Source organism: Callithrix jacchus, chromosome 10, assembly GCF_049354715.1.
Source record: "Callithrix jacchus isolate 240 chromosome 10, calJac240_pri, whole genome shotgun sequence".
In the NCBI taxonomy this organism is placed as follows: domain Eukaryota; kingdom Metazoa; phylum Chordata; class Mammalia; order Primates; family Cebidae; genus Callithrix; species Callithrix jacchus.
The window spans coordinates 113972870-114117048 of record NC_133511.1 but is presented as its reverse complement, the minus strand read 5'-3'; the positions used below and the strand labels follow the sequence as shown (position 1 = coordinate 114117048).

Genomic DNA, 144179 nt, shown 5'->3' with positions numbered 1-144179 from the left:
AGAGAATAAAATACCTAGAAATACAACTAACAGAGGATGTGAAACATCTGTCCACTCTTTTTTTTTTTTTTTTGAGATGGAGTTTCGCTCCCGCTACCCAGGCTGGAGCGCAATGGCGCAATCCCGGCTCACCGCAACCTCCGCCCCCTGGGTTCAGGCAATTCTCCTGCCTCAGCCTCCCGAGCAGCCGGGACTACAGACACACGCCACCGTGCCCAGCTAATTTTTTGTAATTTTTAGTAGAGACGGGGTTTCACCATGTTGACCAGGATGGTCTCGATCTCTTGACCTCGTGATCCACCCTCCTCGGCCTCCCAAAGTGCTGGGATTACAGGCTTGAGCCGCGCCCGGCCATCTGTCCACTCTTAAAACAGTCACCTTTGGTGGCAGTTATTAAAGTTAATACTACAACTTGGTACCTTAAAATTGAGCCGAGCTGAAATTTGTACCTTGATCTCAACCCTATGTTGTTAGATTAAGGATGAACCATTTGGCTGCTTAGGATAAGACAGTAAAGGAGATAATTATTCTCCATTGAACTATCTCTTTCACTATTTTTATGCCAGAATGGCTTCATGTTTGATGCAGAAAATATGAAGTCTGAGAAAATTTCTTTAAGAGGAGAATGTCTTGCTATCTGAATAAGGAAGCCATGGAGTGAGAATTGAAGAAATTCATTACAGAGCTTATGTAGGAAATCAGCCTCAAGGGCTTTTAGAAATAATTGGTAGTTTAGTCTATGCAATCTAGTCATTAGGACCTCTCAACTTTTGTCACGTAAACATTAGTAATACAGATGTAATAAAATATATTTGGTAAAAGCTTTTAGTGTACCAAGTCATTAATTAGACATGGAGTGAAAATAAATCATATAAAGCTGAAAGTTTTCACTATGGAAAGAAGTTTGAGAATATATAAATACTAAAGGAATTTTATATAGGCTGGCAGCATTATTTTTCAACTACTCATGATTATAGTTGTAATCAGAATGTGTGTTTTGTGGCTATCAGGGACAAGCAGTGTCCAACTGCCATGGAATATGATACACTTTTTGTAGAAAAGAATGTAATGTTTGAAAACCATCTACATTTTATTTATGATATCAAATAGCTGATTTTAGAGACTTATTACTGTCATTTTGCATTTTTGTCATCACACAATGAAAATAATATTTTAGTAAATATTTTATAAAAAATGGACAAAGGAAGGAACATTATTTGGAAAAACTCACATTTCACAGCATTTATTCTCATTAAAACTGTTTAGAATTATAATTTATATATGCAAAATATTTACCCCCAACAACACATTATTAGAATATAGAATAACCATATACATTTATCCTAGAAATAAAAATTACCGGTATATTATTTTATAATCAAGATATTTATTACAACATATGTTTTCGGTGGCATTTTAAATAACCTAAGCTGTCAACAACCAAAGGTCATCAATCAAGGAATGGCTAAGTACAAAGTGATTTGTCTATTTTCCAGAGTTGCACGCTGATATTAAAAACAAGAAAAAGAATGTTCATTGGTCAAGAGAATTCTACTGATGAATTCTAAAGTAAAACACAAATTTGCAGGAAACATAATGTAGAATGATTTTTTAATGCTATTAATATTATTTAATTTTAGTTGTGGGTTTTAGAAAGGAATAGAATTGTATTATTTGGGAAGGGAAAATATGCAAAACCAAAAAGTTATATTTACGCATTATAATATAAATTGTTACACTGGGCCGGGTGCAGTGGCTCACATTTGTAATCTCAGCACTTTGGGCGGCAGAGGTGGGCGAATTGCCTGAGCTCAGGAGTTCTCAACCATCCGGAGCAACACAATGAAACCCCTTTTCTACTAAAATTAAAAAAAAAAAAAAAGCCGGGTGTGGTGGTGTGCGCCTGTAGTCCCAGCTACTCAGGAGGCTGAGGCACGAGAATTGCTTGAACCCAGGAGGTGGAGGTTGTAGTGAGCCGATATCGCACCACTGTATTTCAGCCTGGGTAACAGAGCAAGGCTCTGTCTCAAAAAAAAAAAAAAGTTACTCTGGAAAAGTAAAACTGATTCATAAAAATTAATATGTTTACGAGGGGGATCAGATGTTATCAAAGTCAGAAGTAAACAAATTTGATATGATTGGATAATGTAATTTTGTATTACTATTATTATGATCAATTTATGTTTAGATGAAGTAGAATACAGTGAATGAAAGAAGAGGAAAAAGAAAGAAAATAAATGGATCTGGCTAAAGACACCATGGTTCATTTTCTGATTCAATTTCTCACAATTTTACTTTGAACACTAGATTAAATTGAAACAGGCAAAATTAGAAAAGTGTATATATTTTTACAATCTAAAAAAAGAGGCCCATTGAAACAATGGGACAATATTAAAATGTAAGGAATCCATTTATTTGCTGAGCGAGAGTACACAATGTAAATGCAGCATTATGTTAATATACATTCCATGCCACTGTGTATACAGGCTCGTGAGGGAGACAAGACAGGAATGAAAATGCAACTCACCCTCAAGTGTATCAGTTTTCTTTAATCTGTGTTATTATCTCCATATATTTTTCTCAATTCTATATTAATACCATTACAATAGATGACCAGATAACTCATTTATCTTCAGGCTGTCAATTCTAAATCAGTGTATCAGGAAGTTATCAGAAACCAGTATTTGCAATAGTGATAGGATCTGTCAAGGAAGATCTAGAATATCCAGTATTTTTCTCATCACTCCTAATCAAAAGCCTACTTCATCTCTAACATATACAATATTAACTTCATCTGATTGAAAACCTCATTCTAAGGTAGCATACTTTATTGTGTTCTTAGCTTTAATTTTTAAACAGCTTCCCCTCCCCTCCTCTCCCCTCCCCTCCTTTCCCTTTCCCTTTTTCCCTTTTGCCCTTTTTCCCCTTTTCCCTTTTTCCCTTTCCCTTCCCTTTTGAGGCGGAGTCTTGCTCTGTCACCCAGGCTGGAGTGCAGCAGCATGATTTCAGCTCACTGCAACCTCCACCTCCCAGGTATAAGAAATTCTTCCGACTCAGCTGAGACTACAGGTGCACACCACCGTGCCTGGCTAATTTTTGTATTTTTAGTAGAGACAAGATTTCACCATTTTGGTCAGTCTAAATAGCCTTTTCATGTTGTGTTATAATCACATATTTACTTACTGTCTGGCAAAAAGTACAGGTTGCACTAAGAAGACAGGTTTTGTCCAGAAAAAGAGGAAAACCTAATTACTTTCTTGCTTCCTATCTAGCCTACACGTTCTTTCTGGTTCAATCTTGTTTATCTTTGATACCCAGTGCCTGCTATGAAATATCTATTACTAATTTTCTGGTTACTTTTACTCTCTTTGAACCATATAAGCTTTTCTTTTTAACTCTGCAACTGTAAGCTTGATGTAATTTGCCTTATTTATAAATAGTAGAGGTTCCAATATGATCTTGAAAATTGCTTAGGACATATATTACCTGAATATAGTATTTATTTATTCCATTGAGGTGACAAAGAGTATGGGTTGCTCTAAGAGGATATGTTTTGTCCAATAACAGAGGAAACCTAAGCAGATAGAATATTTCTACTTTTTGATGTTATAATTAGTTGGACAGAATTCTAAACAAAGATTATTGTACACAACTATGCAGCTGGATATAATGGTATTAGGTGGGAATTTTGAATCAATTGGTCAAAGTTCTCTTTAGGGCATCTTTTACTTCTCTGTTCCTTAGGCTATAGATCAATGGATTCAACATAGGAATCACCAGGGTGTAAAACACTGAGGCCATTTTATCAGTAGCCAAAGTATGACTGGACTTGGGTTGCAAGTAAATAAATAATAACGTCCCATAGAACACAATCACCACTATCAGATGAGAGCTACAGGTGGAGAAGGCTTTGTACCTTCCTTCCTTTGAATTCAGTCTGAGAATGGCCACTAGAATAAACGTGTAGGATATGAGAACAATTGAGAGGGAGAAGAGCAAATTACAGCTTGAGAAGATCAAAATTATTAGTTCTAATTCATGTGTGTCAGAACAGAGTATGGACATCAGAGGGATAGAGTCACAGTAAAAATAACTGATGATGTTTGAGCCACAGAAGGACAGTTTAAATAACTTAATTGTAAGAAATAGTGACACAAATGTGCTATAAAGATAGGGAACAAGTACCAGCACCCAACACACTTTCTCTGCCATGATGATCACATACAGAAGAGGTTTACAGATGGCTACGTAGCGATCATAGGCCATTGCTGATAGAATAAAGAGTTCAGTGATGATGAAAATCTCAAAGAATGCTAGCTGAGTGGCACACCAATTGTAGGAAATTATATTTTTGTTTACTATGAAGTTTACCAACATCTTCGGGGCAATAACAGTGGAGTAACCAAGATCAGTAACTGACAAATGCCTAAGGAAAAAGTACATGGGAGTTTGTAGCTTGGAGTCCAAGTAGGTCAAGATAACCATGCCCAGATTGCCCATCACTGTGGCCAAGTATATGATGAGGAATAGTCCAAACAGTGGAGCCTGCAGCCCAGGGTTGTCTGTAATCCCCATGAGAATAAATTCAGTCACCTTGGTCACTGCTGTGTGATTGTGCTTCTCCATATGGTTTATCTTGGTGACCTGTGCAAACTATAAAATCAGTATTTATTGTATTTGATACACTATCTTCTAAGAAAATTAACAATATAACAGATAAGCCGTAGAGGTATTTCCTTTATTTCAAATTCTAAATAGAGACTCCTCTTTCCATCAGGTAAAAACCACACAAAGCTACACTCACATTCATTAAAACTTCGATAAAGTGTGAATTTAAAGGGGCAAGATATTTTGAAGTTGTTGTTTTCATATAGCTACTCTGACCTAATTTTTTTGACCCAAAGTCATTTTTAGTATGTAAAAGTAGCTGCCACTTCTGTTTCTGCTTACCACAATTTTCAAGTAATTTGTAAAACAAATATCTATACCTAAACCATTAAATTTTACATTTTTGCTGATCATTGAGAGGAGCAAGACAAGATTTTCCAAACTGTTGATGGAGTAATGAATCAGGCAGTAAGTAGCACATCTCTGACCATTCTATACATGTCAATACTTCTCTCTATGAATTCAACTTGTTTACTCAAAACAAAATTTATGCCATAATTTGAGAATTTTGTTAATAATCTCTATCCTGTCTGCATTTGCCACATCTGAACTTTTTGCCTATTGAACTGCTCCTTCTGCTGATCCCCCAATTATACATCATTCGTCTTCAGAAAAAGGACCTTGTCATTCTTACAATTCACGAACATTTAAGAGAGAATCATAAAAAAGGGCTCAGCGGATAGAGAAATACAAATGAATATCAATAACCTAAGGAAATCCATTGTGTGCTAGGCAATTTTGCAAGTGTCTTACAGATATTAACTCATTTGATCTACACAATAACACTAGGAAGTAGTCAGTAATACCATCCCCATTTAAAAGAAAAAGAAACTGAGGCACAAAGAGTTGGATAACTTAAAGATCATCACATTATAAGTTGTAATGTCACGATTCAAATAAAGTCATTCTGCCTTCAGAATATGTTCTCATAAACACTGTAACACACCACTTCTCCATTAGAGACACCCTTCATTGATAGGAAATGAGAATGAGACAGGAAAGACACAAGGTAAATAATGATAGACAAAGATCTTTGCTAAAATAGATGACTGAAGCATGAAGTAATTTGAAAGCTAAGGTGGCATAAACAATGAATAGCACCAAGTATTGGGGACTGTATAAACAGGTCTGTCTGCACATCTGTCCAATTGATGACAGAACAGCATATTGCAACGGAGGAAATAGTTTTGCAGAGTATGAGACCCTTCAAGATTTTGGGTGACAACCTACTTTAAGGATGTACCCTTGGACGTTTTCTAAGATCAACATTTCTACTTACCTCAATGGAGAGTCTGCTTTGCTTTCTACTGCTTTAGGTCTCATAGGTGGCTACAGAATAGATTTAAATTTTTTTCTAACCCCTTGAGACTCATTGTGTTGGTGTTTTAATCTGACTCAACATTAAACAAATTGTTCATAATTACCCGAGGGAAAGTGCCTTGGATATCTGTTGGTTATTCTCTGAATGTCCCACTTAGAAAAAGTCGTAAGTACTTATGCCTCTGCCTAACTGAATAAATAAATTATACAATATCACTAAAGACTGGAAATCACAAAGGCCAGTTTCATCACTGCATGCAAATATTACATATATAATCCCCAGAAAGTCACAAGTAAATGGAATAATGACTTTCTAGAAGAATTTTTCTTTGTTATTGGTTTTCAGAAATTTGACTATAATGCATTTTAGCATAATTTCCTTTTGATTTACCCCACTTGGAATTATTTTAGCTTTTTATATGTCCAGGATTTAAAAAAAAATACATTTAGAAAAAAGTTTTGGCCATGTTTTTTTCCTATGTGTTTTCTGCACTATACAATCTCTTATTTCCACTTAGACTTAACATTAAACATGACTGAAAATAACCTGTTATTGTTGTAGACGTCACTAAGACTTCATGGTTTTTGCTCAATATTTTTTTACTCTGGCTTTATTTTCAGTAGGCTTCATTGTTGACTGTTTAAGTAATCTTTTGTTCAGTGTATAACATGCCATTGTTCTCATTCCATAGATATTTTTCATATCCAATACTCTATTTTTTTAGAAGTCCCATATCTGTTGTTTCTTAAATCTTCATTTTTTTTTCTCACAGTGTTAATGTTTTTGTTAAATCATTTAGTATACTGAACATATTCATAACAGTTGTCTTAAATCTCTTGCCTGCTATTTTTATCATTAGACCATTTCAATATCCACTTGAACTATCTCCAAGATAGGGTCACATAGTCCTGCTTTCTCAAATGCCTAGTATTTGTGATTGGATGGTGAATATTGTGAATTTTGTGTTAACGAGTGCTGTATATTTTTGTATTGTTTTCCGAAAGAATATTAAGTGTTTTAAACAAAGATTAGTCAGCAGTATTTGACACTTGTTTTCAAGCCCTCAGAAGCATTTGGAATAACATTTGCCTCTGAAATCTCTAGTGGGTGCCCCGTTATTGATCAAGGATGACACATTCCAGCTTTTTTGGAACTAGAATATCTTCTTTCCCAGTGTGATGCCTAAGAATTGTTCAGCTTAAACTTCTTAGGTCATTCTTTGAAAAGCCTTGTGGACATTTGATATAGCCATGCATAATTTAGACTTCAGACTCATTTCAAAGGGATCTTGAAATGGAGGAAAGGATGAAAAATAATAACAAAAATAATACATGTAAGAAACAAATAGCAATAAGTAGAAAGTATGTCTTCTAGTATCTATAATTATTTTTAAGTTTCAACTTTTATTTTAGACACAGAAATACATGAGCAGGATTGAAACATGGGTATATTGCATGATACTGGGGTTTAAGATACGGTTCGTTCACTCATGTAAGGAAGCACAGTACTCAATAATTAGTATTTCAACAGACACCCTTCTCCCACTTCACATAGTCCACAGTGTCTTTTGTTTACATGTTTATAACCATGTTTGCTCAGTGTTTAGCTCTCACTTAAAAGTGAGAACATGCAGTATTTTGTTTTCTGTTCCTGCTTTAATGACGGCTTCTAGCTGCATCATGTTGTCAAAGAACATGATTTTATTCTTTTTTTGTGGCTTCATAGTACTCCAGGATATGTATGTAACTTATTTTCTTTATCCAATCCAGCATTGATTGACACATAGGTTGATTTTATGCTTTTGCTATTGTGAATAGTGTGATGATAAACATACCTGTGCATGTGTCTTTTTGGTGGAATGATTTATTTTCCTTTTGGATACATAGCCAGTAATGGAATTGCTGGGTCAAATGATAGCTCTACTAGTATTTTGAGAAATCTCCAAACTGCTTTCCACAGTGGCTGAAATAATTTACATTTCCATCAGCAGTGTAAGCATTTTCTTTTCTAGGCAGACTTGCCAGTATCTGTTTTTTTTTTTTTTTAATTTTTTAATAATGGGCATTCTTACGAGATCAGATAGTATCTCATTGTGATTTTGATTTGCATTTCTGATTATTACTACTGATTAGCATTTTTACTTGTTTGGTGGTTACATGTAAGTCTTCTTTTGAAAAGTACCTGTTCATGTCCTTTTCTGATATTTTAATGGGTTTGTTTTTTGCTTGATGGTTTGTTTAAGTTTCTTAGAGATTCTGTATATTAAACCTTGGTCAGATGCATACTTTGTGAATATTTTCTCCAATTCTGAAGTGTCTGTTTACACAGTTTATTTTGCTATGCACAAGCAATTTAGTTTAATTAAGTCTAACTTGCCAAATTTTTGTTTTTGTTGCAACTGCTTTTGTAGACTTATCCCAAAATTTCTTGCCAAGGCCGAGGTCCAAAGAGTAATTCCTGGATTATCTTCTAGAATTTTTATAATATGAAATTTTACAATTAAGTCTTTCATCCATCTCGAGTTAATTTCTGTGAGAACAATTTCAATATTCTGCATACGGTTAGTTAGCCTTCTCAAAACTAGTGAGTACAAGTTCAATATTCTGCATATGGTTAGTTAGCTTTGTCAAAGACAAACGGTTGTAATTGTATGGCTTTATTTCTGAATTTCTCTTTTGTTTCAGTGATCTGTGTTGTAGCTGTATTATGTTTTTTAGATTACTGTAGCCTTACATTATAGTTTGAAGTTTGGTTGAGTGATGCCTCTGGCTTTTTTCCTTTTGCTTAGGATTGCTTTGGCTATTTTGGCTCTTTTTTTGACTCCATATGACTTTTAGGATATTTTTTTTTCTAATTCTATAATGAATGATGCTGGTAGTTTGATATGAATAACACTGAATCTGTCAATTACCTTGACACTATGGTCACTTTAACAATGTTGATTCTTCCAGTCTATGAGCATGCAATGTATTTCCACTTATGTCATCTCTGATCTATTTCAGGAGTGTTCTGTAGTTCTCTTTGCAGAGCTCTTTTGCCTCCCTCACTAGCTGATTCCTTGGTCCTTCATTTTCTTTGTGACTACTGTAAATGGGATTGTGTTCTTGATTTGACTCTTGGACATTTAGGAGCCTCTTGGTGGAGGCTTTAAGGTTTTCTAGGTACAGAATCATATAATCAGTGAAGAGAGATAGTTTGACTTTTTCTGTTTCTACTTTTATGCCTTTTTTGTTGTTGTTCTTGACTCATTACTCTGGCTAGAACTTGTAGTGCAATGTTAAATACCAGATCTTTGTACATCTGGTAGAATTAGGCTGTTAATTTTTCTAATCCAGGGCTTTTTTTATTCAGTTTTAAAACTCAAAATTGGTCTAGTCAGGGTTTTAATATATTCCTAATTTAATCTTGGGCTATTGTGTATTTCCAAGAATTTATCAATTTCATCTAGATTTTCCAATTTGTGTGCATGGAGGAGTTCATAGTGTTCTGAGGCTGTTTTGTATTTTTATGAGAACAATGTAACATCACATTTTCATCTCTGATATAGCTAGTGGTCTATCAGTCTTGTTCAATTTTTCCAAAGACTCAACACTTGGTTTTATTGACCTTTTGTGTCAATTTTGCTGTCTCAGTTTTGTTCAGTTCTTCTCTAACTTTTTTCCTGCTAGCTTTGGAGTTGATTTGTTCTGTTTTTTGTTTGTTTTTTTTCCTAGTACTTGTAGGTGCAAAGTGCCATTTTTATTTTGAGATCTTTCTAACTTCCTATTGAAAGTATCTAGCACTATAAACTTTCCTCTTAACATTGCTTTAGCTATATCCCAGAGATTATGGCAAGTTGTTTCCCTATTTTCATTAATTTAAAAGTTTTTTTAAAATTTATGTCTTAATTTTAATTTTGATGTTCACCTAAGAGTTATTCAGAATAAAGCTGTCTAATCTTCACTTATTTGTTTCATTTTGAGAAATCTTGTTGATGCTAATTTCTATTTCTATTGCACTGTAGTGTGAGAGTGTGCTTTTGATTTTTTGAATTTGTAGAGACTTGCTTTATTACTAAATATATGGTCAATGAGAAGAATATCTATTCTGTGGCTGTTGGGTGGAGTGTTCTATAGATTTCTATTAGATCTAATTGGTCAAGTGCCAAGTTTGAGTTCAGAGTTTCTTTGTTAGCTTTCTGTGTCAATGATCTGCCTAATGCTGTCAATGGGAGTTGAACTGTCCCACTATTATCCTGTGGCTAAGTATTTTCATAGGTCAAATACAAGCGGTTATATGAATCTCAGTTCTCCAAAGTTGACTGCATATTTGTTTAGGAAAGTTAAGTCTTCTTATTGGATTGTACACTTTATTATTATGTAATTACCTTCTCTATTCTTGTTATTGGTTTAAAGTCTGTTTTATCTAACATAACAATAGTGATTCCTTCTCTCTCTCTCTTTTTTTTTTTTTGAGACAGAGTTTCACTGTTGTTACCCAGGCTGGAGTACAATGGCGCAATCTCAACTCACTGCAACCTCCGCCTCCTGTATTCAAGCAATTCTCCTGCCTCAGTCTCCCGAGTAGCTGGGACTACAGGCGCGCACCACCATGCCCAGCTAATTTTTGTATTTTTAGTAGAGACGGGGTTTCACCTTGTTGACCAGGATGATCTCGATCTCTTGACCTCGTGATCCACACGCCTCAGCCTCCCAAAGTGCTGGGATTATAGGCATGAGCCACTGTGCCCGGCCCTCTTTTTTGTTTTTTATTTGCATGGTAGATCTTTCTTCATCCTTTTACTTTGAGCCTGTGGGTGTTAATACATGTGAGATAGGTCTCTTAAAAATAGCAAATTGTTGAGTCTGTCTTTTTTTTTTTTTTTTTTTTTTGAGACGGAGTTTCACTGTTATTACCCAGACTGGAGTGCAATGGCACGATCTCAGCTCACCGCAACCTCCACCTTCTGAGTTCAAGCAATTCTCCTGCCTCAGCCTCCCGAGTAGCTGGAACTACAGGAGCTCACCACCATGCCCAGGTAATGTTTGTATTTTTAGTAGAGACGGGGTTTCACCTCGTTGGCCAGGATGGTCTCGATCTCTTGACCTCGTGATCCACCTGCCTAGCCTCCCAAAGGGCTGGGATTATAGGTGTGAGCCACCGCGCCTGGCCTGAGTCTTTTTATTCACCTTGCCACTCTATGTCTTTTAAGTGGAGCATTTATCTCATTTACATTTAGGGTTAGTATTTATATGTGATATTTTAATCCTGTCATTTGTGCTCTTAGCTGGTAGTTATGCAGACTTCATTGTGTAGTTGCTTTGTAGTGTCTGTGGGCTGTGTGTTTAAGTGCCTTTTTGCTTAAATGCAGTAAATGTCTTTTTTTAGCCATAGAATGGATATTTTCTATTAAAATGTCACAATGATTATTTCCTTAGAACAGAATAATAACTATTTTAAAAATAAATTCAATTATTGTATCATCAGGAATAATTTCTTTTTCCAGTGAGAAACAATCTAAAAAAGAAAAAACAATTTTTTTTATTTTTTATTTTTTATTGCATTTTAGGTTTTAGGGTACATGTGCAGAGCATGCATTACAGTTGCATAGGTACACACATGGCAGTGTGTTTTGTTTGCTTTCTCCCCTTCACCCACATTTGGCATTTCTCCCCAGGCTATCCCTCCCCAGCTCCCCCTCCAACTGACCCTCCCCTTTTCCCCCCAATAGACCCCAGTGTTTAGTACTCCCCTCCCTGTGTCCATGTGTTCTCATTTTTCATCACCCGCCTATGAGTGAGAATATGTGGTGTTTCATTTTCTGTTCTTGTGTCAGTTTGCTGAGGATGATGTTCTCCAGATTCATCCATGTCCCTACAAACGACATGAACTCATCATTTCTGATTGCTGCACAATATTCCATGGTGTATATGTGCCACATTTTCCCAATCCAGTCTATCATCAGTGGGCATTTGGGTTGATTCCAGGTCTTTGCTATTGTAAACAGTGCTGCAATGAACATTCATGTGCATGTGTCCTTATAGTAGAATGATTTATAGTCCTTTGGATATATACCCAGTAATGGGATTGCTGGGTCAAATGGAATTTCTATTTCTAAGGCCTTGAGGAATCGCCACACTGTCTTCCACAATGGTTGGACTAATTTACACTCCCACCAACAGTGTAAAAGTGTTCCTTTTTCTCCACATCCTCTCCAGCATCTGTTGTCTCCAGATTTTTTAATGATCGCCATTCTAACTGGCGTGAGATGGTATCTCAATGTGGTTTTGATTTGAATCTCTCTGATGACCAGTGATGATGAGCATTTTTTCATATGATTGTTGGCCTCATATATGTCTTCTTTCGTAAAGTGTCTGTTTATATCCTTTGCCCAATTTTGAATGGGCTTGTTTGTCTTTTTCCTATAAATCTGTTTGAGTTCTTTGTAAATTCTGGATATCAGCCCTTTGTCAGATGGGTAAACTGCAAAAACTTTTTCCCATTCTGTTGGTTGCCGATTCACACTACAGACTGTTTCTTTTGCTGTGCAGAAGCTGTGGAGTTTCATTAGGTCCCATTTGTCTATTTTGGCTTTTGTTGCCAATGCTTTTGGTGTTTTGTTCATGAAGTCCTTGCCCACTCCTATATCCTGGATGGTTTTGCCTAGATTTCCTTCTAGGGTTTTTATGGTGCCAGGTCTTATGTTTAAGTCTTTAATCCATCTGGAGTTAATTTTGGTGTAAGGTGTCAGGAAGGGGTCCAGTTTCTGCTTTCTGCACATGGCTAGCCAGTTTTCCCAGCACCATTTGTTGAACAGGGAATCCTTTCTCCATTGCTTGTTTTTGTCAGGTTTATCAAAGACTGTATGGTTGTAGCTATGTTATGTTGCCTCTGATGCCTCTGTTCTGTTCCATTGGTCTATATCTCTGTTTTGGTACCAGTACCATGCTGTTTTGATTACTGTAGCCTTGTAGTATAGTTTGAAATCTGGTAGTGTGATGCCCCCCGCTGTGTTCTTTTTTTACAAAAAATAAATGTGTTCTAGAATTGATATCATGTATGTAGGAAGTAGCAGATAGATTGCAAAGCATTTAGAAAAGAAAATTATTTAAGTCACCTTATATACTGGGTACTTTTCTAGGAGCAGGTGAAATATTACTGAATAAGACATAGTCCTGGTCATTTGGTTCGTATCAGTAGAAAAGATGAGACACTATCCAAATATAAGTAAGATACTAGGCACAATATAATCAATGGGTAATAAACAAAAGGGCGTGGACTGCTTTGGGCACATCATACCCCTCGAATAAAATTTGTAGTTCTAAAGTCATTGGAAACAGCATTAGGGAAAAGGGATAATCAGAGAAGACACTGTGTATTACTATTGTCTCTAGCGTTCCCTCGCATTGATTTGTGGAACTCAAAAACCTAGAGGTGTTTCTTTTTCTTTTAATTTCATGTTTGGGAACTTCTTGGAGACTTTTCGTGAGCCTGGTCTAGTTGAAACAAATTCTCTTGTCTGAGAAGGATTTTATCACTTAATCAGTTCTGAAGTGTGTTTGAAATAAGAAATTCTTGATTGAGACTGCTGAAAATAGGCCCCGATTTCTTCTGGCTTGTTTGATTCCTGCTGAGATGTTTGTTGGTAGGCAGTTGGGATTCTCTTTTTATGTGATCTGACTCTTTTCTCTGGGTGACTTTTTTTTTTTAAATTTTTTATTGGATTTTAGGTTTTGGGGTACATGAGCAGAGCATGCAAGACAGTTGTATAGGTACACACATGTCAGTGTGCTTTGCTTTCCTTCTCCCCTTCACCCACATTTGGCAAATCTGGGTGCCTTTAATATTTATTTTCTATTAATATATATATTATAAATAAAGACTTATAAATAAAGTCCCCGGGAAGGTGGGACTTTATTTATAAGTCCCTTATGGGCTGCTGCCTTTTTATCGGAGATGCCCTGCCCAGCAATAAGGGAGTATAAGATTTATTTTCTTTTGTACTGACCTTGGTGAATCTTATTACTCTAAGCTTTTGAGATGGTTTTCTTGTATAGTATCTAGCTGGTGCTGTCTGTATTTCTTGAGTTTGCATATTAATCTCTCTGTCGAGGTTAGGGTAATTTCTGTGGACTATGTCCTCTTACGTATTTTCCAAGTTGCTTATTCCTTCTCCTTTCTCAGAAAGGCTAATAAGTTGCAGATTTGATTTCTTTATATAATCCTATATTTCTCAGAGGTCTTGTTTATTTTTTAAATTATTTTTATTTTATCCTCAGACTGAGTTGATTCAAAGAACTGGTATTTGAGCTCTGTGATTCTTTCCTCAGTTTGATCTATTCTGCAGTTAATACTTTCAATTGGTTGCTTCCTTCTTTCTCTTTCTTTCTTTCTTTCTTTCTTTCTTTCTTTCTCTCTTTTTCTGTCCCTCCCTCCTGTCTTTCTCTCTTTCCTTTTTTCTCTCTCCTTCCTTTGTTCCTTCTCTCTCTCTCTCTCTTTTTCTTTCTTATGGAGTTTCACTCCTGTTGCCCAGACTGGAGTAGAGTGGTGCAAATTTAGCTCACTGCAACCTCCTCCTCCCAGGTTCAAGCTGGGATTACAGGCCTGCAGCACCGCACTCAGCTAATTTTGCATTTTTAATAGAGACTGGGTGTCTCCATGCTGATCAGGCTGGTCTTGAACTCCTGACCTCAGTTTATCCACCCACCTCGGCCTCCCAAAGTGCTGAGATTACAGGTGTCAGCCACTGCGCCTGGCTCAAATTGGTTTTTTCTTAAAATGTCTGTATCATCTTTCAGCTCTTGAACCATTTTATGGAATTTCTTAGATTTGTTAAATTGGGTGTTAAATTTTTCCTGAACCCTGATAATCTTTATTGCTACCCAGATTCTGAATTCTATGCATATCATTTTGGTCATTTCTGACTGATTTAAGAACTGTTCCTGGGGAGCTAGTGGCCTCACTTTGAGGTAAGGGGACACTCTGACTTTTTGAATTGCTAGAGTTCTTGTGTTAATTCTTTCTCATCTGGGAGGACTGTTGTTCCTTTAACTGTGATAGAAGTTGAGTATTGTCAGTTGGTATTGTTTCTAGATGTTTTCAGAGGGCCAAGGCTCAGTACAGAGTCTTTATCTGTGGCTGAATTCTTGCCCTTTGTTTCATAGGTGGGTTTAATAGCAAAACATTTTGGGTGTTGTAGTTTGGTGCTGCTATCTGGTAGATGATGCTTAGGAGTAATGGGCAGTAGATAAGCTCTGACTTGGCTGCATGGCCTCTTTTGTATTGTCTTCTGTGTGTCTGCAGTTTGAAGGGGAGATAAGTAACCCTCTTACTAGCTTCACTCCTAGACCTTAGAGGAGCCCCTTCTGATCCTTGGAACCACACCTGCATTTATTTTGTTAGGTGTTCCAGGCCACTGGACTCCCTTGGGCAGAAGCTTCATCAGGGAGATAGGTCACCTCCTTTCAAGACCAACTCTGCAGAAGACAGCATAACCCATACCAATGTAAGATTATTGTGCATTCCACCCCCTCAGTCCTCTGAGAATGTAGGGTACTCTCCCAGACAAGCACAAGCCACAGATCTTGATTGGTTCTCCCAACCTGCATGCCACAGCCCTGGGACACCAGAACTGGCTCACAGCTTAATTCTCTTTACCCTTGGGGTTGGGTTCTGAGTGTGCTAGAGGATCCAAAATGTTCCTACCCCACCAGTTACATACTGAAGTGGAGCAAAGCATCCAGGCTGGGCAACAGAGTCTGCACTGTGCATACACTTCTGTGGGGTAGCCAGACAGAGGCCATGGTGGGGGCTGGAAGGTAGGAAACTCTGCAGAACAGATATGCCCCAGTTCTAAGGGGGAGCTGGCCCTGCTTTCTCCAAGCCCAGCAGTCAGCTGGGGATAGAGCTTATCAAAAGGAGATTTAGAGCCCCAGGGGATGGGCGCCTATGGCCATGTTTCAGTGGAGCTCTTCCATGCACAAAGGCCCCCAGATCCACTCCAATGACACCTTGTCTCTGTCTACTCTTTGGATAAGTTCTCCTGCATACATGGCATGGGGTTGCCTGTAGCTAGGATCTCAGAGATTCATTGAGAGTGAGCCATCCCACAGTCCTTTCTCTGACCCATTCCCCAGAAGCTGTTTGGGGACTTGGAACTAGCTCTAGCATTCAGGTATTCCACTCACGCTTCCCAGCTTTCTCTGTCTTCAACTTCAGAGTCTGCATTACTTCTCCATAACTCTTGTTGTTTTCTCTCTGGAAATCTGTTCATACTATTTGGTTTGGTCGTAATTTGGTCTCTCTCAATGGGAGCAGAACTTCTTGGCTGTGTCGAGTCAGTCATTTTGCCCCTCTCCTGACTAATCAATACCTGTAGTTACTTTAAGTATAAATGGATTACATTATCCATTCAAGAGGAAAAAATTGTCAGAATGAATTTAATAAAGAAACATCACCCAAAATATGTGCTGCCTGCAAAATATTCTCATAATTTACATTGTTGTTTTAGTTTTGGAGAATACAATAAAAATAATATTGAGAACATACCTTGCCTAAAACATTAAAGAAATGAACACATATTTTATTGATGTAGAGTTTAATAAGTGTTTGTATGGCAAGAAATATGAGCTTCTAAGGCATAACTAAAGGAAATATTAAATCAGAATCAAAGGCTGTTGGTAAGAACTTGACAACTGAGATATAAAACCTGAAGATGAGTTTGCCTAAAGAAAATGAGAAGCCTATTTGTCTGTGTTGTACTCAGTTTTTGCTGTGGAGCCCAAATAATGTATTTATATGGACTGGAAATATTTATTAGTGACATTTACCTTTATCATAGCTTCCTAGAACAATATTTCATATTGATCATTAAAATACAAAGTTTCCGCAGCTTCATAAAAAAGCTACAAGAAGGCATTTTTTTAACCTCTTTGCTCCCTACACTGTAGATCAAGTGGTTAAGCATGGTAATTACTAAAGAGGAAAACATAGAGGCAACTTTATTATTATCAAAAAAGGGATGCATCCGAGCTGCAAGCACATAAAGTGTAGAAACCCACAAAACACAACCACCACTATCAGACAAGAAACACATGTGAAGAAGGTTTTTTACTGATCTCTACAGAATGCATTTGACAAATAGTTAATAGAATCAGCATGTACCAGAAGAATATCAAATTAAGTACTGAAAATGGTGAGATCATTTCTATTTCTCATGCATGTGAGCAAACCACGGCTAACAAAGAAACATCATAACAGTAGAAATAACTTATGACATTAGAATCATAGAAGGTCAATGTAAAAATCTTCATCGTGACCATCAGCACCTAAAAGGTACTATAAAGGCATGGAATACCCACGAGCGCATGACAGAGTTGCTGAGCTATAACTTTTTTTTTTTTTTTTTTTTTTGAGACAGAGTCTCACTGTGTCACCCAGCTGGAGTGCAATGGCGCGATCTCGGCTCACTGCAACCTCCGCCTCCCAGATTCAAGCAATTCTCCTGCCTCAGCCTCATGAGTAGCTGGGACTACAGGCACATGCACAGCTAAGTTTTGTATTTTTAGTAGAGACGGGGTTTCACCATGTTGGCCAGGATAGGCTCGATCTCTTAACCTCATGATCAGGCCACCTCGGCCTCCCACCGTGCCCGACTGAGCTATATCATTTTATACAGAAGGCTGTGGAGGTCCACATAGTGGTTACAGACCATGGCTGATGAGATGAAAAGTTCAGGGATAATGAATGTAATGAAGAAAGCCATCTGCGTGGTACATGCATAACAGGGAATGGCATTTTGAGCCGCAAAAACGTTTACCAGTATCTTGGCATAAATGACCTTAGAATTATCAAGAACAGTAAAACTCAGGTACCTGGTTTTAAAAATACTAAGTGTTCTGTAGATCCAAGTTCATGTTGTTCAAAAGGATTATGCGCTCTTTGCTCACCACTGTGAATGTGTACATGATGAGGAAGACCCCAAAAACGGGGAGCTACAGCTCAAGCCACCTCATGATTTCTGTCAGGATGAATTTAGAAAGCACTGCTAGATTCCTTTGGCCCATTTAGTCCAGTTATCTCTTCCAGGAAGAAAGAGAGTGGTTGTTATACGCTTTCATGTAATGTCATTCAAACAAATTATAACATTTGTAGACAAAAGGTTTTATTTATAGGAAATAAACATTATTTCCAGATCTGATTCTAAAACTAAAAACAAAGAAAAGAAACTTCTACTACCAAAAGAAGGAACCCATGTGAAAGACACACAATTACGATGTAGATTAAACTCTAAATATCGACAGTGTTTGGAACACAGCAACTGATAACAAAATTATATAGGTGTTAATATAGAAATGTTAGACTTTATTTCATCTACACAGTCACATCACATATGTTTTTTAGTATGCTTCCATATTTTCCAAAGAATTCTTGTGGAGTTGTGATATTATTAAAGAGTGAGATGGAGATAGCATGAAACTACTGCAGTTTAAATTTTAGTTTCCCTCACTTGCACTTCCTGCTTAGGGATTCAGCAATAAATGCACAAGTCATGTGTTCCTAAAGCAAAGATACTTTAACCATAACCAGTTAAGCCCACTTTCTCTTCATATTCTGACTTCTACTTTATCACACTTTATCTGAGAAAATAGTGCCTTAACATGTCTGCAGGCATTTGTAGGACCCAGTTAACAAGGGATTGAGTTAATGATACTTTGATGTTTAATGGGTATATTATGTGATTCAAAATCAATGATATTTACTATTAAATAATGCTCTCTCTTGGTGTAGGAATGATCACTAAGAATACTCTTACCACCAAATATGCAGAAATTTGTCTGGAATTTTATTAATAAAATTATATTTATAGATTTTATGATCCTTTGACCATCAGTTTATGACTAAAATTTTTATTATTTTTTCTTTCTAAATATTTACATATATTTCAACTTAAATGTGTAATATTTTTAAGAAAAAAGAAAAACTCCCAAATATAAGCTTAATGATAACCAACATGTACATCTATTCCTACTAAAATATTTGTTTTGTGTCAATATATAAGGATTTTGAGTATTTAATTGTATATGTTTTCTTTCCTTTATGATAACAATGTGAAAATACATAGGGTTTACAGGACATTTATTACATCACATATGAATTGCTATTTATGTTTAATATTGCCCAATAGGGTACAGATTATTACACTGTAATTTTCAACCATTTGCACTGATAAGTACTGGTCATCTCTAATTAATGTGGGACATGAACAAAAGGAAGTGGAACAGGTCTGATTAAAGTTAGTAAAATCTAACTTTAGCCTAATCTCTTTGTTTCTTCTTTTCTACCATTCAGTTTCTCCTCAGTGAAAACATGGAACTCTGCAAGCACGAATTTCAATTGGTGCAGTAGTTGCTTTTTAAAATGTTTAGTCAAGTAAAAGACAGAATTTAGTTATAATTTAATGGAATGTCAGCTTTAACCCACACAACTGTCAGGTAGAAACTTCTGGGATCCCACCACAAGGTCCAACCCTGTTGCTTAGAGCACTCACACCTTGTGAAAGTTGACAGCAACTGATTACATTTATGCCTAGATTTTGCTGTTCTTATTCAGGAAATAAGAACAGGGGAGGAGAGCAAGAACAGAGATGGAGTGCTGCTGGCAACCTTTCTTTCCAGGTGAAGCTGTCTTTTCTTTCTTCATTAAATTCCACTCTGTCTTTTTGGCTCTTTCCTCTCTTACAAGTAAGAACCATACGTATAGCATTTTTGAAAACATTCATTTGAACTTAAAAGATGTCAGGATATACCTTCAAAGGGTTTTATTGTAGAATAGGAGAGACAGTGGACAGAACAAAGGAATTCAGTATTGCAGCCCCAGGGTCACTGATTTGAAGTGTTTAAATGTTGCCAATAATTGTTCCTATGTTTCTTAAGTCTGTCTTCATTTCCAGTGTCACTTATCATCTCCCTCTGAAGACTTGTGAACTCTTTCACTTTGTACATAATTCTTGTGTGGAAAAGGATATCTCTGGTCTCCTTTTAATATTGTAATGTTTATATTTTAGATGTCACAATCTAGGGCTAAATAAACATTTGGGCAGAAATAATACAAAATGTATGCAAATAAATGACTGATTTTTCTGTCTTCAGGCACAGTAACCTCAGTTAGAAATTTTTTGAGGTTCAGGGTTTTCTCAGTAACTTCATAAGTCTTAAAAACCACTCTATTTATTTCAGTCTACTAAATGTTTCTAATGCCCATTGTTAAAAAACAAAGCAAAGCAAAACCCCTCAAAAACAGAAGTAAGAAGCCCAGGGGGGAAAAGAAAGGACTAAAAAAATATTTAAGTTTTTACATTTGGTATCCTTAAATTAAAATTATTTTCAGTTTATAAACTATTGCCATTATTTTTAAAGTAGTGAATTATATATTTATATTAATATAATGTTTTTTATTTTTTAAACCTGGATATCATCACCTGTATTTTTTTTCGAAATTCTAACCTTAATACCTTCTAACAGATGAGGTTGCTTATACATTTTTCAGGTGATTTTATCTTCTTCTTTACTTGAAATATCTAAATACCATATTCAATTTTCACAAATGAAATAGGTATGGGACAGCTGTTTAGTTAATAAGATTTAATGCTCTGAGATACCATATTAGTTCAGAAAACTCCAATTAGCAGAGATGATATTGAAGTTTTGTAGTGTATTTGGAGGAATCAGCTCTCGGTGACCATATATGTGTCTATAGTCGGAAATTAGTAGTCATAAGAAATGATCAACCCTGGGTGATAATGAAAATATATGCCAATTCTTATCCTCTTACCTTTAATGAGTTGAACTTTCTTCTCCCAGTTTACTTGTTCTCTGGGTAGGAAGAATTAATGGTTTGACATCATGTTTTCTTCTAAAAGTACTTTTTGTTTTTGGGAATTTATTTATGTGTATGGTGTAAAATAAGGGTTCAATTTTGTTCCTGTTTTTGTTACTCTCTGAAGTTGTGTGTAATTTCTTCAAATGATTATGCTCAAATTATCTGAGAGATTTAAAAATGTTGTCTCTTAGTCCCTGATAATTATCTAGGACATCCTACATATTCTCCAGTGAGGATACATAAGAGATATCGCAAAGAAAAGCAACAACAACAACAAAAAACCATAAATGGTCTGCACAGTTCTGTGGAGAACCACATAACATAAAGAAATTCACTCACTCACACAGAACCAACTATAAGTATCATCTGAAAACATTTTGACATCAGTTTTATTTAACTAAGTAAATCTGAATAAGTTATAACAGCAATGATAAAGTTGTAAATGACACTATCATCATCACATCGAATATATATAGTTGTAGGATTACAGATCTCTTACCTTCTTGGCTAAATATATTTCTAAGTATTTTTTATGCTATTGTCAATGGCTTTACTTTCTTGACTTCTTCTTTCAGTTAGGTTTTGCTTTATGTATGAAAATACCTCTTCCTTATGTTATTCTTTTATCCTGTGACTATCCTGAATACAGGTATTCATTCTAATGGTGTTTTATTGTGAATTCTTTCAAATTACTTCCATAATGAATCATACCATCTGCAAATAGAGATAATTTTACTTATTTCTCTCTGATTTACATAAATTTTATTTCTTTTTCTTGTCTGATTGCTTTTACTAGTACTTCCATTCCTATGTTGAATAGAAGTCACCAGAGTGGGCATCCCTGACTTGTACTAGATCATAGAGACAAGGGTTTTAGTTTTCCCATGTTGATTGTAATGTTAAATGTGAGGTTTTCCTACGTTATCTTTATAACATTGAGGAACTTTTCTTTCAAACTTAAATTACTGGAAGTTTTGATTAAGATGGAATTTTGTCAAATACTTTTTTCACATCATGTGGTTTTATCTTTTATTCTGTTAATGTGATGTAGCAAGTGATTGATTTGTGTATGTTAAACCATCCTTACATGCCAGGGATACATTTCCTTGGTCAGGATTTATAATATTTTGGTATGTTGTTGAATTTACTTTGCCAGTATTTATCCTTTGGAAATTTTTATGTATATGTCCACCAGAGATATTGGCCTGTAGTTTTCTTTTCTTGTAGTACCTTTGATTTTGGTACCAGAGTGATTCTGGACATGTAAAATGTGTTTGAAGTACTTTCTGTAGAGGATAACAGTAGTCACCCCTTACTTAAGGCTTTGTTTTATGATATTTCAGTGTGGCTTAAAAATATCTAATGAAAAATTCCAAAATAAAACTCATATATTATAAATTGAGAGCCATTGTGATTAGCAAGAGGAAATATTGTGGGGTCCTAAGCCACCCTTCCCTGGACAGAATCATTCTTTTTTTAAACTTGTGTAAACTCTTTACATTACCTGCCCATTTAGACACTTAGTAGCATTCTCAGACATCAGGTCAGCTGTCACAGTGTTCCAATAACCCTTATTTTACTTAATAATGGCCCAAATTGCTAGAGTAGTTATGCTGCCAGTTCAGATATTCTGAAGAGAAGTCATAAAGTATTTCCTATAAATGAAAGACAAAAGTTCTTTTTTTTAATCATAAGTCTTAGATGTTATCTAAAACTTTAGATACATTTTGCATTCTACTATGGGATATATCCTTGTTTATTTTACTACAGTACAGTTTATTTTATTTTATTTTTTGAAAAAAAGAAAAGCAAAAGAAAGAGAAAGAAAGAAAGAAAGAAAGAAAGAAAGAAAGAAAGAAAGAAAGAAAGAAAGAAAGAAAAGAATGAAAGAGGAAGAGAAAGAGGGAGAGAGAACGGGAGTCGTGCTTTATTGCCCAGGCTAGAATGCAGTCTAAAAATTGGTATTGAAAACCTCTTTTATGCCAATAATTGTGCTTAACAATGGAGACACGAAGGAATAAGGGAGGAAAATAACAAACAAGCTGCCAACCAATATTTCATTTAAACCTGTGAAATGCTGTGCAATTACTGAGGAGTGATTTACTTCCAATTATGTAGTCACTTTTAGAGTACGTGTGATGTGGTACTGATAAGATTGTATGTTTTGTGGATTTGGGTGAAGAGTTCTATAAATGTTTATTAAGTTTACTTGTTTTGGGTCTGAGTTCAAGTTCTGGATACCCTTGTTAATTTTCTGTCTCATTGATCTATCTAATATTGACAATGTGATGTTAAAGTGTCCCACTATTATTGTGTGGGAGTCTAAATCTCTTTATAAGTCATTGAGAACTTGTCTTATGTATCTGGGTGCTTCTGTATTGGGTGTGTATATATTTAGGATCATTAGCTCTTCTTGTTGCATTGATCCTTTTACCATTATGTAATTTCCTTCTTTGCCTCTTTTGATCTTTGTTGCTTTAAAGTCTATTTTATCAGAGGCAAGAATTGCAACTCCTGCTTTCTATTTATTTATTTATATTTGCTCTCCATTTGGTTGGTAAATCTTCCTCCATCCCCTTTTTTTGAGTCTTTGTCTATCCTTGCATGTGAGATGGGTCTGGATGGAGCATACCAATGGGTTTTGGCTTTTTATCCAATTTGCCTGTCTGTGTCTTTTGATTGGGGGATTTAGTCAATTTAAATTTAGGATTAATAGTAATATATGTGAGTTTAATACTGCGATGCTAGTTGGCTGTTTTGCCCATTAGTTGATGTAGATTCTTCATTATGTTGTTGCTCTTTACCTTTTGGTATATTTTTGGAATGGCTGATACTAGTTGTTCCTTTCTATGTGTAGTGCTTCTTTCAGAAGCTCTTGTAAAGCAGGACTGGTGGTGATGAAATCTCTGAGTACTTGCTTGTTCACAAAAGATTTTATTTTTCCTTTGCTTGTAAAGCTTAGTTTGGCTGGATATGAAATTCTGGGTTGAATGTTCTTTTCTTTAAGGATGCTGAATATTGGCTCCCACTCTTTTCTAGCTTGTAGGGTTTCTGCTGAGAGATCTGCTGTGAGTCTGATAGGTTTCCTTTTTTGGGTAACCTGATCTTTTTCTCTGGCTGCCCTTAGCACTTTCTGCTTCATTTCAATCCTGGTGTATCTGACGATTATGTGCCTTGGGGTTGCTCTTCTTGAGGAATATCTTTGTGGTGTTCCCTGGACTTGAATATTGTCCTGCCTTGCTAGGATGGGAAAGTTTTCCTGAATTATATCCTGAAGAATATTTTCCAGCTTGGATTAATTCTTTTCATGACATTCGGGTACACCTTTCAAACATAAATTAGGTCTTTTCACATAGTCCCATATTTCGTGGAGACTTTGCTCATTCCTTTTTACTCTTTCCTCTCTAATCTGTATTCTCATTTTATTTCATTGAGTTGGTCTTCAACCTCTGATATCCTTTCTTCTGCTTGATCAATTTGACTGTTAAAGCTTGTGCATACTTCACAAAGTTCTTGTGTTGTGTTTTTCAGCTCCATTAATTCACTTATATTCCTCTCTAAATTGTCTGTTCTCATTAGAATTTTGTCAAACCTTTTTTCAAGGTTCTTAGTTTCTTTGTATTGGGTTAGAACATATTCTTTTAGCTCACAGAAGTTTCTTATTATCCATTTTCTGAAGCCTGATTCTGGCAATTCATCACACTTGTTCTCCATCAGGCCTTGTTCCCTTGCTGATGAGCAGCTGTGATCCCCTGAAGGAGGAGAGGCATTCTGATTTCAGATGTTTTCAGCCTTTTTGAACTGGTTTCTTCCCATCTTTGTGGATTTATCCACCTGTTGTCTTTGTAATTGGGGACTTTCTGATTGGGTCTCTGAGTGGATGCCAGCTTGTTGGTGGTGATGTTATTTCTGTTTCTTTGTTTTCCTATGGTGGACGCCTCTCCCCAACAGAGCTGAACCTTCCCGGGTTCAGCTGTGCTTTCTGTGAAACTCTCAACTGGTCAGCATTTCCAATTGCTGGGGTTTTGTGGGGGTGGGACCAGCCAAACCCGATCACCTGGCTCCCCGCCTCGGAGCCCCCTTTTTTCTTTTCCTAATTTATTGGTTGATTCTCTCCCAGGTGCCCCAGTCACCCACTGAAAAGGCACCGGGATCTATGCAATTTCCCATGTGGCAACTGCACCAGCTGAAACAGCGGCGCTGAGATTCATGGCACCTTCCTATCTGGGAATCTCCTGGTCTGGCTCCTGGCTTCAGTCCACCTCCCAATCAGCTAAATGGGTGACTCTGCCTGCCCAGAGCTCCAAACACCAACTAAAAGGGCACCCAGTCCCACGTACTCCACACTGAGAACCGCTGTGCCGGGATGCTGGCAAAACAGCCACGCCAGCCAAAAGAGTCATGCTGGCGACCCATGGGGCTCCTCCACTTGGAATCTCCTGGTTCGTAGGCAACAAAAATTTGTCTGGAAGTCTGGTCTCCACTCACTCCCTGCACCTTCACTGGGAGCTGCAACCCTGAGCTGCTGCTAGACGGCCATCTTGGATCTCTCTCAAAAGACAAAAGTTCTTAATTTAAAGAAAGAAAACAATATTTATGCTGAGGTTGCTAACGTTGACGGTAAGAACAAATCTTCTATCTATGAAATTGTGAAGAAGGAAAAAGAAATTCATGCTAGTTTTGCAGTTGTATGTCAAACTGCAAAATGTACCAACACAGTATTTGATAAGTGTATTAGTTTTTTTTTTTTTTTTAATTTTTTATTGGATTATAGGTTTTGGGGTACATGAGCAGAGCATGCAAGACAGTTGCGTAGGTACACACATGGCAGTGTGCTTTCTTTTCTTCTCCCCTTCACCCACATTTGGCTTTTCTCCCCAGGCTATCCCTCCCCACCTCCCCCTCCCACTGGCCCTCTCCTTTTCTCCCCAATAGACCCCAGTGTTTAGTACTCCCCTTTCTGTGTCCATGTGTTCTCATTTTTCATCACCCACCTATGAGTGAGAATATGCGGTGTTTCATTTTCTGTTCTTGTGTCAGTTTGCTGAGGATGATGTTCTCCAGATTCATCCATGTCCCTACAAACGACACAAACGCATCATTTCTGATTGCTGCATAATATTCCATGGTGTATATGTGCCACATTTTTCCAATCCAGTCTATTATCAATGGGCATTTGGGTTGATTCCAGGTCTTTGCTATTGTAAACAGTGCTGCAATGAACATTCGTGTACATGTGTCCTTATAGTAGAAGGATTTATAGTCTTTTGGATATATACCCAGTAATGGGATTGCTGGGTCAAATGGAATTTCTATTTCTAAGGCCTTGAGGAATCGCCACACTGTCTTCCACAATGGTTGAACTAATTTACACTCCCACCAACAGTGTAAAAGTGTTCCTTTTTCTCCACATCCTCTCCAGCATCTGTTGTCTCCAGATTTTTTAATGATCATCATTCTAACTGGCATGAGATGGTATCTCAATGTGGTTTTGATTTGCATCTCTCTGATGATCAGTGACGATGAGCATTTTTTCATATGATTGTTGGCCTCATATATGTCTTCTTTCGTAAAGTATCTGTTCATATCCTTTGTCCACTTTTGAATGGGCTTGTTTGTTTTTTTCCTGTAAATCTGTTTGAGTTCTTTGTAAATTCTGGATATCAGCCCTTTGTCAGATGGGTAAACTGCAAAAATTTTTTCCCATTCTGTTGGTTGCCGATCCACTCTAGTGACTGTTTCTTTTGCCGTGCAGAAGCTGTGGAGTTTCATTAGGTCCCATTTGTCTATTTTGGCTTTTGTTGCCAATGCTTTTGGTGTTTTGTTCATGAAGTCCTTGCCTACTCCTATGTCCTGGATAGTTTTGCCTAGATTTTCTTCTAGGGTTTTTATGGTGCCAGGTCTTATGTTTAAGTCTTTAATCAATCTGGAGTTAATTTTAGTGTAAGGTGTCAGGAAGGGGTCCAGTTTCTGCTTTCTGCACATGGCTAGCCAGTTTTCCCAACATTATTTGTTAAACATGGAATCCTTTCCCCATTGCTTGTTTTTGTCAGGTTTATCAAAGATTGTATAGTTGTATGTATGTTGTGTTGCCTCCGGTGCCTCTGTTTTGTTCCATTGGTCTATATCTCTGTTTTGGTACCAGTACCATGCTGTTTTGATTACTGTAGCCTTGTAGTATAGTTTGAAATCCGGTAGTGTGATGCCCCCCGCTGTGTTCTTTTTGCTTAGAATTGACTTAGCTATGCGGGCTCTCTTTTGGTTCCATATGAAGTTCCTGGTGGTTTTTTCCAGTTCTGTGAACTGATACAAACATACCTGAGACTGGGTATTTATTTAAAAAAGGGATTGGATGAACTCACAGTTCCACATGGCTGGAGAGGCCTTATAATCATGGCAGAAGGCAAAAGTCATCTCTTTTATGGCAGCAGACAAGAGAAGAAATAAGAATCAAACAAAAGGGGTTTCCCCTTTTAAAAACATCAGATCATTTGAGACTTTTTTACTACCACAGTACAATATGAGAAAAACCACCCCCATGATTCAATAATCTCCCACTGGGTCCCACCCATAACACATGGGAATTATGGGATCTATGATTCAAGATGAGATTGGGTGGGAACACAGAGCCAAATCATATCATTTCACCCTGGTCCCTCTCAAATCTCATGTCCTCATATTTAAAAACCAATCATGCCTTCCCTACAGTCTCCCAAAGTCTTAACTCATCTCAGGATTAACTCAAAAGACCACAATCCAAAGTCTCAACTGAGACAAGACAAGTCCCTTCTGCCTATGAGCTTGTAAAATCAAAAACATGTTAGTTACTTCCTTGATACAATAGAGATAGAGGCATTAGATAAATATACCCATTCCAAAGGGGAGAAATTGGCCAAAATGAAGGGGCTAATAAGCTCCATGCAAGTCCAAAACCCAACAGAGCAGTAAAATTTTAAAGCGCCAAAATGATCACCTTTGACTCCATGTCTCACACCCAGGTCACTCTGAGGTGGGGTCCCATTGTCTTGGGCAGCTCCACCCCTGTGGCTTTGCAAGGTACAGCCTCCCTCTTGGCTGCTTTCAAAGGCTGGCATTGAGTGTCTTTGGCTTTTCCAAGCAGACTGTGCAAGCTGTCAGTGGATCTGCTATTCCAGGGTCTGGTGGATGATGATGGCCCTCTTCTCACAGCTCCACTAGGCAGTGCCTTAGTGGAGACTCTGTGAGGGGGGCTTCAATCTTACATATTCCTTCCACATTGCCCAATCATATGTTCTCCCTGAGGGCCCTGCCCCTGCAGCAAAAATTATCTGAATATCCAGACATTTCCATACATTCTCTGAAATCTAGGCAGAGTTTCAAAACCTCACCTCTTGACTTCTGTGCACCCACATGCTCAATGTGCACGAAGCTGCCAAGGCTTGGAGTTTGCACCCTCTAAAGCCATGGCCTGAGCTGTAACTTGAACCCTTTTAGCCATGGCTACAATGGCTGGTACATAAGGCACTAAGTCCCTAGGCTTCACACAGCAGGGGGACCCTGGACCTGACCCAGGAATATTAGAATATAGTTCCTCCTGTTTCATGACGTCTGAAATTTCTATACCTTGTGGCATGCCTGTTCAGCTCTCTAGTGGTTTACTCTGGTTCCAGGGAGTCCAAGGATTTACCAAATTGTCATCTTCCTTCCTCATCTTTTCCCAGGAGGTACTTTTCCCTATCAAGAAACCAACCTCAATCTTTCTTTCTCAAAGCCAGTTGAACTTATTAGTATACAAATAAAGAAAATCTGCCTGATTATTTCTTTTTCTTCAGCATATTACTAATTAATGCTAATTTGTGCTATCCTCTTCCTCTGCAATTTATTATAACTCTACTCAAACTTTACTTCTTGATGGCTTTCTACTTGAGCATAGACACTCTTTCAAAATGTCAAAATGGACTGATAAGTTTACATTTCTGAGTCAATTATCTTTTTGATTATGTATTTTGTAAATTAATTTTATGTGTCACATAGTCCACTACTTTTATTTATTTTCTTATTTGAAAATATTTCATTGACAAAAATGTATATTTTCGAGGTGCATAGTGTGATAATTTTATATATGTATACATTCTTTAATGAGTACTAAAATAACATTAATTAGTACATCTGTTACCACCCATGGTTCGCCGTGTGTGTGTGTGGTGAAGACACTTGGAATCTGCTCTTCCATCAAATTTCAAGTAAAAAATTTGGTATTATAAACTGCAATCACCATGTGTTACACTGAATCCCCAACATGTACTCCTTCTATAATTGACCCCTTTGCTCTTCTTCTCTTCTAATACCAAACCTGTCAAAGTGAAGTTTTTCTCTCTTGCAACTCAGGGTGACATTAGCGAAGCATACAAATGACATTAAGACACAAAATATGGCTGGATGCAGTGGCCTACACCCTTAATCCCAGCAGTTTGGAGTCTGAGGCACTTGAATCACTTGAGGCTAGGGAGTTCAAGCCCAGGCTGGCCAACATGGTGGAACACTGCCTCTTCTAAAAATACATACTTAGCTGGGTATGGTGGCACACGCCTGTAGTCCCAGCTACTTGGGAGATTGAGGCACAAAAATTGCTTAAGCCTGGGAGGTGGAGGTTGCAGTGAGCCAAGAGCACACCACTGTACTCCAGCCTGGGTTTAGACAGAGCAGGAGACTGTCTTAAAAATAAAAAATAAAAAGAGAGAGAATATGGAGACAGGCATGGTGGCTCAGGCTGTAGTCCCAGCACTTTGGGAGGCTGAGGTGGGCGGATCAATTTGAGCTCAGGATTTTGATACCAGCCTGGACAACATAGTGAAACACCATCTCTATGACAAATGAAAAAATAGGCTGGGCATTGGTGGCTCTTGGCTGTTGTCCCAGCTGAGATGAGAGGATTGCTTGAGTGCAGGAATTTGAGGTTGCAGTGAGTTATGGCTATTCTACTGCACTCCAGCCTGACCAACAAAGGGAGATTCTATCTCTTAAAGCAAGCAAGCAAACAAACAAAAATAGAAGACCTGATTCTAATACCTATTACCTTGGTAATCTCTGACAACTTACTTGCTGTATCTAGGCTCTACTTTACCATCTGAAATATGGAACTTTTATATATATATTATTGCGTTTTAGGGTACATGTGAAGAACGTGCAAGATTGTTGCATAGGTACACACATGGCCATGTGGTTTGCTGCCTTCCTCCCCATCATTTATATCTGGCATTTCTCTCCATGTTATCCCTCCCCAACTCCCCACCCCCTGCTGTTCCTCTCCTAGTCCCCTGCTACAGACCTCAGTGTGTGATGCTCCCCTCCCTGTGTCCACGTGTTCTCATTGTTCAACGCCTGCCTATGAGTGAGAACATGCGGTGTAGAACTAACTCACAGAGCTGTCGTGATGGCTAAATTAGTTGAGACATGAAGAATCCCTAAAATATAGTACTCAGTAACTGTGAGATATTATTATTACCTGGTAATTTCTATGACCATCCAGAAACTTCATTTTCAGTAAAACAACAATATGGTAGTATTTATAATCACATGACAATGTACTATGCATTGATTCAAGTTTCTTTGGCTGCACATGGGATTTATTTTATGATGGTGAACTAAGGAAATATTTTAGACACTGATACTTTCAATAAAATCTGAGGAGTACTAAAAAGAGTAAAGGAAATCAAAATAAGAAAGTTAATGAAAGCAACCATGTTCAAAAGGCAAGATAATGGCATCATTACATACAGATCACACCTCACTTGCATGTTGAAGGTCTGTAGCTGTCCAAGGACATCTGTAACAGCCAGCAGATAAATACAGTATGGTGTAGTGTGTTTTATTACTTTTATTTGCTTTGTGCAGGTAGAACAATCAAGTAATGGAATCAAACAGTGAAGTCAATGAAAATATAGTGCATTCGATATAGTGCATATTGATAAAAATTATGAATTGTCAACTCAGTGAGAAACAGACTACAAAGTAAATTCATCATAGAATGGTTCTCTTATCCAAAGATGTAAAAACAACTGGAACATAAATTTTGACCACAGATTAGATAAAAAGGGGAAAATCCATGAAAAAAGGCAAGAACAATTAGAGGAAATGTATAAACCCGAGAGTTTCTTTGGTTGTCTTCTAAACTTTATTATAATTGATATATCTACCTATGTACACAGAATTGGCGGCCTGAAACAATTTCAGGTGCTAATCAGAATACAGATTATTGAGCTACAAAGTATGTTCAATTAACAGACTTCTATGTGGAAATAAAGACATTGATAAGGAAAAAGGGGATCCTAATGTTTGGAATAGTTATTATTCAAGCACATTTATAAGATATAAAATCATCACATATCATGTAAACGACCAGTATTAAATGCAATATCAGAATGCACAAGCAATAAGTATAAAGGCTAAAACAGATGGAAAATAATTATATACAAAAATACATTAAAAGAAACATACAGAAACAAACACACACACTGCAAATTTATTACAATACTTAATAAACACACTAGAATATTTGCCCCTCCCTTCTGTAATGACTCCTGTTTCCTACTCCCACCCAGCATACTAGCTTTCCTTGTGTTCCATTTTTCTTTGTCTGTATCCATCTTGCACATTCTAATGTTATATAAAATGGACTTAGTGTGAATATAATTGATCCGTCCATCAAGGAAGGCAAAGATTTCTACTGTTTTTTTTTTCACTAATCCATGTATAGCAATTAATTAGAAGAGTCTATCATGTTTTAGACATATGTAAATATATATTGAATCAGTTATGCTTGTTATGTCTTCTGCAGGTATAAAGAGTATAAATTGATGCCCATAACCTAATTTATAGGAATCATATTGTGCAAAATTTAAAGAAAAATATTACATAAGTATTTCCATGTCCTTTGTAGAGCATATTTTACATCTTTGTTTCTTAAACTGTAGATCAAGGGATTCAACATGGGGATAACCAGGGTGTAAAATATGGAAGCCACTTTATCAGTGTCAGAGGATTGACTAGACTTGGGCTGCACGTACATGAAAAGCAAAGTCCCATAGAACACTAAGACCACCATCAGGTGGGCTCCACAGGTAGAAAAAGCCTTGTGTCTGCCCTCAGCAGAATTCATCCTGAGAATGGCTAAAAGGATGAGCAGGTAAGACACAAGAACTATCAGAAGAGATGAAATCAAATCAAAAGCTGCAAAGATTGAAATTATCAATTCAACTTCATAAGTATTGGAGCAGAGTAAACGTAACAAAGGGAGACAATCGCAGTAGAAATGACTAATGACATTGTAGCCACAGAAGGATAAAGTAAAAATCTTTAAGGTGACTAGGAGAGAAATGAATGTGCAGTAGAGACAGGGGATTGCCACCAGCATCTGACATACCCTTTCTGACATGATTACCGTGTATAGCAGAGGGTTACAGATGGCCACATAGCGGTCATAGGACATTGCTGAGAGAATAAAAAGTTCATTACCAATGAACACAAGAAAGAAAGCCAGCTGTGCCGCACAAAAATAATAGGATATTGTATTCTTATCCACAATGAAATTTATTAACATTTTGGGTCCCACAGCTGTTGAATAACCAAGGTCAGTGAGTGCCAGGTGCCTGAGAAAAAAGTACATAGGGGTTTGCAGCCTGGAGTCCAACTTGGTGAGGATAATCATGCCCAAATTTCCCATCACTGAGATCACATAGATCATGAGGAACAATGCAAATAATGGTGCCTGCAGCTCAGGAATATCCGTGATTCCCACGAGAATGAATTCATTCACCACTGTTAGATTGTGGTTTTCCATCCAGGTTCATTAGAAAACCTATTCTGGATAGAGACATCAACATAGTCAATATCTTTTCTTTATTATCTCCTGAGAAACGTTTTAGTATGCAAAGGTAACATAAGATATATATAAATTTCACAGTTTGCAACATTTGAAAACAAACAAAACTCTCACAAATAAAAACACATTTAAATATAATTCAAGGTAGAGATAAGACAGGTCAGCAGTTTTCATTTGGTTTTTATTTTATTCATCCAATGACATTTTGCAATGTCTAGAGACATTTTCTTTTTCTTTTTCTTTTTCTTTTTTGAGACGGAGTTTCGCTCTTGTTACCCAGGCTGGAGTGCAATGGCGCAATCTCGGCTCACCGCAACCTCCGCCTCCTGGGTTCAGGCAATTCTCCTGCCTCAGCCTCCCGAGTAGCTGGGATTACAGGCACGCGCCACCATGCCCAGCTAATTTTTTGTATCTTTAGTAGAGACGGGGTTTCACCATTTTGACCAGGATGGTCTGGATCTCTTGACCTCGTGATCCACCCGCCTCGGCCTCCCAAAGTGCCAAAGTGCTGGGATTACAGGCGTGAGCCACCGCTCCCGAGACATTTTCTTTTTAACAATTTGGAGGTGGGCTACTGTTGCATCTAATTGTTAGAAGCCAGTAACCTGCTAAACATTCTACTATAATTAATATTGAGCCCATCCGAATAATCAGCCCCAAATATCAGTAGTGCTAAGGTGGAGAAACTGACTACATACATGAATAGATGATAGATAGATAGATAGATAGATAGATGATAGATAGATAGAGGATGATCATATAGATTCATATGAGAGAGAAAGAGATACAGATAGATATTCATGTCTGAATAGATATATAAATAAAAATTTTAAAGTTACAAACGTTAGTACTGTGGATATTTGATATATGAACAATTCTTGTACTATGTTTTTGGAGATTGGTCATATTTATAGATTACAATTACTATTATGACATAATATAATTTTAGTTATATAAAAAATTTCTGCACTTTGGGAGGCCGAGGCGGGTGGATCACAAGGTCAAGAGATCGAGACTATCCTGGTCAACATGGTAATATGCCGTCTCTACTAAAAATACAAAAAATTAGCTGGGCATGGTGGCGCGTGCTGTAATCCCAGCTACTCAGGAGGCTGAGGCAGGAGAATTGCCTGAACCCAGGAGGCAGAGGTTGCCGTGAGCCGAGATTGCGCCATTGCACCCCAGCCTGGGTAACAAGAGCAAAACTCCGACTCAAAAAAAAAAAAAAAAAATCTGTCACAAATTTCAAAAGTGCATCAAACAACAGGCTCTAAAATGTCATCCAGTGAAAACTCTTTGGGTGGTACAGCTGAGACTTTAATATATTTGAAAGATCTTAGGCATATGAATAAAAGCAGCATAACAGATAACTGGCAATTATTTGTATTTACATAGCAAAAAAACCAGGAAATATATGGATATAGATATATTCTACACTATATCTTAATTTATGTCACGTTTGAAAATTTACTTTAGGAAATTGTGTAAGTTATCTAAAACTATGTGTTCGTATATCCAGAACCAACATGTCACTGCAGAATTGTTAGGTAGGATGAGTGAAGGTTAAGTGATTCAATGTGTCTGTGCTGCCTAGAAGTAGTTCTAAAACATCAAGCACATTGTGAGTTTTCTTCTTCTTGTTATTTGTTTTAATTGTGAGAGTGCCTTACTTGAAAGAGGTTTTCTTTCCATATTTACATATGAATTACGACTGCGAATCAACTTCTTCGCTAGGATCATAATGATGCCTAGGTGGGTTACAGGTCAAGCAGGATGTAATACTTGCAGTTTTGGCCAGTTCTTCTCCACTCCCCCAATTCAAGACTGAACTTTGGCAATTGGTATGCTATTTTTGTGGATTACTTTTCTATTTTTCACAATTTTAATAACATTTTAAATAAATTATTTTGACATAAACTTTATTAAAACATTAATCTTCCCATAGTTTTATTCTCCTTATTATTGAGAAATACTCTCTTGAACGTAAACTTCAATTTTATTTTGTCATACAAAATCTTAGGGAATTTTGAGGACATCTGAACAAATTGGGAAATAATATGGCCCTCAAATTGGTTTTGTATAATGAAAATTAGTAAAAAGCTCTTTTTGGATACAGGGATACTATAGATTAGTGAAAAGAAATGATTAAAAGTCACTTTTTTGTAATCCCAGAACTTTGGGAGGCCAAGGCGGGTGAATCAAGAGGTCAAAAGATCGAGACCATCCTGGTCAACATGGTGAAACCCCGTCTCTACTAAAGATACAAAAAATTAGCTGGGCATGGTGGCGCGTGCCTGTAATCCCAGCTACTCAGGAGGCTGAGGCAGGAGAATTGCCTGAACCCAGGAGGCGGAGGTTGCGGTGAGCCGAGATAGCGCCATTGCACTCCAGCCTGGGTAACGAGAGCAAAATTCCGTCTCAAAGGAAAAAAAAAAAAGCCACTTTTTACACAATAATATAGAGACAAAATAAGTAACAAAACGTGAGATATACATGGATTTCTAGTTGTGATTTGAAATCCTTCTGGACATGCTGGTTACAGAAACTAGAAAATAGAATATAACACATAATGCAAATAAACATATATAATCAAATAAATACATATCTAAATATCCCCAATAATTCACATATTTAAAATATACTAGAGCATGAGATGGAAGGCACGATAATGTAAGATAATTATTATCAGTTAAAAAAATTGTAAGCCCCAATGTTTCCTGGAAAAAAAAAGGAAGAAAGAAAATAGTGTTTACAATGAAACTCATAATGACAGCAATCTCAGGGTTAGCTATAAAAAAATAAACACATACAATTTTGTCACATTAAATTTAAAGAAGATTACATATAATTTGAACTTAAATTGATTTTTTAAAATAAAATTGTGACCTCCTTCTATTCTATCCTGACTCAATGAACACACCTTTCTTATATTACGTACATGCTAATGTTTGCCAGTAGATAGAAATGTTATATAAATATCTTTAGTAAATACGATGATAAGCAGCATAAATCTTGTATTTTGATTGCTTGTTTTGTACAGTTTGGCAATCGAGAAAGGTGAAAAAATAATATCATCATTTTTAAGTCCCTATTTTCTTGTAGTAAGGAAATATAAATGAGCTTCCTTTCACCATCTTTGGAATTCTCTAGAAAGAACTAGATTGCTTGTTTTATATTTTGGTATCTTTGTTTAATATCAATTATATATTTTAAAGCTACGATATTTGAGAAAATAACATCTGCTTTTGTCAACTCTTAGTGGAAATGGAAGTACATTCTGAAAATTGTATTGTGCCATAAAACTGGGTACTTAACCCTCTCCTAATTTTATTTTCTTACAGTTTTAAATGTTTTTTCTGTGCATACATTTACTCAAAAAGCCTCATAAGTTTAATAATTCTTTTCATATTCTAATGTAATGTAGAAACCCCCTTTTTGTCTCATCAAGAAGGGATGAATCATATCTACACATGTATTTAAATAATCATTGAGTGTTAAATTATAGTTAAGGGATCTAAGAGTCTAGAGCATCTGAATAATAAGTATTTGGAAGGACATGAACATGAGTGACTAAATAGTTGCAGCTTCTTCATTCTTTCATTAAAAATATATTCATCTCCTTGTGGTTGTGCTTTGTTTTCTCCAAGTTTTGGCCTCAATTAGATAAAAATATTTTATGTAAAATAAATACAAACAATATCGTGATGGTGCTTCAAAGATGGTTATAAGCAGTCAGCCTGTTAAACCATGTAAAATACCTACAAAATTATATTAAAAAACGGAGCACTGTTATTTCAGCTCAGGCATAATTGAGTAAAAGAAATCCTAGAGAAATGAATCAGAGATTGTCACACTTTACTATGGTTATGTCATCAAATTAAAGTGGCAGTTTGCCAATGTCACCGAAGCATTGTATATATCAGTAACATATGGCACCACAAGAAACATTCTTACTTTTTTTTTTACCTGTAATGAAGCCTCTCTCTTGACTCCTCCATGTGACTCTAACATGGCACAGTGAGAACAATTTATCCATATTTTAATCTTTTGAGACTCTCCCTGAGGAGATGGAAGGCAATTTGTTGATAATCTCTAAAGCATGTGAGAGCATAACAAAATATTTTGAGGCTGTCCATTCGCTGTAGAAGACAATTTGTATTCACTAGTGTATCAGAGTTCATCAGAAAAACAGAACCAAGAGGAGCTGTTTAGATAATTGATAGATAGATACATGCATAGATAGAGATTTATTATGAGAAATGGTTTTATGCAATTATGTAGGCTGAGGATTTCTGTAATTTGCTGTCTTTAAACTCCAGGAAAGCTGGTTGTGGAGTTTCAGTTAAAATTTGAAATATTGGGAGCTAGAGGAGCCAAGGGTGTAGATCATAGTCTGATTTCGAAGGCTCTAGAATCTGGGATGTCAATGTCTGATGGCAGGAAATGAAGGATGTCTTAGCTTAAGCTGGGAGTGAACTCACCCTTTCTCTTTTTGTTCTGTTCAAGGCCTCAATTGATTGCAGTGATACCCACCTATATTCATGAGGATGATCATTATTCTGCCTACCAATTCTCCCTCTTCCAGGAACATCCTCATAGAGACACCCAGAAATAATGTTTACCAGCTATAAGGGCATCATGTAGCCTAGTTAAGTCAACACCTTAACCATCAGTACTCCATCCTTTGCCAACTGGGCAAACATAAGCATGTACTTAAACCACACTTAGTCTAAATATAGACAATAACAAGGTCATAGTTGTGCTTTACGTAACACAACTATTCTGCATATAAATAGTAACTCACTAATCCCTTATTCCAAAGAGGAAATACAGTCTTTAAGTGATACTGACTTGTCTGCTGTTCTTAATGTAAAATTCTGAAATATAAAATTAACAATATTTAAATATTGATATAAAGTTTACATATTTTATTTATATAATAAGGGAATAAAAGAGAATAAAGTATCTTTAATTAATAAATATGTAGGCATATTTATAATCAGAATAAGGTAGGAATTCTCATTACAATTACAGGCCTCATTTCTGTAACTGGCCACATGATTATAGCTGCTATTTATAACTGTCTTCCATCCGTACTGTATTCCCTTTGTCTTTAGCAGCATCTTAGCTGCTCATGGGTTTCTTCCATGTGAAGCGACCCCAATCTTTATTCCTGAAGAGTTTAGGCAATTAGCAGTTCTGGCTAGTTTGAGCTATTACAGTTTTCCATTAATAAGAAATTCCCTAAGGGATGTTTCATATTCCAGACTTATTCTTCCTTGTATTGTGAAGTAATAGCCCAATTTTCCCTGGAAATTCAGGATCAATTATGATAACTTTCTGCTTTGTCTATTGATTCAGTGGCATAAGGAGCTCAAAATGGCTGGGTAAAAGTCCAAACTTCCAATTCTATAGAATTATTACTATGTCTCTAGTTGGAAGCACTCATTCCTCTGTGACTAAGACCTGTAGACCAGCAAAGCTTAAAGTCAATGGAGCTGGAAGCAGAGATTTTGAGAGTGGGTCACTAGGGTTAACAGTGAGTGGTGTCACTCCCATTTCCATCTCTTCATTCCTAGACTTCTAAATTCAGACTATGGCAAAAACACAACAATACACTGGAGACTAATTCAAAGTACACATACCTTTGTTGGGAACTTTTCCCAGCTCTTCAAGTTATTGCCATCTATTTGGATTGTAATTACATTTTCAAAGCCAGTTTCTTTGGGATGATGGGCAGCATGGTAAGACTAGTGAATTCCATGATCATAAACGCATTGCTACACTTCTTTATCTGTGAAGTGAATTTCTTGATTATATGTAATGCTGTGTGGAATATCATGATGGCACATAAGGCATTCTATAACTTGGAAAGTAGTTATGGAATAATTGCTTGCAGAGAATGACAATCTGTATGCAGAATAAGTATATCCTGCAGTAAGAACATAATGCTGCTCTTAAATGATGGAAAGAGTCCAGTGTAACCCAACACCTGCCAGGTAGCTCGCTGCTACCATTGGGTAATGGTGCCACATTAGTGGATATGTATTGTTCTCTGCTGCTGGCAGATTGGACACTCAGCAGTGACTATGGCCAAGTTGGCCCTCATGAGCAAAATTCTATGTTGCTGTGAGACCACACATAACTTATGTCCCTGCTGCCATGTACACTTTTTTTGTGAGCCCATTGGGAAATGACAGGTTTTCTGAGGGAAAAGGCTGACTGGTATTCACAGAATGGGTTGTACTATTGATTTGACCTAAAATATAGTACTCAGTAAGTGTGAGATATTATTATTGCCTGGTAGTTTCTATAACCATCCTATTCATTTTCAGCACATCAACAACAGTAGTAATATTTATCCTCACATGACAATGTACTTACTATGCAACATTTAAAGTATTCCAATGAAATATTCATTCAAGTTTCTTTGGCTGCACATGGGAGTTTACTTTATGATGATGAACTAAGGAAATACTGTAGACTCTGATACTTTCAGTAAAATCTTGGGTGTATTAAAAAGAATAAAGGAAATCAAAATACATAAGAAAGTTAAGGAAAGCAACCATGTTCAAAAGGCAAGGTAATGACATCATTACATACAGATCACACTTCACTTGCATGTTGAAGGTCTGTAACTGTCAAAGGACATCTGTAACAGCCAGCAGATAACTACAGTATAGTACAGTGTGTTTTATTACTTTTATTTGCTTTGTACAAGCAGAACAATCAACTGATGTGATCAAACAGTGAAATCAATGAAAATATATTGCATTTGATATAGTGCATATAGATAAAAATTATGAATTGTCAAGTCAGTGAGAAACAGACTACAAAGTTAATTCATCATAGAATAGTCCTCTTACTCAAAGATGTGAAAACAACCTGAAAACAAATTTTAACCACAGGTTGTTACTTTTCTTAGATAAATAAGGGAAAATTCATGAAAATGGCATTTATTAAACAAGAGCAACTAGAGGAAAGGTATAAACCTGATAGTTTCGATCAATGTCTTCTAAACTTAATCATAATTGATATATCTAGTTATGTAAACAGAATGGACTGACTGAAACAAAATGAGGTGCTCATCAGAATTTACAGATTATTGAGCTACAAAGGATGTTCAGCTAACAGACTTACATGTGTAAATAAAGGTACTGATAAAGAATGAGTGGGATCCTAATATTTGGAATAGTTATTATTCAAGCACATTCATAAGACTTAAAATCATCACATACATATCATGTAAAGAACCAGTATTAAATGCAATGTCAAAATATGCAAGTAAAATTATGAAGGCTAAAACAGAAGGAAAGTGCTAATATATGCAAACACACAAGACAGAAAAACATACAGAAACACACACATTGCAAATGTATTACAATACCTGATAAAAACACTAGTATCCTTGCCCCTCCCTCCTGAAATTACCACTGTTCCCTACTCAAACCAAGCATAATAGCTTTCCTCGTCTCCCTTTCTTCTTTGTCTATATCCATCTTGCACACTCTACTGTTATATAAGATGGACTTACTGTGAATATAATTCACCTATCATCAAGGAAGGCAAATATTTCTACTGTTTTGTTTATTAATCTACATATAACAATTAGAAGAGCCTATAATGTTTAAGACATATGTAAATATATGTTGAATCAGTTATGCTTACTATGCTTTCTACAGGTATACAGAGCAAAAATTGATGCTGATAACCTTATTTATAGGCATCATATTGTACAAAGCTTAAATAATAATATTATATAAGTTATTCCATGTCCTTTGTAGGGCATATTTTACATCTTTATTCCTTAAACTATAGATCAGGGGATTCAACATGGGGATAACCAGGGTGTAAAATATGGAAGCCACTTTATCAGTGTCAGAGGATTGACTAGACTTGGGCTGCACGTACATGAAAAGCAAAGTCCCATAGAACAGTAGGACCACCGTCAGGTGGGCTCCACAGGTGGAAAAAGCCTTGTGTCTGCCCTCAGCAGAATTCATCCTAAGAATAGCTAAAAGGATGAGCAGGTAAGACACAAGAACTATCAGAAGAGATAAAATCAAATCAAAAGCTGCAAAGATCAGAATTATCAATTCAATTTCATGAGTATTTGAGCAAAGTAAAGGTAATAAGGGGAGACCGTCACAGTAGAAATGATGAATGACATTGTAGCCACAGAAGGATAGAGTAAAAAGCTTTATGGTGACTAGAAGAGAAATGAATGTGCCGTAGAGATAGCAGATTGCCACCAGCACCTGACATACCCTTTCTGACATGATTACCATGTATAGCAGAGGGTTACAGATGGCCACACAGCGGTCATAGGACATCACTGAGAGAATAAAAAGTTCACTACTAATGAACACAATAAAGAACACCAGCTGTGTTGCACAAAAATAATAGGATATTGTATTCTTATCCACAACAAAATTTACTAACATTTTGGGTCCCACAGTTGTTGAATAACCAAGATCAGCAAGTGCCAGGTGCCTGAGAAAAAAGTACATAGGGGTTTGCAGCCTGGAGTCCAACTTGGTGAGGATGATCATGCCCAAATTTCCCATCACTGAGATCACATAGATCATGAGGAACAATGCAAATAATGGTGCCTGCAGCTCAGGAATATCCGTGATTCCCACGAGAATGAATTCATTCACCACTGTTAGATTGTGGTTTTCCATCCAGGTTCATTAGAAAACCTATTCTGGGTAGAGACATCAACATAGTCAGCAGCTTTTCTCCATTGTCACCTAAGAAATTTTTTAGTATGTAAAGCTAACGTAAGATATATCTTAAATGTCACAATTTGTGACATTTAAAAACAAACATATCTCTCACAAATAAAAACACATTTAAATATAATTCAAGATAGAGATAAGAGAGGTCAGTAGTCTTCAGTTGGTTTTGATTTTACTCAACCAACAACATTTTCCAATGTGTAGACGCAATTTCTTTATCACAATTTGGAGGTGGGTTACTGTTGCATCTTACTGTTACAAGCCAGTATGCTGATAAACATTCTATTATAATCAATATTGAGCCCATCCCAATAACCAGCTCCAAATATCAATAGTGTTGAGGTTGAGAAACTCTGATGAGATACATGAATAGATGATGGAGATGGATAGATAGATGATGGATAGATAGGTAGATAATGAACAGATTGATTCATATGAGAGAGATAAAGAGATATAGATGTTCATATCTGTATAGATATATAAAGAAAATTTTTAAAGTTAAAAGCATTGTTAATATTGTGGATATTTGATATATGAACAATGACTGGACTATGTTGTTAGAGTTTGGTTATATTTATAGATTAGAGTTACTATCATGACATAATACAATTTTAGTTATATAAAAAATTTCTGTCACAAATTCCAAAAATGCATAAAACCACCTGCTTCAAAATATCATCCCATGAAAACCCTTATCCCTTTCAGTGGTACAGCTGAGATTTTAACATAGTTGACAGATATTAGACATATGAATAAGAGCAGCATATAGATGACAGTGGCAATATTTGTATTTACAGAGCAAAAAATCATGAAGTATATGGATATAGATATAGTCTACACTATATTTCAATTTATGTCATATTTGAAACTTTATTTTAGGCAGATAGTGTTATGTTATCTAAAACTATTTGTTCTTATATCCAAAACCAACGTGTCATTGCAGAATTGTTGGGAAAGATGAGTGAAGGTTAAATGATTCAATGTGTCTGTGCTGCCTAGAAGTCATTCTAAAATATCAAGTTCATTGTGAGATTTTTTTCTTCTTGTTATTTGTTTTAATTGTGAGAGTGTCTTACTTGAAAGAGCTTTTCTTTACATATGTACATGTAAATTATTCTGACTTAACTTCTTTGCTAGGACCATAATGATGCCTGTATGATGCCCATAACGATGTGAGTTACAGGTCAAGTAGGATGTAATACTTGCAACTTAAGCCAGTTCTTCTCCTCTCCCCCAATTCGGGACTAAACATGGGCAATCAGTATGCTATTGTTTTGGATTACTTATCTAATTTTCACCACTATTTTAATAACATTTAAAATATATTATTTTGACATAAACTTTATTAAAACATTTATCTTCCCATAGTTTTACTACCTTTATAATTGAGAAATGCTCACATGAATGTGAATGTTAATTTTATGTTACAAAATCTTAGGGGAGTTTGATGAAATCTGAACAAACTGGGAGAAAATGTTTTTCTTCATACTGGTTTCTTATAATTAAAGAAGATACGTTATTAGAGAAAATAAATGGTTAAAGGAACTTGGTAACACAATAACAGAGACAATCAATAGATTAAACAGGAGATATACATGGATTTCCGGTGTGTTTTAAAATCCTTCTGGACTTGCAGAACACAGAAACTTGGAAAATTGGTATAGCACATAATGTAAATAAGCATATGTATAATCAAATAAATATGTATCTAAATATCACCAATAACTCACAGATTTAAAATATACTACAGTAGGAGATAGAGGGCATGATAATATCAGACAATTATTATTAGTTAAAAAAACTGTAAGCCTCAATGTTTCTTGAAAAAAAAATAAAGAAAATAGTGTTTACCATGAAGATTATAGCAACAGCACTCTCAGAGTAAGCTATGAAAAATAAAGACATGCGATTTTGTCACATTAAATATAAAGATGATTACATTTTATTTGAACTTTAATCATTTACTTTTTAAACAAAATTATGGCCTCCTCCTATCTCCCTGACTCAAAGAACACATCTTTCTTATATTAGATATTTGGTAGCGTGTGCCAGTAGATAGAAATGTTAGACACATATCTGTAGTAAATACGATGATAAGCAACATAAATCTTGTATTTTGTTTGCTAGGTTTGTACAGCTTGCCAATTTAGAAAGGCAAAAAAGAAATAATATCATCATTGATAGTAACTGTTTTTTTATTAGTCGAGAGAATATAAATGAGCTTCCTCTCACCAGCTTTGGAGTTCTGTGGAAAGAACCAAATTGCTTTTTTCATATATTCCTATCTTTCTTGAATATCAGTTATAATTTTTAAAGCTACAATCTTTGAGAAAATCATACTTGCTTTTTTCAACTCAGTGGAAATTGAAGTACATTCTGAAAATTGTATTGTGCCATAAAACTGGTTACTTAAAAGTCTCCTAATTTTATTTTCTTATATTTTTAAATAATTTTTTTCTGTGCCTTTGCTTACCCAAAAAGCCTCATAATAATTTTAATAATACTTTTCACACCTGAATGTAAGGTAGAAACCCCTTTTTTGTCTCAACCCTCTTTTTGTCTCATCAAGAAGTGAGAAAAGAATATTTACACATTTATTTAAATAATCATCAAGTGTTAAATTATTGTTTTTTTTTCTTCTTTTTTTTTTTAAATTTTTTATTGCATTTTAGGTTTGGGGGTACATGTGCAGAACATGCAAGACAGTTGCATAGGTACACACATGGCAGTGTGTTTTGCTTTCTTTCTCCCCTTCACCCACATTTGGCATTTCTCCCCAGGCTATCCCTCCCCAGCTCCCCCTCCCACTGGCCCTCCCCAAATTATTGTTAAGGGATCAAAGAGCCTACAGCATCTGAATAACAAGTATTTGGAAGGACATGAACATGAGTGACTAAACAGTCGCAGCTTCTTCATTCTTTGATTAAAAATATATGTATCTCCTTGTAGTTGTCCTTTACTTTCTCCAAGTTTTTACCTCAATCAGAGAAAAATAATTTATACAAAATGAATAATTTAGAAACAATATGATGGTGCTTCAAAGATGCTTATGAGCAGTCAGCCTGTTAAACCATGTAAAATACTTACAAAATTATATGAAAAAATGGAGCACTGTTATTTCAGCTCAGGCATTATTGAGTAAAAGAAGTCGTAGAGAAATGAATCAGAGATTGTCACACTTTACTATTGTTATGTCATCAAATTAAAGTGGCAGTTTGCCAATGTCACTGAAGCATTGTATATATCTGTAACATGGCACCACAGGAAACATTCTTACTTGTTTTTACCTGTAATTAAGCCTCTGTCTTGACTCTTTCATGTGTCTCTAACATGGGACAGTGAGAACAATTTATCCATTTTTTAATCTTTTGAGACTCTCCCTGAGGAGATGGAAGGCAATTTGTTGATGATCTCTAAAGCATGTGAGAGCATAACAAAATGTTTCCAGGCTGCCCATTAGTTGTAGAAGGCAATTTGCATTCACTAGTGTGTCAGAGTTCTCCAGAAAAACAGACAAGAAGGGATATTTAGATAGATAGATAGATGATGATTGATAGATGATAGATAGATAGATAGATGATAGATAGATAGATACATAGATAGACAGACAGATGATAGAGATTTATTATGAGGAATTGCTTTACGCAGTTAAGCAGACAGGATTCCTGTCGTTTTCTGTCTGCAAGTTCCAAGATTCCTGTGGTTTTCTGTCTGCAAGTTCCAGGAAAGCACGTGAGATAGATTCAGTTAAAACCTGAAATACTGGGGAGCCAAGGGTGTAGGTCATAGTCTGAATTCAAAGGCTCTAAAATCTTGGATGTTAATGTCTGATGGCAGGAAATGAAGGAGGTCCTAGCTTAAGCAAAGAGTGAACTCACTCTTGCTGTTTTTTTTTTTTTTTCTTTTAAACGCCTCAGTTGATTGTACTGATCCCCAACTATATTGATGAGGATGATCATTACTGTGCCTACCAATTCTAGTCTTCCAGGAAAATCCTCACCGGGACACCACACCTAGAAATAATGTTTACCAGCTATCAGGGCATCATACATCCTAGTTAAGTCAACACCTTAGCTATCATTTCTCCACCCCTTGTCAACTTGGCAAACATAAGCATGTACTTAAACCATACTTAGTCTCTAAACATAGACAATAACAAGGTCATAGTTGTTCTTTACATGACACAACTATTCTTCATTTAAATTAAAACTCACTAATCCTTTATTCCAAAAAGGAAATATACTCTTTGAGTTATATTGACTCTTCTGATTTTCTCAGACTAAAATTCTATAATGTAAAGTTACCAATATTTAAACATTGATATAAAGTCCATATATCTTATTGATATAATAAGGGAATAAAAGAGGAAATAAGGGATCTTCACTTAATCAATACACATATTCCTAATAAAATTAGGATAGAATTCTTATTACAATTACAGGCCTCATTTCTGGAACTGGCCACATGATTGTAGCTGGTATTTACAACTGTCTTCCATCCATAATGTATTCCCTTTGTCTTTAGCAAGCACCTTAGCTGACCATGGTTTTGTTCCTTGTGAAGTGACCCAAACCTTGATTCCTGAAGAGTTTGGGCCATTAGTCATTCTGGCTTGTTTGGGCTATTACAGTTTTCCATGCATAGGAAATGCCCTAAGAGATGTCCCATATTCCAGACTTATTCTTCCTTGAATTGTGAAGAAATAGCCCTATTTCCCCTGGAAAATCAAGATCAGTTATGATAACTTCCTGCTATGTCTAATGATTCAGTAGCATTAGGAGCTGAAAATGGCTGGGTAAAAGTCTTAACTTCCAATTCAATAGAATTATTGCTGTATCTCTAGGTGGAAGCACTTATTCTTCTGTGACTAAGACCTATGGGCCAGCAAAGCTTAAAGTCAATGAAACAAGAAGAAGAAATTTTGAGAGTGGGTCACTAGGGTTAACAGTGAGTGGTATCACTCCCATTTCCATCTCTTCATTCCTAAACTCCTAAATCTAGACTTTGGCAAAAACAGCACAATACACTGCAGACTAATTCAAAGTATATATAGATTTCTTGGGAACTTTTCCCCAGCTAGTCAAGTCATTGCCATCTATTTGGATTGCAATTAAATTTTCTTTGAGGTGATGGATGGCATAGTAAGACTAGTGAATTCCATGATCATGGACACATTGCTGCACTTCTTTATCTGTCAGGTGAATTTCTTGATTATGTGTAATGCTGTGTGATATATTCTGATGGTGCATAAGGCATTCTATAACTTGGAAGATAGTTTAGGCAGAATTGCTCGAAAAGAAGGATAATCTGTATCCAGAGTAAATATACATTTCAGTAAGAACAAAATACTACTCTTAGATGATGGAAACAGTCCAATATAACCAAACTCCTGCCAGGTACCTGGATGCTCCCACTGGGTAATAGTTCCCTATTAGTGACTTCATGTTGTTCTCTGCTGCTGGCAGATCGGACACTCAGCAATGACTATGGCCAGATTGGGCCTGGTTAATTGTATTGAATTTTCTTTCCTAAATGAGCTATATATTTTTTCTAAGAGTATCATATAATTAATTTCATTAAATTGCTGAGTATCATACAATTGATTTCATTGTATAATTTGCCAATTAATTTCGTTAGATAAATTGCTGTCTTCATTAGATAAAATTAATTTCATTGGATAAGTTGTATTTTCATCAGATAAAATTAGTTTCATTAGATAAATTACTATATTCATTAGATACAATTATTTTCATTAAATTGCAAGACATGATGATAGACTGGGGCAGAGAATGGTACAGCTCAGGAGGAATGTTTCCTCCTAGGCATCCTTCCACACACATGTTTTTTAGTCCACAAATTTGTTAACTTGATTTTTTTTAATTAATGTCTGTCAGTTTGTAAAAAGAAATTATGCATAAATCCCTAACTAACTCGAAATCACTAAATTTTAGTTCCCATTTCTAACTCCCTCATTGTTGGAGTCTGAGTCAACTCTTATTATAGCCTTTAGATTTGAATCTGTCTCTCACTTTCATTATTGTTATTCAGCAGGTAAGTCAAAGGCCCGAGTTGATATAAAAGACTGGGAACAATTTCACTGAGGTGACTGTCTTCATGCTCTGGATTTGCAAATCACCAAGAATTACAAGGCAGTCTTCTCTCGATATTTCTCTTCATTTATCTATTTACTATTTTGGAAAACCTGGAACTGATCATGTTAATCAGAATTGATTCTCAGCTTCATACCCTATGTACTTTTCCCGAGCAGTTTATTGACATATTTTAATAAATTCACTGACTTACTTTACTCCCCTACGTATCCAATCAGAGATCCATCTCCTTTCGGCTGCTTTGTTCAAATGTATTTTTTAGTTGGGTTGGTGTGGAGTGAGTGTTTTCTTCTGGAATCAATGGCCTATGATCACTAGGTAGCAATCTACAATCCTTTGTTTCAGTAGTCACGTCTTAGAAAGCATGCAGCTGGCAGGGAGTCATGCGATATGTGACAGGCAGGTCACATATTCTCCGTTATCTGCCTGTGTGATAAACAGTTTGGCATTCTGTGATTCCTGCATCAGTCATTTTTTCTGTGACACACATCTCTTTTGGCACTGGCCTGTACAGTGCCAAATGGTGATCACTGTCTTAGACAAATGGTGATCTTTGTCTTAGCTGGATTCACTCTTCTTAGCTCTTTCCTTGTCATCATGGTCACTTCACCTCACCTCAGCCATCCTGAGGATCCAGTTGGCAGCAGGCAGGCAGAAGGCCTTCTCCACCTGCGCATCCTACCTCATGGATGTAACTGTCTTCTATGGGTCCCTGACTTTTCACCAAGTTGCACCCTGATAACACATCATCACTGATCCATGCACAATGGCATTTGTATTCTATACAATTGTCATTTCCATGCTGAATCTACTCATCTATAATCTAAGAAACAAGTGTGTGAAAAATGCTCTTCTTAGAGTCATACATAGAAAACTTTTTCTATGAAAAATTTATATACATTACAATTAAAACAAACCTGGATGGCTTCAGGAATTCAATTACACCAATAACTAGGAAAGTAGTAGAGTGACCTCTAAAAGCATAACACAGACTAAATGAGAACTTAGAGTGTTGAAGTTTGTGAATTGAGTCATTATTTTATTTGTTTATATGGAACACTGACTCACTGTATTTGGAGGTCAAGTCAGCATATAAATTATTCAGACACAGACGTGTACTAGGAATTAAGAGGTATCTAAACACCACATGTGACCATGCCATCACACTGAAACATGTTCAAAATTATTAAACTGAGAACATGCAGTTTTTGTCATTCTGTGCCTGGCTTATATCATGTAACTGGATTGTTTGTATTAGGATGGTACAAAAGTGATTGTGTTTTTGTCATTTAAAAAAATGGCAAAACCAACAATTACTTTTGCATCAACATAATAACTCAATGGATAAGTGCTTAAGAAGAAGGATAAACCATCCCCCATGATGTGTTTATTTCACATAGCATGCCTGTATCAGAACATCACAGGTACCCCATAAATATACACATTTACTATAACCCCATAAAAATGAAAAATTAATTTAAAAAACTAAAAAATAATTAAATTGACAATCTAATTTGGCATTGTGTTTTCTCAGCTACTAGCAACTTCAGAGTAAAAAAATGGAAGATTAAGGCATAAGAACAGTTAGGTTTTACTAAAAATATTAAAAGGCAGGTGATCATCTTAAGGCAAAGAGTACAGGACTAGATAAACAAACAAAACACAAAAACAACAAGGCAAATATTAGCCACAGGGAAAAATGAGGGATTGAAATAATTTCAGTGCAATCACTAATGGAACAACAAACATTGAGCAGTATAGACAAATCTCTTGAAAATATGGAGTCATTTGAACCTCACGGTTAAGTTCTTGATCCTGTATCTATAAACACAATTTTAGATTACATAGAAAAATGATCTGTTTATGGTGTATATTTTCAAATAAAAAGTTTGATTTCTCATTAACTGTATAATGTCTCATTAGTGTTAGCATAATTTCTAGAATACTTTGGGTGTATACAGAGATTCTTGCATCTTCAAATAGAATGGAATACCTTTATTAATTCTTCAGTATTAAAGGAAGAAAATGTGTGTATTGTTTGTGTGTGCAGGGTTGGAGGGGTGGCGCTTTTCTTGAAAAGAGTCTTAAATCTGATTTTATAAACGCTCCCAGGTGTTGTTAGAAGATAATCATTGAAAAAGTTTTATCAGTACTGAGTTAAATGCCTATGAATCAACGAATAATGATAGGAGATGGGCTATGATATTTAAAATGGATGTTGAAAGGAATTGAAGATTAAGTTGATGAGGCTCCTTTAAAAATAAATGTATGTGCTTATACTATTTCTCTCCAGCAAGACTGTAAAGTCTTTACAAGACCAATTTGCCTATTTATATTTGTGTACTTCATAACAACTAGCAAATGTATCAATATGAAATATTTAAGTAAATATTTTCTTTGGTGTTTCTTTGTGTGTGGAAGCACAGTGATGAATTCATTAAGGCCCAGAAGTCTGTCTTACTCAAATCTGTATATTTCTTTGTTGTTTGGACAGTTTTGTATATAATCTCATTCAAATAATATTAGTATAGTTAGAAATTCTATTTCTAGAATTCTTTCTCAAACATTTCTTATTTATATATTAAATATGGCATACTAATTTGTATTTCTCCCAAAATGACTTTCTGAATGGCTAGAATATGGAACTAAGTATACATAAAGTTATGGGTTGTACATATAAATTTAAATAATAGAACACAATGATTAGGAATTCTCAGTTCTCCATATATCACAAACCATCCTTCTGTAAAGAGAATGTCAATCTTTAGTCTTGGGAGTCTCTAAGGATAGTTCATGTGAATGGATCTGAGTGTGTACATCCTTGGGTCACCAAAAATGATATTGCAAAGAATGATGCTTTGGCATACTGATCGTTTTGAAATAAGAGTTTACAAAACCTTAGAAGCTGCCTCAGAGCCAAAGAGTTGCCCGCCTTCTCCCTTTCCCTCCCACCAAGCACAGAAAGGGACAAAATCTGGAATTTTCTTATCTGTCTTTTCAGAAGAAGGAAATATCTTCTGAAAAGAAATGCAATTGTTTTAAACTCCTTCTCTAGGTATCTCATTAACTAGGAAAGATTAACCACTGAAGAAGAGAAGAGACTAAAATTTGCCACCATAATTTGCAGCTCCAAGAGATGATAAGAGATTTTTATCTGCATAATAGATGGCCTTTGTTCACAATGTAGTTCTGTCCCTACCCTTAAATGGCTGGTTACATTCAGTTTACTACTAGAATCATTTACAAACACACTGTCTATGCTTTGGGCTCATTCATTTCTCCCCCATGAAAAGTGTATTTATGCCTCAAGCACCTGACAGTTCTTTGAATCTCATATTTTGAATGGCTCCTGTGCTTATGCAGACTAATAAATTTGCATACATTTTCTCCTGCTTATCTACTGTCAGTTCATTTCAGCAGACTTGAAACTTCAGAGAGGAAAAGAAATTCACTTTAGCACTACACATTGATACATTCTAAACTAAATGATCATTTTTATAAGTGAACAAAACATCATAACTTTTCTATTATATTACATTTTTCCTGATTCTAATGTAGGTATTTTTACATTGTATTGAATACATATTTTCTGTAGATGATTGCATATTCTTATTTACTTAGTATTAATAAAATTATATGCCAAATTTCTCTTTTTACGTTATTAATGTTCTATTGCTAGTGTTTCTAGGAACAAAACCATAGCCTACTTTATCTCCCATCATTCTCTCTTCTAGTTGCTCTGCACGCACCTTCCCTCTAGATCCTGTAACACAGGTCTTTTCAGGATAAGCCTTGCTTTTTCTCCAGTCATTCCTTCTACCTCACTCTCCCAGCACTCTTGATGGTTCCCACATCAGATGATTAATTGTAGTCTTCGAAACTAAGTCTCTGGCAGTAACCTACTGTGTGAAATAGTCCAGATATCTTCTTCCTTTTTTAATGTGCTGAGCAAAGACACTCAATTTAAAATATGTTCACTGTATCAGGCTTCAGATAAAGATACTTAGTTTTGGTTCTGTCTGTTTAATAAGTGGTGCCTTTGTAATGTTTCTGTTAACCATTTGTATTCCTTGAGTTTCTGTTCTATTTCACCAACTATTAGACAACTTTTTGCATCAAAAGTTATAAAAATATTATTTTATAAACTTGATTTATTTCAAAAATATGTCAACAAATTCTGAAGAAACAAATTAGTGAAAATAAAATAAATTCAATAAAATTGATTTTTGATATCATAGGGATTCTGACTCTCTCATAGCTATATATTAAAAGCCCATTAAAAAGGAATTTGAAGTTTATCTGTTACTTGAAGTAACTAATGTAGCATGGCTAGGATCTTGCACAGTTGTTTTTTAAAATAGGGGATGAGCAGGATGGGTAGAAAAGCTATCTAAAATAATAGCTAAAGAACATATACAAAAAACTGCATTTTAGGAAAGAATGTATAGAAATATTAATATTATAAAATAAAAATATAATAGGTAACTGTATGACTAATTTTATATTTATTCATGGTAATAAATGCATCTAAAAAAACAAAGATTATCAGAGTGAATCAAAATACAAAATCTGGTATATTATTTTGCTTACATACTTTTTACTAAAATAAAGTGATGTAAGACAGCAGACAAAGTGACTAATTTTATAGAACATTGTTTTCACTCTTTCATTTCTCTGAATCTCATTTTCTCCTAGTATTTTTATGGCTCTCTATTTTACTTATTTCAGTATGGTCCTCTCACTGAAGACTTCCTTAAAAATTATTTTTTCAGAGAGAAAGCTCAAAAGTCTCCATGCACTGTCTGTACTTTGTTTTTCTTCACAATGCTCTTACCACATAGTCATCCTTGTCATTCTTGCAACTTTCTGGACATCCTCTGCACAGGCCTTCACTCTGACATGCCCCCTGCCCTGGTGTGGAACACTTTCCTACAATATACCTACATGACTAGGTACCTTTGTCAAGTCTTGGCTCAACTGTCACTTTTTATTGAGATCTACTTTGACCTCCCTTTTGGTTGCTTCCTCATGTCCCTGCTTCTGAATGATCCACCACTTCCATGTCCTATGCCGTCTAACATTTCCTTTGTTTTATTTACAGTGCATTTGAACTTCTAATATGTTGTATCACTGATTCTTGTATTTATTTCTGTTTCCACCTGTTGATAATTTATAATCTATGAATACTGTAACAGAAAAAAACAGACTTACATACCGACATTTGAATCTTTCCCAGAATCCATGAGAAATTTATACTAGTTGAATAAAAGTAATTCCTAAATTCACAAAGCTTAAAGCAGTCATGACCCCAGTGCAATGCAATTTAAAAATAAACACCAGGTGCGGTGGCTCACACCTGCAATCTCAGCACTTGGGAGGCCAAGGTAGGCAGATTACTTGAAGTCAGGAGTTTGAGACCAGCCTGGCTAACATTGTGAAACCCCGTCTCTACCAAAAAGATATAAAACTTAGCCAGATGTGGTGGCACACACCTGTAGTCCTAGTTACTAGGGAGGCTGAGGGAGGAGAATCACTTGAACCCAGGAGGCAGAGGCTGCAGTGAGCCAAGACCATGCCACTGCACTCCAGCCTGGGCAACAGAGTGACACTCCATCTCTAAAAATAAATAAATAGATAAGCATCAATCAATAAATCAATCAAAATTTATAACATAAAACTAATTTTTACTAAAAATTTTTAAATGAATTCTAAATTATTAGCATGCTTCCTTCTAGACTCACGTTTACATTTACATGAAAATTGATTTCATTTTAATGACAGCACAAAATTCACATTAATATTTTACTCTGATTCACATTGCGTTTTGTTGCAGACTCTTCCTTTGCTTCCTCAAATTGGGCAAATAGTACTCAGTACAATATTTCAGCTACATTTCTATATTTTAATTTTAATTTATATTTAACAAAAAAATGACCTGATTATATATGGAAGAAGTAAGTTTTGAGCAACTAAATTAATTATAAAACATTTATTGGTCTCAGGGCTGATTTTGTCTTTCTGCTCTCACTTTTATTTCATAAAATTTTTTAAAGTACATGAGAATAGCAAAAAAATTGCACAAATATTGCAGGTAGATGAATTAGTCAACATTGGCAAATTACAATGAATAATCTGCACTATTTTTTTGGCAATGCTTCAAAATGTCTTATGAGGCATCAGCCAATAGATGAACCATAGAATTGTGGGGTTTATAAAAGTTTAACATAGTTCATGGTATGGCATAAAATTTTGGTTATTAAATGGTTAAAATACACTGAATATATAGTATAATTATTATACAACCTATACGTTTATGTACAAATAAACATTGAGTACACAAAGGAAAAAAATAGAAAAAATTTTAATGTTGACAAAATGTTAACAACAGTTTTGACTTTATTCTCTTTTTTGGATTTTGTTATATTCTGATTTTTTTCTAATTAACATGCTTTATTTCTATGGTAGTATCATACTTTTAAATATACAAAATTTTAATTATAAAAACTGTATTATTCCATCTTTGATGATGTCAGTCATAGAGTAACTGTTTTCCTGGAAATGGCTTCTCCACCACCCCAGAAAAAATTGAGAACATCACAAGAAAAGGCCAACCCATAATTTTCTTCATTTACGTGGCTTCTAAGGTAAAAAGGGAAACCTTTGTGCAATATTTAACATGGCTGCATTTAGTCCTTGAACTTTTGTCCTTGGAAACATGCCAAGCAACCTTCCTTGGCAAATGGTCCTCAGGTATTACCAAAAGGTTCATTATCATCAGCCTCTAATATATGAGGTCCTCTGGAATTATCAGAGTGAGGGAAAGAATAATCTCCTTATGGTCACAGTGGCTGCCAGGATGCTTTAACAGGTAACTTATTGGTAGTCTTTCCATTCGACCAGGACCTAAACAAACTTTATAGGTTGGTTTATCTTAACTCAGACTAAAACATAATGAATGCACAAAAATGTAAAAACAACTTATCTCAAGGAAAACAAGTATTATAGAAATTTTCATCTCCTTAGTTTTCATATTTTATTTATAACAAAAATTTGAGATTAACAAATTTTCAGACAGATAATATAAGAAGAAAACTTTTTCATAAATTTTGACTTACACACAGTAAGTATTATTCTCAAAATTGGAAGATTTTGTTTCATATTTTATTTCAGATGAAATAGAATGGGGGCTTTATCAGAATAATATATTAATACATACATGTATCATTATTTAGCCTTTACCCTAAGTAATGCCAGGGCTTGTGAAACAAATGTAGAATTGATAGAATCAGAGTCTAAGAGCAAAGTACATATTTTAAAAACAAAATTTTTGGAAGATATTAGATTTTGATTAGTTAAGTCAGGAAAATGTCACATTTTTATAAATTAATACTTACATGTCATCTATAATTTTAATGCAGTCTACTAAAATCCCCAAGGGTGAAATTTGTTGAAAATTAATATTAAATAGTATTGGAAGCAAAAGGGCAGTAAATAATATAATAAAACTCTTTACTCTCATTTTTTATTACATGTCTATCTCCTTTCTCAACTTTCTGAAATTATTTATAAACAAGAGTGTAGAATTATAAGCCTTCTCACTGAAGTTAAGACATCTTGGTAGATTCAGCATCAAAATGTAACTGATCTGACTTGGATACATAACTCAAAGCTTCTATACTCTTTTTTTCTCATCTAAAATTTGTGGATAATAATAGTATTGATGGTATAATATTTTCATGTGGATAAAATGTGTCAATAAAAGAAGGCATTCAGAACAATGTCAGGTTCATTCGAATTATGCAATATGTTACATTTTCCTTATATGCAAATGTTAATTTCTACTTATAACTATATTGGCAGTAAAATTAGTTTCTTTAGCCATATTCTGTAAATTTATTATCAATTTGTAAAACACTAAACTAATTATTAAATGCTAGGTCATTCCTATAAACAGAAACCTTTTAAAGTCGTTCCTGTTAAGTATCAACTTTGGTTTCTCAGCAGTTTAAAGCAGTTGAGCATGATGAGTAGAAGGAATAACACGAATGTGCCTGACTTCATCCTAATGGGACTGACGGATTCTGAAGAGATCCAGCTGGCTCTCTTTATCGTATTTCTCCTGATATATCTAATTACTGTGCTGGGGAACGTGGGGATGATATTGATAATCCGCCTGGACCTCCGGCTTCACACTCCCATGTATTTCTTTCTCACTCACCTGTCATTTATTGACCTCAGTTACTCAACTGTCATCACACCTAAAACCTTAGCGAACTTACTGACTTCCAACTATATTTCCTTCAGGGGCTGCTTTACCCAGATGTTCTTTTTTGTCTTCTTGGGAGCTGCAGAATGTTTTCTTCTCTCCTCAATGGCCTATGATCGCTATGTAGCTATCTGCTGTCCTCTACACTACCCAGTTATTATGTCCAATAGGCTCTGCCACACTCTCGTCACTGGGCCCTATATGATTGGCTTTATCAACTCCTTTGTCAATGTGTTTTGCATGAGCAGACTGCACTTCTGTGAATCAAATGTAGTTCATCACTTTTTCTGTGACACGTCCCCAGTTTTAGCTTTGTCCTGCACGGACACATACGACATTGAAATCATGATATACATTTTAGCTGGTTTCACCCTGATGGCATCCCTTATCACAATATCTGCATCCTATGCGTTCATTCTCTCTACTATCCTGAAAATTAATTCCATTTCGGAAAAGCAGAAAGCTTTCTCTACTTGTGCCTCTCATCTCTTGGGAGTCACCATCTTTTATGGAACTATGATTTTTACTTATTTAAAACCAAGAAAGTCTTCTTCCTTGGGAAGAAATCAAGTGGCTTCTGTGTTTTATACTATTGTGATTCCCATGCTGAATCCACTTATTTATAGTCTTAGAAACAAAGAAGTGAAAAACGCTTTTATTAGAGTCATGCAGAGAAGAGAGGACTCCAGGTAATTAAAAGAGCGGGAATGCTGAACATTTAACTCATGTTTTCTTTCTTTCATATTCGGTATTTTCTTGGTCTGTCTAGCAAAACAATTGAATCCTTTATTATTTTTTTTTTCATTTCTGTTGGGCTACCCTTTGCTTGACTAAACATAAACGTTTCAAGGTGTATGTTTTTAGAAATTAAAATCGTAATTAGAAATCATAATGTGTGTCATATTTACAGTCTAATATATGTTTTTAAAAGAAACTGATGTAAAAAATAAGAAAATATGGTTGTCCTTTAAAATTAAATAACACAAATTCCTATGCAGACTTCAGTTGGAGGTAAATTTATTATGGAAAAGAACTATTTGGGCACAATCACAACAGTTTCCGAAGTTATTTCATTTATTATATGGGGAAGACTTCTAACAGAGGCTTTAGGAGTACTATTTTGAAACAAAGTTTTCCAAGAGTTAGATCCTAAGTATGCTACATTTTTAGCTACATAACCCAGAATATGTTACCTAAAATTTAAGACTTTATTTACTTAAGTGAACGAGATATATAATAACTCCAAATTTGATCAGAGGGTAGTTGTAAAGTATTCAAGGTGACAATAATCAATGCTGCCCATTATCATTAGAAGACTTGCATTTCTGCCCAATGCCTTTTTTGAAGAATATTTGTTTGTGTCTTACACATTAATTTTGGTTAATTTAATTGACAGACACACAAGCAACTAAAAAGGAAAACAATGTTAGCAGTTCACAATTTGGGATTTAGGAAGTAAAATTTTTCAATAAAATTAAAACAGCATATATTATAGAAAAATAGCATATATTATGTTGGAGAAAAGCTAGTTTGAAAGTATTATAAAGAATTAAGGAAAATAGAAACCCTCAAAATATTGAGTTTTGGCTCTTTATGGAATAGCTATTCTTTTGTTTATTTATTTTTCTAATAAATTTTCAGTTTAAGGAAAACTAATACTGAATGCTGCACAGGTTCTTCTAGGTCAATAGCTTTGAATATGTGCATATACATAATATATGTAAACAAAATTTCTTTAACTTTCTAAGTACTGATTTTCAGCTTTCTCTATCCATTTATGAATTTAACACTGGATAATCTCTTTGTCATCAATAACACTAATATAAATCTTTTCTTGGTACATGAGCAAAATCAAGACCCATTTCACAATGTTTAGGACTAGAAATATAAACTCACCAAGATGAAAATCTACATGCAATGATATCTCTTTTGCATGTTAAACATTTGAAAACTTGATTTTTGTAATGTGTCAAACTGTTTATTTGTTAAAATTCTGTGTTTTTTAAAATCATTGCCTCCTGATATCTACAGGTTTATTTTAGTTTTAAAAACAAATCCTTTCATTAAATGCTTTATTCATTTATTTTACATTTCTGAATACAGAAAAGTTGTAAAGCAAAGAGTTGAGGATGAATTCAGATGTTGTAACATCCCATAAACTTTAGTCAGGTACAATGCTAAAATGTCTTTTATTTTTTAATTTTTCTTTTACACATTCTATTTATTTATTTATTTATGCTATTTATTTATTTATTTTAATTTGTTTATTATACTTTAAGTTATGGAGTTTATGTGCAGAACATGCAGGTTTGTTACATAGGTATATGCGTGCCATGGTGGTTTGCTGCATCCATCCCCCCATCATCTACATTAGGTATGTCTCCTAATGTTATCCCTCCCCAATCCCCCCACCCCCTGTTATCTTTCCCCTAGTCCCCCACACCCTGACAGGCCCCGGCGTGTGATGTTTCCCTCCCTGTGTCCATGTGTTCTCATTGTTCAACACACCCTTATGATTGAGAATATGTGCTGTTTGGTTTTTCTGTTCTTGTGTCAGTTTATTGAGAATGATGGTTTCCAGCTTCAACCATGTCACTGCAAAGGACATGAACTCATCTTTTTTATAGCTGTATAGTATTTGTGGTGTATATGTGCCACATTTTCTTTATCCAGTCTATAATTGATGGGCATTTGGGTTGGTTCCAAGTCTTTGCTATTGTGAACAGTGCCACAATAAACATATATGTACATGTGTCTTTATAATAGAATAATTTATAATCCTTTGGGTATATACCCAGTAATGAGATTGTAATGGTATTTCTATTTCTAGATCCTTGAGGAATCACCACACTGTCTTCCACAATGGTTGAACTAATTATACTATCACCAATAGTGTAAAAGTGTTCCTGTTTCTCCATATCCTCTCCAGCATCTGTTGTCTACTGATTTTTTAATGATCACCATTCTAACTAGTGTGAGATGATATCTCAATGTGGTTTTGATTTGCATTTCTCTAATGACCGGTGATGATGAACATTTTTTTAAATGTATGTTGGTTGCATGAATGTCTTCTTTTGAGAAGTTTCTGTTCATCTTCTTTGCCCACTTTTTGATGGGGTTGTTTTTTTTCTGGTAATTTTTAAAGTTTTTTTATAGATTCTATAATCTACAGAGAATCAACTCATCTGCCAGATGGGTAGATGGCAAAATTTTTTCCCATGCTGTTGGTTGCCTGTTCACTCTAATGATAGTTTCTTTTGCTGTGTAGAAGCTCTGGAGATTAATCAGATTCCATTTGTCTATTTTGACTTTTGTTGCCATTGCTTTTGGTGTTTTAGTCATGAAGTCCTTCCCTATGCCTATCTCTTGAATAGTATTGCCCAAGTTTTCTTCTATGGTTTTTATGGTGTTAGGTCTTATATTATTTTAGAAGCTATTTTCCATTTTCCAAGTATTTGACTATTTTAATTTAAACTTTTGTAACAGTTACTAAATTGTTTTTATTCAAGCAATATTTTTTTATCTTTTGTAATTTGTTTTCTTTATAAAATTGTTTTTGATTTTTTAAATGCTTTATTAATGTTAAAAAAAGAGTGTAACCTTCATTTTAAGGGTTAATATTTTGATACTTTTTCACTCATTCAAACTGTCAACTAATTTATTCAGATATTTTTTATGTATATCATTTCCTCTACTTTCTTAATTTATTTCAAAACTACACCTTATCAAATTATAATGCTACATAAAATTATTATGATTTAACTTTTTCTTTGATATCCATATTGTCCAGAATATGTGTTTATAATTTCCTCTATTTGTTTTCATTTGCAATTAGAAATAAGCATTTAATAGACATTTATTGTTTAATAATATTAAATGCATGATGTAATTTCATATATTTACAGAATCTTTTTATTTTTCTAGTCATTTTTATAAGCTATGGTTTTATCTTGCTTTCCTTTAGGTCTGCTTCTGTAATTTAGGAAATCGATTGTGCCAATTTGTGTTGTAAAGTTGGTCTACAGAATGTATAACTTTGTAGACAACACTTATGCTGAGAAATTGCTTAAATTCTCATTTAATTAGGACGACCCTATCTTATTCATCATATAGGCTAAAATGTATTCACACAATATTATAGAAAAGCATACAATAATCTATGTGCAATATGAAAGATTCAGACTGTTCATATTTGACCTATACTTTCCTATTATATTGGTGTAAAGTATGTTTTATGTAAGATACTATCTAAGACATAGTCCTCTGATTCATAGTGTCATGACAAAATGCCATAAAACATAGATATGAAGAAAAACAGTAAATCACCATAGCAAAATAGGATCAGCTATTTTTGCTTCCAAACAATGATGACTAGATGAAAATAGTAATAAAATATTTTTCTGAGCACTTATCATGTTCAGACAATATTCGATGGGCTTTACATATATAATTGACATACTTTGTCATTATAATTTAACTGCCAGGTTGGTACCAGCAATATGTAAATTTTAATCACGCATTAATGGAAAACCCCATTTACTTGTTCAAGCAAAGACTTACGACTTATCTTGGACTGATGTGATTATTATGTATTGTCTGCCTGTATCAAATTATCTCATATACTCTATAAATATATATCTTATGTACCCACAAAAATGACAAATTAAGAATTAAAAAAAAATAAATAAAACACAGAGGAACTTCATAACTGGGTACACATAGGCTCTAGCTTGAGCTGAAACAAGCATTCAAGCCCGCAATGGGTGGACCTGAGGCCTTTACTTGGCTTAATGTGAGGACAGTGCTCCCTCTCCTGAGGACTCATTTGTATATTCAGCTGATATGATTATGTAATGCTTGTCACCTTTCATTAACTTCTCTTGCAAGCCTACCCACCTAACTTGTTTTTTCAACTCTACATGGGCAGGAGAGGCTTTCTGGAACTATTTCAGATATAGACACACATCTTAGGAGAACAGTCTGAGTGACGGCTTTCTCAGCCACAAGTCAGAGAAGTGGAGAAATCATTTTGAATTCTCGGAATCCAATCACATATTCAGAAAAGGACACTTTTCCCTTTGAAAGTTGCACAGTAAACAGAAGTTCAGCCTGGGAAGCAAATGTACTTCTGATTATTTAAACTGAAATTCTAGAGAGGATGAGACAGTCAGTAGTTTCAAAAACTTCAGTGAGGGAATTTCAGACAAATGCAGAAAAGAAGTGCAAAGTAATATCAAAGTATTATATAAAGTATATTTATATAATACTTTATATTATGTAAAGTATTATATTTATAAAAAGTACATATACTTTATATAATATAAAGTATAAATATAAAATATATTATATAAAGTATATATATTATATAAAGTATAATATCAAGTATTTTATAAATATAATAAAGTATTTTATATTAAATAAAATATATATCCGATAGATATATATCAGAATCTTATTAATGCACTATATCTTGGAAAGCATTTCTCTCTATATATATATGTTATAATATTCTGCAATATTTTATCCACTAAATAAAATGTTGCAATATTTTATCCACTGATTGATTGATGGGCATTTGGGATCCTTTTCTTAACAACAACAACAAAAATCCTTACACCCTATTAAAGGCATTTACAAAATAACAGAGGTTATTAAAAGGCATATGCTGCTGATAAACATTCTCTAGGGCTGTTGATAGAGGATAGTGTGATTTTGGCAGTACTAGCTAAATCTCAAGTGTATAGGTACAGCCCTATTTGCAGAAAAAGCACTCAATAAAGGAAAGAACAGTTTATCAGATGATGGGATGATGCTAGGGAGAGAATTTGTGTTTAATCGGGATACAGGCTTTGATGTTAAAGAAAAAAAAATAATGGATTCAGAAACACAGTGGCCCAACACAACAAGGTATTCTTAAATGTAACCTGCAGAGTTTTCTGTGTTTTATTCTTGTTACTCTGGACCTGACTAGACTTTGTGGGGAGCTGTTTTTGACAACGCAATCCCAGGACACAGATTCTTCTATATTATTGCTCTATTATCTCCCTGATGATTTCTTCTATGTGTTTGAAGAGGGTTAATCTAGTAGTTTGTTCACATTGCAGTCTGAGAGAAAGGTGAGATTTTTTTTGACACTAGGAAGACAATTCCAAAGTTTTTATTCATATGGATGGTTTTTAGGAACACATTAATTTATTAAGTGGACATAGAACTACCCTGGTTACTCATTTCTTCTGATGTGAGCCTCTTTAGAGAATTGTACTTTTTATTTAATTATCAATTTTATTAACAAAATGTTGTTTATAATATTCTTTTTTCCTTTTCATATTTGTGGAGACCAGAGTAAAATACCTTATTTCATTCCTGATATTGGTTATATTTATTTTCTCTCTTCTTGGTGTTGACCCTGGATTATAAAACATGTTTTACATATTACAGTTTACCTAAAATAATCTAGATCACAACTTTTCATGTAAGACCCTTAGGGTAGTATAGTCAGATCTCTCCCATTCATTTTGCTATATTTGTCATAAACTTTACATTTATGTATGGTTTAAACCCAAAACACACAAGCATAATTTTGCTTAATATTTATTTCTTAAAGCAATTAAAATGTCAAATATTTTTTATTTTTTATTTTCAGTTATACATTTTTGGTGCTATTTCTTTATTTGTATGAAGCCATGTTTCCTTCTATTATACTTAGTGCACAAGTCTGCTGATCATCAATTATTTCAGCATAAGTGTGAGCTGGGCATGTGTGTAAGCCTGTGTGTGTATGTGTGTTTATTTTCCTAAAAATAGCCTTCATTTAGTTTGAGTTTTTTGTATCTATCCTTACTGAGATCCTCTGACCTTCTTGGACCAGTGATTTGATGGATTTCTTACTTTTGCAAAATTATTCAACATTATATCTTCAAATACTTCTTAAGTTTCATTTCTTCTCCATTATTCTTTTGTATGTTATTAGACTACTTGACATTGCCATGCAGTTCTTGTGTACTTTTTTTTTTTTTATTTTTTATTGGATTTTAGGTTTTCGGGTACATGAGCAGAGCATGCAAGACAGTTGCGTAGGAACACACATGGCAGAGTGCTTTTCTTTCCTTCTCCCCTTCACCCACATTTGGCATTTCTCCCCAGGCTATCCCTCCCCACCTCCCCCTCCCACTGGCCCTCCCCTTTCCCCCCCAATAGACCCCAGTGTTTAGTACTCCCCTTTCTGTGTCCATGTGTTCTCATTTTTCATCACCCGCCTATGAGTGAGAATATGCGGTGTTTCATTTTCTGTTCTTGTGTCAGTTTGCTGAGGATGACGTTCTCCAGATTCATCCATGTCCCTACAAACGACACAAACTCATCATTTCTGATTGCTGCATAATATTTCATGGTGTATATGTGCCACATTTTTCCAATCCAGTCTATTATCAATGGGCATTTGGGTTGATTCCAGGTCTTTGCTATTGTAAACAGTGCTGCAATGAACATTCGTGTACATGTGTCCTTATAGTAGAACGATTTATATTCCAACTTTTTTCTTTAACTTTCTTTCTGTTTGATTAACTTCTATTGGTTAATCTTCCAGTTCACAAATTCTTTCCTTGTCTTTATTAACTCTACTGATAAGTCTGTTGAATGAATGCTTTGTCTCCAATATTGTGAGCATGTGGGGAGTTTGGGGATTTGGGTGGGTGGTCCAACATTTCACTGGACACTTTCTGTAGACGCCCTCTGAGGAAATTGCTGGCATATTAATGCATATTCTTTACTCTCTCCGCTATAACTTTTATTCCTGTAGTTGTCAATGCTCTTAGTCAACACCTATCAGGAACACCTGTAATTGAAAAATTGATGTTATTAGTAAATCTCATAAACACTTGGTAGGGGGCAGCAGAGAAAACCTTAATAGTGAATGTAAATCCTTCCAATCTAGAACTTTCTGATGTTCTCAATAGCACACACTTGGCTTTAAGTTGGTTGGTTTGTTTTTTAATTTAGCTGATTTATTCCACCTTGCCTATGTGATGGCCACATTTTTCCCTCGTCCTTTGCCAAAAGTGAAACAGTTAATGTGTCTTACTTCCTCTTGGAGGGGGCTTACCTCTGCTTAGAATTGATATTATTTAGATGAATGCAGCCTCAGCTCCATGACAGATTCATAAAAATTATGATTTTATAGATTAACTGGATTGTTTTAAATAGGGTGCAAGCAACCTTCTTTGCAGCTTTCTACATCCTATGTGGAAATAAAAGTTCTATATATCCTTTAAATCCTCTTCATTGCTATGCCTTAAATCCACTTACCCATGTAATATCTCATTCCACCTTGAAATTGTAGTGGAATCTCATAATTGCTCCAGATATAACTGATCACATCTACTCTGTTCTTACATTGTTTATTTACTTGCCTCTGCTTTTTTCCTTTTTTTCTCTCCTTTCTTTCTTTCCTTTTTTCTCTTTATCTTATTGATCACTGAAACTCAAAACCTGTCACCACTTTACATCTCAATGAAAAGAATAAATTAGCAAGTTCAGTAAACCAGTCTCCAATATTTTTAAGTGCATTCTTTTTCTCTTATTTCTGTCATTGGCTGTATGAAAACTGTTAACGTTTCCTAAGGTGTTGTCTAGAGGCAGAAAAAATAAGTTGGTAAAGTGAAGATCAGCCAATTCTTTCAAAGCATATATAATAAGCTTTAAAAAGCTGTAGCTAGGCAAATTAGGCTTGAGTCCTCACAACACTCTTAAGAGCCATGTGGCATTGAGCAAATTATTTACAGTTTAGGTGCACTGTTTCTTCATCTGTAATAAAAGGTAATACTACAACCACTTGGAGTAGTTATGAGTATTACATGAGTTAATAATTGTAAAACATTTATATGAGTGTCCATTGCTTCATAAGCAGCACATAAGTATTACTGTTGAAAGGGAGGGAACTTTCCTCTACTCTTCTGGAGTTCCTAAGTCTGAAAATAAAACTGACAAAGACAGATTAACAAGAGAGAGAATACAAATTTATTTAATAAAATTTTATGTGAAATGGGAGCCTGCAGAAATGGCAATCCAGAGATACAGGGAAAATTGTCTAGTTTTGTGCATAGGTTCAGTGAAGAATGACAGCTCTGTAGAAATGGGACTGAATAAAAGGACATAATCTGATGGCAAAAGACTGTGGGAGGAGAGTAACCTAGCAAGCCCTGTGTTCAGATTCTTCTTTGCATCTGTGTAGCATTTCCTTTTTTTAGGTATAGAACAGGACCCTTCTGGAATGTGGGTCTATGACCAACTTTCAGATAACACAGACCAGATAATTTCTTTTCAATGAGTGCCTACACTGAAATTAGAAGGTCAGAGTGATTTTTTTTGGGGGGGGGGCTTGCTTTGGAGAAAGGAATTCTATTTTCTATGACTCACCATGTGGGAGAGAAACTCCAGTTTTTAAGGCTTGCCTTGGGAGAAAAGGGGAAGCAGAAGAAAGGAAAGTAGAAGAAAGTCAAAAAAACCTAGATTCTGAAGTCTTTTCAATCTTATTTGGTTCAAAGCACTCAGCATCCAAGGTACCATACTTCAAGGTATGGTGTTCTGAGCCCCAACACTTCCCCCATCTGAAACTTTATTGAAATTTTTAAAACTTCAGACCTGAGCTAGTGGTTGTGGAGAGGAGAATCAAGTTGGAATATGAATAGCAAAACATCTGCAAAAAGACAGAAGATATACACTATAATGATAATAAACAGAAAAGAACAAACCTAAGCACACTGAACACTCTAAGCACATGAGAACATATCTAACTCATTCATTAACTCATCATTAAGTCAATAAATATTTTTTGTCAATAAACTACTTTTTCTAGGTGTTCTTTTATACTTTGGAGATATAATTCTGACATCAAACAGACACAATACCTGTCTTTATGAAAGTTACAATATCAGCATAGCGGTAGATCTAAATACAAACTATTAAGTGATAAGAAAAAGAGGCCCCATGGGAATAGAGGAAGTCAAAAGGATATTTTTTGAGAGAAAAGTAATCGAACTGAGATACACTGAGTAAAGTTTTATTAAATTGAAAGTTAAATATACCACTCTGCCATATTAGCCTGAACAAATAGAAGATCGTGGGAGATTTTATGCCCACTATTAAGTTTCAGCAATACTAGGATAGCAACCAGACCTAACAGACATCTACAGACTCTCCACTCCAAATCCACAGAATATACATTTTTCTCAGCACCACATTACACTTACTCTAAAATTGACTACATAATTAGAAGTAAATCACTCCTCAGCAAATGCAAAAGAACAGAAATCATAACAACTAGTCTCTCAAACCACAGTGCATTCAAATTAGAAGTCAGGATTAAGAAACTCACTCGGAACTGCACAACATGGGAACTGAACAAACTGCTTCTGAATGACTGCTGGATAAATAATGAAACAGAAATAAAATTGTTCTTTGAAACCAATGAGATGAAGATACAACCTACCAGAATCTCTGGGACAGATTTAAGGCGGTGTCTAGAGGGAAATTTATAGCAATAAATGCCCACGTGAGAAGCAAGGAAAGATGTAAAATCCACACCCTTTCCTCAAAATTAAAAGAGCTAGAGAAACAAGATTGAACAAATTCAAAAGCTGGCAGAAAGCAAGAAATAATTAAAATCAGAGCAGAACTGAATGAGATAGAGGGGCCCCAAACCCTTCAAAAAATCAGTAAATCCAGGAGCTGGTTTTTGAAAAATTCAACAAAATAGACCGCTAGCCAGACTAATAAAAAAGAAAAGAGAGAAGAATCAAATAGATGCAATAAAAAATAGTGAAGGGGATATCACCATCAATTCCACAGAAATACAAACTACCATCAAAGATTACTACAAACAACTTTATGCACATAAACCAGTAAATCTAGAATAAAATGAATAAATGCCTGAACACTTACACCCTCCTAAGACTAAACCAGAAAGAAGTTGCATCCCTGAATAGACCAATAACAAAGTCTAAAGTAGAGGCAGCAATTAATAGCCTACCAACGAAAAAAAATCCAGGTCCAGATGGGTTCACAGCCGAATTCTACCAGACATACAAAGAGGAGCTGATACCATTCCTTCTGACATGATTCCAAACAATACAAAAAGAAAGAATCCCCCCTAACTCATTTTATGAGACCAACATCATCCTGATACCAAAACCCGGGAGAGACACACTAAAAAAGAAAATTTCAGGCCAATATCCATGATGATCATTAATGCCAAAACCTTCAATAAAATACTGGCAAACCAAATCCAGCAGCACATCAAAAAGCTTATCCATCACAATCAAGTTGGCTTCATCCCTGGGATACAAGACTGGTTCAACATACACACATCTATAAACGTAATCCATCATATAAATAGAACTAAAGATAAAAACCACATGATTATCTCAACAGATGCAGAGAAGGCCTCTGACAAAATTCAACAGTCCTTTATGCTAAAAATTCTTAATAAACTAGGTATTAATGGAACCTATCTCAAAATAATAAAAGCTATTTACAACAAACCCACAGCCAATATCATACTGAATGGGCAAAACTAGAAGCATTCCCTTTGAAAACTGGCACTAGACAAAAGTGCCCTCTCTCACCATTCCAATTCAACATAATATTGAAAGTTCTAGCCAGAACAATCAGTCAAGAAAAAGAAATAGAGGATATTCAAGTAAAAAAAGTGGAAGTCAAATTTTGTCTCTATTTATAGATGACATGATTGTGTATTTAGAAGACCCCACTATCTCAGCCCAAAATCTCCTTAAGATGATAAGCAACTTCAGCAAAGTCTCAGAGTAAAAAAACAATGTGCAAAAATTGCAAGCATTTCTATACACCAATAACAGACAGAGAACCAAATCATGAGCAAACTACCATTCACAATTGCTACAAAAAGAATAAAATACCTAGGAATACAACTAACAAAGAACATGAAGGACCTCTTCAAGGAGAACTATAAACCACTGCTCAAGGACATAAGAAGATACAAACAGATGGAAAAACATTTCATGCTTCTGGTTAGGAACAATCAATATACTGATTCTGCCCAAAGTCATTTATAGATTCAGTGCTATCCCCATCAAGCAACCATTGACCTTCTTCATAGAACTGGAAAAAAACCACCTTAAACTTCATATGGAACCAAAAAAGAGCCCGCATAGCCAAGACAGTCCTAAGCAAAAAGAACAAAGCTGGAGACATCACACTACCTGACTTTAAACAAGGATACAGTAATCAAAACAGTGAGGTACTGGTACCAAAACAGAGACATAGACCAATGGAACAGAATAGAGGCCTCAGAAGCAACAGCACACATAAACATAGTAAAAAGAAAACAGATGACACAGATTTTTCTACATATTAGAACAGCATAGGTACATGGCTACCTATGACCTTTATTTTATAACATCCAAGAAAAACAGAATTATACTAATAAATTAAAATTATTCATTATTGTCTAGGGATAACTCTTGCTAACCAGGCTTTTCCTCAACTGTCATACCACAATAATCATCAAAACAGAAGAATTCTGTGACCCAATGTGTGGGGATTTCTTCCTCCCACACCATGCAGTAGACATCAACTTGGTATCCTCTAATTCAGTTGCAACAGTGTCTATCCAGAGATACTGTCGATTTCCATAGGTTGAGGATTCAGTTCCCCAAAACTAGCACCCCAACAACACTTGAAGTAGAAGCTGATTTGTGTGAGTGTCAGAACCAGAAATAGCAAGGAAAGGAGGAGTATCAGAAGTCCGGATCTCTGAAATTTCTGACCAACCAGCTTCAAGTTGGAGTTCCCATGACCCACTCTTTGGGTTTCATTAAATTACTGAAGCAGCTCACAAAACTCAGGGAAACATATTACTGGCTTATGATAAAGGATATTGCAAAGGATACGGGGGAAGGCATGTGTAGAGAAAGGTATAAGGAAAGGGACGCAAAGCTTCCATACCCTCCCTGACTTTGCCAACCTCTAGGAAGGAATTTCCACCTGTTCTGCTATCCAGAAGCTCAATGAAACCTATCCTCCTAGGTTTTATGGAAGCTTCAAGGTATCAACATCCTTCCCCCAGGGCATAGGGTGGTACTCTCTCATGAGAGAGTCATAAGACTCACAATCAGTAAGGCAAACATTGGAATCCTGCCCTGGGGCAAGTGAAAGGAGGGCAGGAGAAGGTAAAAGCCCTGCCCCTGAGGTCTAAAACATCCAACAAAATAACAAAAGACTGTAACAAAGGCTATGGGAATTATGAGCCAGGAACCCTAGATGAAAACCAACATACATCAAAACATCACAATGACACATCTTGATATCGTGGTAAAGAGTATTAATCACCCTTAACTTTTCAAAATCTATTTTTTAGTATGAAAGTAAACTTTATTGATACCCTGATTTTTTCCAAACATTTTTTTCATTGCCTCTTTTACATCTTTGATCCTCAAACTGTAGATGATGGGATTCAGCATGGGAATCACAGTGGTATAAAATATCGACACTATCATGTCATGCTCCAAAACATAGCTGGAACTTGGTCTCACATACATGAAGAGGATTGTCCCATGATAAATTGACACTCCAGTTAGGTGAGCCCCACAGGTGGAGAAGACTTTTCTCCTCCCTTCCGCAGAATGCATCTTCAGAATGGCCAACAGAATACAAAAATAGGAGATCAGGACAGTCAGGATAGTGACTATCTCAATAAAGCCCACAAAGTAGAAGAGTAGAAGCTGGTTTATGCAAGTGTCAAAACAAGAAATAGCCAGGAGAGGGGGGATATCACAGAAGACATGTCGAATTTCATTGGATCCACAGAAGGATAGGCTAAATGTAGCCACCGTATGTATAGTAGCATGTAAAATGCCAGCAATGTAGGAAGCAGTGACGAGTGGCATGTAGACTCTGGGTGACATGGTCACTGAATACAGGAGCGGGTTGTAGATGGCTACATAGCGATCATAAGCCATTGCAGCCAAGAGAAAGCATTCTGTGGTTCCAAAAGCACAAGCAAGAAACATTTGTGTTGCACATCCAAGAAATAAAATGGATTTATTTTTTGCCAGGAAATTGACCAAGATTTTTGGAGTGACAACTGTAGAACAATAGGCATCCAAGAATGATAAAACACTAAGAAAATAGTACATGGGGTTGTGGAGCCGGAAATCCCCAATGACCAACACAACCAGTCCTGTTTCCTATTAAAGTGAAAATATACATTGCTAAAAATAACAAAAATAGAAAGACTTGCACATCAAATTCTTCTGTGAAGCCCGTTAATATAAACATGGTGACTTCAGTAAAATTGTTCAATTGAAGCTTGTATAAATCCATATGTAAAGGCAATTCTGACATTGTAACTATTATTTATATGTTCTAAAGGCAATAGCCTGTGAAAATAGAGTTCATATCCACTTATATCCTCATGTTTGTTTCTTGGAAAAGCAACATAAAATCCTTGTCAGTGAATGCATAGGTGGTAATAAAACTTGTCCAAACGGGTGCATTACTGTAATTAAATAAATTATTTTATTCAACATGGGCTAAATCTATATTGTAAAAAATATGTCTATTTAATCTGTTTAATTTCCTGTTCATTTTCTATCAAATATACTGCCATCTATTTTTAATATTAAGTTGTTTCAAAATTCATAAAAACTGAATGCTATTCCTAAGTTTTCTAAAGTCTATTGAATGACTTTATTTTTCTCATTTTAAAAATGAGAACAATCATATCTACGTTATAAAACTGGGTTGTATTGAAATGAGAAAAACAATATGTAAGTTATTTAATATTTAAATATGTCCAGATAACTAGAAAATGTCGTAAGTTAGGCTTTCATTAAAATTTGTCATTTGAGGCAGTCTTTCTGACCAAACTATTTCAAACTGTTTTCTTTTTAATTGACAGTTATCCTACCGCATTAGTACTTACAGAATGGTGGCAGACATAAGAGATTGGATTCTAGAGGTAGATACACCTTGTTTACATACCAAAGTAACTTGGTGTTCATTTTTCATTTATTTTCATTTCTGTTTTTCACTTTTCTTTCCTGAAACAAACATCACCAAATTGTACATTTTGGCCTGTGCAGTTTATTTTTAGTCATTATTATTTTTCAAATTTTAACTTAATGCCAATATCAGATGTGTCAGTTTATACAATCATTTGATCATTATGCCTGTGAGGTCCTTGGGTATATTTTTGTGACATATTTATATCAAAAATGAATTATGGTTAGCTTTTTTACTATAATTCTTACATAATTTCTGAAACTTCTTTAAAATGAAAACCATCCAATACAAGTAATACAATTGTTTTTATAAACTATTGCTAAAACAACATACTTATTACTTCCTATCATCCATTTAAAGTATGTGATTAAATTTGTAATACAACTGCACATTAAATAGAATCCTCTTTCTTATATTTAAATAGAAACATATTTTAGTCTTAAATTCAAGTTTAGAGCTTCTTAATATTTTACAAGTGATCAAATTTCTTTTCTCTTACCTTTGGAAATTAACCACTTTCTTACTTCAGGCATGCTATGAATACTGTGCATTTTCATTCTTATACCGGGCCCTTGAGCTCTTGAATTCCACAGGGATGCCCAAAGAAGAAAATACACTAATTCTCTTTAGGAATAGAAAAGTATGATAATTTTTTTTTCTGTAGTGAACAAGTAAATGATCTGGAACATGCATTACATGATTCAAATGATCACATAAACATGCTTTGTATGTAAGTCCAAAATAATCTTCCAGTGGAAAAAAATATGCCTATTACTGAAAAAAAATCCTAATAATACAGGACATAGTGCCAGCTTCTAATTATCTACGTGCTATCAAATTAGTAACTTAAAATTCTCTAAAATCCAGTTTCTTCTTGAAATTATAACCTATGAATTATCTTGAAGTCCTATTATCACATCCATAATGAAATAATATGAAAATGAAACATGACAAAATATATAATCATATGATAAAGGTTAAATGATTAAATCTGACAATGCTTTAATTCAAAATGTTATGAGAGAGATTTAATGCCATTGAAAATTTAATAGATTGGGTGCAGTAGCCCATGCCTATAATGTCAGTACTTTGGGAGGCCAAGGAGGCAGATCATCTGAGGTCAGAAGTTCATGAACAGCCTGGCCAACATGGTGAAACCCTGTCTCTACTAAAAATACAAAAAATTAGCCAGGTGTGGTGGTGAATGCCTGTAATCCCAGCAACTGGGGAGGCTGAAGTGCGAGAATTGCTTGAACCCAAGTGGTAGAGGTTGGCAGTGAGCCAAGACTGCAACACTGCACTCCAGCCTGGGCACAGAGTGAGATGCCAGTCCAACTAAAAAAAAAAAGAAAGAAAGAAAGAAAGAAAAGAAAAGAAAATGTAATAGAGGAGATAAGATATTAATACACATAATTATACTTTAAACTTATAAAGAAGGAATATTAACAGAAGAATTAGGGCAATATACAGATGTTCTTTGTAATAGAACTTTAGACTCAGATATCTGGCAGAGTTAAAGGTCGATTTTTTAAGTTCTGTGAAACCTTTTATATCTTCAAGAATATATATACTAATCTATATACTTTTTTCTCACTATGCACATAAGAAATTCTCCAAAATTGTTGAATAATGCATGGATGATCAAAAGAATGAAATGACAAACTACAGGCTAGGAGACAATATTTGCAAGGATACAAGTGATAAAAGATTGCTATTTAAAATTTACAAAGAACTGTTTAAAATTCATCAATAAGAACACAAACAACCTGATTTAAAAATGAGTCAAAGACCTTAAAAAACAACTTAAAAGGGTCAAAAAGGCCGGGTACAGTGGCACACACCTGTAGTTCCAGCTACTCGGGAGGCTGAAACTAAGACTGAAGAATCACTTGCACCTGGAAGGTGGAGGTTGCAGTGAGCCAAGATTGCACCATCCTACAGAGGGATAGTCTCACTCAAGAATTAAAAAAAAAAAAAAAGTCAACAAATGATTTTAAAAATGGGTCAAAGACACCTCATCAAAGAAGATATACATATGGCATGTAAACATATGAAACAATGCACCACATCATAGGTCATCAGAGAAATGCAAATAAAAACAATGATATACCCCTTCATATCTAGAGTGTCCAAAATCCCAGAACACAGAGAACAGCAAATGCTGGTGAGGATGTGCAGCAACAGAAATTCTCATTCATTGCTGGGGTGAATGCGAAACTCACTTTGCAAGACAGTTTGCAAGCTTCTTACAAAGTTAAATATACTTACAATCCATTAATCATGCTCCTTGGTACTTACCCAAAAGAAATAATATCCACACGAAATTCTACACATGGATATTTACAGAAGCTTTATTTATAATTGCCAAAACTTAGAAGCAACTAAAACGTTCTTCAGTAAGTAAATGTATTAATAAACTGTAGTGTGTCCAGACAATGAAATATCATTCAGCTTAAAAAGAAATGAACTATCAGGCCGGTTGCAGTGGCTCAAGGCTGTAGTCCCAGCACTTTGGGAGGCCGAGGTGACAGGGTCACCCGAGGTTGCAAGTTCGTGACCAGCCTGACCAACACAGTGAAACCCCATCTCTACTAAAAATACAGAAACTAGTCAGGCACAGTGGCACACGCCTGTAATCCCAGATACTCTGGAGGCTGAGGCAGGAGAATCACTTGAACCCGGGAGGCAGAGGTTGCAGTGAGCTGAGATCACACCATTGCACTCCAGCCTTGGCAACAAGAGCCAAACTTTGTCTAAAAAAAAAAAAAGAACTACGAAGTCATAATAAGACATGGATGAAATTCAAAGGCACAGTACTCAGAAAAATAAATTTCCAACACCTAGCGAATGAATAAAACAATTGTAATACATCCATAAAATGGAATACCACTAAGTGATAAGCAGGAATAAAATATAGTTGTCTGGTAGAGCAATGAATCTCAAATTATTTCTTGCTAAGTTGCAAAAGCCAAACTCAAAAAGTTATGCGCATTGTGATTCTATTGATATAATATTCTGGACCAGGCAAAATTGTAACAACAGAAGGCACATCTGTGGTTGTCAGAACTTGGGAGTAAAGGAACATAATTAGCTACAAAGTGATAAAAGGACTTTATAGGATGATAAAAATATTCTATAACTTGATTCGCTTTCATAATTGTGATTATCAAAATTCATATAACTGACACCTATAAATGGTGAATTTTTGTTTACATTAAAACTTTAGAAAACTAGCAATTACATAATTCATCATTGCTTCAGAATAAGTAATAACTAGAGCAATGTTCTGCTTCTTTTTTTTTTCTTTGAGATAGGGTCTCACTCTGTCACCCAGGCTAGAGGGCAGTGGCACAATCTCTCCTGACGGCAACCTCTGCTTCCTGGGTTCAAGTGATTGTCCAGCTTCAGCCTCCCAAGCAGCTGGGACTACAGGCACATGACACCATGATGGACTACTTTTTTGTATATTTCTCTATTTTATTCAATAAAATTTAAAAAAACTTATTTTGTATTGTAACTTTTGTAAGTTCTATAAACCCCTATTAATTTATTGCCCTTAGAATAAGTCTTATCATCTTACTGATTTTTCCATTAATAACATCATTAATCAATGTTTTCTGCGTGTTCATTTTATATTTGTACGGGTCATGGTTTTAACATTTTGAAAATTATAGTTTAATGCTTTCAGGTCTGCCAGTTTCTCTAAAATTCTTAATTCTCTTAATTTTAAATACATTTGTCTTCACATAGTTTCATTCTATCTGCCTTCCTTATGTTTCATAGAGTGAGTACTCTTCTATTTTACAAAATTATTTTTTGTTTAATTTTTTATTACCTACATTTTTGGTTTATCATTCTGAGTTATATAAATAATTTTATGCCCTCCTGATGCCTAGTCATCTCATTTCTGATATATTTCATTTTCTCAAATATTTAGGCATTATCATTTTGTTTAACAATATTTAAGAGATATTTTATAGAGTACTCATTTGATTTATATAGGGTTTTGTTTCATGCCCTGAATATAGTATGTTTTAAAACATTTTTTTTTGTTATTTTCATCCTTTGTATTTTAACTATCATCATATGGAGTTCAATTGCCATCTTCTTGCTCCATCCATGTTTAAATGTGCTGGGCATGTTGACCCTTAGAAGGTACATATGAAGTTGGTGATATATCAAGGTAACGTTTCCATGATTGTGCTGAAGGAATCACTCTCTAGCTTTCATTGTGGCCTAAAAATATTACTGTATAGCTACTTTAGCTCTCAGAGCCAAGCCTAATTTATAATCAGATTCTTCCTGCAGTTCCTTGAGCCCCATAGCTAGTCAGTTCTTGCCTTTCAAAATGATCCTCTACACCTTTCACATTTTGTGTTGCTCTAACAGTGTTCTGAAGCCCACATCTCCCCGAACTCTCCTTTCTTTTTTTTTTTTTTTTTTTTGTTGAGACAGAGTTTCGCTCTTGTTACCCAGGCTGGAGTGCAATGGCGCGATCTTGGCTCACTGCAACCTCCGCCTCCTGGGTTCAGGCAATTCTCCTGCCTCAGCCTCCCGAGTAGCTGGGATTACAGGCACGCGCCACCATGCCCAGCTAATTTTTTTTTGTATTTTTAGTAGAGACGGGGTTTCACCATGTTGACGAGGATGGTCTCGATCTCTTGACCTCGTGATCCACCCGCCTCGGCCTCCCAAAGTGCTGGGATTACAGGCTTGAGCCACCGCGCCCGGCCCTCCTTTCTTAATTAAATTTTTCTTCCCGGTGATTCTACTTGACTCAGTTACCTTTTTTTCTCAGCGTTTTGTTTTCCTTAAAGTGAAGACTTGTCCTACTGAAAGGGTGCATTGCTGCATATTTCTGGGATCCTTAATTACCTTGAGCACAGCTTGATTTTGCTGGGATTTTAACTCAATAACTTGTCTTTTCTTTTTTTTTTTTTTTTTTGAGACGGAGTTTCACTCTTGTTACCCAGGCTGGAGTGCAATGGCGCAATCTCGGCTCACCGCAACCTCCGCCTCCTGGGTTCAGGCAATTCTACCTCAGACTCCTGAGTAGCTGGGATTACAGGCACGTGCCACCATGCCCAGCTAATTTTTTGTTTTTTTAATAGAGACTGGGTTTCACCATGCTGACCAGGATGGTCTCGATCTCTTGACCTCGTGATCCACCCGCCTCGACCTCCCAAAGTGCTGGGAATACAGGCGTGAGCCACCGCGCCCGGCCCTTGTCTTTTCTTTTTACCAGGGGAATTTGAAAATTTACAAATTCCATGTGTTATAGGTACTGCTAATCCTTTTCTCTGTTAATTCTGTGTCTGGTTAAAAAAATATTTTTTTTTTTTTTTTTTTTTTTTTTTGCTAATTTAATGAGATTCTGCTACAACAGGGTGCTTTGACTCAGTTATTTTTATTTTCAGGCTTTGTGGTGGTGACTTTTGATCTAATTTTGTAAAAACAAATAAAAAATCATCCATTTATATATTTTTCACTTTCCTTTCACTAATTTCATGTTTGCTGGCTTATTGATTTTTAAGTGTGTTCAGGGAGATTCTGGGTTTGTTAATGAAAGTTTATGGCTGCCTTGCATCCGTTTCTTTCTCTCCTTCCTTCCATCTCTTTCTACCATTTGATTTCTTATTTCATTCCTTCCTTCCTTTCTCTATTTCTCCCTTTCTGTCTTTCTCCCATTCTCTCTATTTCTTTACTTATGAATGCAATGAGTAGAAGTGCAATTTTGTTGTATGGATATATTGAATAGTGGTGAAGTCTTGACTTTTAGTGTGTCCATCTCATGAATAATGCAAATTGCACCCATTAAGTAATTTCCTATTCTCCACATACCTCTGATTCTCTCGCCCTTGCAACTTTCCATTGTAATTCGTTCCGCAGTCTATGTCATGTGTAGACATTATTTAGCTACCACTTATAAGTAAGAATGTATCACATTTGACTTTCTTTTTTTTTTTTTAATGGTTTCACTTAGGATAATGGCCTCCAGTTTTATCCATGTTGCTACAAAAGGCATACTTTAATTCTTTTAATGGTGAATAATATTCATCTACTTATATATAACATTTTTTCTGTATCTAGTCACCCATGGTCGAATACTTAGACTGATCCTATATTTTTCTTGCTACTAATAGTACTGTAATAAACATATAAGTGCAGGTTATCACAGAATTACCATTTGATCCAGCCATTCAACTACTGGGTGTCCAGCCAAAGGAAGATACTGATTTGTCTTGGGGCAGATACCCAGTAGTGGAATTGCTGGATCAAATGATTGTTCAATTTTTAGTTCTTTGAGAAATCTCCATACTGTTTTCCATAGAGGTAGTACACTTTAACTGGTGTGAGACAATATCTGATTATGGTTTCAATTTTCACTTTTGTGATGATAAGTCATATTGAGCATTTTTTCATATGCTTATTGGCCATTTACATGTTTTCATTTGTAAAATGTTTATTCATGTCTTTTGGGCACTTTTAAATAAGGTTATTTTTCTTTTTTGAATTGTTGGAATTATTTCTAAATTGCAGATATTAATCTCCCATCAGATGCATAATTTGCAAATATTTTCTCTCATTATGTGGATTGTGTGTACAGTCTGTTGATGATTCAGTTTGCTGTACAGGAGATTTATAGTGTAATAACATCTCATGAGTTTTGTTTTTGTTTCTGTTTATGTTGACTGTGTTTTGGAGGTATTACTCATGAAATATTGGCTTATACTGATGTCCAGAAAAATTTTTCCTGGTTTTTCTTCTAGTATTTTTCTATTTTGAAGTCATATATTTAAATCCTCCATCCAACTTGGGTTGATTTTTTATATGTAAATGACAATCCAGTTTTCCCAGCATCATTTATTGAAAACAGGATTCTTTGTCCAGTGTGTACTTTTGTTAAATTTGTTAAAAATTGGTTGGATGTAGATATATAGCTTCATTTATGAGTTGTTTATTCTTTTGCATTGATCTGTGTCTACCTTATACCCTACCACATTGTTGTGATTATTACAGAGTTATAGTGTAACTTAAAACCTGGTAACGTGATGCATTGAGTCTTATTTTTTGCTTGGGATTGCTTCGGCCATTTACACTCTCTTTTTTGTTCCATATGCATATTAGGATTATTTGTTCTAATTTTATGAAAAATCATGTTGGTCTTTTGATAAAGGTTGAATTAAATCTATAGATTGCTTTAGGCAGTATATTCATTTTAAAATATTAATTCTTATTTTTTTAATTTTCAGATTTTATTTTAAGTTCAGGGGTCTATGTCAGAATGTGCAGGTTTGTTACATAGGTAAATGTGTGACATATATACATGTATTGATATACAAATATTGATCCCAATCTCTTCTGGCTTGTAGGTTCCCACTCTGAAGTCCACTGTTAGCCTGATGGGCTTCCCTTCATAGGTGACCTGGCATTTCTCTCCAGCTGCCTTTAACATTTTTCCTTTCATTTGAATTTGGAGAATCTGATGATTCTGATAATTACGTGTGTTAGGGATGATGTTTTGATGGAGTATCTTACTGGAGTTCTCTCCATTTTCTGAATTTAAATGTTTGCCTGTCTAGCTAGGTTGGGGAAGTTCTCCTGGATGATATCCTGAAATATGTTTTCCAAACTGGTTCCATTCTCTCCATCTCTTTCAGGTAACCCAGTGAGTCATAAATTCAGTTTATTTACATAATTTTGTATTTCTTGGAGGTTTTTTTATTGTTTTTATTCTTTTTTTTCTATTTTTATATGTCTGTCTTATCTCAGAAAGGCAGTCTGCAAGTTCTGGGTTCTTTCCTCTGCTTGATGAATTCCACTGTTAATACTTCTGATTGGATTGTGAAGTTCTTGTAGTGTGTTTTTCATCTCTGTCAAGTCTGTTATGTTCCCCTCTATACTGGCTATTTTGGCTGTCAGCTCTTGAATTGTTTTACCATGATTCTTAGCTTCTTTGCATTGGATTACAATATACTCCATTACCTCAACAAAGTTTGTTTTCATCTACATTTTTGGCCCCATTCTAGCCATCTCAGCATCAGCAGAGTTCTGAACGCTTGCAGGAAATGTCTTGCAACATCATTGTGCAACATCATTGTGCTGCTTGGTCATTCAAATATATTGATATTTTAAAGAGGAAAATCTTTTGTAAAGAAGGCTTAACATCACACATGGCTTCAATCTGTGGAATTGAAATAAAATAGATTGCCCTCCATCATTTGGGTGAACTTCATCCAATAGGTTGATTGGCACAAAAATTACCACCCTTTCACAAGGAAAAGAATATTCTTCAAAAGACTCTCAAACATTATCAACCACAATGGCTCTTCCTGGTTCTATGGAAGACTGCTTATGGACTCAACTGAAACAGTAGCCCTTCTGGGTCTCCTGCCTGCCAGCTCACCCTACGAATGTTGGATTTACTAACCTTTGAAATTAATAGCTCTGGGATTTCTGGAATTGGCTGTTTAATACAATTAATTTTAAAGACATTAATGAGGCTGAATGTGGTGGCTCACACCTGTAATCCCATCACATTGGGAGGCCAGGGCCGGAGGCTCACTTGAGTCCAGGAGTTCAAGACTAACCTATGCAATATAGTGAGAACTGTCTCTATAGAAAGAAAGAAAAAAAAAAGACAGAGTGGTGGTGTTCCCATCTACTTAAGAGGGCTGAGATAGGAGGATCACTTGAAACTGGGAGGTTGAGGATGCAGTGAGCAATCATCATGCCAACAGAGTCCTATAGGTGAGGGACAAAGTGTAAACTATGTAGAGGTATGCTAAACTCTAAAAGAAGTATTTGAATTTTCTAATATGCTATGCACAACCTGAAATTCAGAAAATATGTTTGGAAATGGATATTAAGGATGTGAGATAATGATGGAAGGAATATATTACTGGATCAGTATCTGATGTTGCAGCTCAAAGAATGAGAAAAGGTTCTGACACATTGGTTGTTTGGCTAAAATATGGACCAAAAGGTGGCCCAGAGTGAGTTAGACATCTGGAAAAGTCCAAAAGGTATATTGCTCACCAAAAGAACTTTTGGTTCTTTGAATAACCTCCACATTGATTTCCATAAAGGTTGAACTACATTCCCACCAGTGGTATATAAGCATTCCCTTTCACCACATCCATGCCAACACCTATTATTTTTAGACTTTCTAATAATGGCCATTCTGGCTGGGATAAGGTGAAATCTCATGGGGGTTTCAATTGGCATTTATAAGATAATTAGTGATGTTGAGCAGTTTTTCAAATGTTTGTTGGCCATTTCTATGTCTTCTTTTGAGAAATGTCTATTCATGTCACTTGCCTTCTTTTTGATAAGATTATTTTTTTATTGCTGATTTGAATTCCTTTTAGATTTTGGATATTAGTACTTTGTTGGATCCGCAGTTTGCAAATATTTTCTCCCATTCTGTGGGCTCTCTGTTCACTCCATTTATTATTTATTTTGCTGTGCAGAAGCTTTTTAGTTTAATTAGGTTCCATTTATTTATTTTTGTTTTTGTTGCATTTAATTTTGGAGTCTCAGTCATAAGTTCTTCGCCTAGGCCAATGCCTGAAAGAAACTTTTCTAGGTATTCTTCTAAAAGTTTTATGGTTTCAGGTCTTTGATTTAAGTCTTTAATTCATCTTGAGTTGGTTTTTGTACATGGTGAGAGATAGAAATCCAATTTCATTATTTTACATGATGATATCCAGTTTTCCCAGCACAATTTATTGAACAGGGTGTCCTATACTCAGTTTATATTTTTGTATGCTTTCTCGAAGATCAGTTGGTTGTAAATATTGGTCTTTATGTCTGGGTTCTTTGTGTTCTATCTGTCTACATATCTATTCTTACACCAGTACATGCTTTTTTTGTTACTATGGCCTTGGTTGTAAGTATTTGCCTTTATTTCTGGGTTCTCTATGTTCCATCAGTTACGTATCTATTCTTATACCAGTACATTTCTTTTTGTTGTTGTTGTTGTTGTTATAGCCTTGTAGTATAATTTTAAGTTCAGTGATGCGATGCCTTCAGATTTGTTCTTTCTGCTCAGGATTGCTTTGGCTAGCTAGGCTCTTTTTAGGTTCCACATTAATTTTGGGATTGTTGTTTCTAATTCTGTGAAATTAGTTGGCATTTTGATAGGAATTGCATTGAATTTGTATATTTCCTTGGGCAGTAATGATGGCAACGGCAGTCTATCTGGGGTAGCTTCTGTGAAGATGCCAGCTGCAGCAGGGGAGGCAGCCGGAGCATTGTGCTCCAGAGACAGAGTGGGCCAGGTACAGGCAGAAGCCCTGCCCCCTACTAAGTTGGCAGGGTGGGAACCCTGTATACCCAGGAACAGCTGCAGCTACCCTGCTGTGGCTTCAGACCTGGGTATCCCTGTGTTTGGGTGCCCAGGAAACCCCTTGCCCCCCTCATGCTTTAAAGTGCCTGCTCTTGCTCCCTGCCTCTCCCACTCCTGGCTCCCAGTCCAGGGCAGAGCAAAGTTGTGGCTGAGCCTGGGCACTGTTGCAACCCAGCCAGGTGTGTGTGCACACTCAGGGCAACACTAGCACACCAGCCCCCTGCTGCGTCGGTCTCCTTGGACTTTGGGTAACAACAAGCATAGGAGAGAGGCTGTGGGGGGTGCTGAGGGTGGCTTGCCATGGGCCTGCAGGCACCCCTTGGCACATACAGCCTGGGAGCCTTGAATGGTGGAAGACAGCAAATTCCTGGGCAGAAAGGGGCAGGTCTCCACCCACCTTCAAGCCAGGGATGGCCTGGGATGCCAGTTCTGGGTGGAGTCTATAGCCTGGAATGAGAACTTAATGTTTTTTTTTCTGGGCCCTCCAGGGCCATCCATGGGTCAATCAGCATGCACTTTTTGTCTTTCTGAGCCCATGAAAACCCTGGACTCAGCCAGATTAGACTCCAACTACCAGCTGAAGGAAGGAGCTACCAACTTCAAATCTCCGTGACTCATTGGGACAACCTGCCTGTGGAAAGGAGCTCCCCACTATGGGTCTCCTCTCCACTGAGAGCTGGACACTTGTCAGGAGGACCTGCTTTTGAGAAGAAACTACCCACTGCAGGTCTCCTGAGAGCTGTTCTGTTGCTCAGTGAAGCTCCTCTCTGCCTTGTTCATCCTTCAGCTGTCAATGTACCTCATTCTCCCTTTATGTGGAACAAGAACTCAGAACCACCAAAGGATGGGACTGATAGAGCTCTAACATAAACAAGGCTGAAACACACCCCTCTGCCACGTTGCGGGCAATGATTTGGTAGAGTCACTACAACCCTTTAGGAAGCCCAGACCTAGGGGCTCCTCAAGCCAGGGCTATAATGCCCTCTTCAGGGCTCTATGGTTTCTGGCATCTCCAAGCTTTCAGACACCACCACATTCCCCCTGTTCAGATGCAGGTACCCACAGGGGAAGCTACTTGTGATACCTCTGATCCAGTCACAGCCTCGCACAGAGCCAGGATCTGTGCTTGCATCTTGAGCTGCCTGACTTACTGCAGCAGCCAGCGTGCCTGGCTGTGTGTAGTGGCTGGACCTTATTCTCACTTGCTCATATACCCTTGCTGCTCAGCACCTGGCTCGCCCTTGGCAGGTGTGAGTTCCAGGCCAGGAGCTCAGTCCAAAGGCAGCCTGCCAGGCAGAGTTAGCAGAAGGCCACAGAGGTTTCAGGCTGGCAAAGCAACACCCCAAGGATCCTGGGACAGGATGGTCAATTTCACAATGTTGACTCTTCCCATCTGTAAGCAGATTTGAATAAAATTCTGTATTATTAATTTTTTTTTTTTTTTTTGAGACGGAGTTTCGCTCTTGTTACCCAGGCTGGAGTGCAATGGCGCGATCTCGGCTCACTGCAACCTCCGCCTCCTGGGTTCAGGCAATTCTCCTGCCTCAGCCTCCCAAGTAGCTGGGATTACAGGCATGTGCCACCATGCCCAGCTAATTTTTTATATTTTAGTAGAGATGGGGTGTCATCAAGTTGACATGGTCTTGCTCTCTTGACCTCGTGATCCACCCACCTCGGTCTCCCAAAGTGCTGGGATTACAGGCTTGAGCCACTGCACCCGGCCCATGTATTTTTAAATTTTAAATTGCTTTTGGAATGAGTTAAGACTTGGGGTGCTATTCAGGTTAAATTAATGTATTTTTTATGTGAGAAGGACTTAAATGTTGGAGTCCTGGGGCAAAATGTTACATTTTGTGTGTGCCTCTTCCAAAATTCAGGTGTGGCCACGTGGTAGTCACATTAAGAAGTGCGAACTTGGCCGGGCGTGGTGGCTCACCCCTATAATCCCAGCACTTTGGGAGGCCAAGGGGGGTGGATCACGAGGTCAAGAGATCGAGACCATCCTGGTCAACATGATGAAACCCCGTCTCTACTAAAAATACAAAAATTAGCTGGGCATGGTTGCGTGTGCCTGTAGTCCCAGGTACTTGGGAGACTGAGGCAGGAGAATTGCTTGAACCCAGGAGGCGAAGGTTGCAGTGAGCCGAGATCGCACCATTGCACTTCAGCGTGGGTAACAAGAGCGAAACTCCGTCTCAGAAAAAAAAAAAAAAAAAAAAAAATTGGCGACCTTTAAGAGGTGATTAGGCTATAAGGGCTCCTTCTTCGTTAATGAAATTAAGGCTTACATAAAAGGCTTCCTGCAGCATTTGGCCAGCTAACTCCCTTTCCCATAAACCTTCTACCATGTGAGGATGGAGCAAGAAGGCTCTCACCAGACAGTAAATGCTGCCACCTTAATACTGGACTTCCCAGAGTCCAGAAATGTGGAAAAATAAATTTTTATCCTTTATAAATGACCCAGCCTCAGGTATTCTGTTTCAGAAGCACAAAATGGACTAAGTGCATAGAATGCATTGGCTTTCCATCACATTGTTTAAATATTGTCCACTTTACAGCATAGTACTTGAGGTATGGAATATCAAGGATTTTCCATCCTCCTCTGGAGGAAGGGTGAGAGCATTTTTTATTTTACTAAGAATAGAAATATCATGTTAGGTAGAAGTTTGATCTTATTTTTGTTCTTGTTAGGAGATTAAGTAAGGTTTAAGGAGATGGATATGACTGCCGGGATGACAAGGGGTAGACTCATGTTGACTAAATTTAATGTGTCAAATGGGCTTTGACATGCTTACATTTGGTCAAACATTAATTTCTGTGTTACTCTAAGGATGTTTTTGGAGAGATTAACATTGAAATTGGTGGCATTTGAGGAATGATTATTGCCCTCCATAATGTGGGTTGGCCTTATTCAATTAGATGAAGGTTTGCATGGAGCAAAAAGACTAGCCTCTCCAAAGCAGGAGTTATTTCTCCAGCAGACTGCCTTTGGATCTTGTCTCCATCACCAGCTCTTCCTGTGTGGAAGAGCATGGACTCCAATGAGATTGTCAGTAATCCTGGATCTTCAGCCTGATGACCTACCATGCAGAATTTGAAATTGCCCGCCTCCCAAAATAACATGAGCCAATTCCTTGTAATGAATGCCTCCCCCACCACCCTTCCTCCAGCCACCTCTCTCGTTCATACATCCTGTGGGTCTGTTTCTCTGGAGAACCCTGACTAACACGTGCCCTTCTTTGGGTCTTCTGAGCATTTTGTACCTATGATTTTATGTTTTCTTATTTTTAGAAAAGTCTTGACCATTTTGTCTTCAAATGTTTATTCTAATCCATTCTCCTCTGACTCTTGTTCTGAAACACTAACTGTATTTTTATTAGACTGTTTGATGTTGCCATACAGTTCTTTTATACCTTTGATTTTCATATTTTTTCTTTACTCTTCTCTCTGGTTAATTTATGTTGCTTTATCTTCAAGTTCACTAATACTTTTCTCATGTTACTGAATCTACTGATAAACTGTGAAAGAAATTCTTTGTCTCAGATATTGTGAGTGTGAGCATGAGCTTTTATTTATAGAATTTTATTGAACACTTTCTTATATTTTCTATTTCTGATGTTTCTCACATACTCATGCATGGTGTTTACACTCTACACTTAAGTATTGTCCACTTTATAGCATAATACTTTAATTTTCAGTGCTCTTTAGTCAAAGACACCCAGCAACAAAGGTTTTTGAAGAAGTTAATTTAATTTAATTTAATTTTTTTTGGTAAATGTTTGGTGGGTGCCTCCAGAGAAGAACTTGGGAATGAATGCCAACTCTTTTATTCTAGGACTTTCTGATTTTCCAATAACTCTCACTTGACCTTTAACATTACTTAGCTTTAAGCTGATTTCTTCTTATCTGTTTGTATGATTAACAAATATTTCTCATACTCTGTGCCCATGGAGAAAGAAAGAGATGTTCAGGCATCTCATCTCCATTGAGGTGACTTGGACCTTCTTGGGATTCAGATTTCTTGGATGTTTTCAACCTTGGTTCTCTGAGAGACTGATGAAAAGTTATAATTTTATAGATCATTTGGCTCTTTAAGTGGTTAGAATGAGAAGAATGTACTTTGCTGCTTTCCAAATCCCATGTAGAGGTAGAAGTTCTGTACATCATTTAAAATCCTACCCAATATTGTGATTTCAAATGTTTTCTTTCTGGAAAATTCCCCACTCACCACTGCAATATTCTTCTGGAATTTTAGTTCTACACCTTAAAAATGTAAAGGAACTTCAGAGTCAGCATACATGTAACTGATATTAACCACTCAACTCCTACAATATTCGTCCTTTTTCTTTGTCTCCTTCCTTTCTCTTTCCTTCCTCCTCCTTTTTCTGTCTCTTTGTCTTTTTTCTCTCTCTCTCATTTTTTCTTTTTGTCATGTTTTATCATATAGGCTCAAAACTTGAAAACTCAACAGGTCTCAATAAATAAAATGAATTGTGAAATCCAGGTGAAATTTCACTTTCAATAACTTTTGTTTCTAATGAATTATAAAATTTATAATTGACAAAAAAATGTACATATCTATTTATGGAGCACACTGTGATGTTTCAATGTATGTATACATTGTAAAATGATAAAATTACAGTAATTACAATATCCATCACTTTAAACATTTATCATTTATTTGGGGAATAACATTTAAAATATTCCTTGCCAGCTATCTTAAAATACATATTACACTGTTACTGCCACAGTCACCTACTGTGTAATAAAACATTAGAACTTACTTTTCCTGTTTAATTGTTATTTCATACCAATCAACTGACCTCATTTAATCTGTCCCCACTACCCTGTTCAGCCTCTGATAACCATGTTTCTTTTCACTTACTTTTTACTTCTATAAAATTATTATTATTTTTATTCTACATGTAAGTGAAATTATGCAGTATTTGTATTTCTGTGCTTGGCTTACTTCTCTTCCTTATTCATCCATATTACCACTTTTATGCTGTTTATTTCTCAAGAGTATTCCACTGTGTGTGTGTCGGGGGGGGTGACTTTTTTATGTATTCATTTGTACATAGGGATTTAGGTTTATTCCATATCTTGCATACTGCAAATAATGCTGCCATAAACATTAGAGTGCAGATACCTCTTTGACATACTGATTTCTTAAAACTTCTACATCTCAATGAATGGAATGAATGGCCAAATCCCGTGGAAACCACATTTTCAATACTTTTAAAATGCATTCCTTTTCCTTCTTATTTCTGCCAGACTTAATGAAGAACTTCAGTACTGTCCATCATGCTCTCTGGAGGATGACTAATAAAGTTGGTAAAGTGGAAAGATAAATCTGTTCTTTCATTCCATGTATAACAAGCTTAAAAACAGGAACTCCGTAATAGATAGCTTAGACGTGAATCTTGACATCACCATTTAGAGCTATGTGGTATTGAACACACTACTTAAAATTTATGTGCTGCTGTTTCCTCAACTTTGTTAAAATGTATTACTACAATCACTTCCTGAAGTTATGATAATTACATAAGTTAATGTAGTAAAAACATTCATATGATTGTCCAGTACCCAATAAGCATATGTGTTAATTATTGGTATTAAATATAATTCATTCATGTACTCACTATTTATTTAATCAATATTTTCTCAGTAAACCATAAGTTCCAGGTACTCTTTTAGGACTCAGGGATACAATTTTGAGGACAAAGAGGCCCAATGTCTGCTTTTATACAAGTTACAATGTCAGCATCATGGTAGATCTGAAGAGTATAAATCGCATGCTGAATGGCAACTGTGATAAGTGAGAGATGGGGTCAGAATGAGTCAAGTAATTCTTTTGGGGGGAAAGGTAACTGAGCTCAGATATGTAATATAATGTTTTATTGACAGGAGAGTTAAATATACCATTTTTCACATTGACCTGAACAAATAGCAGGTCATTGGCAACTGCTTATTCATATCATTTGTTTTCTAATCCATTAGGATAAAGAGAGAAATAGAAAACTTTTCATGCTAGTTAATTTAACAAGTTCTGAATGAATTACTAACCAGATATTTTTAGGTATATGTCAGTGCATCATGTTAGTGCTCACTAGTGCTCACCTATTTCTTTCTCAAAAAATGATCATTTTTGCTAATTTGAAAGAGATTAAAAAAAATAGCAACCTTGACTAAAATGTTACCTAACAATTTCGACACCATAATTTGAAAAACCCTCCAAAAATATTAATGATTCTGGAATTCTGCAGAAATTTTAAATTTTGTGAGTAAGCTATTTAGATACATTTTTGAAGCAGATATTATTTTCTTCCAGAACACTCTCCCCAAAAGATTAGTAAACTAAATTTTAAGATTCTGTATGTTCAAATAGCTTATTTTTATAAGAAAATTTTGTCTACAGTGTAATCAGGGTTGTGTTTCTAAAAACAGTTTTATATCTTTAAGAGAAAATTTAGTACAGATACTGACTGCAAGCATTTGTTTGTTCAAATAGAGAGGGTTGAGTTCTCTTTGCATAATTAATTAGTGAATATTAGAAACTGATGTCTGAAATTTTCAGTGTGGTTACTATGTTATGATTGGGTCATTCTGGTTAATTCACATCTCATAAATATGTGGAAGGACAAGTGTGTATTTTATTGAAAAGACAGTTAATTCCCACTTTTAATGAATCTTCGGATAAACAAATGTTGTAACAAAACTTACTAAAGCAGAATATATAAAGTAGAGCCAGTGTGAGTAGACATAAAACAAAATAATTTCCATTCCATGGGCTTGCTCACTGTGTGTAAATTTTGAGGAAGAATGACATTGCAGTCATTTCTTATAAATAAAGTAGATAGAGGATAATGGAGGACCACAAAGTGAGCAAGGATGCTAGTTTGTCAGACCTTAGAGCAGTCATTTATACATACATGTAGTTTCATTTCTGGGGTACAGTGTTTTCTAAGCCTTCAGAACACTGTCAATAAATATTAGCATACAAACATGCATAGTTTCAGAATGAATACAATCAATTTCTGTGGTTGAAAAGGGACAAGGAAAGCATTTAAGAGTGGAAAAAATTTATGGTGTAGATGTAAACACAGTAAAAGGCATGTTTAGAAGCTTGAATAGATCTCAGTTTATGAAGGCACACTTAGGGAAAATAAAGTAAAATTTGGGAATTTCTTCTTAGGGCTTATAGAAAGAGGAAGTTACTCCACAATGAATACTAAAAACCTTTTATAAGCAATGTAAGCATTTATCAGTTCACAGGATTCTGTAGGATTCACTCACTAGTTATTGATGTGTAACTGACTTTTACTTAGTGTGAAAGCTGTCAACAATATATTTATATCAAATAATACTTAATGTAGATCTCTAAACAAATTAATTAGCATATATATGATGCAGTTTATCTAAATTTGAAAAAATGCTGCATTAGTAGGCTAATTAATGTCTTTTTGAAAATATTCTTTGATATGCAAGTACTTTAAAATATAGAGATGTGGACTCTGACACTCAACATTTTGTTCAGGTTTAATCAATTTTAAAGATGTAATTTATATATGAACCAGTTTCTCACAGGCAATCTTTTGATTGCCCCCTTTACATCTTTGTTCCTCAAACTGTAGATGATGGGATTCAGCATGGGAATCACAATGGTGTAAAATATTGACACTATCATGTCATGGTCTGAAGCATAACTAGAACTTGGTCTCATATAACTGAAGAGAATTGTTCCATGATAAATTGTCACTCCAGTTAGGTGAGAGCCACATGTAGAGAACACCTTATGCCTTCCCTCAGCAGAATGTATCTTCAGAATGGCCAGCAGAATGAAACCATAGGAGATCAGAACAATCAGGATAGTGACTATCTCAATAAAGCCCACAAAGTAGAAGAGTAGAAGCTGGTTTATGTGGGTGTCAGAACAAGAAATAGCAAGGAGAGGAGGCATATCACAAAAGACATGCTGAATTTCATTGGATCCACAGAAGGACAAGCTAAATGTAGCCACCGTATGTATAGTAGCATGTAAAATGCCAGCAACATAGGAAACAGTGATGAGGGGCACGTAGACTCTGGGTGACATGCTCACTGAATACAGGAGTGGGTTGTAGATGGCTACATAGCGATCATAAGCCATTGCAGCCAAGAGAAAGCATTCTGTGGTTCCAAAAGCAACAAAGAGAAGCATCTGTGTTGCACATCCAGTAAATGAAATGGATTTATTTTTTGCCAGGAAATTGACCAACATTTTTGGAGTGACAACTGTGGAATAGCAGACATCCAAGAATGATAAAACACTAAGAAAATAGTACATGGGGTTGTGGAGCCGGGAATCCTCAATGACCAATACAACCAGCCCTAAATTGCCTATTAAAGTAAACAGATAGATTGCAAGAAATAGTAAAAATAGGAAGACTTGCAGCCCAAAGTCATCTGTGAAGCCTGTCAATATAAACATGGTGACTTCGGTTTTGTTCTTCAGTGGAATCCTGTGTATATCCAAACCTGATGACAGCTTGTCCATTTTAGTTTTTCTTTATAGTTTATAAAAGTTATAGCCTGTGAAAATAGAGCCCACTCAGTTACATCCTAGTTTTTTCCTTAGGGCATAATAATTTCCCTGGTAGTAATGGAATAGACAATGATGAAGGAATTGGACCCAAATGCATTAATTTCATTGTATAAATAAAAGGAAAAAAATAATATGTAATTTATTTCTTGGCTAAATTTATCATGTTTTTAAAAACCCTGCTAATTAAATTGATTTTATTTTCTAGTTAATTTTCACTTGAACGTTTTACCACTTGCTCTCATATTCTTTCCTAAAGTTCACAAAGATTGCTGAATGTAGAAATATTTGAATCCAAATATGTTATAGCAGAAAGCACACACTGGAGTACAGTCTTAGGTTTGTGATGAAGTACATGAAATGCCTTTTGTGTATGCTCACAATTTTTAAAATAGGAGAAATCACACTTACAGCATAGTTGAATTTAAATTTAAAAACAAAATTATTTAATTTGAAAGGCTTCCAGTTGACTAGAAAATGGGGATAAGTCAGATTTACATTTCAACATGTCACATTCAGCAGCCTTTCCCAGGGAAACCATTTTATGTCCTCTGTTCTGGCAGTCATCTTGTTCCACTAAATAGAAGAGCTGACCACACTCTGGAGATAGACGTACTTTCTTTACAAACAAACAGTGCAATGTATTTTATTTTCAGAATTTTTTTCTTCCTGAAATATATATCACCTAGATGTCAGTTTGGGTCACTGTACCTTACTGATCATAACTGCTTTCAAATTTCGATTTAATAACAATATGAGCCATATCTTACTAATAATTCATATGTTTGTTATTTTTTTTTTTTTTTTTTTGAGACAGAGTCTCTCTCTGCTGCCAGGCTGGAGTGCAGTGGCATGATCTCGGCTCACTGCAACCTCCGCCTCCCGGGTTCAAGCGATTCTCCTGCCTCACCCTCCCGAATAGTTGGGACTACAGGCACGCGCCACCACGTGCAGCTAGTTTTTGTGTGTGTGTTTTTAGTAGGGATGGGGTTTCACCATGTTGGCCAGGATGAGCTTTATCTCCTGTCCTGGTGATCCACCCTCCTTGGCCTCCCAAAGTGCTGGGATTACAGGCTGAGCCACTGCACCTGGCCATGTTTGTTATTCTTGCAAAGTCCTTGGATGTATGTAAAAACATATTTCTGTTAAAAATAAATCATGGCCATTCTTTTAATATATTATAGTTGCTTTTAGAGTGTCTAAAATTACCAAAAATAACTGTAAAAATTATTTATAAAATATAGTGCTAAAAATAACATTACTATAATTTGCAAGAAGAGAATATTGGATATCTGGACTTTTTTCCTAGGTATCATTCTGTTTTAGACTGGGAGTATGAAGAAGGAAAGCCAGGTGCTTATATATATTATTATAGAAATGTCCCAACAGATCCATGCGGAAGATTTTTTCTACTATATAAAATAGCCCCATAAATGAGGGACTGCAGAACAAAACAAAAATTCTCATTTGGTTCCTGGAAAATTCTAGAGCAATTCAGTTAAATTCCACTTCTCTGTGTAAATCCAGAAAATTTACATGTTACTTAGGAGGACACACATACACAAGTATATTAATTTTGCTTGAATTATTATGTTAATAAAATAGCTTACAAAGTCATCAATAAATATTGTAAATACCTACTTATGTATTTTTGAGTCATGAAAAAATACAGTGCACTTTTAAAAATTCCTATCCTCTCTTTCTCCCAGATTTTCTTTTCTTTCTCTCTAATGTCCTTCCTTTCTGCGTTAGAAAAATCAGTGCTATATATACAAATGTTAACTGACGAGAATCAGGAAAAAACAGGAATTAGGCAGATAAGAAGAATCATGATTCAAATAAAAAATATGCCCATGGATTTTTTAAAATGTACTAATAGTCTACCAGTGTAGTCCATTACAAAATACATGTTTACCACCATCTTATTTATTTTCCTATCTTATCTTATTTTCCTAAGATATCTGAGATAAGGGAACTGTAGAATACTAGGAACTGTACTTGGACTCTAAAACCTTATATTAAAATCTCATGTTTAGCATCTAATAACAGTACAAGCTTGGAAAAATTACTTCTTCCAATTTAAAGGGTAACTAAGATTGGACAAAACTTTCACATATACCTTGTTCAACAACATAATCATGAGGTGATTGCACAGTTCTTTTTTAATAAATAAATTTGTATTATATGTAAATAATGTATAAATATAAAATGTAAATTAAAATTTTATTTGTATGTAGATAAATAGGAATTTACAAAACCAATATAGTTTTGAGAATGTTAGACCTAGAAACTATCGAAAATAGCGTTTTTATGCCATTAAATTATTTTAAAATATTAGGCTTGAATAGAATATGAAAATTTAAAATAATAACTAAAGTTGTTTGTTAGTCAATTACCTAACATTTAAAATAAACCTAAACTTTTCTGGAATTCCTGTATCAGAAAATAAAATAAATTGAACCCAAAGTGAAATACATCTGAAAGTTACTTGAAAGATAATTTTCTCTTTATCTAATAATTTTTCTAAATTTGAAACATTTAGAAAATGCTTTTTTTGAGTATTCATCAGAAAAAATTAAAATGAATTTCTAATTTATAGCTCTACTCACCAAAATACGTAGGAAGTCTTTTATATTTTCTGTGATATATATCCTGGAAGGCATATGATTTAATTTGTGGTGCAACTTTTGAGATTAACAGAATCATCTCTTTTATATTTAAATATTAAAGCATGTATTTTCAAATACAATATAGCTTCTATAATATGTTATACATAATTAAAAGGTTTTCCTCCTACCTGTGGAAATAAACTGCTCACTCAGGTACATGAGAAATATTGTGCATGTGGATTCTTATATCAGCTTCTTAAGCTTTTCAAGTCCTCAGGGATGCCCCATTGAAGAAACATACTAATTCTTTTTTGGGACAGAAATGTATCAAGAATACTTTTAAAATAGTAAACAAGTGAATGTTTCTGGACTAATGAACTACACGATGAAAACTATTACATGAAGGAACTTAGGCTTCTAGTTAAAAAAAAGTGATACTTCACTGGAAAAGAAATCTAATAATACAAGACATAATTCCAACTCTGATGCTAAATAGCTACACGTTCAGTAAGATGATAAATTCTCTCATTTCCAGTTTCTTTTTTCTGGGACTATAACATGTATATTCTCTGAAAATCCTGTATACGTGTAATAAAATAATATGGAAGCATAGCTTATGACAGGATTTATAATCTTTAATCAAGTTTACTTATTTAATTTTAAAGTGCTATACTTCTGAGTTGTATGAGAATCAGATATAGACTCCTTGAGTCTTCTATCCCTTGTGAAGATATAAGTACATGAATAAGAAGTATTGACAGGAGAGATAATGTACAGATAATAATATTTTATATATAGAAACTTAGAATATTGGAACTCTTGCAGAGATAAAGATCAAACTTTGTGAGTTGAATTTACTCTTGTCTTGGAGATTCTATATACTAATGTACAAGCTCCTACCTGGCTATGTAAATAAGCAAGTCTCAGTAAATTTATGGAAAATATGTAGATGTCTAGCTATGCTTTATACCCAGCAACTATAAACTGGTAGATAGAAAATATTGGTTTATGAAATTGAAATGTAAAATATAAAAAAAAGAAAGCTGATACTGGAAGGCAGCATAACTGTGAACTATCTATTAATTAAAATCCCAAACAGATTTATAGATTCAATGCAATTACAGTTAAAATTGAGTAAGAATTTTTTTGTGTGGAAATCGAGAAGTTGATTCTACAATTTATATGCAAAAGTTAAAAGAAGGGCCGGGCGCGGTGGCTCAAGCCTGTAATCCCAGCACTTTGGGAGGCCGAGGCGGGTGGATCACGAGGTCAACAGATCGAGACCATCTTGGTCAACATGGTGAAACCCCGTCTCTACTAAAATTACAAAAAATTAGCTGGGCACGGTGGTGCATGCCTGTAATCCCAGCTGCTCGGGAGGCTGAGGCAGGAGAATTGCCTGAACCCAGGAGGCGGAGATTGCGGTGAGCTGAGATCGCACCATTGCACTCCAGCCTGGGTAGCAAAAGCGAAACTCCATCTCAAAAAAAAAAAAAAAGTTAAAAGAAATCTAAGGGAAAAGGAGAATTAAAGATGGAGCAGTAAGAACAACTCAGGATTACAGCTCTCAGTGAATGCTCAGAGGCTGCTACGGGTGTACCCCAGACAAGCAGGGCCTGGAGTGAACCTCAGCAGTCATACAGTGGAGGGGCTAGACTGGTAGAAGGAAAACCAAGTAACAGAAATACCTCATCATCAACAATCTGGGCGTCCACTCAGAGACCCAATCAAAAAGTCAGCAACTACTCAGATGACAGGTGGATAAATCCACTAAGATGGGAAGAAACCAGTGCAAAAAGGAGGAAAACACCCAAAACCAGAAAACCTCACCTCCTAGAAAAGACCAAAACTCCTCTCCAGCAAGGGAACAAAGCTGGATAGAGAATGACTGTGACAAAATGACGGAATCAGACTTCAGAAGGTGGGTAATGAGAAACTTCTGTAAGCTAAAAGAACATGTTCTAAATCAATGCAAAGACACTAAGAACCTTGAAAAAAGATTTGCAAAAAGATTCGAGGAAATAACAAGAATGAATAACTTAGAGAGGAATATGAATAAATTGAAGGAGCTGAAAAACACAACACGAGAACTTCGTGAAGCTTGCACAAGTTTCAACAGCCGAACTGACCAAGCAGAAGAAAGAATAGCAGAAGTTGAAGATCAACTCAATGAAATAAAACGAGAAACCAAGATTAGAGAAAAAAACACAAAAAGGAATGAACAAAGTCTCCAAGAAATGTGGGACTATGTGAAGAGACCTAACCTACATTTGATAGGTGTACCAGAATGGGATAAAGAGAATGAATTCAAGCTGGAAAATACTCTTCAGGACATTATCCAGGAAAATTTCCCAAACCTAGCAAGGCAGGCCAACACTCAAATCCAGAAAATACAGAGAACACCACAAAGATACTCCACAAGAAGAGCAACCCCAAGGCACATAATCGTCAGATTCACCAGGGTTGAAATGAAGGAGAAAATACTAAGGGCAGCCAGAGAGAAAGGTCGGGTCACCCACAGAGGGAAGCCCATCAGACTCACAGCAGATCTCTCAGCAGAAACTCTACAAGCCAGAAGAGAGTGGGGGCCAATATTCAACATCCTTATAGAAAAGAACTTTCAACCCAGAATTACATATCCAGCCAAACTGAGCTTCATAAGTGAAGGAAAAATAAAATCCTTTGCGAACAAGCAAGTACTCAGAGACTTTGTCACCACCAGGCCTGCTTTACAAGAGGTCCTGAAAGAGGCACCACACATAGAAAGGAACAACCAGTACCAGCCATTCCAAAAACACACTAAATGCTAAAGAGCATCAACAAAATAAAGAATCTGCATCAACTAATGGGCAAAACAGCCAGCTAGCATCAAAATGGCAGTATCAAATTCACACATAATAATATTAACCCTAAATGTAAATGGGTTAAATGCACCAATCAAAAGACACAGACTGGCAAATTGGATAAAAAACCAAAACCCATTAGTGTGCTGTATCCAGGAAACCCATCTCACATGCAAGGATACACAAAGGCTCAAAATAAAGGGTCAGAGGAAGATTTACCAAGCAAATGGAGAGCAAAAAAAAGCAGGAGTTGATAAAAATAGAGGTTAAAGCAACAAAGATCAAAAGAGACAGAGAAGGTCATTACATAATGGTAAAAGGATCGATACAACAAGAAGAGCTAACAATCCTAAATATATATGGACCCAATACAGGAGCACCCAGATATATAAAGCTAGTTCTTAATGACTTACAAAGAGACCTAGACTCCCACACAAAATAGTGGGAGACTTTAACACTCCACTGTCAATATTAGACAGATCAATCAGAGAGAAAATTAACAAGGATATCCAGGGCTTAAACTCAGACCTGGAACAAGCAAACCTGATAGACATTTACAGAACTCTCCACCCCAAATCCACAGAATATACATTCTTCTCAGCACCACATCACACCTACTCTAAAATTGACCACATAATTGGAAGTAAAGCACTCCTCAGCAAATGCAAAACAATGGAAATCATAACAAAGTCTCTCAGGCTATAGTGCAATCAACTTAGAACTGAGAATTCAGAAACTAACCCAGAATCGCACAGCTTCATGGAAAGTGGACAACTGGCTCTTGAATGTTGACTGGATAAACAATGACATGAAGGCAGAAATAAAGAAGTTCTTTGAAACCAATGAGAACGAAGACACAGCATACCAGAATCTCTGGGACACATTTAAAGCAGTCTCTAGAGGAAAGTATATAGCAATAAGTGCCCATATGAGAAAAGTGGAGAGATCCAAAATTGACACCCTATAGTCAAAATTGAAAGAGCTAGAGGAGCAAGATCAAAATAACTCAAAACCTAGCAGAATACAAGAAATAACTAATATCAGAGCAGAACTGAAGGAGATAGAGACATGAAAAACCCTTCAAAAATCAATAAATCGAAGAGCTGGTTTTTTGAAAAGATCAACAAAATAGACAGACCACTAGCCAGACTGATAAGAAAAAAAACAGAGAACAACCAAATAGATGCAATAAAAAAACAATAAAGGGGAAATCACCACAGATTCCACAGAAATTCAAACCATCATCAGAGAATATTACAAACAACTCTATGCACATAAACTAGTAAACCTGGAAGAAATGGATAAATTCCTGGACACCTGTGTCCTCCCAAGCCTAAACCAGGAGGAAGCCAAAACTATGACTAGACCAATAACAAGGTCTGAAGTCGAGGCAGCAATTAAGAGCCTACCACACAAAAAAAGTCCAGGTCCAGATGGGTTCACAGCCCAATTCTACCAGACACACAAAGAGGAACTGGTACCATTCCTTCTGAAACTATTCCAAATAATCCAAAAAGAGGGAATCCTTCCCAAATCATTTTATGAGACCAACATCATCCTGATACCAAAACCCGGCAGAGACCCAACAAGAAAAGAAAACTTCAGGCCAATATCCATGATGAACATAGATGCAAAAATCTTCAATAAAATATTGGCAAGCCGATTACAACAGCAAATCAAAAAACTTATTCATTATGATCAAGTAGGATTTATCCCAGGGATGCAAGGCTGCTTCAACATACACAAGTCTATCAATGTAATTCACCACATAAACAGAACCAAAAACAAAAACCACATGATTATCTCAATTGACACAGAGAAGGCATTTGACAAAATACAACTGCTCTTTATGCTAAAAACACTCAATAAACTCGGTATCGGTGGAACGAATCTCAAAGTAATAAAAGCTATTTACGACAAACCAACAGCCAATATCATACTGAATGGGCAAAAACTGGAAGCATTCCCTTTGAAATCCGGCACTAGACAAGGATGCCCTCTTTCACCACTCCTATTCAATATAGTTCTGGAAGTTCTAGCCAGAGCAATTAGGCAAGAAAAAGAAATAAAGGGCATTCAAATAGGAAAGGTGGAAGCCAAATTGTCTCTATTTGCGGACGACATGATAGTATACCTAGAAGACCCCATCGCCTCAGCCCAAAAACTCCTGAAACTGATAAGCAACTTCAGCAAAGTCTCAGGATATAAAATCAATGTGCAAAAATCACAAGCATTCGTCTACACCAATAACAGACTTAAAGAGAGCCAAATCAAGAATGAACTGCTATTCACAATTGCTACAAAAAGAATAAAATACCTAGGAATACAACTCACAAGGAACGTAAGGGACCTCTTCAAGGAAAACTGCAAACCATTGCTCAACAAAATAAGAGAGGACACAAACAGACGGAGAAGCATTCCATGTTCATGGTTAGGAAGAATTAATATCGTGAAAATGACTATACTGCCCAAAGTAATTTACAGAATCAATGCTATCCCCATCAAGCTACCATTGACTTTCTTCACAGAACTGGAAAAAACCACCATGAACTTCATATGGAACCAGAAGAGAGCCTGCATAGCCAAGACAATTCTAAGCAAAAAAAACACAGCAGGGGGCATCACACTACCCGATTTCAAACTATACTACAAGGCTACAGTAATCAAAAAAGCATGGTACTGGTACCAAAACAGAGATATAGACCAATCGAACAGAACAGAGGCATCGGAGGCAACACAACATATCTACAACCATACAATATTTGATAAACCTGACAAAAACAAGCAAGGGGGAAAGGATTCCCTGTTTAATAAATGGTGTTGGGAAAATTGGCTAGCCATGTGCAGAAAGCAGAAACTGGACCCCTTCCTGATACCTTACACTAAAATTAACTCCAGATGGATTAAAGACTTAAACATAAGACCTGGCACCATAAAAACCCTTGAAGGAAATCTAGGCAAAACCATCCAGGACATAGGAGTAGGCAAGGACTTCATGAACAAAACACCAAAAGCATTGGCAACAAAAGCCAAAATAGACAAATGGGACCTAATGAAATTCCACAGCTTCTGCACGGCAAAAGAAACAGTCACTAGAGTGAATCAGCAACCAACAGAATGGGAAAAAATTTTAGCAGTCTACCCATCTGACAAAGGGCTGATATCCAGAATTTACAAAGAACTCAAACAGATTTACGGGAAAAAAACAAACAAGCCCATTCATAAATGGGAAAAGGATATGAACAGACACTTTACGACAGAAGACATATATGAGGCCAACAATCATATGAAAAAATGCTCGTCATCACTGGTCATCAGAGAGATGCAAATCAAAACCACATTGAGATACCATCTGACGCCAGTTAGAATGGTGATCATTAAAAAATCTGGAGACAACAGATGCTGGAGAGGATGTGGAGAAAAAGGAACACTTTTACACTGTTGGTGGGAGTGTAAACTTGTTCAACCATTGTGGAAGACAGTGTGGCGATTCCTCAAGTCCTTAGAAATAGAAATTCCATTTGACCCAGCAATCCCATTACTGGGTATGTATCCAAAGGAATATAAATCGTTCTACTATAAGGACACATGTACACGAATGTTCATTGCAGCACTGTTTACAATAGCAAAGACCTGGAATCATCCCAAATGCCCATCGATGATAGACTGGATTGGGAAAATGTGGCACATATACACTATGGAATATTATGCAGCAATCAGAAATGATCAGTTTGTGTCATTTGCAGGGACATGGATGAATCTGGAGAACATCATTGTCAGCAAACTGACACAAGAACAGAAAATGAAATACCGCATATTCTCGCTCATAGGCAGGTGATGAAAAATGAGAATACATGGACACAGGGAGGGGAGTACTAAACACTAGGACTCTTGCGGGGGAAAGGGGAAGCTGGGGAGGGATAGCCTGGGGAGAAATGCCAAATGTGGGTGAAGGGGAGAAAGGAAGCAAAACACACTGCCTTGTGTGTACCTATGCAACTGTCTTGCATGTTCTGCACATGTACCCCAAAGCCTAAAATGCAATAAAAAATTAAAAAAATATTATTATGACAAAGCCTGAACAAGAAATTGTGAACAGCCATTTCAGGAATAAAAAGATTCAAAAATAAAAAAAAATAATAATAAAATTAATTAATTATAATAGCATTCCATCTTTCCTATTCTTGCACTTTGGGGCCATCATTAAGTAAAATAAGGGTTACGTGAACGAAAGTATTGTGATACTGCACCAGTGGATCTGATAATCAAAATGACTACCAAGTGACAAATGGTGATTTCATCACATTACTCAGAATGGCCACCATCTATCACTTATTTATTTTTTTCCTGAAAGTTTTTGTTTAATATTTTCAGACTGTAGTTGACTGTGCTTAGCTGAAACTGCAGGAATTAAAGCCATGGATAAGGGAGGAAGTGCTGTATTGTAAATACATATACAGGAAGATATAGATACAGGTATGTCTATATTCATTTCATCTGAGAAAGGGATAAGTATTCTGCAATTATAAAACCTCTTGACTTATGAAGCCCTATATAGTTTTAAACATTTGATGCTTCCTCCACCTGTTAATGACCTTTTTACTTATGCTTTCATATTTTTCTTGTCACTGGATGATAATCTTTTCAATAAGTTTAAAATTTATACTTTCTTTTTTTTACTTCTAACCCAGCACTTTATTTTTTTTTTAACTTTCATTTTAAGTTTAGGGATACACAAGCAGGTTTTTTATATAGGTGAACTTGCATCATTAGGGTTGCATCATGCGGGTTGGTTGAAATATAGATTATTTCAGCAACCGGGTATTAAGCCTATTATTCATTTTTTTTCCTCATTCTCTCCCTCCTCAACCACCCATGCTCTGATGGGCCCAGTGACTATTGTTCCCTTCTATGTATACATAGGTTGTCATCATTTAGCTCCCACTTTTAAGTGAGAATATGTGGTATTTGGTTTTCTGTTCCTGTGTTAGTTTGCTATGAATAATGGCCTCCAACTCCATCTATGTTCTTGCGAAGGACATAATCTCTCTTTTTTAAATAGTTCCACAATGTTTCATGATATATATGTACCAAATTTTCTTCATCTAGTCTGCCACTGATAGACATTTAGACTGATTTTATGGCTTTGAAAATAATGTTAGTATAAAGAGTTTGTATCACTGTAAATCCATTTGCTATATTCTGACATAAATATATTGTCTTTTATATTATTAGTGTTTATCCTCTTTACTGGCTGATTGCAATGAAAAATAGCTTATACATCTCATGCTTATGGATGGGTAAAATCGATACTGTGAAATGACCATACTGCCCAAAGCAATCTACAGATCACATGCAATTCCCTAAACTACCATCATCATTATTTACAGGACTAGAAAAAACAAATCCTAAAATTCTTATGGGACCTAAATAAGAGCCCACATAGACCCAACAATACTGAAAAAAAAAAAATCTGGAGGCATCACATTACCTGACTTCAAACTATATTACAAGGCTATAGTTACTGAAACAGCATGGTACTGGCCATTACATGTGTATAAGGATATATTATTGTGGTTTTGGTCTTCAATAATTAAAATCTCCATAAATACTACCCAAAGGGATCTTCAGATTCAATGTATTTCATGCAAAATCTTACTGCTAATTTTTAAAGAAACAGAAAAAAAATCCTAAAAATTATATGCAATTACAAAAGACTTTAAATAGCCAAAGGAGAAAGAAAACATCTTGAGAAAGAAAACAAAGCAGGAACCATCATACTTTCTGATTTCAATTATATTACAAAACTACAGTAATTAAATAGCATGGTACTGGACTCAAGACAGACATACAGATGAATGGAACAGAATACAGAGCTTGGAAACAATCCTACATGTATATAGTCAAATGACCTTTCACAGGATTACAAGAATATGCAATGGGGAAAAGATTATCCCTTCAAAAAATGTTTCTAGGAAAAATTGAATATGCATATGAAAAAGAATGAAATTGGACCTATGTCTTACACCATATTAAAAAAACAACTCAAAATAAATTAAAAGTTTAAACATAAAACCTGAAACTACCACCTCTATAAGAAACATAAGGAAAATCTTCAGGATATTAGGCTTGGGAAGGACTTGCTGGATATGACATAAAAAGCCAAGCAACAAAACCAAAATTAGACAAGTAAGACTACATCAAAGTCAAAGGCTTCTGCACGGTGAGGAAAACAATCAGCCAAGCAAAAAGGCAGCCCACAGAATAGGAGTAAATATTTGTACATGATATATCTAATAGGGGATTAACATCAAAATATATAAACTCAATAGCAACAATAACAATAATCTTATTTTAAAATAGACAAAGGACTTAAACACAGTTTTTTCCCCAAGAAGACATACAAATGCCGACAGTTGTATGAAAAGATGTTCAACATCAGTAGTCATCAGGGAAATTCAAATCTGAAACATTTGAAATCAGAGGCCAAATAAATGTATTCATGCAATAAGTAGCAGCATGCAATGCCTTATTCCAGAATCATTTACTTTTGATTATTAAGTAAATCATCATGTTGCTATTTTGAAACAGGAGATAATTGGGGCATATTCCTCTGGGGACATCGCCTGTAGATTTCACCAACGGTTGATTACAAAGATAAAAACAATCTAGATTGGTCATATTCATAGAGTACCTAAAACTGCATTTGTTGTTCCACAGGTAAGAGAAAATTTCAGATAATTTCAAGAATATTGTAGCAGCTAGAACCTACAATGTCAAAAGAAGCGATGTTGTTTTGTAGTAAACTGTTTAGGTACTAAATACCAACAACAAAACACTTCAGTTCTGGACTATTGCATATGTGAATCAAGCGTATTCAGTAAAATATGATTTATTTAGAGTTATCCCTAAGAATTAAAAACCAACACTTACTATAAAATAAGAAAAAATAGGGAATATTGAGTTTGTACTTGTAGAGGTAAATAACAGAGCTCCTAATAGACTGTATGCTTTAATTTTTCTGATAGACAAAGATAGTTCAAAGTATAAAGGAAATAAATTTATCAGTAAATATCAATATAGGACAAAACATTTGACATTTTCATTTATGTGGGGTCTTATATTTTGAGGTAGTAAGGAAAACAATCAATAATTATTTTAAATTTGTTTTCTGGAGGCTCATCTAGAAGTCATTTCCGATTATTCCTTATTTTATGTTTCTCTAGATTTAATGGTTTAAAAAATACAAATACATCAAGAATCGTGTTTTGCCTTACCTTTATTTCCCTGAGGTCAGCAGAAGGGTAGGAAGAAGAGTGTTCCAGTTGCAGAATGAAGCCACGTAAAATATGAGGCCATGAAAAAATGCAAAATTTTCACGTGCAATGAGAGAAACACGGGACTGAATCTTGACTCTGGAAATTATTAGCTGTGAAAGTTGCTATGAAGGTGAAATAGCTAATGTGCATAATAAGTCTGTTCTTGCAGCAAGTACTAAATAAAGGGCTATATTTAGCAAACCTAGTGTGTCATCATTACATTCATAATATTTGGAGTTTTCTGCCTTCCTTTAAAATTTGATTCATAGAAATAGATTTACATTAATTTTAGAAGTTGATTCTATATTATTAAATCATCAAGAATCATAGTTATTTTCTCTTTGTAACTCTGAATCTTTGTGCTAATATTAACTTAGTTTTTACCCAGTATAACTTCTTTTGGCATCTAGTCGAAATGCCTGTCTCAAGTGAAATTTAGTTGACGTATCTTATTTGAACAAAGCAAAATTAAGACAACTTTAATGTAGGAAATGGGATCATGGTAATTTGCATGTTTATTTCTGGTATAAAATGATCAAATAATTCACAAACCATCTTCATTCTCCAAAGAATAATTCAGAGATATTTGAATGAGCAGGGGAAAAAAACTGTAATTGTTCATTGGATTTAAAATCTTGATAGAATACTCTGTATTCTATCAAGAACCAACCTAAACCAACCTATTCTATAATCAAAGTTATTTTACATATTCAACTCTATTAATGTAATTTTCCTTCAACATTTACTCCAATCTTGTAAAATAACTATTAATATTCTCATTCCATGCATAAGTAGATTATAGCAAATCATTTTGCATAATTGCTAAAAGTTCTAAAATTCTGGCATTGTATTCCAATGCTCTGTCCCCTAATATACCTCTTATGTGTTTGGATGCCAGAGGATTTTTTTTTTATTATTGTACTTAAGGTTCTGGGGTATGTGTGCAGATCATGCAGGATTGTTGCATAGGTACATACGTGGCAAGGGGTTTTCTGCGTCCATCCTCCCATGGCCTATATGGCATTTCTCCCCATGTTATCCCTCCTCAACTTTCCCATCTGCCCCTGTTCCTCCCCCTCCCCCCAGTGTGTGATGCTCCCCTCCCTGTGTCCATGTGCTCTCATTGTTCAACACCTGCCTATGAGTGAGAACATGTGGTGTTTGATTTTCTGTTCTTGTGTCAGTTTGCTGAGAATGATGGTTTCCAGATTCATCCATGTCCCTACGAAGGACACTAACTCATCATTTTTATGGCTGCATAGTATTCCATGGTGTATATGTGCTGCATGTTCTTTGTCCAGTCTATCATTGATGGGGATTTGGGTTGATTCCAGGTCTTTGCTATTGTAAACAGTGCTGCAATGAACATACATTTGCATGTGTCTTTATAATCCTTTGGGTATTTTTTAAGCCACTCTTTTTTGTGTATTTTAATATTTAATATGAAAACAGCTAATGCAATTCAATGGTACATTAACCAGTAAAACTGATGATTTCAGAAACAGAAAAAGTTCAGCCAACTAATGAACACCCAGTTCTTCCATTTGATTCTGCAATGAGTGGCATGAACATATGACTGACCAGTTTCTCACTGTCCTTTGATTTGCTGCTAAAAAATTATGCACTGCTGAAAATATACTGTACAATATATACAAGAGCACAGTTAACATCCTTTTGAGTCATGGTATTGTTCATCCTTTTTGTCATAGTATGAACTGTAATTTTATGACTATCTTCAAGTTTACTCTAGATTTAAACATGAAGAATGTCACTGAAGTTAACGTATTTGTACTGAAGGGCTTCACAGACAATCTTGAACTACAGATCACCTTCTTCTTCCTGTTTCTAGCAATCTACATCTTAACTCTCATGGGAAATTTAGGACTGATTGTACTGGTCACTGGGTATTCCCAGCTCCACAATCCCATGTACTATTTTCTTAGTGTTTTGTCGTTCTTGGATGCCTGCTATTCTACAGTTGTCACTCCAAAAATGTTGGTCAATTTTCTGGCAAAAAATAAATCCATTTCATTTACTGGATGTGCAACACAGATGCTTCTCCTTATTACTTTTGGAACCACAGAATGCTTTCTCTTGGCTGCAATGGCTTATGATCGCTATGTAGCCATCTACAACCCGCTCCTGTATTCAGTGACCATGTCACCCAGAGTCTATGTGCCCCTCATCACTGCTTCCTACATTGCTGGCATTCTGCATGCTACTATACATACGGTGGCTACATTTAGCCTGTCCTTCTGTGCATCCAGTGAAATTCGACATGTCTTCTGTGATATCCCTCCTCTCCTGGCTATTTCTTGTTCTGACACTCACATAAACCAGCTTCTACTCTTCTATTTTGTGGGCTCTATTGAGATAGTCACTATCCTGATTGTCCTGATCTCCTATTTTTTCATTCTGCTGGCCATTCTGAAGATGCATTCTGCGGAAGGGAGGAGAAAAGTCTTCTCCACCTGTGGGGCTCACCTAACTGGAGTGTCAATTTATCATGGGACAATCCTCTTCATGTATGTGAGACCAAGTTCCAGCTATGTTTTGGAGCATGACATGATAGTGTCGATATTTTACACCATTGTGATTCCCATGCTGAATCCCATCATCTACAGTTTGAGGAACAAAGATGTAAAAGAGGCAATGAAAAAAATATTTGGAAAAAAATCAGGATATCAATAAAGTATACTTTCATAGTAAAAAATAGATTTTAAAAAGTTAAGAGTGATACTCTGCACCCCAGTACCAAGAGCCTGTCATTGTGGTGTTATGATATACACTGGCTTTCATCCAAAATTCCCATAGCCCTTGTTACAGTCTTTTGTTATAAGGTTGGGTGTGTTAGGCCTCAGGGGCAGGTCTTTTACATTCTCCGGCCCTCCTTTCACTTGCCCAAGGCAGGATTCCAATGTTTGCCTTACTGATTGTGAGTCTTATGACTCTCCCATGAGAGAGTACCGCCCTAATCCTTGGGGGAAGGAATGCTGATGCCTTGAAGCTTCCATAAAACCTAGGAGGATAGGATTCAGTGAGCTTCTGGATAGCAGAACCTGTGGAAGTTGCTAGAGAGTGGCAAGGTCAGGGAGGGTATGGAAGCTCTGTACCCCTTTTCTTATACCTTGCCCTACACATCCCTTCATTTGTATCCTTTGCAATATCCTGTATCATAAGCAAGTAATATGTTTCCCTGACTTTTGTGAGCTGCTTCAGTAATTTAATGATACCCAAAGAGGGGGTCATGGGAGCTCCAACTTGAAGCTGGTTGGTCAGAAGTTCCAGAGACCCACACTTGTGATGTTCCTCCTCTCCTTGCTATTTCTTGTCTGAAACTCACATAAACCAGCTTCTACTTCAAGTGTTGTTGGGAGGCAGTTTTGAGGACTGAACCTTCAACCTACGGAATCTCCAGGTAAACAGTGTTGCAAATGAATTAGAGGAAACCAGGTTTGTTTCTACTGCGTGGTGTGGGAGGAAAAAAACCCCCACACATTTGGTCACTGAGGTTGTTGATGATTACTGTGGTATGACAGTAGAGGAAAAGCCTGGTTAGCAAGAGTTTCCCCTAGACAATAATGAAAATGTGTAATTTATTAGCATAATTCTGTTTTTTTCTTGAATGTTTTAAAATAAAGGTCATAGGTGACCCTGTACCTATGCAGTTCTTACATATAGAAAAATCTGTGTTATTTTTTTACTATGTTAATATATTGATATATATACACACATATTTTGCATATGTATGTATGTGCGTGTATTCACATATATATCAGTACATATATGCTGATAGTAATTGACATACACAAAAATGCACATTCACAAGCATTTATGTATGTAATCTTTACTTAAAAATGTACATTATTTTCTTTCATCTCCATATAAGAAATATTTTGCTAAAATGTGTTTAATACATTTAAATCACACTTCAACACTACAAAAATAGAGCATCATCCCCCACACATATTTTTACCAAATACCTCTGGATTTATTTTCTCCTATTTGGAGGCTGTCTCCTCTCATACTACACGGTTCTTTCCTTCAAAGGTCAAAATTAAGCTATGACCATTAATATTCATCACATGTGCATGCCAAATCATGCAAATAAGGACAGCCCCTGTGTGCATGCATGCGTGTGTGTATGTGTGTGTGGTTGTGTGTATGTATGATTTAGAATAGAAGAGATGTTTAAATACCACTTAAAATCAGAAAGATTGTTAAATGTTATTCTTTAAAAATTGTAAAGTCTGCATGATAAAAAGTACCAAAAATATAAGAAAAGGCCAAGCTACAGACTTGGGAAAATAGAAACAATTATTCATTTGTTGAATTGATTCATAATAAAGTTTATAGCACAATGCATAAAATACACATAGAGAAAATTTGTAAAGAACGAAACCTCTTATGGACAATGTATATACATCAATAATAATCTAGAAAATGTAAACATTAAATGATAGAAAACACTCAAACACTTTTGGGTAATTTGCTAGCAAATACAAACTAAGGTGAGTTTACTAAATTTGAAAATTCTATAAACTAAAAGCTTTCATGAACTAATTAAACAATTTCATTTCATATATCAGACACAATTTATTATCAAGAACAGTTACATGGGTGAAATAAAATTTCGGACATAATTTAAAAAGACACACAATATGTAAAATTATATCTAAACTCATTTAAAAATAATACATTGAGGCAAAATTCCCATGTGATAAAATTAACTATTTAACAGAATAATTCAGTGGCAATTATTACATTCACAGTGTTGTGTAACCACCACCTATGTCTAGCTCCAGAACACTTCCATCACTATGAAGTACACCATAAGTAGTTTCTCCCCAATTCTCACTTACTCCAGCCCCCAACAATCTGTGCTCCATCTCTGTATTTTCCTATTCTGGATATTTTCCATAAAGAAATCATAGAAAAGGTGATCTTTGTTGCCCGTTCTGCTTTCACTTAGCATAATGTTTTCAAAAATTATTTGAAAACATTTCATGCCTGTTGTAGGATGAGTTGATTTTTCATTTATGTTATTTTATTTTATTTTATTATTATTTTTTAAGATGAAGTCTTGCTCTGTTGCCAGGATAGAATGCAGTGGTGGGATCTCAGCTCACTGCAACCTCTGACTCCCTAGCTAGAGCAATTCTCCTGCCTCTGCCTCCTAAGTAGCTAGGATTATAGGTACGTGCCACCACGCCCAGCTAGTTTTTATATTTTTAGTAGATATGGGGTTTCACCATGTTGTTCAGGATGCTCTCAATCTGCTGACCTCATGATTCGCCTGCCTTGGCTTTCCAAAGTGCTAGTATTTCATTGTAATTCTTATTTACAATTCTCTAATAACTAATGTTGAGTAACTTTCATGTGTTTATTGGGCATCTGTTTGTCTTTCTGGAGAAATTTTTATTCAAATATGTTTGTCATTTTTAAGTAGGCTACTAAGGTTATTTGACTCCTTAATGTTCAGTTGTAGTTTTTTTGACGTATTCTAGTTATCCAATACCTATTAAATGTATTTGAAGAAACTTCTACTATTTAGGATGTCTTTTCACTGTCTTGATAATGTCCTATGATGAACAAATATTTTTAATTTTGATGAAGTTTGATTGATCTATTTTTTGTTATTGTTGCTTGTACCTTGGGTATAATGTTTAGAAATCTATTGCCAAACACAGAGAAGGTCATAAAGACTATCTCTCACATTGTCTTCTAAGAGTTTTATAATTTTACTCTTGTATTTAGGGTGTTGATTTGAAGTTAATTTTTGTGTAAAATTAGATGTAGTGGTTCTTCTTCATTATTTTGTGTGTGGTTATCAGTTGTCCAGTAGACTAAATGTATTTTTAATTATTGTTTAAAAGTTCAAAGTAAGATTTCAATGATATTTCATTGTTTCCTTTTACTTAGCAAAATAGGAGCTTCCTGGCATGATAAAACTGCTAGAGGTCTGAGTAGAAAAATACTATCAACTTTTTTTTTTGGCTATATGAACATTGAATATTTACAAATGTAAATATTAAGATATGTTATAAATAGAAACACTAAAACATTTTTGTTGAATTGACTAGATTTGAAAATGGCCTAGTAATTTCCAAGTGTCATCCAAGTGTATAGACTTGATAGAATATTGTATGAGAGAAAAATGAGGACTCAAAAAGATGCGAATTATTTTATGTAATATAGAAGACACAACACAACTAAATTTTTTATCTAGTTTAAATGCATAAACAAATCTATATCAAGATATTTAAATAAAATAACATTATTCCAAGAAAAACTAAGTCAATCAAAAATTATATAAACATCATAAATTCACTTATGTAAACTTAAAACTATGTAACTAGAAATGACATATCATTTATATACCAAAAATACAATAGTAAATTGATTTTATTTTAAAAACTAGATAGCATTTATTAACCTTGAAGACATTGTGTTAAGTAAAATAAGTCAGTCCCAGGAGGACCAATACTCTATGATGTCACTTACATAAGATATGCAAAATAATCAAATGCATAAAAGCACAGAGGAGAATTGGAGTTTCCAGGTGCTGGGCAAGGGGGCAGGCATAAATGGTGAGTTACTATAAAATAGATATAGCAATTCAGTCATGCTAGAGTATTAAGTTCCAGAGATGTCCTGTATTTATCTATTTTTTGTTATTACTATTACCCCTATAGGTAATATTGCTTCAATGTATAGTTCCAACTTTTTAAGATGATAGGTCTCATGGTAAGTGTTCTTAAAAATATAAAGACTTGAAAAGAGAATAAAAGATTGTGATAGTCAAAAGTGGTTAATTCTGAATAAAATGGAAGAAATGGAAATGAGAGAAGTTGGATAAGTGAAAATTAGATTGTATTTAATGATGCATTATTTTAAAATAATAAGACATATAATATAAAACTATTGATTAATTTGGGTGAGAGAAATATAGTGTCTAGAAGGTGTCTAGACATAACTTTTGCACCTACAATGCTTACAGACTAGAATATTCCACACAAAAAGTAACAAGAAAATGCTGTAAGTATTTAATTATGATGCTTCTATATGCTTTGAGGGAAGATCACAGGCTCATATAAAAAACATATTTTCCTCCATCCAAATAATTTTAATCACTAGAAATAAGACCAGATATACAATGAGTGTAAGAAGAATTTTAATTAATACTTCTCCTTGTCACATTAAGAAATCATTTAAAAATTGATATTCATTTTTTTATAATCACTCATTCACATGTTAAATTTATGTTTTATACCACCTGGTTTTTTCTTTTTTACTTATTTGCAGGAGTTGCTCTTGATGCAGAATGGGGGCTTTACATTTAGTTCTGTTCCCAATATTCATATTAAAATTGACCATTGGAAACAGAATTCTGTGCTGCTTTCTAACTATTAATTTTTTTCATCCCAGGGCCAAGAGCATCAATTCCCCATTTATATACAGGTAATTGCATTCTTTTTTTATTCAATGGGATTATCTAAGTGAGTCCCTAGGCAATCTCCACATTTTCACTCTCTGGGTAAAGTTTTGAGTGGAATCTTGGCTAATGAATGTTGTTTGTCTTTCTGTCTCTGGGGGATCAGATGGAAAATCTTATTGTCATGTTTGGGGACTGGGACCTAGAAACAAAGTTATTCAGTATGAAGGCCTTCAGAAACTTCAGACACTTAAAAAACTCTAGCATGCTTTGAGCAGGAGCCTTGGGTCTGGGTCTCACCAGGTATCTCTACACGGGTAGGTTACACCAAATATTTTACTTCTTACTAAGCTTCATGTAAGAATCAATTATAGACCGAGCGCGGTGGCTCAAGCCTGTAATCCCAGCACTTGGGGAGGCCGAGGCGGGTGGATCACGAGGTCAAGAGATGGAGACCATCCTGGTCAACATGGTGAAACCCCGTCTCTACTAAAAATACAAAAAATTAGCTGGGCATGGTGGCGCGTGCCTGTAATCCCAGCTACTCAGGAGGCTGAGGCAGGAGAATTGCCTGAACCCAGGAGGCGGAGGTTGCAGTGAGCCGAGATCACGCCATTGCACTCCAGCCTGGGTAACAAGAGTGAAACTCAGCCTCAAAAAAAAAAACAAAAAACAAAAATTGGCTGAGCGTTGTGGCGCGTGCCTGTAGTCCCAGCTACTCGGGAGGCTGAGGCAAGAGAATTGCTTCAACCTGAGAGGCAGAGGTTGCAGTGAGCCGAGATTGTGCCACTGAACTCCAGCTTGGCTCCTGGTGACAGAGTGAGACTCGGTATCAAAAAAAAAAAAAGAGAGAATCAATTATCTTTGAGGATTTAACCCAGATTTAAATCAGACTCAGGACTGAAATGATATCTTTTGTCTTCTGTTCCAAGTAACTCAAATATGTGCCCACTGATTTCTTAGTGGAAGTGACAGTAATATAACGTAAACAGTAGTATCCAGCATCTCTATTGATAAACTAGACTGTTTGAACATTTATACCAAATAATTGAATAGTCATTATGGTTAGTATATTCCACCTTAATATGAGTAATGATTTTTTTCTGCCTTAGAACTGAGATGTTTAGCGAGAACTCTGTATCATAAGTGAAGTGTCATAAGTGTCTCCAACGCATATGATTTGATGTTTCAAAGAAGAGCTTTCAAAAATACTTGATACTAATAAAAATGAACTTTTTCTTCTTGCATTCCCTGGGGTGAAAAATCCTAGGATGAAAACATTCCCTGGTACTAATAATCAATCTTTCTGATGGATACCAAAAACTCACGTTGAAATTCAGTGCTTGTCTCAAACCAGATCCATGTTTCAACAAGCGAAACACAAATTCCACAATCAGATATCAATGAAACAGAGTCACGAAATCATCTCAGAAGCTATTTAAGAGTTAATTTGCAATATGATACCTTAACCAAAGGGTGACACTTTTTAAAGAGAAACATATGAAAATTATTAACATTAGGTATATTTTTATGTTGAGATTCCTAATATTGGAAGACCTATAAAATATTTCTTTTCAAAAACTAATTTAAAAAACCTTTCGTGAAAAATTATAGTAGCCTTTAACAGGAAAATTCTAACTCAAAAATATTCCAGAAAAAAAAAACCCAATAGGAGAAAACTGGGTCTGTTCTAAGGGCTCTTTATGTCAATGGCATGTACTTGCTGAAATAAAAATCAACTCCAGCTCTGCCTCAGTCATGCTTCAGAAGAGGATAAATTAATAACAAGTAAAGATATTAAATATTTGTAAACTCTCTTCCGTTCCTAAGCTAATTGCACAATTCAGAGTAGCTAATAAATAATTGCTGTTGTTCGTGATGTTGTCTTTTGTTGCTAAATGAAGGATATCTGTGGAATACACATCAGAATGAACAATGCATTGAGTTGCTTTGTGTGCAGCAACCAAACAGGAAATACTTTGATCAAAGTAATTGTTAGCACAATGTTTTACATCATAACCTTGCCTGCTTATAAGACATACAGTTATTTTTAGGTGCAGTGGCAAGAAGCAAAAGATAGAGACTAAATATTACGCATAATCAGATCAGTTTCTCAGCCTCAAATTTTATGTATTTAATAATGTATCAGAACAAAGAAACACCGAAGATTTAAGAGACAATCCGATTGCAAGACAGCATGTTTTATTTGTTAAAAAAGTAGGTAAGTATCGTGTGTTCCAGATTTAAAAAAAAATTTGCAGTATCATAATTCATTTGCTATTTCTGTATCAATTGTAAAAACACTCAGTAAGGTAGAATGAATTATCAGAACTGAAATAGGAACTCGCATCAAAAGTTATTCGAAGCATGTTAATAATGAAAACTGAAGGTAACATCCATTTTGCATTCACTTGGTACCAGGCTCTGTGAAAACAAATCTATTTATGTGCATTATCTCATTTCATTTTAATAACACAAGAATATAATGCCTGGTAAAAATCACCTAGCTATTGATTGGTAGACAACACAAACCAAGCAATCATATAAATGAAATCACAAAAACAAAATCATAAAACCACGAAGTTTAGACCAATGTCTTACATAGTCTTTTTTGAGTTGTTTTACTTCACCGAGACTCAATTTTTTTATTAGACCTGAAAATAATTACCATTTACCTACATCCTAGGGTACTCCTGCAGAACGAGATAACTATTTCAAAATTTCTAGCATAATTCTCTCACTTTCTAAATAAATATTAACAGTCTTCCCCACTTGTTTTTCTATACAAGTATAATAAATCAAGGGTATCAAACTTAAACAAATAAAAGTTGTAAGTAATAAGAATTTTAAAAAACAACTTTTAACAATTTAAAATGAAAATGTATAAGCTAGAAATGGAAGGAAGAATAGGGCTTCTGGAACAAAATAGTAGAGAAGAGTCTGAGTAAGAGAAGTCATAATGATAGGACAGGACCAGCCCATCTAGTAGAAGTCATGAAATGTGATTCGGTAAAGAGGATTCTGACTTTACACTCAGAAGGAACAATATTGAGGTGTAGGCCTACTTCTGGGCAGCTAATGCAACATTGTGTAGTAGAAACTGATAAAGTAAAATCCAGAATACTCAAAATGTTACCCATAGAAACGGTGAAATTCCCAAGGGTTATTAATGAAAAGGTATGAGCTGGAAAAGTCACTCTGTCTCACCAGTTTTTTAAAGACTCTTCTCTCTTATCATTCGAAATACAAACAGAAACACACAAATAAAAATTGTAAGTAATAAATTACATGTGTATATATGTGTGCATATATTCATCAATTACAAATGATAATATGTGCACATAATTATGTGAATATACATTAATATCAACTGCATATATATTCATCCAATATCATATGCTAATATAGTTGATATATGCATAATAAGACATATCATAAAATAAATAAATATGTATTCACTTAATGTAAACTATATCCAATAGTGAATACATAAATGGCTTGTTAAGACAGTTTTAAGACTCTTGTCTGGCGAATTTTTATTTCTGAAGTTTATGAAACATGGGGAGAAAAACAATTAGGTTCTGAAACTTTTAAGGGTTTGTCAAAAAATATAAACTGATTTCAAATGAAATATTTAACCACCTAGTGTCTAATAGAAACATGAATTTTATTATCCACTAATTTATTTTAATTTTTCAGATAAAAGATGAGGGCAACAATATAAATGGCTTCAGGAAATCTCACATGGGTGACGGAGTTTATTCTTGTGGGAGTCTCAGACAATCCAGAGCTCCAGATTCCCCTCTTTCTGGTCTTCCTGGTGCTTTATGTGCTGACCGTGGCAGGGAACCTGGGCATCATCACCCTCACCAGTGTTGACCCTCAACTTCAAACACCCATGTACTTTTTCCTCCGTCACTTGGCTATCATCAATCTTTGCAATTCTACTGTCATTGCCCCTAAAATGTTGGTTAACTTCCTGGTTACCAAGAAAATCATATCTTACTACGGATGTGCAACCCAACTGGGTGGATTCTTGATTTTCATTGTGGCTGAGATTTTCATGCTGGCTGCAATGGCCTATGACCGCTATGTGACTGTTTGCAACCCTCTGCTCTACGCGGTAGTGGTGTCTCCAAAGCTCTGTTGTCTGCTGGTGTCCCTCACATACCTTCAGAGCCTTATCACAGCACTGACCGTCTCTTCCTGTGTGTTCTCTGTGTCATACTGTTCTTCCAACATCATCAACCATTTTTACTGTGACAATGTCCCTTTGCTAGCACTGTCCTGTTCTGATACCTACATTCCAGAAACAGCAGTGTTTACCTTTTCAGGGACCAACTTGTTTTTCTCTATGACTGTTGTCATAATATCCTACTTCAACATTGTTATTACCATTTTAAGGATACATTCTGCAGAAGGACGACAGAAAGCCTTTTCCACGTGTGCTTCTCACATGACAGCTGTGGTTGTGTTCTATGGGACTCTCCTTTTCATGTATTTACAACCAAGGACTAATCACTCATTAGATACTGACAAAATGGCTTCTGTCTTCTACACCCTGGTGATACCAATGTTGAACCCCCTAATTTACAGCCTCAGGAACAAGACCGTGAAGGATGCACTAAAGAGGTTCCTAGAAAACCCACGCCGATCACTCAAACTAATGTAAATTTAAATCTAAACTATATTCCTTCAGTGCTTTTCATTTTTTTTTTTGAAAATTGTTAGTGTTTTTTTTAATGTGGCAAGAAATTGTTAGAAATTCCATTTATTTCAGTGGGGTATGTTTAATTGTTGTTATGTCAACCTCACATACACACACAAGAAAATCATGTCAATGTGAAATAAAGATAGTGTATGGAAATAAACTATAGTTATAACATTTTTAGGAAGGTTAGAAACATACCCAATGTGAGGACTGTGTGATTCAGATCAATTCAGATCTACACATTAACCTACATGTGCAGATCAAACAAAATGTTAAATTATCATTATGTTATCATTATCAAACAAAATGTTAAAGAAGTAAATTCCCCCAAAAAGACATGCCTCAGAGATAGAGCTAAGGCTGCCTTATTCAAATCAGATTCCTAACAAATTCAAGCGTTTCTTTTTTTTTTCTTAAATTTTTTATTGGATTTTAGGTTTTGGGGTACATGAGCAGAGCATGCAAGACAGTTGTGTTGGAACACACATGGCAGTGTGCTTTTCTTTCCTTCTCCCCTTCACCCACATTTGGCATTTCTCCCCAGGCTATCCCTCCCCACCTCCCCCTCCCACTGGCCCTCCCCTTTTCCCCCCAATAGACCCCAGTGTTTAGTACTCCCCCTTCTGTGTCCATGTGTTCTCATTTTTCATCACCCGCCTATGAGTGAGAATATGCGGTGTTTCATTTTCTGTTCTTGTGTCAGTTTGCTGAGGATGACGTCCTCCAGATTCATCCATGTCCCTACAAACGACACAAACTCATCACTTCTGATTGCTGCATAATATTCCATGGTGTATATGTGCCACGTTTTTCCAATCCAGTCTATTATCAATGGGCATTTGGGTTGATTCCAGGTCTTTGCTATTGTAAACAGTGCTGCAATGAACATTCGTGTACATGTGTCCTTATAGTAGAACGATTTATAGTCTTTTGGATATATACCCAGTAATGGGATTGCTGGGTCAAATGGAATTTCTATTTCTAAGGCCTTGAGGAATCGCCACACTGTCTTCCACAATGGTTGAACTAATTTACACTCCCACCAACAGTGTAGAAGTGTTCCTTTTTCTCCACATCCTCTCCAGCATCTGTTGTCTCCAGATTTTTTAATGATCGCCATTCTAACTGGCATGAGATGGTATCTCAATGTGGTTTTGATTTGCATCTCTCTGATGCCCAGTGACGATGAGCATTTTTTCATATGATTGTTGGCCTCATATATGTCTTCTTTCATAAAGTGTCTGTTCATATCCTTTGCCCACTTTTGAATGGGCTTGTTTGTTTTTTTCCTGTAAATCCGTTTGAGTTCTTTGTAAATTCTGGATATCAGCCCTTTGTCAGATGGGTAAACTGCAAAAATTTTTTCCCATTCTATTGGTTGCCGATCCACTCTAGTGACTGTTTCTTTTGCCGTGCAGAAGCTGTGGAGTTTCATTAGGTCCCATTTGTCTATTTTGGCTTTTGTTGCCAATGCTTTTGGTGTTTTGTTCATGAAGTCCTTGCCTACTCCTATGTCCTGGATAGTTTTGCCTAGATTTCCTTCTAGGGTTTTTATGGTGCCAGGTTTTATGTTTAAGTCTTTAATCCATCTGGAGTTAATTTTAGTGTAAGGTGTCAGGAAGGGGTCCAGTTTCTGCTTCTGCACATGGCTAGCCAGTTTTCCTAACACCATTTGTTGAACAGGGAATCCTTTCCCCCTTGCTTGTTTTTGTCAGGTTTATCAAAGATTGTATAGTTGTAGATATGTTGTGTTGCCTCCGGTGCCTCTGTTTTGTTCCATTGGTCTATATCTCTGTTTTGGTACCAGTACCATGCTGTTTTGATTACTGTAGCCTTGTAGTATAGTTTGAAATCCGGTAGTGTGATGCCCCCCGCTGTGTTCTTTTTGCTTAGAATTGACTTGGCTATGCGGGCTCTCTTTTGGTTTCATATAAAGTTCATGGTGTTTTTTTCCAGTTCTGTGAAGAAAGTCAATGGTAGCTTGATGGGGATAGCGTTGATTCTGTAAATTACTTTGGGCAGTATAGCCATTTTCACGATGTTAATTCTTCCTAACCATGAACATGGAATGTTTCTCCATCTGTTTGTGTCCTCTCTGATTTCGTTGAGCAGTGGTTTGTAGTTCTCCTTGAAGAGGTCTCTTACGTTCCTTGTGAGTTGTATTCCAAGGTATTTTATTCTTTTTGTAGCAATTGCGAATGGCAGTTCGTTCTTGATTTGGCTTTCTTTAAGTCTGTTATTGGTGTAGACGAATGCTTGTGATTTTTGCACATTGATTTTATATCCTGAGACTTTGCTGAAGTTGCTTATCAGTTTCAGGAGTTTTTGGGCTGAGGCGATGGGGTCTTCTAGGTATACTATCATGTCGTCTGCAAATAGAGACAATTTGGCTTCCACCTTTCCTATTTGAATACCCTTTATTTCTTTTTCTTGCCTGATTGTTCTGGCTAGAACTTCCAGAACTATATTGAATAGGAGTGGTGAAAGAGGGCATCCTTGTCTAGTGCCGGATTTCAAAGGGAATGCTTCCAGTTTTTGCCCATTCAGTATGATATTGGCTGTTGGTTTGTCATAAATAGCTTTTATTACTTTGAGATACGTTCCATCGATACTGAGTTTATTGAGGGTTTTTAGCATAAAGGGCTGTTGAATTTTGTCAAATGCCTTCTCTGCGTCAATTGAGATAATCATGTGGTTTTTGTTTTTGGTTCTGTTTATGTGGTGAATTACGTTTAAAGACTTGCATATGTTGAACCAGCCTTGCATCCCCGGGATGAATCCTACTTGATCATGGTGAATAAGTTTTTTGATTTGCTAATGCATTCGGCTTCCCAATATTTTATTGAAGATTTTTGCATCTATGTTCATCATGGATATTGGCCTGAAGTTTTCTTTTCTTGTTGGGTCTCTGCCGGGTTTTGGTATCAGAATGATGTTGGTTTCGTAAAATGATTTGGGAAGTATTCCCTCTTTTTGGATTGTTTGAAATAGTTTTAGAAGGAATGGTACCAGCTCCTCTTTGTGTGTCTGGTAGAATTCGGCTGTGAACCCGTCTGGACCTGGGCTTTTTTTTGTGTGGTAGGCTCTTAATTGCTGCCTCAACTTCTGACCTTGTTATTGGTCTATTCATAGTTTCAGCTGGTACTCCACACGTTCAGAGAAACTTCTCTAGTAAAAAACTATAGAAATGATCCCTGAAAGACTATACTTTCAGAAATTCAAGCGTTTCTACCAAAAAGAGGGAGGCTCAGCCAGAGAAAAGACTCACGAGGATGAAGCTGTGGAGGTGGAGAGTTCAAAGGGCTCAAGTGAGTACTGCACACAGGTTCCAAGAATTACTGTTTCTCACAGTAGTCATCTTTTTCAGTTCTCATTTCTGACACCACTTATATAAACCTAAACACCAAACCAAGACAGGCTCTCTGAAGGAAAACGATTTTTTGGGGGAAAAAGGCATTGAAATGGGAATACACATGCCAAACTATGTATGTATTCAGAGAGGTAAGAGAAAAAAGGATTTTAAAGGAACAAATGTGGGAGGTGCTGGGGGGGGGCAACATGATTGTTTTGAGATCATTATTTTTGGCTGCTAACATCAATGATGACGATGATGCCAGTTTAAGGTTGAACAAGCAGTTGCTGGACAGATGTCCTTGCAGAATTATTGTTGTGTGGGTAAAATTGTAGTAGCCTTTGTGCAAGGCTGTGGTTTCTGCAAGTTCTTTGTGATCATTTTTAAACATCAGATATCTAAGTATTACGACTCCTCCTTCACAGACTTCCCTAGCTCTGTCAAGGTTGATTTCCTGTTTTTGTTTTTTAGATGAACAACTTCCTTTTAATTCTGCTAGTTTTCACACATTTGTCAACTTTTACTGTTATAATCTGTGTTTCTTGCTGTTGTTTTTGACATGGATTATTCTTAATGCAGCTTTCTATTTAAAATCCAGACCAGTTTTTTGATTACTTAACAAAATAATACATTAAAACAAGTAAAAGAATTTTAGCTTCGTAAAGCTTAACATGATGTGTTTTTATTGAAATTCCTTACAATTTGTATAATCAGTACATATTCCTAAGTTGGATATCAGGAGTGTAAAATTCAAGTGTCCTGATTGTGAAATGCATATTATAAGTATAATCTTGAAATGAGTCTATCCTCCTTTACATAAATTAAATTTGTTATGTGAATCAGAGGTCCCCCTCCAGGAAAGTTTTCACAGAGCTTTTTTTTTTTTTTATGAACAAGTGTAGAGAACATACAAAGTTGTTAATTGTGATACATGTAGAAGTAAGGAATTGATAACTAACTGAATACCTATTACTATGAAAACAAACATACATTAAATGAAGTTTGACCTAGATTATAATATTTTTCTCAACAAAATTCGGAAAACCACTGGCTGTCTGTAGTAAAATCAATATGGTTCAAAAACATATAGTTGAGTGAGAACCTAGAATACCAGAATTAGATACATAACACCATGTGTGTTCATCTTAAAACATACATTATATCTACTTTATAAGAATATTCCTTTATAAAAGCACATATCCAACTTTGTTATTCATATACACCAACAACAGACAGAGAGCCAAATCATGAGAACTCCCATTCACAATTGCTACAAAGATAATAAAATACCTAGGAATACAACTAACAAAGGATGTGAGGGACCTCTTCAAGGAGAACTACAAACCAGTGCTCAAGGAAATAAGAGAGGACACAAACAGATGGAAAAACATTCCATGCTCATGATTAGGAAGGATCAATCTTGTGAAAATGACCAGATTGCCCAAAGTAATGTATAGATTCAATGCCATCCCCATCAAGCTACCATTGGCCTTCTTCACAGAACTGGAGAAAGCCACCTTAAACTTCATTTGGAACCAAAAGAAAGCTTGAATAGTCAAGACAATTCTTTTTTTTTTTTTTTTTTTTTGAGATGGAGTTTCGCTCTTGTTACCCAGGCTGGAGTGCAATGGCACGATCTCGACTCACCGCCTCCTGGGTTCAGGCAATTCTCCTGCCTCAGCCTCCTGAGTAGCTTGGATTACAGGCACACACCACCGTGCCCAGCTAACTTTTTGTATTTTTAATGAGACGGGGTTTCACCATATTGACCAGGATGGTCTCGATCTCTTGACCTCGTGATCCACCCACCTCAGCCTCCCAAAGTGCTGGGATTACAGGCGTGAGCCACCACACCCAGCGGGAGTCAAGACAATTCTAAGCAAAAAAGCAAAGCTGGAGGCATCATGCTACCTAACTTCAAACTATACTACAAGGCTACAGTGATCAAAACAGCATGGTACTGATACCAACACAGAGATATAGATCAATGGAACAGAACAGAGGTCTCAGAAATAATGCCACACATCTACAACCATCTGATCTTTGACAAACCTGACAAAAACAAGCAATGGGAAAAGGATTCCCTGTTTAATAAATACTGTTGGGAAAACTGGCTAGCCATGTGCAAAAAGCAGAAACTGGACCCCTTCCTTACACCTAACACAAAAATTAACTCCAGATGGATTAAAGTTTTAAACAGAAAACCTAACACCATACAAACCCTAGAAGAAAACCTAGGCAATAGAATTCAGAACATAGGCATAGTCAAGGACTTCATAACGAAAACACCAAAAGCAATGGCAACAAAAGCCAAAATAAACAGATGAGATCTGGTTAAACTTAAGAACTTCTGCTCAGAAAGAGACAATGATTAGAGAGAACAGGCAACCAGCAGAATGGGAAAACATTTTTGTAAGCTACCCCTTTGAAAAAGGGCTAATATCCAGAATCTACAGAGAACTAAAACAGATTTACAAGAAAAAACCAAACAAACCCCTTCAAAAATGGGCAAAAGATATGAACAGACACTTTCAAATGAGACTTTGATGAAACCAATAAACATATAAAAAATGATCATCATCGCTGGTCATTAAAGAAATGCAAATCAAAACCACATTGAGATACCATCTTACACCAGTTAGAATGGCAATCATTAAAAAATCTGGAGACAACAGATGTTAGAGAGAATGTGGAGAAATAGGAACACTTTTACACTGTTAGTGGAAGTGTAAATTAGTTCAACCATTGTCAAAGATAGTGTGGCACTTCCTCAAGGACCTAGAAATAGAAATACCATTTGACCCAGCAACCCCATTACTGGGTGTATACCCAAAGGATTATAAATCGTTCTGTTATAAAGACACATGAACACATATGTTTATTGCAGCACTGTTTATGATAACAAAGACCTGGAACCAACCCGAATGCCCAACAATGATAGAATGAACAAAGAAAATGTGGCACATATATACCATGGAATACTATGCAACTATAAAAAAGATGAGTTCATATCCTTTGTAGCGACATGGATAAATCTGGAAACCATCATTCTCAGAAAACTGACAGAAGAACAGAAAACCAAACAACACATGTTCTCACTCATAAGTGGGTGTTAAACAATGAGAATACATGGGCACAGGGAGGGAAATATCACACACTGGGATCTGTTGGGGGTAGGGGAGTAGGAGAGGGACAGCAGGGTGTGGGAAGGATGGGGAGGGAGAACATTGCAAAAAATGCCTGATGTAGGTGACTGGGGGATGGACGCAGCGAACCACAATGGCATGTGTGTACCTATGCAATGATTCTACGAGATCTGCACATGTACCCCAGAACTTAAAGTACAATAAAAAATATATGACATTAAGATCAGATTCATATTGTTTATGATTTTCACATAAATCCAGTGATTTCTGGGGCCTGTTTTTTCCCCAGAAGTTGTATCATCTGGGGATGCAGGTTCCATAGGGTCTTTCCTAGACTGGCTAGAGCATTTTCTACTTTCCACCATTTGATAAGGATGTAATCCCCAGGCTGGTCTGGTGTATTGAAAATTCTAGGTGTGGTGCCTGTGCTAAGAGTCCTTTTGTAATGTTTATTAAAGAACGGGTTAGTGTTATAAGAAAAATCCATTGTACTTTATTTTAACATCTAGTTTACAGAAAAACTGGATGATATTTCTTTAACTTTATCCAGTATGATTACACACAGAATTTCTTTTACAATTAACATTTTAAAATTTGCTTGCACCTTCAAAACACAAATTATACAACATTTCTTGCATAAATTTCTTTTTATAACATTTTTACAACTGTCACAGACAATCTTCAACAGGCCTTCATTTTCTGACTTTGTTTTATAGCCTTCCTTACTAAAGGTGCATTCATATATCTTTAACTGTCTTAACATTTCTTTCTTCTCTTCCTACGTTATCTCCCTTGTTTGATTTACTTTTTGTGTCTCTCTCTGATCCCTGTCTCTTCTAGTCTCTCTCCTACTCATTCATTTCCTCTATTTTTCTCTCCATTGCTTCTGCTTCTGTCTCGTGAGACCTTAGCAAAGTGATTTCCTACAGCTGGTTGCAATTTGTCATCTAAATTTAGAAAATTAAGGGTAAATAATGCTTGTTCTATTTCCTCAATTCCTCTTTTTGCTGCAGGGGTTAAACATCTGAGAGAATCTAAGGCTATATTGCCTTTTAGTATAGAAAACAGGTTTTGTAATTTATCCATAGATATACCTAAAATGGGATGGGGTCAGTTTATATCTCCCAATAATTTCTGATAGTTATTTAAGGTTTATAAATTGGTAGTATTTGATTTAATCCTTGAGGTCTTACTTACTGGAAAGACAGTGTGTATTCAAGATATTTCCAAGGAGAGGACTTCTGTACTTTTTCAAATGCAATGATAAAACCTCTTAAGTGTGTATTCTTTAAGACAGAATTATATAAATTTAAAAGTACTGGTTCCACTGGAGCTGAAAGTAAAATATCACCCATAAAATGAGTAATCTTGCAATTGGGAAATTTCTTTCTATAAGGGAGCAAAGCCTGATTTACAAAATTCTGACACGTAGTAGGACTGTTCAGCATTCCTTGAGGCAGCACTTTCCAGTGAAATCAACAAGCTGGCCTTTCATTATTTATTAGTAATGAAATGTAATATGGCTGGCTATGTAAACACAAATTTTTCCCTGTCTTGTTCTGCTAGAGGAAATGTATATAAACAGTCTGTTAAGTCAATAACAATTATAGGCCAATCTTGAGGAATCACTGTGGGGGAAGGGAGCCCCACTGTAGAAGTCCCAGAGGCTACAAATTAGCCTCAACTAATTCATGGGTTCTCTATAAGTTCTCTCCCTTCAGAGGTTACTGTTTTACTTAAATAGGATTTGGAGAGAGTTAAGTCAGAGATAGAGGAAATGTATATAAACAGTCTTTAAGTCAATAACAATTATAGGCCAATCTTGAGGAATCACTGTGGGGGAAGGGAGCCCCCACTGTAGAAGTCCCAGAGGCTACAAATTAGTCCTTCAGAGGTTACTGTTTTACTTAAATAGGATTTGGAGAGAGTTATGTCAGAGATAGAGTTGGAATAACAACTGTGGCCATTATCAGAGAAAGGTCTTACAAATTGTTAAGTTTTACTTAAATCTTAGCAGAGAATTATAATCTGAAACATCACTTGTAATCAAGGAACATATGATTTTGCTGTGGGCCACCCAAGGAGCCAGAGAGCAGCAGCACGGGTCCTGGGTTGGCAGCTGTGTTACACTTGCCAGGCACTACCTTTTGTCTGCGTCTCTTCCTCCTCCTGTACCTCTTCCTCCTGCACCTTTTTTTCTCCACCAGGTGGCTGCCAGTAAAATATCATCCACACATACTGTACATATAGCCCCAGAAATTCTGAGTTTTCTAGTCTGTATGCAACAAATCATTATAATCCCTACCTCTGTGGACTGCTAGATGCTCCACAAAGTGGAAGTGTACAAAAGAAAAATCATGATGTCATTGTGCAGATAAAAAAGCATAATCTTTCTGTATTGACACCTATATGGTGTGTTATTAACAAATATATTTCAAATATTGATGAAACTATTTAATTTATGTTGTTTCAGTGAATCTATTTTATATGAATTCCTCTTTTAGGGAAGCAGAAAATTTTGTTTTATATTTTATTTCTGAATCAAACAAGAAATAATGTTTCTATTACCTATTGTGAATAACAAAACCTATTCTGTCTGCAAATATTATAATTTGTTTAAATAGTGCTACATGAAACACCTGATAACCCAACTGTTTCTTCCTAGAAGAGATAATTGGACTAAATGGGCCAAAAGAATCTAACAGTGCTAACTGAATTCATTCTGACGGGAGTCACAAGGCGGCCTGAACTGCATATTCCCCTTTTTGGAGTCTTCCTCATCATCTATGTAGTCACAGTGGTGGGCAACCTAACTATGATCATTTTGACCAAACTTGACTCCCGCTTACATACACCTATGTACTTTTTTATCAGACATTTGGCTTTCGTTGATCTTGGTAATTCTACTGTCATTTGTCCCAAGATGCTGGCAAGTTTTGTTGTGTATCGAAATACTATTTCCTATTATGCATGTGCTGCACAGCTGGCATTCTTCCTTATGTTCATTATCAGTGAATTTTTCATCTTGTCAGCCATGGCCTATGACCACTATGTGGCCATTTGTAACCCTCTGCTCTACTGTGTTATTATGTCCCAGCGACTGTGTCGTGTGCTGGTGGGCATTCTGTATCTCTACAGTACATTTCAGGCTTTGATGTTCACTATTAAGATATTTACATTGACCTTCTTTGGTTCTAATGTCATCAGTCATTTCTACTGTGATGATGTTCCTTTGCTACCTATGCTTTACTCAAATGCACAGGAAATAGAATTGTTGATCATACTATTTTCTGCATTTAATTTGATCTCCTCCCTTCTGGTAGTCTTAGTGTCCTACCTGCTGATTTTGTTAGCCATATGTCAAATACATTCTGCAGAGGACAGGAAAAAGGCTATCTCCACATGTGGTTCCCATTTGACAGTGGTGGTTGTGTTCTATGGGTCTTTACTCTTCATGTACATGCAGCCCAATTCCACTCACTTCTTTGATACTGATAAAATGGCTTCTGTATTTTACACTTTAGTAATCCCCATGCTTAACCCTTTGATTTACAGCTTAAGAAACAAAGAGGTTGAAAAATGCCTTCTATAAGGTCTTTAAAAATTTATGTCATTTGTGTTTAATAATCAATATGTAATACTGTTATAATAAAAATATAATAGAGATTAATGTCACTCGACAAATTTAAGTGTTACATTTATTTCCCAATTTTTTTCTTGCCGATGTGTTTGAGGTCCTTGTGGATTCTGAATAATAGTCCTTTGTTGAATGCATTGTTTGCAAATATTTTTCCCATTCTCTGGGTTGTCTGTTTACTCTGCTGATTATTTACCTTACTATGCATGGTTATTTAGTTTGATTAGGTGCCATCTATTTATTTTTGTTTTTGTTGCACTTGTTTTTGGGTTGTCATGAACCCTTTGCCTAAACCAATGACTATAAGAGTTTTTCCAATGATATTTTCTAGAAATGTTATGGTTTCATGTTTCGATTTAAGTCTTTGATCCATCTTGAGTTGATTTTTGTATAAGGTGAGAGATCAGGATCCAATTTTATTCTTCTACACGTAGCTTGCCAATTATCTCAGCACCATTTGTTGAGCAGGTTGCCCTTTCCCCATTTTATGTTTATGTTTGCGTTGTAAATGATCAGTTGGCTGTAATTGGCTTTATTTCTGAGTTCTCTATTCTGTTTGTCTATGTGCCTATTTTTATACAAGTATCATACTGGTTTGGTAACCATAGCCTTGTAGAATAGTTTAAAGTCTGGTAATGTGATGCCTCCAGATTTTTTATATTTGCTTAGTTTTGCTTCAGCTTTGCAGGCTCTCTTTTGGTTCCATATGAATTTTAGGATTGTTTTTCTACTCTGTGAAGAATAATGATGGCAGTTTAATGAGAATTGCATGGAATCTATGTATTGGTTTTGGCAGTATGGTCATTTTTACAATATTAATTATACCCATCCAAGAGCATGGGGTGTGTTTCCATTTGTTTGTCTTGTCACTGACTTCTTTCAGTAGTGTTTTGTAGTTTTCCTTGTAGAGCTCTTTCACCTCCTTGGGTAGGTATATCCCTAAGCATTTAAGTTTTTGCAAATATTATAAAAGAAATTGAGTTCTTGATTTGTTTCTCAGCTTGGTCACTGTTGGTATACAGCAGTGCTACTGATTTGTTTGTATCCTGCAACTTTACTAAATTCACTTATGACATCTAGGAATTTCTTGGATAAGTCCTTAGGATTTTCTAGGTTTACGATCATATCATCAGTGAATGATATATTCTTTGGCTGGGTTTGGGTTTGGTTTGTCTTTGTTTCTCTAGTTCCCTAAAGTGTGACCTTGGATTGCCTATTTGTGCCTTTCAGACTTTTTCTTGCAGGTGTTTGATGCTATGAACTTTCGTCTTAGCACCATTTTTGCTGTATCTCAGAGATTTTGATAAGTTGTGTCACTATTATCATTCAGCTCAAAAATTCTTTTTATATGTATCCTATTAGTTCTGTTCCTCTAGATAACCCTGACTAATATGCCAATCAACTAAGGCCATTACAACAACTCATGACAGAGTAACCCCAATCTCAGGAAGGAGAAGACAACACCTAATTCCACTGCCTGCAACATCGTGGCTAACCAGACGTCCTGCGTCTGTTCATGTGACAATTTTACTGTTAGCATAAACAGCATTTGAGAAAGCCAACACACTAAATATGTCTACAACCAAGAACTCTTACAAATCTACTTCATTCCCTGCCAACTCCAGGAGAGCACAGCTTGGAGAATTGAAGATGAATTGCATCACAGGAAAATAGCATGTGTGAGCCTATCCATGGGATAATTAAAACTGAAATAACATGGATGATAGAATTAGCAGGCAAGAACTTTAAAATAGCTATTATAAATATGGTTAATGTACTGAATCATTTAGAAAAATCATTAACACTGTAAGAAGACAAGTGAAAATAAAAAAATAAAATATGTTACTTCTAAAGATGAAGCTTCAAGCTAAATGACCATCAATAGATGAAAGGATAAAAAATATGTGGTATATACATACTATGAAATATGGAGGATCTTTGAAAAGTTCATGGAACTATAACATGTCTAAACAGGACCTAGTCTGAGACACTAAGAAGGATAAGCCATTAGTTTGAAAAGAGCCCCTGTCAGAGCAACATGAATTCTGCTAAAATTGAAGCAAGAACAAGCAATAAATTTGGTGAAATGTGGGTGGAAGAATGGTGAAATTACTGATGCTTTACCAAAAACTTCGTGAGGACAATGCCCCCCAGAGAAATCAGCAGTTTACAAATGTATCATTTGTTTTTGGCTTTTTTTTTTTTTTTTTTTTTTTTTTTTTTTTGACATGGTGTATTGCTCTGTCATCAGACTGGAGTGCAGTGATGTGATCTCAGCTCACTGCAACCTCTGCTTCCCAGGATCAAGCGATTCTCCTGTCTCAGAACCTGCATAGCTGGGACTACAGGCACGTGCCACCATGCCCCCCTAATTTTTTGTATTTTCAGTAAAGACAGGGTTTCATTGCATTGGCCAGGATGGTCTCGATCTCCTGACCTTGTGATCCCTCTGCCTCAGCCTCCTAAAGTTCTGGGATTACAGGCATGAGCCACCACCCCTGGACTACAAATGTATCATTTGTTTTAATCAGGGATAAGATGATGCTAAAGGTGAAGTTCTCAGAGACAAACCATGTGCATCAATTTACAAGGAAAAATAAATCATCCTGTTCCTACCTTAATAGAAAAAGACCAGCAATTAGCAGCAGAAACAATAGCCAATAACACAGACATCTCAGCTGGGTCAGCTTTCACAATTTCTGAGTAAAAAATTAAAGTTGAGCTAACTCTTCACCACTAAAACCGTTGCACCCAGATGAGATCCAGACAAGAGTGGAGCGGAGCTCTTAGTAAAAATTTTGAATAGGTGGAATGGAGATCCTGAATAATTTCTTCCAAGAATTTTAACAGTATTTAAAACATGGTATTAGCAGTATGGTCCTGAAGACAAAGCACACTCAAGGCCAAGACTGCCAAGAGGTGAAAGTGGTTCAGACAAAGCAAAAGCAGACAGGCCAAGAGAAAACATCAGGCAATGCTTTTCTTTTTTTTCTTTCTTTCTTTTTTTTTTTTTTTTTTTTGAGACACTAATGGCATTTTGCTTGTTGGTTTTCCAGAGGGACAAAGGGTGATATCTGCTTATTATAATGATGTTTCAACAGAGAGTTAGCCATAGCTTTAGCAGTAAAACACACAGGAGAGCTTTACTAGAAAGTCATTCTCCATCGAGACAAGTATTCTACTCATTACTCTCATCAGACAAGGGCAATTTTGAGAGTTTTTAGGGAAAACCTCTAGGCATCTACCTTACTGTCTGAATTGGCTCCTTGTGGATTTTTTTTTTTTTTGCTTCCTAACCTTAAAAATTCTATAATAGAAACCCATTATATTTTAATAATGTAAAAGAGACTTGCATTGGCATGGGTAAGTTTCTAAAACACACAGTCCTTTAGAGATAAGCTAATTTTGACTGGTGTCATCACTTACAAAAAGCGTCTTGAACTTGATGGCACCCACATTAAAAAAAAAGTTTATATTTTTATTGTTACTTCTTAATTCAATTTTTTTCATGAGCTTTTATTCCTCTTTATGTTATTTAACCATCACAAAGATAAAATTCCATTGTTTGCAACAACATGAATAGAACTGGAGTACATTATGTTAAATGCAAATAAAGCTCAGACTTCACTTCGATGCAATATATCCACACAACGAAACTGCACTTGCTCCCCTTAAATTTCTACAAATAAACAAAAAATGTTCTGAAGATATCAGATATATTTTTTTCACACAAAAATAATGTAAAGGTAAAAGAATCAGGATATCTTTAGAGGATAGTAATAACTAACTTTGGAAATGAAGACAAGCTAACACACACTAGAATTCTTAGCAAAATTTAAACACTTCGAAGTGTTAAGATGGTGCTGGAAATCTGAATTTCTTTGCTCATTCCAGGGTGCTTCCTATTCTACAATAGAACCCTATGATGCCAGGCCCTGAAATTTTGGAAATTCAAAATAAAGTTTCCAAAAGGAGTTGATTTCTAGGTATTATTTGTGAGACAAGAAGAGGCCAGAAAGGAAGAGTGAGTCTCTACAGAGAAAGAGCAGACCACTTTATCTGGGAGGAAGACATAAGTTGTGCACTAATTCTCCTGAATTGCACTCCTCTTCTGTCCCCATTGCCTGGACACAGTGGAACAGTCTACACATAGGAATTATGTGTGGAATTGCTATTAGAATTGCTACCATCTGCCAAAGGTAGCTCCAGGTTCCAGCTGCTCCAGACTATAGATGTCCACCAATGGGTTGGCTCCCAAAAGTTTCTACCTGATAGTTGTGCAAGCTGAAGATGATATTCCACTAAATTATAATTCTATTCTGCATCTTGTCTAACTAAGTATTTTGAAATCCAGTTACCCTTCCAACTGAAAATTATCCAGGCTTTCACTGAGTTGACAGTGATAAGAGGGAAATCCAAGAGATTAGGCAAAAGCCACCTCACTATATTTAATTAGACCAGTTTCACTTTGATTGACTGATTGTGTGTTAATTTTCTTAAATACAGAGGCTGTACTTATTACTGAAATATTTGAAAATCACAGTATTATACTCTATAAATACCAAAAATAATTGCATAATTCCAGAAATAATAAGATATTAATATATGATGTAATACATTTATTATGTATACATGTGAAATAGGTAGATTACATATGTGTAAATATCTATAATGTATTATGTATATATTTATATATATGTATCTATGTGTTTACAGACTGGATCTTACTCTGTTTCTTAAGCCGGAATGCTGTGGCACACTATTCTTTTTTTTTTTTTTTTTTTTAATTTTTATTGGATTTTAGGTTTTGGGGTACATGAGCAGAGCATGCAAGACAGTTCTGTAGGTCCACACATGGCAGTGTGCTTTGCTTTTCTTCTCCCCTTCACCCACATTTGGCATTTCTCCCCAGGCTATCCCTCCCCACCTCCCCATCCCACTGGCCCTCCCCTTTTCCTCCCAATAGACCCCAGTGTTTAGTACTCCCCTTTCTGTGTCCATGTGTTCTCATTTTTCATCACCCACCTATGAGTGAGAATATGCGGTGTTTCATTTTCTGTTCTTGTGTCAGTTTGCTGAGGATGCTGTTCTCCAGATTCATCCATGTCCCTACAAACGACACAAACTCATCATTTCTGATTGCTGCATAATATTCCATGGTGTATATGTGCCACATTTTTCCAATCCAGTCTATTGTCAACGGGCATTTGGGTTGATTCCAGGTCTTTGCTATTGTAAACAGTGCTGCAATGAACATTCGTGTACATATGTCCTTATAGTAGAACGATTTACAGACTTTTGGATATATACCCAGGAATGGGATTGCTGGGTCAAATGGAATTTCTATTTCTAAGGCCTTGAGGAATCACCACACTGTCTTCCACAATGGTTGAACTAATTTACACTCCCACCAACAGTGTAGAAGTGTTCCTTTTTCTCCACATCCTCTCCAGCATCTGTTGTCTCCAGATTTTTTAATGATCGCCATTCTAACTGGCGTGAGATGGTATCTCAATGTGGTTTTGATTTGCATCTCTCTGATGACCAGTGACGATGAGCATTTTTTCATATGATTGTTGGCCTCATATATGTCTTCTTTCGTAAAGTGTCTGTTCATATCCTTTGCCCACTTTTGAATGGGCTTGTTTGTTTATTTCCTGTAAATCTGTTTGAGTTCTTTGTAAATTCTGGATATCAGCCCTTTGTCAGATGGGTAGACTGCGAAAATTTTTTCCCATTCTGTTGGTTGCTGATCCACTCTAGTGACTGTTTCTTTTGCCGTGCAGAAGCTGTGGAGTTTCATTAGGTACCATTTGTCTATTTTGGCTTTTGTTGCCAATGCTTTTGGTGTTTTGTTCATGAAGTCCTTGCCTACTCCTATGTCCTGGATAGTTTTGCCTAGATTTTCTTCTAGGGTTTTTATGGTGCCAGGTCTTATGTTTAAGTCTTTAATCCATCTGGAGTTAATTTTAGTGTAAGGTGTCAGGAAGGGGTCCAGTTTCTGCTTTCTGCACATGGCTAGCCAGTTTTCCCAACACCATTTGTTAAACATGGAATCCTTTTCCCATTGCTTGTTTTTGTCAGGTTTATCAAAGATTGTATAGTTGTATGTATGTTGTGTTGCTCCGGTGCCTCTGTTTTGTTCCATTGGTCTATATCTCTGTTTTGGTACCAGTACCATGCTGTTTTGATTACTGTAGCCTTGTAGTATAGTTTGAAATCTGGTAGTGTGATGCCCCCAGCTGTGTTCTTTTTGCTTAGAATTGACTTGGCTATGCGGGCTCTCTTTTGGTTCCATATGAAGTTCATGGTGTTTTTTTCCAGTTCTGTGAAGAAAGTCAATGGTAGCTTGATGGGGATAGCGTTGATTCTGTAAATTACTTTGGGCAGTATAGCCATTTTCACGATATTAATTCTTCCTAACCATGAACATGGAATGTTTCTCCATCTGTTTGTGTCCTCTCTGATTTCGTTGAGCAGTGGTTTGTAGTTCTCCTTGAAGAGGTCTCTTGCGTTCCTTGTGAGTTGTATTCCAAGGTATTTTATTCTTTTTGTAGCAATTGCCAATGGCAGTTCGCTCTTGATTTGGCTTTCTTTAAGTCTGTTATTGGTGTAGACAAATGCTTGTGATTTTTGCACATTGATTTTATATCCTGAGACTTTGCTGAAGTTGCTTATCAGTTTCTGGAGTTTTTGGGCTGAGGCGATGGGGTCTTCTAGGTATACTATCAGGTCGTCTGCAAATAGAGACAATTTGGCTTCCACCTTTCCTATTTGAATACCCTTTATTTCTTTTTCTTGCCTGATTGCTCTGGCTAGAACTTCCAGTACTATATTGAATAGGAGTGGTGAGAGAGGGCATCCTTGTCTAGTACCAGATTTCAAAGGGAATGCTTCCAGTTTTTGCCCATTCAGTATGATATTGGCTGTTGGTTTGTCATAAATAGCTTTTATTACTTTGAGATACGTTCCATTGATACCAAGTTTATTGAGGGTTTTTAGCATAAAGGGCTGTTGAATTTTGTCAAATGCCTTCTCTGCATCAATTGAGATAATCCTCCCACTTCAGCCTCCTGTGTAGCTCAGATTACAAGTGTAAGCCACTGCACTCAGCAAATAAATATTTTTGTATACTTTATAGATGCTATTATCTTCATATTATATGAAAAGAAATAAATTACATAAAATAAATGATCACAAACCGTGTGTATTAAAAATAAACCATTTATTTTAGCCAGAATAGATCTACATCTTGTATGTCTTGACACAGACTAATTTGGAAGTTTATTTTAAGAAAATATACTTACAACCTGAGACACAAATATAAATATTTATAATAGAAAAATAATTTTAAAACTGCAATTGCAAATAAACTAAGAGTTAAAATTATAAAATCTTTTAACTGTAATTATTTTATTTATTTTATTTTTTTGAGATGGGGTTTTCTCTTGTTGCCTAAGCTGGAGTGCAATGGCGCAATCTCAGCTCACTGCAACCTCCACCTCCCAGGTTCAGATGATTCTCTGGACTCAGCCTCCTGAGTAGCTGGGATTACATGTACCCACCGCCATAACTGGCTAATTTTTTTTGTATTTTTAGTAGAGATGGTATTTTATCATGTTGGCCAGGGTGGTCTCAAACTATTGACCTCAGGTGATCCACCTGCATTGGTCTCCCAAAGTGTTGGGATTACAGGTGTGAGCCAGTGTGCCTATTAATGAAATTCCAGACACGTCTCTGCATACTACGTGATAAGAGTATTCTGCATAGTCATTCCTGCACAAGAAGAGACAGCATTATTCAATAACAAATGTCAATGATTTTGAACTATGTGAATATACCCACTAAACATCAAGTAAAGTATAATTATCTCAATCTCCTGTTGGTTATACCCTACAAATGCCTGCAGACATGATAATGCAGCATGATATCAGTTAAAGTGTGATGGAGTGGTCGTCAGAATGGGAAGAAAAGTGGTCTTACTTGATCATGGTTAAAATATCTTGCTTTTGCAAGATATTTGCAACTTTGGCAAAGTTGTATTTCTTTGTGAGTTTATTACTAAAGTTCCACCTAAGGGAACAGAGAGGGTCCTAGATCTTAACCTTTATTAGCTGTATGTTTCCTATGACTCTAAGAATATTAAAATTCCACTAAAATTGTCAAGCATAATAGAAATGTACTAAAGACAAACTGTTACCACTAAGTGGAGAAAATAAAGTGTAATATTCATATATTGATACACATAGAGCTTTGCTATCAATTTATATGCTTCAAATATTTCTGACTTTATTAAGAATTTAGTCTATGCTGTCTCAGTGCAATGTGTTACATTTATCCCTGCATTTGAAAAGTAGAAGATTCTATCATTTATTTTAGTTTCAGATTCAGATATTTAAAATCAGTTATTTATATTAAGTTGTATTCTATACCTTATTATAAATAAAAATAATATTTGTTCTGTTCTGTTCACAAATATAATAAATTGTTTGGGTGATACTAATGAAAGCTCATAATACCTGTTTCTTCCAAAAAGTTTTAACTGGACTAAAAGGGACAAAATAACCTAACAGTGAAGACTGACTTCAATGAAGTCACAGGATGCCTCAGCCTCCCAGGTATCTGGGATTACAACAGACATGCACCACTATGCCTGGCTAATTTTTTGTATTTTTAGTAGAGACGGAGTTGAATGCAAATGTTGAACACATTCTGCATTGGGCAGGGAAAAAAAGCATTCTCCATGTGTGGTTCTCATCTTACAATGATGGTTATGTTCTTTGGATCTCTACGTTTTGATATGGATAAATGGCTTCCTTGTTCTACACTTTAATAATCCCCAGGCTTAACCTCTTGATCGACAGCTTTAGCAACTTAGAGGCTAAACATGCCTTTTATAGAGTCTTTAAAAATTAACACAAACTTTGTCATTAATGTACACTATGGAACATCGTTCCAATAAATTATGAGAAAAGATTTGTCACTTAACAGTATTTCTAATATGTATAATAACATTATTTATGATGCTACCAAAATGACCCATTTTAACACATCAAAAATAGATTGCTATCATTATATTCAGCCAACTAATCCTCAAACTATAGAGCTCAATTAAATACCACTTCATCCCAAACTGTCTTTCTTCGGATTTAATATTTTCTTTAGTAATCTCATACCTTATATTCTACCAATGGAACAATAAAAGTCATGATATATTTTTATGTCAACTATAAGTATATGTCTGGTGGAATTATACTATAATTTCCAAAATATCCTTGGTCAATGACTGTGGTATTATCAAATATTGTATTATTTTTCTAGGAAAACATTTTTTCATTTACAAACAAATTGTGTGTGTGTGTTTCTGTGGTATACTTAATACGTGCATAATATTGTGTAACTGAAATGCTGACAAAGTTATATTTATAATTTCCTGTGTTTAGTCATATTGCACAATTCAATTATTCAGTTAAACAGAAACATAAAATATTACAACTTTTTCTAATGGAAAATTCTGAGAATAATTAACAAACATCCAAGGCACTCTCCCTCAGGTAATTATGTACAATTTATTTATCCTTGAATCAGATTGAAACTTCAACCAAATGAGTCTCAAGGGGGTTAGAAAAAACCTTAAATCTATTTTGTAGCCACGTACGAGGGCTAAAGAAGTAGAAAGCAAAGCAGATTCCTCATTGAAGTAAGTAGAAACATTGTCATTGACAATTTTTAAGGGCAGAGCTTAAACTAGGTTATCACCAAAGACGTTGAAGAGCCTTAAACTCTGCAAACTATTTCCTCATGCAATATAGAGCTATTAACTTAAAGTTTCATGCTTTTTATCTGTTTTTTAATTGCATTTTAGGTTTTGGGGTACATGTGCAGAACATGCAAGATGGTTGCATAGGTACACACATGGCAGTGTGTTTTGCTGCCTTCCTCCCCTTCACCCACATTTGGCGTTTCTCCCCAGGCTATCCCTCCCCAGCTCCCCCCACTGTCCCTCCCCTATTCCCCCCAATAGACCCCAGTGTGTAGTACTCCCTTCCCTGTGTCCATGTGTTCTCATTTTTTATCATCCGCCTATGAGTGAGAATATGAGGTATTTCATTTTCCGTTCTTGTGTCAGTTTGCTGAGAATGATGTTCTCCAGATTCATCCATCCCTACAGAGGACATTAACTCATCATTTTTGATTGCTGCATAATATTCCATGGTGTATATGGGCCACATTTTCCCAGTCCAGTCTACCATTGATGGGCAATAGGTTGGTTCCAGGTCTTTGCTATTGTAAACAGTGCTGCAATGAACATTCGTGTGCATATATCCTTATAGTCTGTTTTTTTGTTTGTTTGTTTGTTTGTTTTTGTTTTTGTTTTTGTTTTTTTGAGACGGAGTTTCGCTCTTGTTACCCAGGCTGGAGTGCAATGGCGCGATCTCGGCTCACGGCAACCTCTGCCTCCTGAGTTCAGGCAATTCTCCTGCCTCAACCTACTGAGTAGCTGGGATTACAGGCACGCCCCATCATGCCCAACTAATTTTTTGTATTTTTAGTAGAGACGGGGTTTCACCATGTTGACCAGGATGGTCTCGATCTCTTGACCTCATAATCCACCCGCCTCGGCCTCCCAAAGTGCTGGGATTACAGGCGTGAGCCACCGCGCCCGGCTATAGTCTGTTTTTAACAAGAATCTTCTATCATTATTTACCTAGTACCCTTCCTGTCCTATTCTCATTTCCTATCTGTGCATGTTACAGCATTTATGAGAACATATTCTAAAGGCAGGATATCTTTATTTGAATAAAGAACAGATGTGGCATCAGCTACATTTTTACCCCAGAACTGCGTTTTCAAGAAATTAATTCTTGCCTGAAATTCTGGAATGCTCTTTCTGTGATTAGTTAAATAGCTAATTCCTTCTCAACCTTTAGATTTCACTTCAAAGGCCATGTTCTCAGAAGGGCCTTCCTTGTGAAAGTCTTAATATTCCATGTTAAGGTATTCTCCCAGCTTTTTCTAGTGTATTCCATGTTAAAGTATTCTCCCAGGTTTTTCTTGTTTGTTTTACTTATTATGCTTATTTAAATCTGCAATTATCATGTTTATATGTCTTCTAAACATAGTTTTCTCTTCACTATCATTACAATAACATATCCATGATCTGAAGCTTGAACATAGCCTGGAACAAATTAAAATGTTATCCAATATGTGGCAAATAAGAGGATGATTCACAAATCATCTGGTCTTATTTCTCTGCTTTTTATAAAATGGTCACTTCATTATTTTTTCTCACTGCAGAATAATCATTTATTTTTGTTTCTACTCTATCTGTTTTCGAAGAACAGAAAATGTCAGTAGCCCTGGGCTTTTAAAATTCAGACATGTAATAATATATCCTTAACTCTCTGGAACTTAAGTGTGAACTTTAAAGTAAGGAACTATATGATAAGACGTATTTGGACCGGGTGCCTACCACTGGAACTATCAACTGTGACTCCAACAAGACATGAATTGACTTAGTTAGGGGCAAATAATCATGATTAAAATAACCAACTCTAGGAAAATATTCATTCATATTAAATAGCATGCTTAATCTATGGCAAATACATACAACATAATTATCATAAATCTCTCAAAATAAAAGTGTTTATTTTTATTACAATAATACAAATATCACAAAATGTAAAAAAATAATAAAACAGGTCAGCTAAAATTAAGAGCAGATATTTCTTGTAAATTTAAGATATATAACATTTTATAAACAAAAAAATTGATTTAAAAGAAAAACAGTGAAAAGAACACAGAGAATTTTATGATCTTGTAGGACAAGGAAAAGAATAGACATGAGAGAGAAGAAACAGAAAGTCGTACCCAGGAAAGCAGAATGTCAAGGAATTACAAAAATGATACAAACTTTACTGATATGATTTATGGAAACCTAAAAAGAGAATTGGTAACCTGAAAAATAGATCTACAGACATATCTCCATGTATTTTTGTCTGAGTTAATAAACCGGAAAGTGAGAGAAAGCAGTAAGCAGACATGCAATGTTGTAATCTGCAAGCTCAATATGCATCTAATACATGTTATAAAAGGATATAATTCTTAAAATGTGAAGGTATAGTACCTATTCTCGAGACAAGGGAAGAAGTATCAGAGTAGGAAATTGCCAGCAGCCATTGGATTATTTGGGGATATACAATTTCTTAAGCCTTTCTCATGGTCAATGCAAAAGACATCAGGTACATCTCGGCTTCAAATGTTTGCAAGCTAAGAACTAATTCAATTACACTGCAAGGCAGTAAACCCTCAAAATGTTGCAGCTTGTTGGGGTAACTATTTACCTTGCCATACTAAATTTACCACACTTGCTTTACTCTCCCCCAAATGATTGCAAAGCTGATTTAGTAGACTGAGAACACAAAATTAATAACTAAGTTAGATAAACCTGACAAGAAGATCTCACCCAGGAATTGTCCTTACCATCTAATGAAAGTCCTTGAATATTATTCCTTAAAGTCTATAACCATTTATTTTCTTCCTCAAACAGATGAATTTCCGAACTCTTAAATGGCTCCTGAAAATGTCACCGGGGTCACTGAGTTTATTCTCACAGGTGTCTCTGACTCTCCAGAGCTCCAGTTTCCCCTCTTCCTGGTCTTCCTGGTGCTCTATGTGCTGACCACGGCAGGGAACCTGGGCATCATCACCCTCACCAGTGTTGTCTCTCGACTTCAGACCCCCATGTACTTTTTCCTGCGACATCTGGCTATCATCAATCTTGGCAACTCTACTGTCATTGCCCCTAAAATGCTGATTAACTTTTTAGTAAAGAAGAAAACTACCTCATTCTATGAATGTGCCACCCAACTGGGAGGGTTCTTGTTCTTTATTGTATCGGAGGTAATGATGCTGGCTGTGATGGCCTATGACCGCTACGTGGCCATTTGTAACCCTCTGCTCTACATGGTGGTGGTGTCTCGGCGGCTCTGCCTCCTGCTGGTCTCTCTCACGTACCTCTATGGCTTTTCTACAGCTATTGTGGTTTCACCTTGTATATTCTCTGTGTCTTATTGCTCTTCTAATATAATCAATCATTTTTACTGTGATATTGCACCTTTGTTAGCATTGTCTTGCTCTGATACTTACTTACCAGAAACAGTAGTCTTTATATCTGCAGGAACAAATTTGTTTTTTTCCATGGTTACAGTTCTAGTATCTTATTTCAACATTGTTTTGTCCATTCTAAGGATATGTTCATCAGAAGGAAGGAAAAAAGCCTTTTCTACCTGTGCTTCGCATATGATGGCAGTCACAGTTTTCTATGGGACGACGCTATTCATGTATTTGCAGCCCCAAACTAACCACTCATTAGATACTGATAAGATGGCTTCTGTGTTTTACACATTGGTGATTCCCATGCTGAATCCCTTGATCTACAGCCTGAGGAATAATGATGTGAAGGTTGCCTTAAAGAAATTCATGAAAAATCCATGCTACTCCTTTAAATCAGTGTAGTTTTAGAACTCTATATATAAATGAAAAGATAGTTCATATAACCCGCCATTATGTAAGAGAAAGAAAAGTTTTGGTGCCTGCCTTACAAGTTTACAATCCTAGGAATTACCAATAGGTAGGATTTGAAGAGCATTGAATTTAAATAAAAAAATTCTGAAACTTTTTGAGTTATGAAAATAATACAAAATGAAAATATTATTCATGAACTTTGCTCAGAAATAATCAGGTAATCAGTTTGAATAAAATATTTCCAGGAGTAAGGAAAAATATCAACTTTTAAAAGGGTAAGTTTGAACAGAGCAACAAAATATGAATGAGAGAATTAACGTCAATATTTCCCATTCTGTGAACTCCTTTTTATTCCTGGGAATGGTTGGATAGTTGATCATTGCATCTTGAAAAACCGTAACTACAGATGATTAAAATCCCTTTTACAACTAAGTTGGCAAACTTGGACTGACAATTATATTTAAAATAAAGCTCCTTAACTCTTTTTAATTATTGTTTGAATAAACAATATATACATACTAACAACTAATACATATTTTAAATCCTCACCAGGATATAATTGAAAATATTTTATTCCAGGTAATATTTATATGGTTTTTCAATATAATGCACAGACCACTATCACTGAATATGCTTTTATACTGAGTTTGATTTGTAAACATCAGATTTCATAAAGATTTTCTTTTCTCTCCTCTATCATTTTCATTTAATATGTGAAACAAATGTCCTATTTTGGTATATTAAAAAATTTTTTTAAAGACTTGTTCATGGAAGTGTCTTACATAATTCTACTTTTTAAAATTTTTTTGTTCTTTTTTTCTGATAGTTTTTGATTAGTAAGTGTACACTTAAACCTATTGTATAACGTCTAACATATAGGAGTAATCAGACTACATCTCAGACTTATCAAATCCAAATCATGAGGCAAAGATTAAAAAATTCATGTTATAAGAATTGTACAGAATTCCCAATGGGATTCCAGCATTGAAACTTAGGAATATATCCTTACAAATAAAAAACTAGACTGGAAGATACATATGGAAGATTATGTTGATGTTCTATGTATGTGTTCCTTTTACTTGTAAGTGGGTTCCAGTGTTGAAGAGTTCCTTCAGGTATATGTACTCAATCTTCAGTCATGAGTAATTATTATTTTAAAAAGAAATAAATACAACTCTACAGGAAAAAATTAGACTCAAGTAACTGGAAAAGTAATAATTGGGTATCTTTTGTTTTGCCTTGGTGTTGTGCTATTTAGTCTACTTTTTATGCCAATCATTCTTTCACTTGGTGAAAGAGTGAAAAGGCAGAAAAAAGCTGTCTTGTTGCATAAGATGAGATTTTTGAGGTAACATAATCACTTTTCCACAGTCCCAAATTTCCTCTCATTGTTATCATGTATTACATTTCCATCATAATTTTCTTATAAAAAGTCATCTTTGGATTCCACTGAGTATCGTTTTCTAGTTAGGTCTTCTTTTGAACCATGGAATAACATAGCCACATGTTTAACAAAATTTGTTCCACCAAACTCAGTTTTTATAAGCTATAAAGAAGGCCCTCAAATGACCATTTTTGAATTTAGAAAGGCTAGGAGACCATAAAATTATTTGTAGCCAAATATGACAAATAAAATATAATGAATTTTACCATAATTACTATATACTGATGGCATGTTTCTAATTAAATTTTCAAGTCTAAATGTTATATGAAAATTTATCATTTGAAAAACCATTGGTTTACTTAGTATGGTAATAAATTAATGGAGTACTATTTATGTGTATGCATATAATAATCTGGACATTTCCAATAAAGAATTATGCTTCTTGAAATTAATTTGCCAGAAATATTTGAGAATCTACACTAGTGTGGTACTGTGAAGGGTATTCCAGAAAATATGTGACTTTATTTGGACCCTAAAGTAGGGAAAAATATTAAAACACTCAGTGAATAATGATAAAATTGTGTTAGGGGTATGTTTTTTCCTTTTTAATAAATTTTGTGTTGTGCAAACTAATGGTGCTATGAGTACAGCGTTATCTGGAAGGAGATTTCTGGGTATCTTAATCTTCAGAAGTTTTTTATAGAAACATTCAGTCCTGTCTGTTCCACCCTTCCTCCCTTCTATGGATCTCCACACTTTGGTTTTCTCTATTACTTTCATTTATTACTCAGTTTTATTTTGTTTTGTTTTAAAGAAACTATTGCTTTTTTAAAAAACATGCAATGTTTATAGTAATTAAATGATTCACTATAAATTTATCATATCTATATATATACACAGATATAGATTGATGACTGTTTATCTACCACTATCAATATTGCAAATTTAAAAGGAGGTTTATTAAAATGTTATTTGTTAAAGGAAATGAGAATTTAGAACTAGGAAGGAAAGAATTCTTACACTGGTGAGTCAAAGAGATATTGTTTCCTGCCACATAATACGATGTGAAAGGATGGGATCAAAGATGACATGCAGGATGAAAAGTTGCAGTGACGATAAGGGTGGTGTAGATGGAAAAACAAAATGTAAGATGTGGAAAATAGAGGTGGAGAAATGAAGACATTGTGGTATAACGTGTCCTGTGCTGTACCTTTGATGCATTCATTGCATAAATACCTATTAAGGACCATGTACATCAGAAAAACATAATGCAAGAGTATCCTGTTGCAGTGAGAAGAACTATGATAGAAGATTGTATAGAATTTCTGTATTGTGACTTGGGCCATAGAGAATAGGAAAGAATCAGAAACCAACATATCAAATGTAGAAAACTCCCTTAAAGCCTAGTTTCTTCTGATGATCACTAGAGACCAGCACTGTTCTTTGTGACCTACAGAGCTCTTGAATATACCGGAATTAAATTAAAAATAAATTCGATAAAAGAAATAAAATATCGCTACAATGTAAACTTTAAAACACTGATGAAAGAAATTGAAAAGGACGCAAGAAAGTTGAAAGATACCCCATGTTCATAGATTGAAATAATCAATTATTACTAACAGGTCCATATAATCCAACATGATCTACAGATTAAAAGCAATTCCTATCAAAATACTAATGCCAGCCTTCACAGAGACAGAAAAAAATTCCAAAAATTTATACACCAATGTGCATATCTTGCCTCCCACCATTTTGCTTGATATCCTGCTTACCCCCCAAAATTTGGAAACACATTAACATTTATCCATAGAACTGTCTTACTTTTCCTAAAGAAACATCCCCACATTCCAGAAGTACCAAATAAATATTTACTGAAATCCATATCATGATGAATTTTCTATCTGCTAATAATAATCATTATTTATGTGCAGTAGGAGTGAGACAAGGCTTAGAGACAAAGATTTTTTCTTCAAGAGGACTTGTCATGCGGATTCAGCTTGTGAGATGTATGTCAATTATCTTTTTTCTTGGAAATAAATTCATTTGCTCATTAAAAAATGTTGCAGGGGCCGGGCGCAGTGGCTCAAGCCTTTAATCCCAGCACTTTGAGGCCGAGGGGGGTGGATCACGAGGTCAAGAAATCGAGACCATCCTGGTCGACAGACCATCCTGATCAACATGGTGAAACCCCGTCTCTACTAAAAATACAAAAAAAATTAGCTGGGCATGGTGGCACGTGCCTGTAATCCCAGCTACTCAGGAGGCTGAGGCAGGAGAATTGCTTGAACCCAAGAGGCCGAGGTTGCGGTGACCCTAGATCGCGCCATTGCACTCCAGCCTGGGTAACAAGAGCAAAACTCCGTCTCAAAAACAAAAAAAAATGATGCAGGAAACATGAATACTTTTTCTCTGAGCAACCTGCCTTTTTAGGTTTCTGTTACACTTCAGTCATTATATTCAAAATGGTAATTTCTTGTATTAAAAAATATTTTAACCTTCAATGCACATGCTGCTCAGTTAGGCTGCTCCTAGCTTTCACCACCCATGATCAATACCTGGCCATTTGTAACCCTTCTTCATATATGGTCACCACGTGCCCAGAGTCTGCATTCAGCTTGTGTCTGTCTCCTATAGCTGTAGCTTCCTCATGACACTTTCACACTATTTTCAACTTTTGCCTCCCTTATTGCCCCTGTGTATCATTGATGTTCTGCAGAAGCCTGTTTGTTCAGAAAATGTATTTAATGTTCAGAAAATTCTCTTGACACAGATAGGATGGCCTCTGTGTTCTACACAGTATTCATTCCCATGTTGAACCCCTTGATCTACAGTCTCAGGAACAAGGACGTGAAGGATGCCCTGAGGAAAATCATCATCAACAGAAACCAGGCATTTTTTAAATTCATAAAGTAAGAAAACAAGCTTGAAAAAACAAAAGAGTACATTCCTTATGATCTGTTTTCTCCCTGTTAATAAAATCCATATTGGTCTTAGTTGTCAACCAGTAAAGATCGGGTCACAGTAAAGTGAAATAATTCTCTGTGTTCTTTGTAAGCAAAGAATTACAATTACATGCAGAAGGTATCACACAATTTACATCAAATGCTATTGCTCACATAAAAATATGTAGATTTTAAAAATTGATGATCTCATCTGATAGCTAAACAACTACATACCTGTCAAGAATACACAGAAGTAAAGGCATCCAGAACAAGTTTAAAGATCACTGGACTGCTTTAATAGTATATTAATAAGAGTAGCTTAACAATTCGAATAATATATTCCAAAGTAAGTTGAATATTTCCCAATTAAATTACAATAAAGTTTCAATGAGCGATTTTGACTAGAAGTGAGGTTTCTCACTAAAAAATGTTTTCACTGAAAACATTTGGCAATGTCTGCAAATATTGTTGATTTCATGGTGATAAGGTGGTGTGAACAAAGATTATTGCTATCTACAGATGTTACTTAAGCTGCAAAATAATCTAATCTTCACAAGGCAGCCCCTTGCACACACAAAAAAAACTTAGCCCAAAATGTTAATAGTGCCAATTCTAAGAAAGCCTACCTAAGCAATTGTTGTTTAATATTATTCAATTAATAATTCTTTCATTGATTTTAATCAGCTCAAGCTGGAGAAGAGTGCCGCTCAATTCTTCTACAATATTGCCCTTTTCTTTTTTATTTGAGCTCTCAATTATTAAGACTAATACTAAAATTAAAAGTTCAATTATGGTTTTATCTTTCTTATCTGTCAGTTTTGACATTAAATAATCTGGGGCTTTTTGTCATTAGTACACAAATTTATTTTTTTATTTTTATAGTTTTTAACTTTTATTTTAGGTTCAGAGGTTTTTTATATACATCAATTGGGTGTCACTGAGGTTTAGTGTACAGAGTATTTTGTCACCTAGATAATAAGTTTAGTGCTTGATTGATACTATTCCCTTTCACCCTTCTTGTACCCTACACCCTCAAGTCGGCCCCAGTGTCTGTTGTTCTCTTCTTTGCATCCACATGTACCCAGGATTTAGCTCCACTTACAAGAGAGAACATGCGGTATTCAGTTTTCTATTACTGTGTTAGTTCAGTTAGAATAATGCCCTCCAGCTCCATCCATGTTCCAGCAAAAGATATAATCTTGTTCTTTTTTATGGCTGCATGGATTCCATGGTGTATGTGCATCACATTTACTTTGTCAGTCTGTCATGGATGGGCAGTTAGGTTGATTACATGCTTTTTGCTACTGTAAATAGTGCTACAATGAACATTGACAGGCATGTGTTTTTATAATAGAATAATCTCTATTCCTTTGAGTATAAAACCAGTAATGGGATTGTTGGGTCAAACTGTAGGTCTATTTTTAGGTTTTTGAAGAATCACCACACTGCTTTTCACAATGGTTGAACCAACAGTTTATAAG

General features: G+C 35.7%; 9 protein-coding genes and 3 pseudogenes across 10 annotated transcripts; 6 read left to right on the top strand and 6 right to left on the bottom strand.

Moving 5' to 3' along the window:
• Positions 1-2935: 2935 nt before the first annotated feature.
• On the bottom strand, positions 2936-4649 carry OR8K1 (olfactory receptor family 8 subfamily K member 1). Its single transcript, XM_002755262.6, has one exon. The coding sequence runs from the start codon at positions 4624-4626 to the stop codon at positions 3694-3696; it is 933 nt and encodes a 310-aa protein (XP_002755308.1). The 5' UTR covers positions 4627-4649; the 3' UTR covers positions 2936-3693.
• Positions 4650-30910: 26261 nt separating this feature from the next.
• On the bottom strand, positions 30911-32683 carry LOC100406636 (olfactory receptor 8K3). Its single transcript, XM_017978546.5, has one exon. It carries the CDS (start codon positions 32664-32666, stop codon positions 31725-31727), a length of 942 nt encoding a protein of 313 aa, XP_017834035.4. The 5' UTR covers positions 32667-32683; the 3' UTR covers positions 30911-31724.
• A 6703-nt stretch (positions 32684-39386) lies between these two features.
• Positions 39387-41412, bottom strand: LOC100411930 (olfactory receptor 8K3-like). The gene has a single exon (XM_017978545.3). The coding sequence runs from the start codon at positions 41390-41392 to the stop codon at positions 40451-40453; it is 942 nt and encodes a 313-aa protein (XP_017834034.2). The 5' UTR covers positions 41393-41412; the 3' UTR covers positions 39387-40450.
• A 4913-nt stretch (positions 41413-46325) lies between these two features.
• LOC144577923 (olfactory receptor 8I2-like) lies at positions 46326-48445 on the top strand (annotated as a pseudogene).
• Positions 48446-55579: 7134 nt separating this feature from the next.
• LOC100406266 (olfactory receptor 8H1) lies at positions 55580-56634 on the top strand. The gene has a single exon (XM_078339174.1). It carries the CDS (start codon positions 55580-55582, stop codon positions 56516-56518), a length of 939 nt encoding a protein of 312 aa, XP_078195300.1. The 3' UTR covers positions 56519-56634.
• A 12570-nt stretch (positions 56635-69204) lies between these two features.
• Positions 69205-70255, bottom strand: LOC100405898 (olfactory receptor 5T1-like; annotated as a pseudogene).
• A 15559-nt stretch (positions 70256-85814) lies between these two features.
• OR5T3 (olfactory receptor family 5 subfamily T member 3) lies at positions 85815-89788 on the bottom strand. Its single transcript, XM_017978544.5, has one exon. It carries the CDS (start codon positions 89746-89748, stop codon positions 88762-88764), a length of 987 nt encoding a protein of 328 aa, XP_017834033.1. The 5' UTR covers positions 89749-89788; the 3' UTR covers positions 85815-88761.
• A 14445-nt stretch (positions 89789-104233) lies between these two features.
• On the top strand, positions 104234-106224 carry LOC100410857 (olfactory receptor 5T2). Its single transcript, XM_003734261.5, has one exon. The coding sequence runs from the start codon at positions 104275-104277 to the stop codon at positions 105253-105255; it is 981 nt and encodes a 326-aa protein (XP_003734309.2). The 5' UTR covers positions 104234-104274; the 3' UTR covers positions 105256-106224.
• A 7499-nt stretch (positions 106225-113723) lies between these two features.
• On the top strand, positions 113724-114671 carry LOC100405529 (olfactory receptor 8J2). The gene has a single exon (XM_002755259.4). It carries the CDS (start codon positions 113724-113726, stop codon positions 114669-114671), a length of 948 nt encoding a protein of 315 aa, XP_002755305.2.
• Positions 114672-117811: 3140 nt separating this feature from the next.
• Positions 117812-117920, bottom strand: LOC118145846 (small nucleolar RNA U3; annotated as a pseudogene).
• A 5971-nt stretch (positions 117921-123891) lies between these two features.
• On the top strand, positions 123892-133761 carry OR8K5 (olfactory receptor family 8 subfamily K member 5). Of its 2 annotated transcripts, XM_035264352.1 has the most exons (2): positions 123892-124779; positions 133726-133761. In XM_035264352.1, the coding sequence occupies exons 1-2, from the start codon at positions 123892-123894 to the stop codon at positions 133759-133761; spliced, it is 924 nt and encodes a 307-aa protein (XP_035120243.1). The 2 variants fall into 2 exon arrangements, with proteins under 2 accessions (XP_035120243.1, XP_002755383.2); XM_002755337.3 differs by lacking the exon at positions 133726-133761 and having other exon boundaries at positions 123892-124814.
• Positions 133762-137401: 3640 nt separating this feature from the next.
• Positions 137402-139101, top strand: OR8J3 (olfactory receptor family 8 subfamily J member 3). The gene has a single exon (XM_002755258.6). It carries the CDS (start codon positions 137416-137418, stop codon positions 138361-138363), a length of 948 nt encoding a protein of 315 aa, XP_002755304.2. The 5' UTR covers positions 137402-137415; the 3' UTR covers positions 138364-139101.
• The last annotated feature ends 5078 nt before the right edge of the window (positions 139102-144179 follow it).

What these genes read in the sequence shown, in the direction of transcription:
- OR8K1 (XM_002755262.6), bottom strand. Translation starts at nt 4,626, where the DNA reads ATGGAGAAGCACAATCACACAGCAGTGACCAAGGTGACTGAATTTATT.
- LOC100406636 (XM_017978546.5), bottom strand. Translation starts at nt 32,666, where the DNA reads ATGGAAAACCACAATCTAACAGTGGTGAATGAATTCATTCTCGTGGGA.
- LOC100411930 (XM_017978545.3), bottom strand. Translation starts at nt 41,392, where the DNA reads ATGGAAAACCACAATCTAACAGTGGTGAATGAATTCATTCTCGTGGGA.
- LOC100406266 (XM_078339174.1), top strand. Translation starts at nt 55,580, where the DNA reads ATGATGAGTAGAAGGAATAACACGAATGTGCCTGACTTCATCCTAATG.
- OR5T3 (XM_017978544.5), bottom strand. Translation starts at nt 89,748, where the DNA reads ATGGACAAGCTGTCATCAGGTTTGGATATACACAGGATTCCACTGAAG.
- LOC100410857 (XM_003734261.5), top strand. Translation starts at nt 104,275, where the DNA reads ATGAACTGTAATTTTATGACTATCTTCAAGTTTACTCTAGATTTAAAC.
- LOC100405529 (XM_002755259.4), top strand. Translation starts at nt 113,724, where the DNA reads ATGGCTTCAGGAAATCTCACATGGGTGACGGAGTTTATTCTTGTGGGA.
- OR8K5 (XM_035264352.1), top strand. Translation starts at nt 123,892, where the DNA reads ATGGGCCAAAAGAATCTAACAGTGCTAACTGAATTCATTCTGACGGGA. An exon ending in ACAGCTTAAGAAACAAAGAG is followed by an intron (nt 124,780 to 133,725) that starts GTTGAAAAATGC and finishes AGCAACTTAGAG; the next exon opens with GCTAAACATGCCTTTTATAG.
- OR8J3 (XM_002755258.6), top strand. Translation starts at nt 137,416, where the DNA reads ATGGCTCCTGAAAATGTCACCGGGGTCACTGAGTTTATTCTCACAGGT.